General features: G+C 35.5%; 6 protein-coding genes, 1 long non-coding RNA gene and 1 other non-coding gene across 12 annotated transcripts in view; 5 read left to right on the forward strand and 3 right to left on the reverse strand.

Moving 5' to 3' along the window:
- The first annotated feature begins 18472 nt into the window (after positions 1-18472).
- Positions 18473-23400, forward strand: LOC110668769 (nudix hydrolase 25). 2 transcript variants are annotated; one of them, XM_058136610.1, is made up of 7 exons: positions 18473-18604; positions 18720-18792; positions 20467-20517; positions 21671-21763; positions 21909-22003; positions 22927-23038; positions 23123-23400. In XM_058136610.1, the coding sequence occupies exons 2-7, from the start codon at positions 18727-18729 to the stop codon at positions 23225-23227; spliced, it is 522 nt and encodes a 173-aa protein (XP_057992593.1). In that variant the 5' UTR covers positions 18473-18604; positions 18720-18726; the 3' UTR covers positions 23228-23400. The 2 variants fall into 2 exon arrangements, with proteins under 2 accessions (XP_057992593.1, XP_057992592.1); XM_058136609.1 differs by lacking the exon at positions 18473-18604 and having other exon boundaries at positions 18611-18792.
- A 17146-nt stretch (positions 23401-40546) lies between these two features.
- On the reverse strand, positions 40547-40945 carry LOC131174076 (uncharacterized). The gene has a single exon (XM_058137123.1). It carries the CDS (start codon positions 40943-40945, stop codon positions 40547-40549), a length of 399 nt encoding a protein of 132 aa, XP_057993106.1.
- Positions 40946-57195: 16250 nt separating this feature from the next.
- Positions 57196-57302, forward strand: LOC131174249 (small nucleolar RNA R71). The gene has a single exon (XR_009144497.1). It is a non-coding gene; the product is annotated as a small nucleolar RNA R71 (small nucleolar RNA).
- A 22478-nt stretch (positions 57303-79780) lies between these two features.
- Positions 79781-84831, forward strand: LOC110660557 (mitogen-activated protein kinase 12). The gene is made up of 10 exons (XM_021818905.2): positions 79781-80094; positions 80178-80586; positions 80777-80904; positions 81089-81148; positions 82156-82305; positions 82457-82612; positions 82675-82812; positions 82910-82983; positions 84161-84265; positions 84345-84831. The coding sequence occupies exons 2-10, from the start codon at positions 80181-80183 to the stop codon at positions 84601-84603; spliced, it is 1476 nt and encodes a 491-aa protein (XP_021674597.1). The 5' UTR covers positions 79781-80094; positions 80178-80180; the 3' UTR covers positions 84604-84831.
- Positions 84832-86344: 1513 nt separating this feature from the next.
- LOC110660556 (uncharacterized) lies at positions 86345-93560 on the reverse strand. 2 transcript variants are annotated; one of them, XR_002495954.2, is made up of 6 exons: positions 92443-93560; positions 92216-92350; positions 91842-91923; positions 91616-91732; positions 87462-87620; positions 86698-86834 (listed from the first exon to the last, which is right to left on the reverse strand). XR_002495954.2 is itself a non-coding variant. In XM_021818904.2 (5 exons), exons 2-5 carry the CDS (start codon positions 92332-92334, stop codon positions 86784-86786), a joined length of 369 nt encoding a protein of 122 aa, XP_021674596.2. In that variant the 5' UTR covers positions 92335-92350; positions 92443-93552; the 3' UTR covers positions 86345-86783. The 2 variants fall into 2 exon arrangements, 1 of the variants encoding a protein (XP_021674596.2); XM_021818904.2 differs by lacking the exon at positions 87462-87620 and having other exon boundaries at positions 86345-86834; positions 92443-93552.
- A 6424-nt stretch (positions 93561-99984) lies between these two features.
- LOC110660554 (serine carboxypeptidase-like 50) lies at positions 99985-101732 on the forward strand. The gene has a single exon (XM_021818903.2). It carries the CDS (start codon positions 100213-100215, stop codon positions 101611-101613), a length of 1401 nt encoding a protein of 466 aa, XP_021674595.2. The 5' UTR covers positions 99985-100212; the 3' UTR covers positions 101614-101732.
- Positions 101733-101928: 196 nt separating this feature from the next.
- On the reverse strand, positions 101929-102971 carry LOC110660555 (uncharacterized). The gene is made up of 2 exons (XR_009144113.1): positions 102783-102971; positions 101929-102270 (listed from the first exon to the last, which is right to left on the reverse strand). It is a non-coding gene; the product is annotated as an uncharacterized LOC110660555 (long non-coding RNA).
- Positions 102972-103115: 144 nt separating this feature from the next.
- Positions 103116-144179, forward strand: part of LOC110660552 (ATP-dependent DNA helicase homolog RECG, chloroplastic) — a 41808-nt gene continuing 744 nt past the window's right edge. Inside the window, exons 1-17 of one of the 3 annotated variants that reach the window (XM_021818900.2) lie at positions 103116-103262; positions 103393-103479; positions 104524-104606; positions 104697-104829; positions 104982-105605; positions 105700-105812; positions 110747-110975; positions 130739-130902; positions 131596-131677; positions 133392-133481; positions 135820-136053; positions 137061-137132; positions 137359-137511; positions 137607-137750; positions 139075-139233; positions 139630-139713; positions 141884-142456. In XM_021818900.2, the coding sequence (XP_021674592.2) occupies positions 103453-103479; positions 104524-104606; positions 104697-104829; positions 104982-105605; positions 105700-105812; positions 110747-110975; positions 130739-130902; positions 131596-131677; positions 133392-133481; positions 135820-136053; positions 137061-137132; positions 137359-137511; positions 137607-137750; positions 139075-139233; positions 139630-139713; positions 141884-142456 (2964 nt within the window). In that variant the 5' untranslated portion in view covers positions 103116-103262; positions 103393-103452. Of the gene's footprint in view, positions 103263-103284; positions 103494-104523; positions 104607-104696; positions 104830-104981; positions 105606-105699; positions 105813-110746; positions 110976-130738; positions 130903-131595; positions 131678-133391; positions 133482-135819; positions 136054-137060; positions 137133-137358; positions 137512-137606; positions 137751-139074; positions 139234-139629; positions 139714-141883; positions 142457-144179 lie in introns of those variants that run through there. The other 2 variants (XM_058136076.1, XM_021818902.2) reach the window with 2 other exon arrangements.

Genomic DNA, 144179 nt, shown 5'->3' on the forward strand with positions numbered 1-144179 from the left:
ATGATTCAATTCTTGGTGACTCAGAATTGAATCCCTTAGAAAGTCCATGATCATACCATATTTAATGTTTATCCATGTATGCATGAGATGTATGGGAATGTATGCAAGTATATGATATATGCATGCTAATTGGATAATGTGCAGAGTGAGACCATAATAGTAATTAAGCCGACCACAAAATCTTCCAAACAAATGATTAAGTTAGAAATGAAATAATTAAAATAATTATATCATGGACCCTTCATTGAGACAATTATTTTAAGAAATTTTAAATACTTGCATATGATACAATTAATTTAAGAAATTTTCTTAAGAATAATTATTAAGCATGAGATGTTGTAAATATGTAAATGGTTTGGCGGCCAATAATAGATATGCCTAAGGATATTAAAATTATTTGTATGTTTACTGGCTCAATAAGATCAACTTAACTAATGTAAGATAAGTCAATAGTGGATGTGCCTGAGATTTTGAGCATTAAGGGCTAGGTAAATGATTGAACCTCACATGAGATGTGATGGGCAAGGAGTTTCTCACTTACAGTTTATTATAATTCCAATAATGGATGTGCCCGAAGATGATCAATAAGACTATAAGAATTCAATCACCCACTAGAAATCCATCCAACTAGGATTTCCATTTCCTACTTTGGAAGTGTAGGATTCGCTAATTCGTAGGAGGAACAATTTGATTAAAAGACCATAATCATTTTGGTTAAATACATGATACATTTATTAATTAATCTGGTTATTTTTTGCAGTTAATTTTATGATAATAATGAGCACACAACAACCACCACCATCCAATATCCTTGCGAGCATACTTGATCACAATAGGTTGACATGACCTAATATTTCTGATTGGCTTAGAAATTTGAAACTTGTCCTGAACCTTAAACATATAGGATATATTATAGACTCAAATGTTCCTGGTCCCTTACCTCCAAAGGCCACTCAAGAGGAACATGATACTTTGGACAAGTGGAAGGAGCATGATATAAGAGCCAAGTGTTACATGCTTGCTTCTATGAGTAATGAGTTACAGAAGTAGCATGAGAACATGCAGAGTGCAAGTGAGATCCTCCTTCACCTACAAGAGTTATATGGTGAACATAGCAGGAATTTCAGGTATGAGATATCTAGGCAGCTCCTTCACCTACAAGAGTTATATGGTGAACATAGCAGGAATTTCAGGTATGAGATATCTAGGCAGCTATTTCGCATGAGGATATCTAAGGGACAGAATGTTGGGGATCATGTCCACAAGATGATTCGGCTTATTGAGAAGCTAGAACATCTTGACTTTAATATGAATTTCCAACTGTAAACGGATTTGATCCTTCAGTCCCTTCCTGAGTCATTTGAGAATTTTATGACAAATTTCTCTATGACTAAGCAGGAATACACCTTGGCTGGTTTACTTAACATGCTGGTTATTGCCCAAAAGAATATGCTGGGCAATAAAGGAAAAGATGTAGCTTTGATTGCATCTTCTTCTGTTGAAAAGTCTAGCAAGAAGAAGGGCAATAAGAAAAAGAAACCTCAAATTCCTGGTCCTTCCAAAAAGATAGCTAAACAGAAAGGGAAGATTAAAGCTGATGGAGGCAAAGGAAAGTATTTCCACTGCTAGAAGGATGGGCACTGGAATAAGAACTGCCCAGAGTATAGCAAGTAGTAGTAGCTTACAGTAACGAGATATTAGACTCCGAGTTGGCAATGGCTCAAGTGTTGAAGCTTTAGCCATAGGATCTAAATCTTTATACATATGTGGACGTGTTTATATTTAAATAAGGTTTTGCATGTACCTGATGCTTTTAAGAACATCATTTCTATATCTAGTTTGACTAGAGATTGTTATGAATTTTAGTTCATAAATGATGTTTACAATGTTTATTTTGGAAATAAATATGTTAGTTCGGGTTATATGCATGATGGACTTTATTATTTAGATAATAATGTTAAATACAAATCTAATGCAAGCAATCTAAATGAATGCAATGCCATGATGAAAATTAACTCAAGTTCAAAATATATTTGGCACTTAAGGTTAGGTCATGTTGCAGAAGATAGGATTACAAAACTGGAGACAATGGAGATTTTATTCTCATTGGGTTATGAACCTACTCTAACTTGTGAATCTTGCCTTCAAGGCAAAATGACTAGATCACCCTTTGTTAGACAAGGACTAAGAGCTGAAAATATTTTGGAGCTAATACATAGTGATGTAGGTGGTCTATTTAAAGAAATGGCTAGAGGCGGTTTTCATTACTTTATTACCTTTATTGATGATAAATCAAGGTTTGGGTATTTGTATTTGATGAAATACAAACATGAATCATTTGAAAAGTTCAAAGAATTTAAATCTGAAGTAGAAAATCAAATAGGAAAAAGTATTAAAGCTCTTCGATCAGATCGTGGAAGTGAATACTTGAATACTGAATTTGATGAATACTTGAAAAGCATGGCATTGTTTCCCAGCTGATTCCTCCAGGAACGCTACAGCTGAATGGTGTATCTGAAAGGAGAAATCGTACCCTGTTAGATATGGTACGAAGTATGATGAGCTATACTGATATGCCAATCTCCTTTTAGGGATTTGCATTCGAATCAGCTTTGCATATTTTGAATAGGATTCTATCAAAATCAGTATCTTCCACACCTTATGAGATATGGCATGGAAGAAAACCAAGTCTTAAGCATGTTAAGATTTGGGGTTGTCCAGCTTATATCAAAAAGCTGAACATTGATAAATTGGAAATCAAATTAGAAAAGGGTCGATTTTTTGGATATCTAAAAGAAAGTTTTGGATATTATTTTTATTTGCCTACATCACAAAAGGTTGTGGTAAGTAGAGATGTCATATTTCTTAAACAACAATTTATTCAAGAAGGAGGCAAAGGAAGGCAAATAGAGTTAGAATTGGAGAATTCTGATCAACCAACAGATCAGATGGATATAGATCGATCTACTCAACCTATACCTATTGATGAAACATCTACAGTTATTCCTCGCAGATCAACCATGATTTCTCACCCACCAGTGAGATGTGGTTTTCTTCATAAAGATAAATAAGAGTTGTTTTCTCATGAAGAAGTAGATCATGGAGATGATCCACTTACCTATGAAGAAGCTATATCAGATATAAACTCTTCAAAATAGATTGATGCTATGAAATCCAAAATTGATTCCATGTATAAGAATCAAGTTTGGGATCTTATTGACCCACCTGAAAGTATTGTACTTAGAGGGAATAAATGGGTTTTCAAGAAGAAAATTGATTCTAATGGAAAGGTAGAGACCTATAAAGCAAGGCTAGTAGCGAAAGGGTTTCGCCAAAAGCAATGAATTAACTATGAGGAGACTTTCTCGCCTGTTGCCATGCTTAAATCAATTAGGAGTCTATTAGTAATAACTGCATACTATGATTATGAGATTTGACAGATGAATGTCAAAACAGCTTTTCTCAATGGATACATTGAAGAAAACATTTTCATGGAACAACTTAGGGGTTTTGAATCCCAAGATGGTTCCAAAGTATGAAAGCTAAAGCGATCTATTTATGGGTTGAAACAAGCTTCGAGGAGTTGGAACATCCGTTTTGATGAAGCCATTAAATCATTTGATTTTATAAAAAATGAGGATGAGCCATGTTTATATAAGAAAGTTAGTGATACTGCTGTCACTTTTCTTGTCTTATATGTGGATGATATTTTGTTGATGGGTAATGACATAGGTATGTTGACAGTTGTAAAGTTATGGTTGTCAAATACATTTTTTCACTAAAGACTTAGGGGAGGCAACCTATATTCTTGGGATTCACATCTATAGAGATAGAGCAAAAAGAATAATTGGTTTATCCTAAATTCTATACTTGGAAAAGGTGTTAAATAGGTTTAACATACTTGATTCCAAGAGAGGATTGTTACCAGTGAGACATGGTATCCACCTTTCTAAAGAGATGTCTCCAAAGACACTTGAAGAAAGAGATAAAATGGCTAGGAGTCCATATACTTCTACTGTTGGAAGTTTGATGTATGCAATGATGTGTACTAGGCCGGATATTGCACATGCTGTTAGTTTGACTAGCAGGTTTCAATCCAATCCAGGTTTGGAACACTGGATAGCTATCAAGAATATCCTTAAGTACTTGAGAAGAACTAAGGATTTATTCTTGATATATGGAGGTAGTGACTTGCAATTGGATGGTTATACTAATTCTGATTTCTAATCAGATATCGATGATAGAAAGTCTACCTCTGGGTATGTGTTTATTTGTAATGGAGGTGCAGTCAGTTGGAAGAGTTCCAAATAGAGTACGACTACAGATTCCACTACAGAGACTGAGTATATTATTGCATCAAATGTTGCAAAAGAAGCTGTTTGGATAAAGAAGTTTGTGACAGAACTTGCAGTAGTTTCTTCCATTGAGTCAGCAGTTCCACTCTACTGTGACAACAATGGAGTAGTCATACAGGCTAAGGAACCCCGGTCTCGCCAAAAATCCAAACACATAGAAAGGCGTTACCACATTATCAGAGAGATAGTTGGCGAGGTGATGTAGCCATGAAGAAAATAGCATCAGCTAAAAATTCAGCTGATCCATTCACTAAGCCTATATCACAAGCTCAGTTAGACAGACATCTTGAGAAGATGGGTCTAAGGTATTGTAATGAATGGCTCTAGTGCTAGTGGGAGATTGTTAGTAGTATGCCCTAGAGTATATCATTTAGTATGTATCTTGTACATATTTTATTAATAAAAAGGTAATTTCACTTTTTCATTTACATAATATATTTATGTGTAATAGAAAAGATCCATTGATATTTTGTTAGAAATTCTATTCTTAAGTTGTTAAGAATATGAGTGACAGTCTTTCTAGCATAAATTATCATAAATTGGTTCACAATCGAGGATACTTCACAATAAAGATATGACTTATCCAGAAAGATTGTAATCATATTTTGTTCCCAAGTTATTTATATGAGATGTAAAAAAGATAGAATGGTGAGTCTCATGCTATATAACAAACATAATAGGCACTTATGCATGAAAAGTAGGCCGAACCAGTGACACATATGACAAGCACATGGAGTTTACTCTTATCAATGCATTATCACATATCATATCAGTGCATATAATCTTTAGACCTGAGATAATACAGTTATCTTGTATATAGGTGGTTTGAGTTTGATACTGCTTTTATACTTGTACTGTGTATGGGTATATGGGAATGTATTGGCTCCTACCAGTTATATACGGAGATAGGTGTTAATCAAGATGGAATCTGTTACTCTTAGTAAATAGGGATAAAATCCTATGTTCATTTAATTGTTCTTGATGTTTCAAGTTCCTGGCCAAGACAGACAGATTTAATCAGAAAAGAGATTCTAATGAGAAAATCTTTTAATCAATAATTGGAATTAAAAGAGAACATAATATTCATAGCAAATGGGGTTTGACATAAACCATGACTCCAGCTCGAATTGAGATTTTGTAATAGAGAGATTGTAACGCCCTCACCGTAGGTAGTCCATACATTTTACTGTTCCGATGACTAATGTCTATTCGGACAGTCAAGATGTCTGGAACTACACTTAAACTATAATGAGGAGGCATAAATTAATGAAATAAATATTAAAAAAATATATAGGAAAAATTTTGAGAAATAAAATAAAATTTAGAGAATTTATTAATTGGTATAAAAAAATAAAAATAATCCGATGAGCACCATGAAAGGCATTTTAGTCATTTTACCCCTAGAGGTAAATTTTGACTTAAATGTCAAATTAAAATTTGGAAATAGAATAATTAACATAAATTAATTATATGAATTTGAATTTGGAAAATGGAAAGAGCAAGAAAAGAAAAGGAAAGAAAAGAAAAGAAAGGAAAATAAAAAGACTTATGGCATTTAAAGAAAAGAAAAAAATAAGCTTATGAAAATTTAAAACAAAATTAAGTACAATAAAAAAATAAATATATAAAGCACAAGAGACAAAACCCACCTACTTTTCTCTCCATCTTCTTCCCCACTCTCCCTCTCTCTTGCCGTCCACCCTTGTGCTCCCTCTCCACCATTTTTGTCAAGCTTTCAAGCTTGATTTTCCAAGCTTCCACACACCAAAACTCATAGCTCCCTTTACAAAAAATACTCCCTACACCCTAAGGAAGCTTTAGATACCCATTTGAAGAAGAGAAATTGAAGTTTGGTAAGACACCCAAAAAGGTTAGTGCACTAATCCCTCTTCTTCTCTTTATTAAACATGAAAAGCATGTTTAGCTAAGCATAAATACCATTAAAACAAAAAGAAAATCTAGAGGAAAGAACCCTTGAATTTTTGGCAGCCATGGAACTTGAAATTTATTGCTTTTAAGTGATGAAAAATGGTTCTATGAGAATGTGTAATTAGTTGAAATGTTTGGGTGTTTGATTGTGTAGTGTTTGTGTAAATTTGAAACTTTGAAAACTAGGGTTTGTGTAAATATTGAGGACTTTGTGTAAAATGTTGAAATTGATCTATTGGGATGAGATTGATGCTTATAGAAGTGTATTGCATGCAAATTGAAGTAAGGAAGTTGGAGGAGATTGAGTTTTGGAAGTGTCAATTTTCTGCAGGTTGTGTTTGTTGAGGGCAGTGTACATTTTAGGCCATAAATAAAATTGTGTGACCCCAATTGGTATGAGGCCAATTGGAGGTGAAACTAGACCCAAAATAGCCCATTTTCCATGAAGAAACCATGCCCAAATTCTGTCCAAAACTTGACCTAAATACTGCCCAAATTCGGATTTCCCTGCAACCCAACCCAGAAAATGACCAAATGAACAGTACGTGTTCATTTGGTCATAACTCTCTCTATACTGGTCCAAATGACCTAAAATTTTAACCATGGAAATTTTAGACATAGGGCTACACTTTTCATGAAGACCACTTAACCCAGTTTTGCCTTAAACCAATTCAAATTGTTAGCACAAGTTGGGTCACTGAAACTGCCAACCCAGAAAATGACCAAATGAACAGTACATGTTCATTTGGTCATAACTCTCTCTATACTGGTCCAAATGACCTAAAATTTTAACCATGGAAAGTTTAGACATAGGGCTACAGTTTTCATGAAGACCACTTAACCCAGTTTTGCTTTTAACCAAATCAAACTGTTAGCACAAGTTGAGTCACTAAAACTGCCAACCCAGAAATTGTCCAAAATACTGTTCCTTTGGTATGCTTGACCAATTTTGGCAAAAATGCCATAACTTGGTCTCCAAAGCTGAAAATTGAGTGAAACTAGTGCCAAAAGTTTTATAAGACATAGCACAACAATTTTTATGTTTTGACCAAGCTCTAGAAACCATTGCATCCTAGGGAAAATATTAGCCAAAATTAGGAATTGAAATCTGGAAAATGTTAAGTTGAACCCAGAATGCCATTTGATACCCGTGTGTTCATTTGGCCATAACTCCCACTAGGAAATTCCATTTGAGATGTGCCAATATGATCTGGAAACATGATACTTAGGGCTACAATATTGATTTAGACACCTTTGCCAAATTCCAAGTGTAAAGACCCTAAAAAGAGGGTCAAACATACTGCCCTGAAGTTAGTTTTTGCCCTTATAGGACTGAGAGTCTAGGTTAATACATTGACCATAACTCACTATACCAAGCTTGAAAAATTATGAAATTGTACCTGGGAGTCCCTAAGACATAGAGGAACATATCTTGTGAAGGAACCTAAGTCTAAAAATGACCATAAAATGATCAAATGACTGGTCAAAGTTTATTGACCAGGAATTGTAAATTCTGGACAGCTTAGAGGCAAAGGGACCAGTTATGGTATTTTGACCATAACTTGAGTTCTATAACTCCAAATTCAGTGATTCAAAACTGAAATTCAAGTTTAAACATAGAGGAGCAATTGTTATGAAGAAAGTGTGACTAAATAGACATCCTAACCTAGTCAAATTCTTAGATAAAGATAACACATCAACATGAACCTAAAGAAAGGTTCATGGGAAAAATCCTATATATGATAATTAAAATACTCATAAGGATAATTAAATATTAAAAATGATATGAATATGTAAATTGGGACTAATGTCCTATTAATATGAAATTTATGGTACTAATTAACAGTACCAGAAAATAGTAACAGTGAATAGTACTAAAATAATTAAAAATGTTTAATTGCCTATAGTATACCTAGACTTATTTATTTAGTTTGGATAAATTGGTATACCAATTAGGGACCACAGATAGCAGTACTGCTTACAGAGCAAATCATGAACTGGCAATATATGTCCGTGTGATTGTTCTACAGGCTATATGCCTACTTATCGCCATTGTGCCTACTTTATTTCTCGGCTTTACAAGCCCGACAATGGTCTCGTGCGACACCGGCCTCGTGCTCGATGGATGTATACAGGGTAGACATATGGCTGTCTAACCCGTATACTCCCGTGTATCCAGCTTTTATAATTTGTTATAGGTTTCATGGGCATTGATAATAATTAATTAATACTGAATATACAATAAGTAAACAGGAAAGATCCCAATAATGTTAATTGTTTCCAAAGAGCAATAAAACTGTAAAAGACCCAGAAATTATGATTTGTAAATATTAATTCAATTGTTTAATTATTGTTATTATAAATTATGCACCACTAAGCATTATGCTTAGCGCGTTGGTTTTCCATCGCGTAGGTATCAAGATCGCACGCCACACAGAGTATTTGGACGAGTTCGACGGATTCGCCACCGATCAGAGTCACCTCACCGGTCTGTTGTATTTTGGTAGGGCCCATGTGTAGACTAGTATTTTAGTTCATTATGTTTAGTCATGATGTATTTCATTTTGGACTTGTAATTAAACTTTGAGATTGAAATGAAAACTTGTAATTTATTATCTATGAATTTCTATATGAATGCAATAGATGATACTTCATTTTTAAATCTCATAAATAATTGTAAATGATATGATACAAGAGAATATGATATGGAAATGTGTGAAATGAATATGGACATGTTAACAAGTGATTAGTGGAACCCGCCAGATGCTAATAAAACAGGGGAGGCTCTGTCTGGGTCTCCACAGAAATAAGATATAAAAAAAAAAATTCTACACATAAATTACCTGACTTAAATGACATTAAAATTTACAATAGACATGACAAGACAAGATAGGGTGCTCCGGCACCGAATGTGGCACTTCTTGCTCGGCTACACAATAGACGGGTGAGGGGCGTCACAGAGATTCTTGTAACATCCATAATTTTTAAATAACTATATATATATATATATATATATATATATATATATATATATATATTTTATTCTAACCCTGGTATTGTGGACTTCACGTATGTACTTTCATTTTGTGGAAATTCGATCGTCGGCCGGATCTGCAATTTCGGGCCGAGCAGATAAGTTGCTGGAACCATTTCAGAACCGGGTCAAGATAATAGGCTACCCCACCATTTTCAGACATTCTGGACGTGTTTCAGTTATTAGATTTGGCATAGGTAAACTCGAACTCTACATTACTCAAATTTTGCCTTATATTGGGTTAGAATAAAATTTATAAAATATTCGTGGATGATAAGAAAATTATGATTCTTATTGCAATAGCCTTCTAATATTGTTAAGGACCGCGGGGTAGGTTTATAGAATTTTTAAAGTTAGTTTGGATAATTTTTGAAAAATATTAGTTTTGAAGTTTTATAATTGAGTTGTCTGATGTTGTGATTATTGCTTGGTTTAGAGGGTCCAGGAGAGGCCATATAATGATGATGAGATATGGATTGAGTTTAGAAGTGTTATTTGAACTATTTTACAGGTTGGATAGGTTATAGGTATAGGGGAGATTCTATCAGATTTTCAGCACAACTTATGGTGTTTTTGGTATTTTCTAAACTTGTATTGAGTCAAATATATTAAATAATTGTAATGAAATTGTCAGGTGACCCGAGACAGCCTTCCTCCTCCGCCCAGCCGCCACAGTGACTTCGGTTAAGTCTGTGAGTAAAATATTAATTTTAATTGTAATTTCGATATTATTATATGTTCAAGCATGCTCATGCATCACTTATAAATATGTATCTATGTAGTTAAACACTAGGCACATTTTATATTGCATTCATAATTATTGAAGTGCCATGGATGTTGTTTGTGGTAATTTGGAGCAGTGTGTGTGCGTGCGTGCGTGTGGTATGGTATTGGATATGGACAGGATGGGTAGACACGGCTTGAGAGACACTCGCTGGGACCCGGTCCTTCGAGTTAGACACGGCTTGAGAGACACTCGCTAGGACTCCGCATTTGGTTTATTAAGCGAAAGTCTGGCTTAAGAGACACTTGCTGGCAGAGGTTGGATTAAGAAGGCTGTATAGGGGATCAGCTCCCATATATATATTGCTTGATAGTGTTGGGTGTGTAAGTGCTCCAAATTTCCTTTTTGCTGTTATGATATGAAAATTATGACGATGTTGCATTTCACTCCATAGGGTGCATTAGCTTTAGATAATTATAGAGATTATGATTAAAATTGGTATTTTACTCTCTGAGTTGAACGCTCACTCCTGTTCATCTATTTTTTCAGGCTACAGGAGGATCATTTATTGTGGCTAACCTGCTCTTCTTCTTCACAGGTCCATTAATAGTATTTAATGTATTTTTGTACAATTGAGTTAAATTTTAGATTCCGCATGTGTTAAAAGCACTTATTTTTATTTTGGGCCTGTATTATAAAAGTTATGTTGGACCTGTAAAATTATTAACTGTATGCATGATGAGATTGGATGAGGGAGCTGAGCTCCTATTTGAGTTATGACATTTTGATTATGTGGAGGGTGAGTTGAGCTCCTCAATTTATTATATATTGTGTTTACAGGTCGGGCGAGTCAAAAACTCCCCGTTGAATGATCCATTTTATGGTCAGACTTTGTTCGGTTGAATTCTTGAAATTGGGCCCAAATGGGCCTTTGAGTTGGGTTGAGGAATAGTTAGGCTTACTACGGGCCTCAGGGGCTTTAGGCTGGCTCAGGTCCTAGTGCCGGTCCGGCCCATAGGTTGGGTCGTGACAATTCTAGTGCATGGTAACATATGATTATAGGTTCATTTAAGGTATTCCTTATTACTGATTGGGTGGCCATTGCATGCTATGCTAGGTGTTAACCATGGTCTATGAGGTGCCTAAAATGATTTAGAGAAATCATTTATGGTAAGAAAAAGTTATGATGATATTAAGAGTTGATATCATATCTCATTGCCAATTAGTGATGAGCCTAGTAAGTCACACACATACATAAGTAATCACCAAGTTAAATGTGATTTAATTAATTAATTAAAGAGTTTAATTGATTAATTAAATAGGTTTGGTTTGAAATTAGATTGCAAAGTCCCTAGCATGGCTTGAAACCAAATCTATGTTATTGAATATATAGTATAAGTTAAATTTATATTTAAAGTGTTTAAATATGAATTTAATTGTGAGAAATTAATTAATGGAGATTAATTAATTAATTTATATTTGATATAAATTGATTAGAAGAGGAGAAATAATTATTTTGGGTTGAAAACTCAAAATTACAACACAAGGATAATTTAGTCATTTCACAGGGTGATATGTGGCACTATGAGATAGTGACACATGGCATCATGGTTTGTCATTTGTCTTCCTATTATGCAAGATGATCAAAGTCAATATTAAGTCTAGCTTTGACACTTGGTTTAATGTGATTAAGTCAATTAAAATTAAGATCCAATCAGGTGATGACATGTGGCAAGGGTTCTAAGTAATAACATAATTATATAAAGTGATTTTATGAGAAAATAAAAATCACCCACTCTTTTTATTTTCTCTCAAGTGTGTTGCCACCTCTATGCTTTTCTCCTCTCTTCATATTCTCTCATCAATTCAAAGAGAATGATCAAAGTTTCTTTGAATTAAAATCACTAAAAATTATTTCTAGTGTCCTATACACATCTACAACCTCTCTAAACGCAAATCTCTAATTTCTAATTGGTTGGCAAGGCTTGAGAAGCTGGTTTAGGGGCTGCCCATTGGTGATATTGGTGTGGACAAACTAGATTGACAACATTTGGGGTTCTAGGTGCTTCACAAAGGTACCAATCACATCTACAGTGCATCAAAAGGTTAATGCACATATTCTTATATCAATCTAGGGTTCTAATGAATTAATTTGTTAATTCTAAAATCTTAAATAGCAAATGTAGATCATAATACATATTAAAAGTGTTTTAATATGCAATTGAATATTGAAATCAATTAGGTACATAATGAATCTTGCATGATGTATGAGACCCTAGAAAAAAAATTTTAAATTCAATGTTCTAATATAATAATTTTCATGCTTCCGTTCCTTCATAAAAGGCACAAGCCCATTGGCCCAAACAATTGCAACCCCAAATCTAACACTCACTCCATGCACTGCCGCCTACTCCCCCTCTACTTGGTAGAAAGCTGCTCCTATTATTTTCACCGCCATATGAGAAGCAAAACAATTCGTTCAAGGAATGAGAGAACAAGTAAAACTCGAAGGACAATACCATATTTGCTCAAGCTTCAAAATATGGTCCGAGGCCATAGGCAAACAACAAGCAAATCCAAGCTCCATGAAAACGCAGAGAAAGTTGATGAGTAGAGCTCTAACGGCTATCTTGCCTTCATAATTCAAGGGGTCATCAGAATGCCGGCTATGTGATCTCAGAGGTATCCATTCATACGGCATTCACAACACTCTCCTGCAGGGCAGTCTCAGAAAATAAGTACCCAACCAAGCCAAAACTATAAGTTTCTCAAGCTGACTGAAGAATAACACATGTTGAACCGGATAAAACCCTCTCTTATAACCAAAAGCCGATCTACAACCCCGTCCAGAGTATCTTATGTAATATCTTGTATTATCAAATCTATAATAATAATAATAATAATAAAGAGTAAATGACTTTAGGAAAAGGAGATCCCATTCCGGATTGTTAAACAAGCTAATATTATAGATAATTTAAAGGTTATGAAAGGGAGAATTTTTTTTTTTTTTTTGAAGAAAAAGGGAGAAACATGGAAATGGAATAAATTTGGTAAATATTTTTAACATAGCTTATGTATGAATAAATGAGGTTCTTCAAAAGGGGCAAAGGAATAAGATTCATGAATTTTGATTGCTTGGAAAGAGAACCAAAGACCTACCAGAAAATGCATTGATTTTATTTATTTGGGCCACTGTAGTGCTGCATTAAATTAAGAAATAGAAGTATCGAATCCAATGGTAACAATAAAGTAGCCAACTTAATTCTTAAGTATTCTATTATCAATATGAAATTGAAGACAGCAATGTTTAACAACATTTTGTGGTTTTTATTCTTTTTGTTTAGTTAAATGAGCAGGTTTAAATTTTATTCATTTTATAATTTAAAAAACAATTTTAATTATAAAGATATAGAATCTGAAATCTATCAATATAATAGCTAATAATTACATAATTTTGTCAATATAAATCATTTATGCATGTCTATATGCTAAGATATTAATTAAAAATCGAATGCATATTAGCTAGAAAAAAACTATTAATATAATGCGTGGCCTGTTTAGAAATCAAGTCTTCATATCTATTATAAGCCACACAAATTAAATAAACATAAGAAAGGAACATTTGACTGAATTGCATAGTAACGTTCCAAATTATTCAAAAACTTCAATTTGTTTCAATTAGGACATATATTTTATTTCAGGTAAATTCATCATAGTGTCTCGCAAATGAAACATATTACTAACGGCAAGCAAATGTTGCTTGAATTGTCAATATATTTCCAAGATTTTGCCAAAATCTTAAGTTTAATTATGTCTAATCTCATCATACATCCTAGCTAACCCCACATAAGGGACAATCATATGACTAAAGCCACCAAGTTTGAGAAATCCTTTTTTTTTTTTAACAAAAAAGAAAAAGAGCTTTTTCCTTAGTGTAATAGTCATTGTCCCTAGGATAGGGTTCGCAGTTAAATGATTTCATTAGTGTCATGACTCAATTTCTGGACTAGATCGACACTAGGATTTGGGTCAGTATAAGACCTCCGAAACCTGTAATAAATCTAACTATTCTTAGCCCAATCATAAAATCCATAAATATAGTCAAATTTTAAGAAAATAAACAAACAAAGTCCGGCCATAAATTGGACCATCCAACAGGGAGCCTTAACTCGCTCGACCTGTAAATCAGTACAACAACAATATGGGGAGTTCAGCTCACCCTCACAATCCTCAAAGCAGACAAATAATTAAATGAAAACTTAGCTCCCTCATCTAAAGAAATAATTATCTCATTCATCTAAGCATATCCACATAGTAAGTTTCCAACACCAAAAGATTAAGTTATTACAATCCCAAACATGTGGAATTCTAGAATATGAAACAAGGAAAGCAAAAACACGATTAAGCTTTTCTGGTAAACCTAGGAGAAAGAAAATAGGTTATTCTCAAAAAGTCCACCAATCATCTGAGAAAAAATAGTTGAACATGGGTGAGCAATGACTCATAGAGTAAAATATTGATTTTAAGTACAATTTCTGTAACTATCTAAACCTAATGCATTCCTATGTATGAAATACAACATACACAAAGAATTTCAAATAATTCAAACAATATTCGCACAAAAGATAATTTAGATTACTCACACACCCGTGTCACATCAATATATATATATATATATATATATATATATATATATATATATATATATATATATATATATATATATATATATATATATATATATATGATCCCCTATACAGCTCTCTTAATTCTAACACCTGTCAGTGAGGTAAACTTAAGTCGGACTTTCTCTTAATAATCCAAGTGCGGGGGTCAGCGAGATCAACTCAAAGTCGTACTCACCTCGACTTATCCATATATAAATATTGGGTCCTAGTGAGTCGAGCTCAAACCGCAACTACCATTCCTACTCATATCCATATCTACATTACACGCACGCCAATACACACACACAATTCCAAATTATCTTAAGGCGACATCAACAACCAATTTCATCAATAGAATATATAACACAAGAGCGTATCTAGCATTTATCTATTTATATATATATAGTTATAAGTGAATGTATGAGCACACATTGAATAAAATTTAATAATATTGAAATTATAAATAAAATCAATATCAACTCACAGATTATCCAAATATCACTAGGGCGGCTGAGAGGATGAGGAAGATTAACTCGGATCACCTAAACAATCATATTCAATAAATTTATCAATATTAACTCTAATCAAAGAACTAAAAAGTCTAAGACATTTTAGGTTTATGCCGAAAATTTGACAGAGTTTTTCTTGTACTTAGGACCTACTCAACCTGCAAAACAACTTAATAAACACTCCTCAATCCAAAAAAGCTTTAGGTCCATAATACATCAGCAACACAATAAACCTCCTTGGTCTGCCAAATTAGTTAAAACCTACATAAAATAATTATTTAAAAATTTGAGATATTACAATTAGGCCCAAATTTAACTCCTCATAAATGACTAAACCATAGTGAGTTCATAAAGAATAGCAAGTAGAACCACCCGCAGTCGATTAACTCATTCACTTAATAAATATAATATTTAATACCAACACAAATGCAGAGAATCGAACTAGAATCAAATGCTTTTAACCCTTAAAATTTACAGTTAAGCCAGCATGCTCAGTAGTAAAGTTCGAGAGAATTCATTCTTATTACATAACACAAAGCTAATTAACCCATTTGTGATTTTTTTTTCTTTAAGTATGAGTTCATTTGTTCACATCCCACATTGCACCTTTTGGATCTAATTGACTTTTGGAAGATTATTATTATTATTATTATTGTTTTCCATTAACACTTCTTGGTACTTAAGCAAAGGCAATACAAGCAAAGGGGGAAAAACCTTGGACCCCATTTATGGGCTATGGGCAAACTTGAATATTTAATTAATATTTTTATTTTCTCCTGAGGATGATGATGATGATTAGGAAAATGTGCATCATGAGAAAAAGATGCTTCTTCCACTTCTTTGCTCTCTCTCTCTCTCTCTCCATACTCAAAGTCAACGCCTTCTCACGCCCACTACTTTTTGTTTGGCTATTTGTCGCTTAGTGCTTTTTCGAAAAATTTCTTCTCCGCGTGTTCACTCTTTGACTCATCACCCTCTTCAGGTTCTTGCTATCGTGCGCCCCCATCTTCTTACCATTGGGTATTGTTGGGTGGTGGCATCCTCACCGCCTTATCCTGCATTAATTTTATGGTGAAGCCATAGTTTTAGTACCTCTCAAATCAATAAAAACTAAGCATATAAAATTATAATTATTGAAATTTACTTTTAAAAAAATATATTTAATGATTATATATATATAATGATTATATATATATATATATAATCATTATCATGTTTCATAAGCTATCATATATAAAATTATTTATCCATTTTATAATTTTTAATATAATTCACACAATCTACTTAAATTATTAAAGTCTCAATTAAAGAGTCAATACAATGGTTAAAGAGTCAAATAGTTAAAAGGCTTAATTAAATATTCAACACAATTAAGAGGATAAGAGAAGTTTAGAAATGGTCATCTATCCAGCGTCAGATGGCTTGGTCTGATCGAATGGAGCATGTGAGGTGACCCTGGTTTGAGGCATCGGAGGCTTACCCAATTTGACCGAGCAATGCCAGAGTGAATCAACAAAAGTGACAGAAATATGGGCTAGAATCTTGATATAACAATTAAGCATTTTGAAATTCTCGAAATTTGCTCTAATGACTTTTTAATTTTTAGTCTATAAATATCAGAATAAAATATAAATTTTACTCTTTCAAAATTTATAATAAGTACTGCTTTTCATTGAATTAAAAAAGTTTTTCATTAATTAATTTTTCTAATCTATGAAAAATTTGTGCCAAATTTTTTCTTTAAGATTTCCATATGAAATGCTGTAAAAAGAAATTAATCTACCGAAATGATAGTAAATTAATATTTAAATTAATTTCTCTTTTTTAATTGATAAATTAATTTTTACTCATTTTAATAAAAAATTTCTCAATTAATTCTTAAATAATTTCCTTGCATTTCATACTTAATAAATTAATTTTTTAAAAAAGTATTTTTCTTTATTTATTTTTATAAGCAGTTTTTTTTCTTAACTGTATCATTAGAAAAAAATGATTTCTTGTAAACAATGAATTATTTAAGTAATATAATAATTAAAATTAACTATATGAAATAAATTATTAATTATTATAAAAAGCATAAAATTTATCTCTATAAAAGATAAATACAATTTGATAAAATGAAATTCTTAAATATTATTTAATTTTATAATTTATGAGCGACATTATTATTACTTTCACTCAATACACAAATATAAAATTTATTATTTAAATTTTATTTGAAAATAAATTTAATTAATATGCGTAAATTAACTTTAAAATATATGAAAGTACAAATATTAAAAAATACATATAAAATATAACTAAAATTAAATATAAAATAAGACATTTTGCTAGTATTCTGGTAAAAGAAAAGGAGGCTAAATCAGTAATTCAATAATTAAGCATCTATGTTATAATGGAGGAGGCAAGTGAACTCAAGGCGAGAGCGCACCGTATAATTAGGGATGAGCAATCGGTTCAAACCGAACCGAACCGAATCGAACCGAATTAAATTATCAAAATCGAATCGTCAATTTTAGAAATCGAACCGAACCGAAATTAGTGAAAAATCGAATCAAACCGAATCGCTTTAATTCGGTTCGGTTCGGTTTAAACAGATCAGTTTGATTTTTGATTGATTTTTTAATTTAGACTTGATTTTTAAGTTATTTGGTCTAATTTTAACTTTGGTTTGAACCTAATAACCATTATTCAATGAAATTAAATAATTAATATATATAAAATTAAATATAATTCATAAATTTTTCATAAAAATAAATTAATTCAAAAATCGATTCGATTCGATTTAATTCGATTTGATTATATAAATCACTATTCGGTTCGGTTCGGTTTTTTTTTCTTTAAAACCGAATCGAACCGAAATAATCAAAATTTTTATAAATTAAAACCGAATCGAACTGATTAACTTTTAAAACCGAACCGATTAAATCAAATTAAATCGATTCGATTTAATTTTTCGATTTAAACCGTATTGTACTCAGCCCTACGTATAATGCTAGGCTAATATCACCGTAAAATTCACAATTGCATAAAAATTAAAGAGATGCGCTTTAATTAATGCTCCCACCAAAAGGAACCAAGGCAAAGGTAGGTGCGCAGGATAAGAGACGAAATTATCAATTATGAAGCGCCACTAACTTTCTAGTTTTTACCCCCTCTCACTTTCTCTTTCTCCTTTATTTTATTTTTTAAATAAAAAGAGTCAGCCATTTGTCATGGTCAGTGTCACTCATTCCCATAAAACAACCTTTTCTTCTCTCTCTTTAGCTCCTCTTTTTCTCCTTCGAATCTCTCTCTCTCTCTCTCTCTCTCTCTCTCTCGCGTTCTCCCCCTTGTACTGATATATCTCTTTCTATATATATATAGTCACTCCGACAGATACATAGGTAGATATCGCAGCATTTACTCTCTATCTATCTGAAGTCATATCATCATCTTCTTCTTCTCTATCTCTGTACTTCTTTATCTCTCACTTTTTTCTGTGGTGTTGGGTTCAAGAAGGCTGCAAATGGATGGTCTGCCCTCTGGCTATCGCCCCAACGTTGGCGTTTGTCTTATCAACTCTGATAATCAGGTGCCAACTTCTCTGTCTCTGTCTCTCAATAAATTCTGCTCCAAAATTTTGAGGATTAGTTTTGTTTTGATTGATGGGATATTTCTGACAACTGGTGAATTTGTATTTAGGAAACTGTAAAGACATTTAAGAGTGGCTTGTGCTGTATGATTAGGAGGTTATTGGACGTGATGATTTTGTCCATATGCGTTTGTTTGTTTTCGATAATGTTGTTGCTGTTTTTGTTTTATTTTATTTTATTTTAATTTGATCAAGTGATTTAGGGAGTTGGTTTTGCGATTATTATAACTGGACATTGATATGTTGAATGTGATTGCCTATCTTCTATGGAGGAAGATCCGAAATTTGGACGGGTGTTCAAGAGCTGACAGCCTGCTTAACTAATGCTAATATGGTTTTTTTAAAGATCAACATTGAAATTTAAAAGGATAGAAAATCAAGTTTCTAGATATTTGGTTAATTTTTCTGATAAAGGAATCTCGAAAATTTGATTGTTGCAAGTATGGGGGATTTATTGATACGAGATAGATATAGTCTTGACTTTATCATTCATCTCACATACTAATCATCTGTCGTGTGAGTGATCGAGGATTTGACTGTCTTCGATATCACTATAAATGATATAAACTATATCAACTGCAAGGCGGGCAGCTGATTTTGTAGCGAAATTTATATTGTAGAACAAGTATCCAGTAAACTGGATCACTCTCTTGGCCACAAGCTGGAGGGCATTTCGTCGTTTGATATCCTGGGCCTTGTTAGTGAAGAAATCTTCATTTAACATAGGAAAAAGAATGGATATTAGCTGATATTGCTACCGTATGTCATGTATACTTATCTACTGTATATGCTCATAATAATTCACAGATGGTACTATGGTTGACATATTAACCTTTTTCTTTTTCAGAAGTAATATTACCCATTTGCTTTAATTGATGAGAGTGTAACTCTTTTTCTCTCTCTCCCTCCCTTCCTCCTTTAAGTCCAGATCCCTTCTTCCGTGGGATTTGAACCTATGAAGACCCAAGACTAAACTATCGTCAATCTGATATGTAACTAGCGTGCATGGCATCTTATCATATATATGTAGTCATGTTTCTTAATGCTTAATAGGGGAATTGTTAGGATTAAAGGTTTTAAGGTTTAAACCCTTATATATAGGAAAAAAGATATTGCTTGTTACCCTAGTTCTTTCTTTTCTTTTTCTTTGTTTTCCCTCTTAAGGCTGAGATAGTCAGGAATTTTAATCCCCGACTACCTGGGCTATGGGGCACGCAGATGACCATTGGCTGCTAGACCATTGGCATGGCATGCTTAACTACATCTTACAACTTTTTCAGTGGGATTTTAATAGAAATGTTCCAAGGTCTTGAAATCGTAGGCTTACTACAAATCGTGTAGAACCATTGATCTCAGTCAATTTAGATATTTGTAGTTATGGTTCTCCCATTGATGAAAAGATTATAACGAAAGGCCTCTATAGTTCAAAATATTTCCCCTTTTTTCTTCTTTTTTGACATGTATCCTGCATTTCTGATAGTTTTCAATAATTTCATTGATAAGGAAGAAGAATTATAATATTCATACAGTTTTTCTTTAAATTATCCTTTCTTCTTCATTTTAAGTTTGCACATTTTGTGAGAAGAAATGATAACAGTGTTATTTTACTTGCAGATTTTTGTGGCTTCTAGATTGAACGTTCCCGGAGCGTGGCAGATGCCACAGGTGGTACCATATTGGATAGTGTTTTTCTTTGAACTTATCATTGTCTTTAATTATGTTTCTAAAAGAATAAATGCTTAGAAATGCAGAAAGATTATTCAATTCATAACTATGTTAGTTAATTGGCATCTTTAAACACTATGGTTGTGAAAAGGAGGGTTTTGTGTTTTTTGCTTCCTCTATTGACAAATTCCTCGTGCGTCTTTATGGTTTGTCTAACAGATCAAACTGTTAATTTGTTTTACTATACAACTCTCTCAGTACACTAGGGGCCTTTGTCCCTTAGCAAAGAAAACCTACCTTGTTAAACGAAATAGCCTGTGTGAAAGTCATCTCTCATTGATAGATAATGGGAATCGAGTATCTAGGAAATCTTTCCACTTGATGTTGCATGGTTGTACTTGGCAACACTTTTATTTTGGCAGGACCCCTTAGCCATGATGTGACTTATGAACTAGGTCCATTGTGGCCTCAAAAAGCTTTTTTAAATGCATAATATATCTTCTTCTTCTTCTATGCCTTTATGTTTATTTCATGTGAATATATGCACAATACAGACTTCATATTTTTGTGATGAATTAAATTTTGTTATGTTGTACACCACTCTTCAGGTGGGAAAATTATATGCTGAAACAGCTATACCAATTATGATATCTTGATTGGTATGGCAAACAACTCAAATATCAACATGTGGATTTATATAAAAAAAAGGGTAAAAGATAAAAAATAATAGCGATAACAAGTTTCTCCTCAAACATATGTAGGTTACTTTTTGTGTTCTGTTCCTATGCATGTTACCACCAATAACATTTTTCTTTTACATTTTTTAAATAATATTTGAGTGACTTGCCATCCCAAGTTACCAACTAGGAATCTTAGTTGGTATAGCTGGGTCAATGTATAATTTCTCCTGCAGTTACCTAGTTTTTAAAGAAGAAGTGGTTGGATTCCTGACACATAAGTGGGTTTGCTTTGACTCTTTGAGTCATAGGGGTTTATTTAGACTACTTTTGCATATAGTTTTTGGACAACAAGAGTTCATATATCATTTATCATAGAAATGAAGCTTCAGTTTCACACTTACATCATGCTCTCATTCTTTTTTTTTTTTAGCACATTTTAACTAAGCTGGCTCAACTTTGTGTTTACCTCTCAGGGGGGTATCGAGGATAATGAGGAGCCTAGATCTGCAGCCATCAGGGAATTGCGAGAAGAAACTGGGATAGTGTCTGCTGAAATTATTGCTGAGGTCAGTAAATAATTTTTTTAAAGGAATGAATGATGATTGAGTACTGGAAATAAAAAATTCCTTTAGTAATTTAAAGCTCTTAATATCTAACCTTGGATTGCCAATAATCTTTCCATTTGTTATTTTGTTGGCTATGTACTGACAGGTACCAAATTGGTTGACTTATGACTTTCCACCTGCTGTGAAGGCCAAAGTGAATCGTCTGTGGGGAGGTGAATGGCATGGGCAGGCACAGAAGTGGTGCGTCTCTCGATCTGTCATAAACACACCTCACAAGTACACAAATTAATTCCATGAAAGCATACCACATTTTGATAAACATATGTGTATTACGCAATGTGACTGTCTTCCTAGCCATGAATGCACCATCTCTGTCAAGACCTGCCTTATGTGTCATTCTTTTTGGACATTTCTTCTGATGCTTATGATGCTAATGATCTGATCCCTTTGAATGCTAATTGCTACTGGAAGGCACATATAAGAGTGACTGATGGGCACTCCTTGTGCATACTGAATCACCATGGAAGCATGGACTGAGATGTTGCCCTATTCACTTAAAGGGCATGTTTGTTTAATGCCACCACAATTTACTGCATTCATAAGCCTTGCAGAACTAGTGTTCCAATTTAGCTAATAGTATAGAAATTGAATAAATTAATGATTTTGGCTTTGAAGTTTGAATCAATTCCATTGATCAAGTCAAGAAACTAGGCAAACTGTTTTAGCAGTTCTTTCAAATCCTTGTAGAGCATGCGGGCTACTTCAAATCCATTTCCAGTAGGCAAATTGAGCTGTCAATTGATTTTGCTTGGTATTATGTCTGTCCACTTGACATTTTAAATATTAATATTTGAGGGTTTCGGGTTTGCATGTCCGAAGATTAGATTGATTTAAAGATTCAGTGATTCATTCGACAGCTTTTCATCCTTGCAATGATTTTTGCTTCATCCTTGTAGCCAGAGAATTGTTGTGGACTTGCAAAAGTAGACATTAAAGTATGACAGCATCAAATTAACACAAAAAACTTGCAAAATAATTGAAATTGTGTTTTAGAAAAGGAAACAATAAAATAATGAAAAAAGGGTGGTAAATAGGATGTGCTATATTCTGTCACTTCCAGTATATAATTTGAGGGTTGAAAATGAGTTCTGGGCAATTGACAGGTTTCTTATGAAATTGACAAAAGATGAGAGTGAGATTAACCTGGCAAATGGAGAAGCAGACCCAGAATTTGCAGAATGGAAATGGGCAAGCCCTGAAGAAGTTGTTGAGCAGGTATGATGTGTCAAAAAGCTTAAGATTGTCATAACAATATGTGTTGATGGCTTTAATAAGACATTGGCAAGTGAATGATTGCAGGCAGTGGACTACAAGAGGCCAACCTATGAGGAAGTTGTGAGAACCTTCAGGCCTTACTTCAATGAGAAGGGAATTACGAGTAAATGTAAATCATCAAAGTGGTGAATGGGTGTGGGTGTGCTTTTGTAGGTTTCTCCTTGTTTCTTATAGTAATGAATCTGGGCTTATTACAACTTTTTCTGTAAATGGATGTGGCAGTTGGAATTTCAATTTAGATGGTAGTTGCTTAATTGTAATAAAAATACGTGCAATCATATATATTTCATGGTTTTGTGCAAGTCCCTACATACTTGGACGTTGGAGAGTTTATCTTTAGAAGGGGAAAATTTGAGAAAAATGAACAGAACTAGACAGGAAAAAGTGCAGCTATTATAAGCTCATCTCCTATAGAGCAATATTTATAATTGTTAGATTAAATATTTGTATATAGGGTGGTATATTTATTGTATACACTTTTATTGATTTTGTATAAATTTTAATATAAATATTTAATTTAATGCTTGTAAAACTTATTTTTCATGTAAGATTAAGCTTATATTCAATCCAACAAAAAAAATTTAAATTTGCATATGAAATTGTGACTAGAGAGTATTTGGGATTGATTAGTGGGAAAATGCTTCTAATGCAGTGTTACTGATGATAAAAGAATATTACCATTTTGAGAAAAGTACATTTAAAACCCTGTACTATGGTGCTTTTATCATTTAGGATTGACACTTTATTTTGTTATAAATAAGATTACGTGCTTTAACGCTGTTAGTACTATAAGAATAAAATTTTAACGATGTTAAGTATCATTGACCTTGCATGCTGACGTCAACTTCACGTCAATGCCATATTTAATGTCAATGTCACGTCAGGAAATAATTTTCTTTTAATTTTTACGTGGTATTACAATCAAAAAATAAAAAATCTTTTCATGAAATATATTTTTTTACAAAATAATTTCTATGAAAAACATTTATCATATACAAATTATTTTTTATATAAATTTTATTTTTTTTTCATTTTATAGAAAATTTTGAGTTTTTTTTATTTTTCTTTCATTTTGACTCCATCAATTGATATTTTTTTAAGTTTAAAAATAAATATTAATATTTGTTTATCATTGATTAGAACTTTGAAAATCTAAATCACATTATTAAGGAAAAGTTCATTTTATTTATATCTTTTTTTTTGTAGGAATTTTTTTTTTAAATTCATGATGTAAATTTGTTCACTCTATCCATTTTCGTTTTCTTTTAATTATTATTAATATTATTTTAAGAAAATGTTTAATATAAAATATTATAGTTTTTTATTTAATACGTGTGACTTTTTTTATATGACTAACTCTATTATTTTATATATAATTTTAAAGTAATTATTTTTCTATATCAAAAAATTATCTTCTTAAAACTATTTTTGGTATTTTGTATATTATTAGCTGTTGTTATTTATTTACTTTATAGTATTTATCTTTTTAATTAATTATATGCTATTAATAATCACAAAATAATTTAAATATTTATAGGACATATATGATCATAATATATATGTGAGTGTTTGGGTGGGTTACATAATGTATGTAATCTCTTTTCATTTATCATTTAACAGAAAATACATATAAATATTTTCTCTATTTATTTTTATCTATTATACTTGAAATTTATATGGTGATTAAGAAAATGATTAGATAATTTTATTTTTATAAAAATATGTTAATAATTTATTAAATTATACTTTATCTCACTTAGAATGTATGAATATTTATTATAGCATTTGATAGAAATAAAGAATAAAATTGAAAAAAAAAAAGTTAATACTCTTTAATTTTTTAAATGCAATAAATAATTCTGAACAAAAGAAAAATATAAATGTAATAAATAAAAATATACGAAAATAGTATTTATGAGAATAAATCACAAATTTTTATCATTGGAATGTTTTAAGAATATAATTCTCCTAAAAAAATGTTTTAGCGTATAATAATAAAAAGAATGAATTACAATACGCAAATAAGAAAGGAATACATTTTTTATTTATATAAAATAATAATAAAATAAAAGACAAAACTTTTTAATTGGCATGCTCCTAAAAATGTAATTGGCTTTACCAGTGTTTCAAAAGTTATTAATGGTGTTTGGTAAATATAAAATAATATCACTTGTAAAATTACTCATGAAATTCCAAGATAACACAAAAAAAAAAAAATTGGTGGCTCACTTTTTCTAAATAATGGGGAAGATGATCAAAACATGCCACTGAAAGACTCTACTGAGACAAAGATGGGTTGTCAAGAACGTAGAGGAGGTAAGATGGGCAGTAATAATAAAATAAAACCATATCAGAAAAAATTAAGAAAAATAACAGAAACATGCAAGATCTTTTGAACCCAATTGATTAATGGTAAAAAACAAGAGCTACAGCATTAGTAGTGACAATGGTCTGTAGCTTTATTCTCTAAGGCTCATCGTAATGGGTAAAAGCCTTATCGCAAGAACTTTGTGGTTGTCGGACGATTCTCACCGAAGTGAGAAAATTGAGTAATCGTCATTTTAATTTTGAGGAAAATTAAAGAAAACCATTTGTAAAGATTAAAAACCACTTTGAAAATAAAAATTCTAGGTTCGGAGTCTGTATATGGGTAGAAAATGTGTTAGACACCCCACCTCGTCCCTCAACGAGGGTAAGCAGATTTAATGTTGTGCTCTTTATAAATTGAAATGGATAACTTGGGGGTTAGAATGATGATGTTAATCATTTGTATGGATAAAAGGAATGTTTGATATTTCACTATTACGGGTTGCCCAAGAACACGAGTGAATGAGATGACCATTCAGTGAATAGGTATTGTGTAGTAGGTATTTAGGGGGTTAATATGAATATTAAAGTTGTGATATTCTCAGGGGGGGGGGGGGTGGGGGATTTTTGTCCTATAAATATGAGTGCCTTGAGGAGGACTCTCCATCGGGCCTCAACCTAATATTCGAGATACCTTGGGTGTAACACCCCATTTGTATAGCCTGGTATATTTCATTATTCCGGTGACCGGTGTCGGTCCGGACAATTAAGGAGATTAGAACCACAGTTAAGACAACTAGAGAAGCTATAAACACAAATAATTAGTAATGTCCAATTAGTTAAGTATAAACAAGAAAAATAGAACATAAAAAGTTAAACAAGCCGAGAGTCACAGCGATGGGTGACATTCTCGAGAACGACTGCGAAGTCGTTTTAAACTCAAATTTCAAACAGTAAAATATGACGCTGCGGTCCTTAGTACCCTTATAAACACAGTGGAAAAGAGGCAATCACGAAAAAGAACTGTTAAGCCAGTCAAATAATTAGGTCAGGGAGCCGAAAGAAATATGGAATTAATTGCAAACCGGGATGAACCGGCGAGGGGCAATTTGGTCAATTGACCCCGAGAGCTGACTCCTGACCTAACTGTCCAATAAAATCGGAGAAAATAAAAATTTTTGAATCAAGATTAGATTAAAGAACTAATGAAAATTTTAAGAAAATTGAAAAAGAAAAGAAAAAGGTTTATTGCATCATGTGGATGACATCATTGTGATGTCAAAAATCAATTTTAATTTCCCAACTTTTTTGACCAAGTCAAATACATAAAATTTCACTTAAAATACCTAAAAAATTAGAAGGAAAAGTCATTTCTTCTTCCCTAAAAAAATTCAACCGGCTCCCATTCTTTTCTCTTTCTTTTTCTTTTCAATTTCCTCCATTAATGGTCATTTAAGCTTCTTAAACCTTATTATTTCTTCACAAATTTCATACTCACCAAAGTAAGGTCTTGCTCTTTGGCTTTGATAGAGAGATTTGAAATAAGAAGGATCAAAAAGAAGTGAAGATTTGGAATTACAAATTCTGCTCAACAAGTAAGTCCCTCTTTCTAACTTAATTTGAGTAAAATGCATAGAAATGAGCTTGAATAAGTAGCAAATTACATAGAAACTCAAGAAATCACTCATGTATGAAGCTTTCAGCATGAAATTAATTAGGGTTTGATAGAAATTGTTAGAATTAAAGAGATACTCATGCTTGATTGAGTAAGTAAGTGAGACTTGTACACTTAGAATTCATGAATTGAGGAAATTGAGGAATTTGGGTTCTTGACCCTTAGGGTTTTGGGAGAAAATTTAAGAAATTAGTAAATGATGTATTTGACTTAGTTTAAGGAAAGAAATGACCATTTGTGACCTAATTAAGTGTGTTAGAAGTGTTTGAATCAAAGTCAAATTCGGATTGGGTATGCACCATGACCAAAAGTCAACTTTGAGGGACCAAAAATGAAATTTTACAAGTCCAATGGATATGGGACCAATTGGGGATGAAAATAGGCACTAAATGACACAATTTTTATTTAGGAAGCCTGCCCAAAAAGTGACTAAAACCTAGTGAACAAAGTGGCCGAATTCGGAAAATCGTAAGCTACCTCTGCACAAACTGACCAAATGAACAGTACTTGTTCATTTGGTCATAACTCGAGCTAAGCAAGTCAAAATGACCTGAAATTTTACCAGGGGTTAGATGAGATATAGATCTAAAACTTTCATGAAGAACACCAACCCAAATTATGCCATTAACCCAATCAAATTACTGAGCAAAGTTGGTGACCTAAATCTGAAGAACTGCAGATTGCCATATGAACAGTAAAGTTTCAATGGCTATAACTTTCTCTAGAAAACTCCGATTTGGGAGATTCTTGAACCGATGGAAACCTAAGACATAGTAGAACATTTCATATGAAGAAAATTAGACCAAATTATGGACCTAACTTGATCAAATTACTGAACGAAGTTGGAATCAATAATCTGCCAGAATAAAATTCTGCAGCATGAACACTAAACATAAATTGCTTATAACTTGAGCTACAAAACTCCAATTGGGGTGATTCAAAAAGGAGAATAAACTTAAGACAATAAGGAACATTTTCTATGAAGAAAGTTTTGCCAAATTCCAACAGTAAACTGACCAATGAAACAGTACAACTAGGGACACCAAAACTGAAAATTTGGCAATTTTGCCTAAAAGACCTAAGTTTTGAGAAAATAACCAAAATCAACAAGTTTGGTGACCAAAATGTGGTATGTGGATAAAGTTGGAATTCCTATACCTATTAAGCCTTAGAAAGTCAATAATTTGACTTGAATAGTGCAGTGAATGGTAATCCGAAACACAAAATTCCAAGAACGTCGAATTTAGCACGTTAGAGCTAGGTAAAAGTGAAGTTAAATTTATTTTTGGATTTATGTTAAATTATGGTACTGAAACACTGTAAAATTGTGTGTTTCAGTTGAAAAGAATATCGGGACAGAATCCGATGAGTCGAGTCAAGGCCAACAGGCGACTCGTTTGAGGTTTGTGCACAACGTATACTTTTTATAATTATCTTCTGCATACTGTTTTGAATAATGTGAAATATTGAATTATGGCATTCTTATGATATTTGATTTAAATTGTGAAAGTTATTGTGTATATTTGAAATGAAAATATTTAGCAAATTGTTAAGATAAGTTTTGAAACCACAGTGTCAAGACCATATATTTGGACACCTCGCTAGCACGACTAGTGGGGGTAATTAGTTTCGAATTTTGATTCCTTCTCTGGAGAAGTGTTGAGGTGTGCCAGTAGAAGAGGATGTGAATGGATATCCATATAATTGAGCTAGCTAGCATTGTGATGTGATTTCTCTTTAGCCTCTGGCTATTGAGATTCTATTTGTTTCGAATGGCATGATCTAACTGTGGGTTTTATGAAATGTGTTTTGATTCTTTGAAATGAACTTGGTTTCCATTAAAATTTCATAATTCGCGTTTTGTGTTTAATGCTCATGTTTAGTTAAATTTTTGAATAAATGTGATTTATATTCTGCATAAAGATTATTTTAGTATGTTGTGCACCACTGAGTCCTAGTACTCAGCAATAGCTTTTATTGCTGTCGCAGATTTAGAGACTAGAGGAGCAGCGATGAAGTCTTGAAGATTGAGGATCATTCAGCTTGAAGTCTTCGGGTATAATTTATACCCTAACTGTAAATATTTCTTTTGATGTATATATTGTACATAAATGTATGGACATGTAAAAATGGGTCTTGAGCAGCTTGTATAAAATTTGTATAAAGTTGTAATATATATTGTAGTTTAAAATTCTCTTAATGTAAATTTTGTAAGAATGTATATAAATTGTTTTGTCTCTAATGAAATATGAGTACAACTATTTTATTTAATTTAAATGAAATGTGTTGCTAGTATGCTGAGGATTATTGAATTTTGAACTTGAGAAATTTATTGAAATGATTGTGAAATTGATTGAGTTTGATTGTAAAATTGAAGTAGTGGTTGAGAAAAATTTTTAGAAGTGCTTTTTACAGGTATTTGAAGAACTATTTTCTCAAAATACAGAGGGAACTCTGTCAAAATTTTTATAAAATTTGTGGAAAAATAAAATGGACTAAAAATATTAACTAGATTTACTTTTAATCATATGTTTTAAATACCTATTAGAAAATGCTCACCACTTAACAAAAGTAAGAAAATTGTTTTAAAATCCCTTGTAGGGTACTTAATGAGTTATCGGTAGGTGAAGTGCGGTAGTTCATTAGGTATTCTACGGGATCATGTTATGCCTTACAGAGGGGTAAGGTGTGACATGTTTTCGTGGTATCAGAGCAAATTTTAAAGTATGTTTTAAATTGTGAATTTGTGTCTTTTCTTTGTTAAGTATAACTGCTTAATGTCCATAATTGTTACATACAGTGCATTACATCATGAATATGAACTAACGGAGGAAAATCTCCATGTGTTACTTGTTCAGGAGATACCCTAACTTCAAACTAAAATGGAAGAAGGGGATCGCTCAGTCGAGCAATCTGTTGAAGCTGAGACACAAGAGGAAGCCCCAGCTCTACAAAATGTCAGTGGGTCGTGACACAGCCCCACAAATGCCGCGATTTCTGCCTGATTCGCTGTGAGATGGCGGCAATGTTTCAACAAATGGCTGGGGGTATGCCTGTTCAAGCTCCACCCCAACCACCTGTGGCACACCCACTGCCTCCAGCCAGACAGTATGATAAATTATTGAAGTATGGGGCTGCAGAATTTAATGGTACAGTGGACCCTTTAGAGGTAGAGCAATGGCTTGAAAGAATAGACAGAGTATTTAAGAAGCTACACTGCCAAGATGAATTGAAGTTTGAATACTCTGTGTCGCTACTGCAAGGGGTTGCGTATGATTGGTGGAAGACCATCCCCCACAGCTTGGTTGAACCACGGTCTTGACACAGGATGACTTCATCGGAGAGTTCGCATGAAATACATCCCAGATGCATATGTTGATCAGAAGTTACAAGAGTTTCTGAGTTTAAAACAAGGCAACAGATCAGTGGCAGAGTATGAGAGGGAGTTCTCCCGCCTGAGTCACTATGCGGGGAGTCTCCTTACTACCAGCAAGGCAAGGTGCAAGAGATTTGAGATGGGTTTGAAGCCTAGCATAAGGATGCAAGTTGTGGGATTTCGACACAGCAACTTCTCAGAGCTTATGTCTCAAGCACTTGAGTTGGAGAGAATAGAATCAGAAGTGACCCCAGTGAAAGAAAAATCAGAGAAAGCTGAGAAATCAGAAAAAGACAAGGGGAAAAAGTCAGTAGAACAGAGTTCTGGTGGTACCTCTGGAAAGAAAAAGAAGTTTAGTGGACCCAGCAGGGGTCGAGGTGGAGACTCCTTGCCGATTTTCCGCATGATCGCTTTATCTGAACTCTTTGGTTTGTGACATCCGATCTCTTTTTAGTCACTTGCCCGACATCCAAACTTGTCTTGATTCCCGATCTATTGTCTTATCGTCTGGGCTCATTCCAAGGCCCGATCTCATAACTTATTTATTTGACCTAATCTTGTTTCCAACCTATTCGACCTTTGCTATACCTATTTTCGTTTATCATTTTTCATTTATTCAGACCAAAAACTGTCATGTTGAAGTACTCCTGCCTATATTATTTAGAGTATTTACGAGTCGCCAATGACTCAAACATCTACTCTCGAAAGGAATGAAAACGAGGTGACGATAAATAGAATTTATGAATGAATAAAAAGAAGACAAAGGAAATAACTACGGGCTAAGATAACCTATTCTGAGATTTAGTGTGACTGGATATATAAAAAACTTTAAAAGAAAACTTGAGAAAACAAACAAAGGATATTCAACAAAATGACAGTTTAGACACTTACTTGTGGAAAGTTGGAGAGACAGGCGAGATGAATCTGGTATCCACAAATCTTGGAGAGGTGAAGGCAGACGGCTAAAGGACTTGAGCTTACCTGAGGTAATGGGAATAAAGTGGAATGAGGTTGAGCTCGGAGGGCAATGCACAGATACTAGAGTGGTGGGAATGAGGCAGAGTGAAAATGGGTTCACAGGGTAGTGCACAAGTACTGAAAATGAAAATCGGAGGATTTAGAGCTCTTTTAGATGAAATACTTCAGAAAACTGGTTTCCAAAGTTTCTCAAAACTTTGAGAGCTTCGAATTGCAATGCAGTAAGACTAAATCAGAGTTTAGAGTCTTTCCACGATAATCACCGCCTCCTCCCTTTCTACAGTGTTGCATGCAGGTATTTATAGGAAATGGGTATTCAAAATGAAGGGTCAGGATCTTATCAGGGGGAGACGGAAGGCTTGAATTCAAAAGGACATAATCTGATGTCTAAGAATTAAAGAGAATCAAAATGGAAGGTCAGGATTCCATTCAGAATATCTATCCTTTCATCCCTTAATCCAACGGTCAAGGGTCTTGCCTTACGAAATGGATCCAAAGGCTGGGAATAAAAGGCACTGAATTTGTCATCTGCTTTTGATATGAGGGCTCCAGATCCATCCTTACAATTATAATCAACGATGTAGATCGGAATGTACAGGGCTGCTTTAACTGTTTGGCGTCTGGCGGCTAGGGGGGCGTCCTTGCAAATGAGATATGTGGTGAGGATTTGATCATGCCTGCAATGCTTTAACTAACTCGGATCTAACAGTGAAGGGAGTTAATTGAAAGTTCTGATCGGAAGTTATTTAACCCCTCTGCGTTCTCCGATCTCTATAGGTCGTCCCCTGTTTCATCCGATCTTGTTGTGACTGACTCATCTTAAGATTGTTATTCCGATCTTTATCTTCTTTTACATCCGGTCTTTTTTATTTCCCGATCTCACTATTTTCCAACCTCCTACTCAATCTGACCTGTATCGGTCAAAGTAATAAATTCTTCGGTTACCGATGAGCCCGCTTCGAGTTTCGCAATAAATGTCAAGGCCCTATATATATGCTGAAGGATTTTCCTTTGCATATTCACAACTTTCGCCGGTGAATCTTCAATGTTTCATTCTTCAATTCTTGGCTTTTCTGGTAAGAATTCTTCCCATGGCAACCAATTTAATCTTTTTCCAAATGCTTTCTTTGTTCATTTCCTGAAAATGAGCAACTCTGGTGATCAGATGTTCATGAGGGTGTCATTCGATGATAGTGAGGGAACTGGACTAATTAACTGATCAAGGTCGAAACTAACTACTGCACCGATCTTGGGTCGGCCCATCGGCATGGCTCATAGACCAATCTCTGATAAGAAGATCGCTAATTTCAATCTTAATATCGATAATCGCCTCTTGAAGTTCACTTGGTTCCTTACCATCTCGAGGGTCCCGATTGTAGCTCAGTTCTGGTCGATGACATTAACAATGACGCCGTTCAATATCATGAGAGTCGTAGTCATCCCACCTGAGCTATACATCTGCCCAGTATTTATTGCTGGCTTTCTGATCAAACACATCTTTTGATTCAGCCACAAGACTAGGCTTTGACATAGGCTAGCATTATGGGCTTCGGAGTAGTCTTAAGCTAGGTAGAATATAGTGTTGATTTTGAGAGATTGTCCAAATAATGTAATCTAATCTTTTGAGATCGCCCAAATGATGTAATCTGATCTTTTGAGATCGCCCAAATGATTGTTTGGAAATGAAATGAAATTTTACTTGAATGTTTTTGTTTTATTATTGCATTGGTTATTTTTTCGATCTCTAATAAATGTAACCGATCTGATCCCTAGACGAATCGCCATTTGTCGATCCGTGGGTTTGGAAATTTGTTCAATCCGATGACCTTTGTTGACCAATCTCATTTATCCGACCTTTTTACTATGTTTCTGAAATCTTCTTGTGACGTGTCATCGAGGCGGCTCGGTCCTGTTAACCGATGCGTCACTTGGGACTTCGTGAGCATTTAATGCTCAGACGAGTATAAATAGGGGAAAGGTTAGTCATTTGTTTCCTTATGTCATTTTCAGACCTTCCCCTAGTGATTTCAACACTCCCTCTCACTTTCTAAAGTTTTCAGGCACCAATTCACACTTCGGTAAGGGTTTTGATCTTTTTTCAGTTGGTTCTCACTTTTGTTTTCTGAAAATGAGCGACACCGACGGTCAGAGAGCTATTAGTTCTTCCTCCATTCATATCTCATGGACATCGGACGAAGTTGAGGTGGTTAGGCCGAGCGGGCGACCCAAACCTTCTACAACCTCTGTCTCAACCCACAGTCGGGCTGCTAAGTCAAAACAAGCATCTTGTTCAGGGAAAGAAAACTTACCCGTGGATGAGTTATCGTCGGTCCTCAAGGAAATCGATCTACAGTCCATTAATCAAGAATATAACCTTCGGACTGACTCCTTCGAGCTCATCAAATGTCATGGCGATCTCCGAGCTGATCATTTCTTTGAAGGAAATGACATAACCATGGTATATGAAGAACAACTGAAGGCCGGGCTTCGGTTCCCCCTAGACAAATTCTTTAGAGCCGTTCTGAAGTTCCATCATGTCTGTGTAGCCCAAGTGCACCTGAACTCTTGGCAGACTCTGGTGGCTTTCAGAGGCTTACGCCGAGCTAAAAAGCTCGAGCCTATAACAAAGGTTTTCGCTGAGTTACATAGGCTTGCTTGGTGAAAGGACGACGAGTATTGGTTTTTCCAAGGTAAGCCACACTGTGGGCTTTTTACCGATCTTCCTTCTTCGTTGAAGAATTAGAAGAATCAATTCTTCATATTGAGGAGTAAGATCCCGAATGGCTTTGAGGGTATCTCGCACAATTGGCAGTACCTGGTCCCTTCAGTTTCAAAGAAGATCGCTCTAAATAGAGATGAGGACGTCATGGTAAATAAATTGAAGGATCAGACGGCTACTCATAAGTATTCATGTTTAGATGCAATTATGGCTGAACTAAAGTGGTGGCTAATGCAGATGATCGTCCATGAGGATTATGAGCTGCAGCTCTCTGACCTTAGACCCAAGATCGGTACAACCTAAATCTTTAGCCTCCTGACTTAGGTGATCTCACTAACTTATTTTCTGTACAAGTATGGCTGGAGGCGAGGGCGCGAAGGAGAGCCATAAGTGAAAAAGGGAGGTCGCCCAGAAAGTGAGAGAAATGAAGATTGCTGCTGTATCCCAGACGCTAGGGCGAGACTCGGTAGAAGTGCCGGGCTCTTCATCCCGACCTTCGAGACAGCAGACCCCAGAGATAGAGATCGCTCATTCCCCTCCTCGACAAGATGAGCCACCACCTCTGTCGGTTTCTTCAAGTGCGGAATGAGGGTCTTCCTAACCTGCTGTGAGGACCCTCTCTCGTGGTGCCCGGGTCCTCATCCACTCGCTAGAGAAGAATCGCTCGGTTCGGGGGAATCCTAGCCTGGCCAAGGTTTTAGGTGCCACTATATGCTTTTAGGATGACCGGAATAGGCTAACTCCGGATAGCATTGATGACCTCCTGGCTAAAACTATGAGCTGGAGCGTAGAGAGCCCTATGAATCAACATATAATTAGAGAAAATGCTCATCTCTTGAGACAAGAAATTCTGAAGGCGGTCCAAGATGCTGCTTCTGCTAAAACCCAACTTTTGTTTGCTCAGGACCACATCACCGAGATTGAGGGTCGGACGAAATCTTATGAGGATAGGATACTAAACCGGAGCGGGAACTATTGATGTCACTCGCCTTACTAAAGAGATCAAAGTGAAAGAAGAAGAGGCCGTGGCGAGGGAAGCCGGTGCTTATGTGAATGCTCATGGTGATCTTTTGACCGAGCTTGTAAGGTGCGATCCTGAGGAAGACTTCTCCTGGATTGTGAATCTTGTCCCTAGAGGTGAAGAGGAGAGCGAGGAGGAGCCTGAAAGAGAGAGAGAGAGAGAGAGAGGATGATAGAATTGATAATATACCCGGAGAGCAGGTTAGGGGAGACCCTCCTGTCGAATGACTTGTACATTTTTTATTTTGAAATGAATTGAAGTCATTTATATTTAATTTCTTGATAAGATCAGAAAGCATCCAAACCAAATTGTCTGAGTACTTAATTGATTGAATGCAGTTGAATATTAAACCTGTGAGCGACTATTAATCAAAAGATATCAAATTACTCCAAGAGATCGAAAAAATATTACATGCGAACATGAGATCAGACGGAGCCGTGACCAAATATTGAATGGAACTTTAGAATATTAGAATTGCAAAGGTTTGAAACTGACTTGAACTTTTAAGGTCGAAACCATTATTAGACCGGATAAAAACCTTAACTTCATTTGAGGAATATCTGGGAAATTAAAGCAAGAAGCCTGATCACAATATTAGTCAAAAGGAATTTTGCAGTATTTGTATATAGAGAGATTGGAGAACAACAGCAGGTAAGATTGGATGGTCCGGAAATCCAATATTGACTCGATTTCATCTGATAAAGACCAAGGGATCGGAAAGCAATCTAACTTAAGCGAGCCATCGGTAAGTTCAGAAAAGCTACCTATGATTGGGACATTGGTTGAGAACAAATAATAAAGTTTCAATTTTAAAAGAACATTGCCTTTGAAGGTCGGCCAAAATATGGTGTCTACAGCTGCCCCTCTTTACATAATTTCTATTAAAGAGAATGAAATTCTCTTGTATAGGAATCATGTAAAGATTCAGAACCATATTTTGGACAGTTGGGATATTAGAACCAAAGGTCGATAAGAAATTAAATAATGAAAATTAAAATCAACTTGGGTCTTGAAACCAGAGGTTGATAACAGAAAATCAAAAGCTGAAAATCAAAACTAACTTGGATCTTGAACCCAGAGGTTGATAACAGGAAATTAAAATTAACTTGGATCTTGAACCCAGAGATTGATAGCAGGAAAATAAATGCTGAAAATTAAAATCAACTTGGATCTTAAACCTAGAGGTTGATAACAGGAAAATAAATGCTAAAAATTAAAATCAACTTGGATCTTGAACCCAGAGGTTAATGACAGGAAATAAATGCTGAAAATTAAAATCAATTTGGATCTTGAATTCAGAGGTTGATAACAGGAAATTAAATGCTGAAAATTAAAATCAACTCGGATCTTGAATCCAGAGGTTGATAACAAGAAATTAAATGCTGAAAATTAAAATCTTGATAACAAGAAATTAAATGCTGAAAATTAAAATCAACTTGGATCTTGAATTCAGAGGTTGATAACAGGAAAATAAATGCTGAAAATTAAAATCAACTTGAGGTTGATGGCAGGAAATTAAATACTGAAAATTAAAATCAGCTTGGATCTTAAACCAAGAGGTTGATAATAGGAAAATAAATGCTAAAAATTAAAATCAACTTGAATCTTGAATCCAGAGGTTGATAACAGAAAAATAAATGCTAAAAATTAAAATTAATTTGGATCTTGAAACCAAAGGTTGATGGCAGGAAAATAAATGCTAAAAATTAAAATCAACTTGGATCTTGAATCCAGAGGTTGATAGCAGGAAGATAAATGCTGAAAATTAAAATCAACTTGGATCTTGAGTCCAGAGGTTGATAACAGAAAAATAAATGCTGAAAATTAAAATCAACTTAGATCTTGAATCCAGAGGTTGATAATAGGAAATTAAATACTGAAAATTAAAATCAACTTGGATCTTGAACCCAGAGGTTGATAACAGGAAATTAAATGCTGAAAATTAAAATCAACTTGGATCTTGAACCCAGAGTTTGATAACAGGAAAATAAATGCTGAAAATTAAAATCAACTTAGATCTTGAATCCAGAGGTTGATAACAAGAAAATAAATGCTGAAAATTAAAATCAACTTGGATTTTGAATCCAGAGGTTGATGACAGGAAATTAAAATCAACTCGGATCTTGATCCCAGAGGTTGATGGCAAAAAATTAAATGCTGAAAATTAAAATTAACTTGGATCTTGAATCCAGAGGTTGATAGCATGAAAATAAATGCTGAAAATTAAAATCAACTTGGATCTTGAATCCAGATGTTGATGACAGGAAATTAAAATCAACTTGGATCTTGAACCCAGAGGTTGATGGCAGAAAAATAAATACTGAAAATTAAAATCAACTTGGATCTTGAACCCAAATGTTGATGGCAGGAAGATAAATGTTGAAAATTAAAATCAACTTGGATCTTGAACCCAGAGGTTGATAACGGGAAAATAAATACTGAAAATTAAAAACAACTTGGATCTTGAATCCAGATATTGATAACAGGAAAATAAATGCTGAAAATTAAAATCAACTTGGATATTGAATCCAGAGGTTGATAACAGAAAAATAAATGTTAAAAATTAAAATCAACTCAGAGGTTGAGGGTATGAAATGTTATGTTTGTACCTTTAATGATCACAAAGCAAACCTGACATAAGATGTTCCTCCAATCAAAGTGTACTTAACAAGGTCCCGGAGATAGATGATTAATGGAGAGGGTCAGAACGAGTCTCAAGGCATGGCCTACAATTTTCTCATTTTACTCACTTTTTCAGGATGCCCTTTTGGGTTTTCACTCTCACATTTTTTTTTTACACCAATCGCCCGGCTATCGTTTATCCCTTGTAAACCTCATAGCAAATTGTACGAGGTTATCAATATTCAAATCCTGATCTTATAATAAAGTTTTAATGAATTAATAGTGCATAAATTAAGGTATATATAAAAAAAACAAATTAGAGTGAAGAAACAATTTTATTATGGCTTAAAAAAAAAGGTACAATTTCAAAGAAAAAAGGTACAAGAATAGATCTCACAAATTCCTTTTAGCTAACTTTGAACTCCCTTAACTGCCACCATTTCAAGTAATCTTCCAACTAATGTTCATGCCGTAGTGACTTATTACCTCTTCAGTCTCAGGTCCCCTTTCTTATTCATCCATTTTCTGTACTTAGGAGCACCCTTTCGGGTTATCACCCATAGAGGATGATCTTTTTTTTTTTAACTCACTTTTTCAGGATGCCCTTTCGGGTTTTCACCCCTACTCATTTTTTAGAAAACGCTCTTGCCGGTTTTCACCCTCTTTCACACATTTTGCTAGGATCGCCCTTTCTGGTTTTCACTACTACATTTTTTGTTCATTTTCTTTTTCTTTTTTTTTAGGCATAGTGTCTTTTTACGGCATCTGCATTTACGGGTCTTGGGAATTCTTCCCCGTACATGTGAGTCAAGATCAGTGTACCACTAGAAAATGCCTTTTTAACCACATAGAGTCCCTCGTAAGTTGGTGACCATTTGTCCCGAGGATCATTTTGATTTGGGAGGATCTTTTTTAAAACCAGATCTCCCGATTGGAATTCGCACAGGCGAACATCTTTATTAAATGCTTTAGCCATTCTCCTTTGGTGTAACTGCCCATGACAAGCCGCTGTTAGTCTTCTTTCGTCTATTAAATTCAGCTGATCTAACCTCGATTGAATCCATTCTGACTCGTCGAGTCCCGACTCTTTTAGAATTCTCAGGGAGGAAATTTCTACCTCTATAGGTAAAACAACTTCCATTCCGTAGACCAATGAATATGGAGTTGCCCCAGTCGATGTTCTTGTGGAGGTCTGATAAGCATGAAGGGCGAAGGGAAGTATATCATGCCAATCTTTATAAGTAACGGTCATTTTCTTGATTATTCTCTTGAGATTTTTATTAGCGGCTTCCACCGCTCCATTCATTTGGGGACGGTATGGTGATGAATTGAGATGCCAGATTTTGTACTGGTCACATAAATTTCGGATTTCAGGCTATTCAAATTCTTAGCATTGTCGGTGATGATCTCGCCAGGAAGGCCATATCAGCAGATAATATTATTCTTGAAGAATTTAAGGCATGTATTTTGTGTGATATGAGTATATGACGTTGCCTCAATCCATTTGAAAAAGTAGTCAATAGCCACCAAGATGAACTAGTCCCCATTGGATGCTTTGGGATTAATAGGACTGATTACGTCGATGTCCCACATTGCAAAAGGCCAAGGTGAGACAAAATTAAAAAGTTGATAAGGCGGGACATTTATTGAATCAGCATAAATTTGACATTTATGACACTTCCGAAAGTACTCAATGCAGTCTTTTTCCAAAGTAGTCCAGAAGTATCCCCGTCTCATTATTTGCTTGGCCATCATATGCCCATTGGCGTGAGTAGTGCAATTTCCCTCATAAGTTTCAAAAAGGATCCTCTTTGCTTCTTTTGCATCTACGCATCTCAATAACTCGCCATTGGAGCTTCTTTTGTGCAAAATTTCACCACTGGGGAAGTATCCTAGTGCTAACCTCCTGATCATTCTTCTTTTATTTCTGCTTGCCCTGGGAGGGTATTCCCTGGTTTTGATATAGACTTGGATGTCATGATACCAAAGTTTACCATCTGTTTCTTCTTCGATCATGAAGTAGTACGCCGACTCTCCCCTTACTTTAATTTGTAACATCTGTGTCGTCTGTCCTTCTTCCATCTGAGTCATAACAGCTAGAGTGGCTAAAGCATCGATGAATTGGTTCTTGTCACGATTGAGATGAGTGAAGGAAGTCTTTTCGAATTTCTTGATCAATTGTAGGAGATACTTTTGATACGGGATCAGTTTCGAATCTTTAGTTTGCCATTCCCCTTTGACTTGGTAAATATGATCAAGGCTGAATCTCTGTACACCTCTAATTTCTTAATTTTCATTTTGATGGCAACCTGCAAACCCATCACACAGGCTTCATACTCTGTAACGTTGTTGGTGCAGTTGAACCTTAGCTTGATAGCTATTGGGAAATGTTTTCCATCTGGGGATATCAAAAATGCCCCAATCCCATTACCGGACAAATTGACTGTTCCGTTGAAATATATTTCCCATACGTCATTCGGTTCTTTGTCATCACTGCTGACTTCATTAACATACTCATCGAGAAATTCGAAATCCAAGGCTTTATAATCCTTGATTGGGTTTTCTGCTAGGAGATCAGCAATCACGTTTCCTTTCACTGCCTTTCTGGTCATGTAGATAATGTCATATTGAGAAAGTATGACCTGCCATTTTTCTATCCTCCCTGGCACGAACGGTCTTTCAAATACATACTTGATTGGGTCCATTCTAGAGATGAGCCATATTTTATGATTCAACATGTAATGCTTGAGTCAATTTGCCGTCCATGCCAATGCGTAACAAGTTTTCTCTAGGAATGAGTATTTCGACTCGCATTCGTTGAATTTGTTGCGTAGAAAGTAAATGGCTCTTTCCTTTCTCCCCGCGTCATCGTGTTGTCGGAGCACACATCCCATTGAACTTTGTTGAACTGCCATGTATAAAATCAACGGCCTTCCCGTCACTGGAGGAACCAATATTGGTGGATTTGACAGGTACCGTTTAATTTTTTCAAAGGCCTCTTGACAAACTTGATCCCATTGGGCGGTATTATTCTTCTTGAGTAGTTTAAAAATGGACTCAGCTTTAGCAATGAGATTGGAGATGAATCTCAAAATGTAGTTTAGTTTTCCTAGGAAACTATGCACCTCCCTTGTCTTTGGGGATGGCATTTCTTGAATGGCTCGAACTTTGTCTGGATCCATTTTTATTCCTTTCTCGCTTACTATGAATCTCAATAGCTTACCAGACCTGGCCCCAAATACACATTTAGCCAGGTTCAGCTTCAGTTGATACTTCCTGAGCCTTTCGAACACCTTTCTCAACACCTGTACGTGACTTTCTGCCCATCTGGATTTGATGATCATATCATCCACATATACTTCTACTTCCTTGTGCATCATGTCATGGAATAATGTGACCATGGTGCATTGGTAGGTAGCTTCAACATTCTTTAATCCAAAGGGCATCACCCGATAGCAAAATACCCCCCACTGGGTGATAATAGCAGTTTTGTCTTTGTTCCCCTCATCCATAGGAATTTGGTTATACCCCGATGCCCCGTTGACACATGAACATCTTCCCAGCCCTGCAGCATTGTTTACCAGCACATCTATATGTGGGAGAGAAAAATCATCCTTCAAACTTGCCTTATTGAGATCCCTGTAATCAATGCATGCCCTTACTCTTCCATCCTTCTTCATTACAGGGACAACATTAGCTATCCATTGGGGGTATTTCACCATTTCTAGGAATCCAGCATTATACTACTTTTTGACTTTATCCCTAACTTTGAGCAGCGTGTCGGCGTTCATTCTTTTCAATTTCTGTTTCACTGGAATCGCCCTAGGAATCAGAGGGATTTTATGCGTTACTATCTAAGGATCCAATCTTAGCATGTCATCATAGCTCCATGAGAATACATCAATGAATTCCTTGAGCAAACTGATCATACTCTCTAATTCTCTGTTATTCATGACCTTAAGTTCCCTCTTCATTTCCTCAGTCCCTAAATTTATGGTGTGCATTTCATCCCCACAAGGCACCAGGGAAGGTACATCTGTTTCGCCCTGTTCTTCTACAGACTCTTCTTCGGAATCACTTGAACCAATGGCAGTTATGGGACTTTCAAAGTTAACATAAGGAATTTCAGAGTCAATTGAATTATTATGTATGGATTGGTTAATGGTCCTGAAGAAATGAAAGTGGAGTATATTAAAAAAAATAGATTTTAATGGCAAAAGGAAAAGAGAATTGGACACAAAATGTGCTATTAATTTATTAATACTTCTATCATAAAAAAAGGGTCTATTTACAGCATTACACTTGTCGCCATGGACAAAATGATCAAGTGTCGATAACAAAATGTACTTTACTCGAGATTAAGCACAGGGATATCTTCTGCTTCCGAATTATCAAGCTCTTGCCCTTCAGCGATTGGTGAAATTAGCGCCTCGGACATGGAGTCTAGTTGTATGACATCCATGGATGGTTCTAAAGGAGACTCTTCACTTTCTTCTGGATTCTCAATGATTGGTTTGGTAAAAACGTCTATGATTTTTGGGACAATTTTTACTTTCCCAAATATTCTGTCAAACCTTTGATCCCTGAGCATATTCCTCATCCAGAATCTTTCATCTACTAGAGCATCTTCTTCATATCCCAAGCCGAAGAGACCGATCTTCTGAATAACTGGTATAGGTTCGACAATCCCCTATAACGCGGTGCCTAATCCCTTGCCCTTCTCATAGCCACTTTTCAACGTTACCTTTGCAACCATTGCTGTAGCTGCTTTATCCCTCGGGATAGTTTCTTGTAATTCTAGTGCTTGGAAAGAACTTTCCAAGGATCTTTCGGTTGTTTCTATATAAGGAACCGATTGAGGTTTAGTGACTAGCATGGCTTCCTCCCCTCTTACTGTGATGATTTTGCCGCTCATGATGTACTTGATCCTCTGATGCACTTGATCCTCTGATGCAAAGTTGAAGGTACTGCATTTACCAAATGGATCCAAGGTCTCCCCAACAACATGGTGTATGCTGGCTCAATATCCATTACTTAGAATGTGATGTTAAAAGTGCATGCCCCAATCTGAAGCGGCAAATCGATGTCCCCTAGTACCTCTCTCTTTGTACCGTCAAAGGCTCTTACTACCATGGCACTTTGGTATACGGCTGATGGATCAACAGGTAGTTTTGCCAAGGTGACATTAGGCAAAACATTGAGGGCAGATTCATTATCAATCAGAACTTTAGCGACTATGCACCCTTTACACTTAACTGTTACATGCAGAGCTGGTATGCTTCAAGCTAGCCGGGTCTACTTCATCTTTCGAGAAAGTGAAAAAATTGGACGCCTGAATTTGCCCCACTATCTTCTCAAATTGCCCTGGTGTGATATTGGGGGTCGCAAAGGCCTGGTCCAGAACTTTTTGTAAGGCATGGCAATGCATTTCCGAGCTCAATATCAATGACAGCAAGGAAATTCGAGCGGGTGTCTTTCTTAACTGCTCGATGATGTCATATTCACTTTGTTTCATGATCTGCAGTAGTAGTTCCTCTTCTTCTTTCTTTTCACTAGATTCCCCTTTCTCAACCCTTACAGCCCCTTACTCCATATTTTCTTATGACTCTCCCATTTTTACTTTCTCCTTCTTCTTTTCTGCTTCATCATTTCCGTAACATCTCCCTCTCCTGCTTATAAATTCTACTTCCTAATCTTGTGGGAACGAGTTACTGGTTGTGACAGGTTTTGGCTTTGGTTGAGGAGTAGTATTGTTAGAGGGCCTAGTATAGGTCATCTTGAAATGCTCGTGTGGGGTGAAGCATGGCTTAGAAGAGGTGATGGGTTGAGTGTAGGTATAGTTAAGGGTAGGAATTAAAGTGCTGTTGGATGCGCTCTGAGTAAATACTTGGAGGTTGTAGTTCCAAGGCACTGTATGGGTATTAGTGACTGGGAGTTGAGGTGGAGTTCGGATGATCGTTATTGGTGGTACTAGTGGTATTGGTGTGTTAGGAGCAGAAAAGACTATTCTTGGATTGGGGGTAGAGGTATCTCGGCCAAATCTGGTTGTGTTCACTTCATCTTCTATCCTTGACCTCTGCTGACATCTCAAAATTCTGAGTGATAGCATTTTTCGAACTTCCTGCCTGAATTCATCACAGTTGTGCAACCCATGATCGGCCGCTCCTCCATGGTAAGGGCATCCTGAATTATGCTGATCACTTCGCAACCCAAATCCCTGAGGGCATACATATCCCTCTCTTACCGCGATTGCAAAAATCTCATTAAAATGCGGAATCAGTTGATTTACCTCCAAGATTGATCTTTCATCCCAAGGTTCTATCACATTCACGCCATTCCCTATATCATGATTAGGTAATGGGTTTGAAGAGAGCTATTTCCTTTAATTTTTAACCATTCATTTCTGATCAGAGCCTGTACCCTCCCCCGAAGAGCTCCACAATTATCAGTTGAATGCCCCACCACCCCACCATGATATTCGTATCAGGCATTAGCATCATACCACTTAGGATATGGTGGCTGAACTGGGCCAAGGGGAATGGGCGCTATGTGATTTATACCTAATAGGTATCGGTAGATTTCACTCAGCGGAAGGGGGAGAGGTGGATCAGGACTCCTTAGTGGTCTTGGGTTGGTTTGAGGAGCAGGTGGTCTTAATTGAATAGGTTAAGCAGGCGGTTTGGGGTGGTAAGCAGCTTAAGGTAGATATTGTGGGCGAGGGTGAGGATAATTTGAAAAATGGGGCAGAACATTTGCTATCATTGGACCTTGAATTGGAGGGTATGGTCGAAAGTTATTTTAAGGGAGTGGTGGTTGAGCTTGTCTGATGATAGAGTGTACATCACCTTCCTTTTTTTCCCGAAACTGGCGGTTTTCTTTGCAGAGTTTTCTCCAGTTAACTCCTGCAACCTTCCTAACCTGAGGTTATCTTCAATCATTTCGCCGGCTTGGATAATGTTGAAAAAGCTATTGGACGTATTTTCGATCATTAAATTGAAATACGGGGCCTTCAGGGTTTCAATGAATAGAGAGCAAAGCTCATTATTAGTAATCAGAGCATATACCTCAGCTGCCTTCTCTCTCCATCTCTGTGCATATTCCTTAAAGCTCTCCTTCTCCTTCTGTACCAGATTTTGAAGGTCTCTTCGTGTCGAGGCGACATCGCAATTGAATTTGTACTACTTGAGAAAAGCATCAGCCAAATCTTTCCAGGAGCATAGTTTACTCCTATCTAACTGTATGCACCATCGTAAAGTTGCCCCGGAGAGGCTTTCATGAAAGAAATGGACTAGAAGTCTGTCATCTTCCGTGAGGGCGGACATTTTGGCTATGTAAGTGGCCAAATGGATGCAGAGATCTGAATTTCTGGTATACTTGTCAAAATCCGGGACTTTAAATTTAGGTGGTACTACTACATCTGATACCAATTTCAGTGAAGATACATCAAATGAGCCATACATGTTCAGACCTTCTATAGCTCTTAGTCTTTCCTCTAGAGCAAACAACTTCTCATTTTCCTTTTCTTTATTTTTACCCCCTGCTACATAAGTCATGCCTCTAGTTGGAAAATTAGTTGCAGGGTAAACTGAAGGGATTGGTATGGAAGGGTGAAATTTGGCATTTGAGACAGCCGGATGATAAAAAAACGGGTAAGTCATTATTTGGGAATGTTGGACTGACAGTGATTGTCAGATCAGGAATAGGAGCCTAAAAGGTGAAAGAGTTTAAAGCTTGATGGGAATCAACCGTCGTTGCGAGTAGGAGAATTATTGGTAGATTTTGTTATGGTGTAGGTCAAATGATTTCTTTACTCTGGGACATCTCCCTCATTAGTTTCATCAACTTTGAGACTTGGTCTCTCAATTTCAAAACTTGTCCTTGTAGGTTCTGTACTTGTTCCTGATCTTTCATTATCTTCTTTGTCTAGGACCTTGTTAAGTAAACTCTTTTTGGTTGAACTGCTTGCTCGATCGGGTGTGCTTTGTTTGGAGCAATGTTGATTTCCTATGGAAAGTTTTTTTTATTAGTTTTAAATTCTATTATAGTTAAAGATCCTAACTAGATAAAGGATACGGTGGCAGATAACTGCCAAAATAGAGTCTGCAGAAGGTGAATTGTGTCAGCTTTATCATGGCATCACTCAATAGTCCAACAGTGAATAACGGGATCGTATGCATGTCTATGATACTTGTCCATATAATGCATTCGTCTTTTCATATAACCCTAACGAGGATAGTTCTCACGGGAGTTACACTATTCATTCATATTTTGCTAAACATGGTTCAAATAATTTATTAACAATCTGTTTATACATAGCATTCTTGCTATTGCCTAGGTTCAGGAAGACTTTTTAAAATACAATGACATCTTTTGAGGTACTCATAGAGTCTTTCTTCTTATCTGGCAGGATTGAATGTCTTCAAGGAGTACTCAGATTCTGGTAGCAGTTCTTGTTTCCCTTGTACTATCATTCTTTCTAATTGGTCGACATTTTCTCTCAGCTCTTGATGAAGGGTTGCTTGCCTTTCCTTTTCTTTCCTTTCTTTGGCACATTCTTTCAAAATATCATTAATAAGTTGTGCCTGCTCCTTCAATTCAAGCTTCTTCTTTTTGTTTTCCTATTTATATTTTTCCATAAGTATTTCCTGATATTCTAGTTTTTCCTGTAATTTGCCATTCTGGACTCCTGCCTCTCTCACTGCGCTTTGAAGCAAGGTCTTTTCTTTCTCCCACTGTACTTCTTGTCCCTCAAATTTCGCTTTTCCTGCTATCACTTCTGCCCTGAGCCTTTTTACCTCCTTTTTCAGGATTTGCTGTTGGTCTTTTAACTGCCTTATACGTTCTTGCAATTGCTGGTTCTTGGTTCTCGAATTCTGTAGAGAGCTGACCAACTTGGCACTAACTTCTTCTGAAAGAACTTCTCGATGAGATGTGCTTCCCTTAGACTCTGCTAGTTCGAAAACTTGATATCCCTAGTCTCTGCTTTTTATCCATCTGAGATAATTTTCTGTGGTGCTTGGCCCTTTAGGTGATCGTTCAATCAAGGTGACCTTTTCCCAGGATTTACGAAATGCTTTCAATTCTTCCTCTCTGCCGGGTTCATGATATAAATGAGTTTAATGAAACCCTTCAACATTGGGCGTGAATTAGGTTGAACCGAATTGCCTCATTACCAAAGCTGTAATGTAACTTGTGCACCCGGTCAATCCTATCAAAAGTACCAAGTGATTATCCTCTGTACTGAACAAAATGGGCTAGCCCATAGGCCACAACTTCCTCCAGCAATAGTTGTGATTGTTGAAGCTTAGAATCTGCTCTTGCCATTGTAGTTCATTCCTCGGACTTATTGCCAATTTAGCCATCTTTTCGATGAGAGGCTGGTCGGGATACTAGGTTAATCCCTTAGTTTCCAAAAGATAGATATGGCTGAGGATCCAAAGATGTAGCAATTGGGAACAACACTTGATGGTTCCCTTACCCTGTCGTCGGCAATACGTTAGAGTCAAAAAGGTCTTCGAGAGGATGGTAGGTATTGGGTTGACATTTTGCTTCTCTACCACCCAAAACAACTCCGTGACGTTGTAAGTTATAACTCCCAAAGGCCTAGGAAATAAGATCAGGCCGTAAATTCCCAAAGCTAGTGCTAATGAAGCGTACTCCCATTGCTTGCTCTGAATATGCAGATCCAAATGCCTTTTTATGTAAGTCCAATACCACCCATGTGTGCTTCCTTTGATGGTTTCCTTTGCCTTTGCTTCCTCTACAGAGATTCCAAGTATATGCTCGAACCATTTCCAGGTATACCTATGCTCGAGGTATAGATAAATCTGATTCTGCGCCACATAAGGGATTTCTAACAATGCCTGATATTCCTATATAGTGGGAATTGTATCAATATCGCTGAAGGAGAACACCCTATGCCTGGGATTCCAAGTTGATAGCATGGCTTTTAATGCAGGAACTTGTACTCTGACTCGTATCAAAGTTGCAATCCTCCCATACTTTTTCTCAAACTTTACTTTGACATGATCGGGAAGTGATTTCCAACTGTTGGATAAATCCTCAAGACCAGTCATTCTAACCTCAACCTTACTTGGATCAAATGGAGGTAATGGGCAAATGTCTGCCCCAATGTCATCAATCTGTAGGGACTTTGAATAATGAATTAGTCTAGACCATTGTTTAGCATTCTGTTCTTGCCTTGAAACTCCTTCAGTTGATTGACTCGAGGATGCCATTTTAAAGTTTCTGTTTATCTTTTACAGACTCCAGATTATAATACCTGTAGAAAGTAGGTCAGCAGAATAAACTTAGGTAATTTTGAATTAAGGTGATGATATCTTTACACCTATCAAGGTAGGAAGGTGCGCAGATTATCTTATCAATATAATTCAAAATTACCTTTAAATTACATAAGAAAATTAAAAAGTAAACGAGGGAGTGGAGCAAGAGCAATTATGTCCCTTTTATCCTACGAATAGGGAAAATCCTAATACCGGGTAAGTACTATCTAATTGGATAGTTCAATCTTACGAGGTAGTTTGCTATGGCTTTCAGTTATTGTGATAGTTTAGCTCGAGTTCTAAAAGCTCAAAGGTTCCCAAATTGTTCCTACTGTATACAACAAGGCCTCATTCCACCACCATGATACTAACAGGAGAATTCCATGGGTATCACAGTAGATGGAACAAGTTCCAATCTGAGCAGAAGCCTTCACGAATACTAATGATACGGTGTGTCCGCAAGTGCACGGGTCACAGTAGTATAGTTTTAAAAAAAATGATATCGATCCCACAGGGAATTGTGCTTAAATTGGAAATAAAAGTATAAGCTAATTAGAATGACAAAAATTAAATATGTAAAATGAAATTTCAAATTAAGACAAAAATTAAAGATATAAAATGAAATTTGGAATTAAAATTGGTATTTAAGGAATTAATGCTAAATCAAACAATTAACAATTAATTAAACTAGATTACCAAAATTTAAATTGAAATTGCTATTTATGAGATTTGGAGGATTTAAATCTAAATTCAATAAAAATAAAAATAAAGTGATTCTAGAGATTGGATTTAAATTTAAATTGGATTTAAATTGAAATTGCTATTTATGATATTTGGAGGATTTAAATCTAAATTCAATGAAGATTAAATTGATTCTAGAGATTGGATTTTTAATATTGTTTGCATGTGGTTTATCCTTAATTTAGCCAAACACATGAGAATTGCAATTTTGAGGGAAATCAATTCTTAAATTTTTGAAACCTTTTTCAAGCATTTCAAAGTTGGTTTTCATTAAATCAAACCCTGTTTTCACGGTATTTCAAACCTAACAAAAACCCATTCAAAGCTCTAATTGATTTTTGGAAAGTTCCCCTTAATCCTCTTAGCTTATCTCTAACACCAAGAAAATAAAGTTTATTGCAAGATTATCTATCTCTAATATTCACTTTTCAGTCCATCTATTAAGGATTAAAGCTTAACTTAATGAGGGCCCATTCATCAAGCAAGGCAACAAGCTCACAAGCAATAAATCAAAATGTAACAAATCCCATTTAAATGGCTAAATCAGTTCAAAACCACAATACAAATCAATATTTACAAACCCATCTCTAGAATCTCAATAAACTACTCACAAATCATTGTTTAAAGACAAACCCAAATGAAGAAATGAAGAAATAATGGAAATGTAAGCTAAAGGGGTAGAAAAACCCAGCAAATTGCAGAAGGATCTGCTGCAGAAAAGTGCAGAAACGTGATCCTTGCTGCTGCTGGAAGAAAATGCAGAAGGTGCTCCTCCTTCTCTCTTTCTAACTTTTCCGAAATTGCCTCCCTTGCTCTCTATGGAAAGAAAATGATAAAATGAGGCTTTATATAGGCTAAGGGTCTGCCCTAGAATGGGTAAAAGGGGGAAGGTTCCAGAGAAAGTGAGGTAAAAAGCTGGAGTAACGGAAATGCCACGTCAATTATTTCCAGTAAAAATGACATAAGCCGAGTCAGTTGTGTCGTGGGTTGTGTTGCGGGTTGTGTCGCTCTCGGCGTGAATATCTGACGATCGACACAAGCTGCGACATAAGCTAATTCAGTTGTGCTGCAGGTTGTGTCGCTCTCGGCCATTTTTTTACTCAACTTCAAAATTTTTGCAATTCGACTTTAATCTCCTCCAAATGGCTACTCTGATCAAAATACATCAAAATTTCTCCAAATTTAACCTACAAAACAAATAAATTCCAAAAATTAAACTAAGAAGTGTGAAAATTGTAAAGTTGACTAAATATATACTAATATCTATAATAATAGCTATGAACAAGGGTAAATTATGTGCAAAAATTACTCCTAAATGATGATCTAAAATGCATGCATCAAATTCCCCCATACTCAAACTCTTGCTTGTCCTCAAGCAAAATTTCATTAAAACTCATTTAGAAGGGAATAGAATCAGTCTTTGAAAACACAAAATTCACTAATCCAAACCACCAACTTACCTCTAGCCACCAACATTCCAAGTTCCCACCAGCAAAAGCACAAAGAATGAAGCAAGCACTCTCAACAATTACAGAATAGCTAAGAATTAACCAATCAACCCAAGCAACAAATACCAACCAGCTACAAGAGTCAATTGTGCCAAAACAAACCTAAATGAAATAGATAGCCAATGTGTCTCAAATAGATGGTGAGTAATGTATGGAAGATTATATTGCCAAACCCATATGCAAGCATAAAAGATCTAACTCTACTAATGTAACAAGCATTTTTCAAAGAATCATTAGGTCTTTTTAAGGGTTGTAATGGGGTCAAATAGGGTAAAATTGTGGTTAACAAAGAAAGGGAATAAGGTAAACAAAATATGAGAATAATATTAATCATGAAACTCAAAGTGCATCCATTTTTTTTTTTTTTTAGTAATTTTTTTTTATCAAGAGGAAAGAAATTCACAATGAATCTTAAGTGCTAACACAATAAAGGGACTACTTTTATAATATATTTTTTTTATTTTGTATGTGTCCCTATTTCATGTCACACCCAAAATTACCTTTGGGATATTTTGGTGACCTTTTCAACTTTTCACAATTACTCTAGCACTTTTCAAGATGTTTCAATCCTCCATTTTTTTTTTATTTTTTTTTTATTTTTATATCATTATCATTTTTTATGCACTTAATTGCTAAAATATTATTCTCATAGATAGGTGGTAGTGTTTAGGTTTAATGGCTAGGTAAATGACTTGGGTTTCAAAGAAATTAGGGAATTAAGGTTCAAGGGGGTTTACAAGGGTTGAAATGAAATTAAGGTAGGTTAAGGCTAAATGTGAGGTTTAAAATATGAAGAAATGCCTAAATCATATTCTTATCAAATGCAAGTTAAAAATTTCGCTTTGAAAGATCTAAGATGCTTGTTCTAGGAATGGTGAGACGACAATGACCATTTTCTTCCTTAAAGGCTTATCCAGACACTCAAAACTCAAAATAACTAATCAGAATCTGCATACCTAGATGAATGTATTAATTTTCAGCTATTAAGTAAGAGAAAGAATAATGCTTAAGACTTTGTACCCAGCTGGAACTTTCATTCCACTAACCATCTAAAGGCAAGTTGGATTGCTTGAATAAGTGGCTTATGGAATTCAAAGACTGGTTTAAAAATTCAAAAATTTTAAATGAATGAATAAAATGCATGAGTGTAAATGTAAAGTCAACCTATATGTAACTAAGTATGCATAACTAAGTATATGAAGCTATATGCAGTGTATGTACGTGAATATGTACAAGTATGAAGTAATGAATGAGTATGTCACTATATGCAAGTGAAAAAGGAAAAAGTAATTTTTGCAAAAAATTTACCCTCTTCCCCATACTCAGAATGAACATTGTCCTCAATGTTAAAAGAGTGCAAGGAATGGGATAATTATGTGCATAAAGAAATGGGTAGCTCATATGTGCATAAAGAATTATTACCCTATTGCATAAGCGATAGCACAACTTGTGTTGAAAGTGACACAAGCTGAGATAAGAAGTGTTACCTCATTGAAGTGCAGCCAATTTAATTAGATAAAATTTGGACAGCTGCTGCACTCATTGCAAAAGAAACAGTGCAATGGAATCCATTAAATCAATTAAACTTAAAAAGTTGAAATAGGAAGTTAAGCTCCAAAATATAGCCATCAAGTGTAAATTCTGAAGGAGCATATTAAAGCAAGTGAGCAATGTACTAAAGACATAAAAGAAAAAAATGTATGTTATGAGGAACTAAAAAAAACGGAATCAGTAAATGGTTCAAGTAAAAGAAAAACAACACAAGCAAAATATTAACTAAATAAGTTCAAAATACGAATTAATTAAGCAACGAAATTAAAGACATGAAATGTTTTTTTTTTTTTTATGCTCATTTGCTTGCAATGCATTGTATCCCATCTGCACAAGGAAATTAGAACAATGTTAAACTCTGAATAAGGAGTATAGAAAAAACTTAAAACAAACATATATATGAAAGAAATAAAGAATCAATAAAAAAAAATTATGAGTTATGCACAAAAATGCTAAGTTTAGGTCTTTAGCTTGACCATACTCACTCAAGATGTTATGGAGAATGAGAGAGATAGCAAGTTGCTATCTTCTCAATTGGCTCACCAACTGAATAGTGCCTCAACCTTTGCCCATTTACCTTGAAATTACCTGATTTTTCACCAAAAATTTCCACAGCACCATGAGGGAAAACTTTCACAATTTTGAATGGACCCGACCACCTTGATTTTAATTTTCCTGGAAAAAAATTCAACCTTGAATTGAATAAGAGAACCAAATCTCCTTCTTTAAAGTCCTTTTTCTTGATATGCTTATCATGCCATTTTTTAGTTCTTTCTTTATAGATCCTAGCATTTTCATAAGCATCAAGTCTCAATTCTTCTAATTCATCAAGTTGCAAAAGTCTTTTATGTCCAGCAGCTTGTAAATCAAAATTGATTGCTCTAATGGCCCAATAAGCTTTATGTTCTAACTCTACGGGCAAATGGCATGATTTCCCAAAAACTAACCTATAAGGTGTAGTTCCTATGGGGGTTTTAAATGTTGTTCTATATGCCCAAAGAGTGTCATCTAATTTAAGGGACCAATCTTTTCTGGACTTATTGGATTTTCTCCAAGATTTGCTTGATTTCTCTATTTGTGATTTCTACTTGGCCATTTGTTTGAGGGTGATATGGTGTGGCAATCCTATGCTTTACCCCATATTTTCTCATCAATTTTTCAAATTGGTGGTTGCAAAAATGGCTTCCACCACCACTGATTATGGCACGTGGGGCACCAAACCTGGTCAAAACAAATTTTTTCAGAAATTTCACCACAACTTTTGCATCATTGGTAGGTGTAGCAATAGCTTCTACCCATTTAGATACATAGTCCACCCCTACCAAGATATATTTATTCCCATAAGAAGATGGAAATGGCCCCATGAAATCAATTCCCCACACATCAAATAATTCAACTTCTAATATGGACTGTTGGGGCATCTCATCTCTCTTGGAAATGTTGCCTACCCTTTGGCACCTATCACATTTGCTTACAAAGTCTCTCACATGTTTAAACATATTAGGCCAATAGAAACCTGATGTTAAGACTTTTTCAACAGTTTTTGAGACACTAAAATGACCACCATATTCAGAGGAATGACAATGGTAAATAACATCATGTATTTCTTCCTCTGGTATACATCTCCTAATTATTCCATCATTACATCTTCTAAACAAAAGAGGTTCTTCCCAAGAATAAAATTTAACATCATGCAAGAATCTTTTCTTTTGCTGCCAAGACAAATCAGGTGGCAAGACACCACAAGACAAGAAATTCACAATATCAGCAAACCATAGAAGTGCAGAATTCAACACATACAACTGCTCATTCATGAAAAACTCATCAATTGGCACAATTTCATTATCTTTATTTTCAGTTTTTATCCTAGAAAGGTGGTCAGCCACCACATTCTCAACACCCTTTTTATCTCTTATTTCCAAATCAAATTCTTGAAGTAATAAAATCCATCTAATCAACCTAGATTTAGCTTCTTTCTTGCTCATTAAATACCTTATTGCTGCATGATCAGTGAAAACTATTACCTTTGAGTTGACCAAATAAGAACGAAATTTATTGAGTGCAAATACTACCGCAAGGAGCTCCTTTTCAATTGTAGCGTAATTGACTTGAGCTTCATCTAGGGTTCGGCTTGCATAGTAAATGGCATAAGGTTTTCTATCTTTCCGCTGGCCAAGGCGGCTCAACAAAAGAAACTTGCATCACACATAATTTCGAAGGGCAAAGTCCAATCCGGGGGTTGCATGATAGGAGCTGTTGTTAAGGTCGTCTTCAACCTGCAAAAAGCAACCATACAATCTTGATTAAAATCAAATTTAACATCATGATTCAAAAGATTTGTTAAGGGTTTAGCAAGTTTAGAAAAATCCTGAATAAATCGCCGGTAAAATCCGGCATGTCCAAGGAAACTCCGCACTCCTTTGACAGTGGTTGGAGGTGGCATTTTTTCAATAATTTCTATTTTAGCTCTATCCACTTCAATTCCCCTATTTGAGATCAAATGCCCTAAAACGATTCCCTCTTGGACCATAAAGTGGCATTTCTCCCAATTCAACACCAGATCATTATCAGCACATCTCTGCAAGATTTTAGACAAATTAATCAAGCATGAATCAAAATTAGTGCCATATACTGAAAAGTCATCCATGAAGACCTCCATAATTTCTTCAATAAAATCAGAAAAAATGGCCATCATGCACCTTTGAAATGTGCCAGGCGCATTACACAATCCGAATGGCATCCTTCGATATGCAAAGGTGCCATAGGGACAAGTAAATGTAGTTTTTTCTTGGTCATCAGGATGTATTGGAATTTGAAAGAAACCAGAATATCCATCTAAGTAACAAAAGAATGAATGCTTGGCTAATCTTTCTAACATTTGATCCATAAAAGGAAGGGGAAAATGGTCTTTTCTTGTAGCATTGTTCAAATTCATATAGTCTATTCACATTATCCAACTCATACTTGATTCTAGTGGGTATCAATTCATTATTCTCATTTTTAACAACTGTCACCCCACCTTTTTAGTACAACATGCACAGGACTAACCCACTCACTTTATCGAAATGGGGTAAATAATTCCAGACTAGTAATTTTAGGATTTCCTTTTTCACAACATCCTTCATTGTAGGATTCAATCTTCTTTGATGTTCAATGGAAGGTTTACTATTTGGCTCTAGGAAAATCCTATGCATACAAACTGTTGGACTAATTCCCTTTATATCATCAATTGCATAACCCAAAACTCTTATATATTCTCTCAAAACTCTCAACAATTTTTCATTCTCAATATCAGTCAAACATGCATTAATTATAACAGGATATGTTTCATTCGGTCCAAGAAAAACATACCTGAGGTTGGAAGGAAGAGGTTTAAGATCTACCTTTGGGGCATCCTCTACCTTTAATGATGGCGGTTTAATCTCCAAATTTTGCACTTCTTCAAGTTGAAAAATTGTGGCTTCAGGATGTGGTGGAGAGCTCTCCAAGTGTTGTGCAAAAGCAGCTATGTTGAGATTGTCATCATCAATACTTTCACCATGGACTAAGCAATTTTCAAGTGGGTCTTGTGGATAGCTTTTTCTGAAATGCTCTTGAACAATCTCATCAATAATGTCTACCCGCAAACAAGACTCAACTTCTTCATGTTTCCTTTTCATGGCTGGATTGATGTTGAATATCATTTGATCATCTCCCACTCTAAGTGTTAGTTTCTCACCCTTTACATCAATTAATGTACCAGCTGTTGCCAAAAAGGGTCTTCCCAATAAGATAGGAACTTTTGTGTCTTCTTCCATATCTAAAATGACAAAGTCCACCGGAATGTAGAATTTCCCAACCTTGATAGGCACATTTTCAAGAATGCCTTCTGGATACTTAATTGAACGGTCAGCCAATGAAAGATACATGTTTGTGGGCTTCAAATCTCCCATATTCAACTTCTCATATATTGAAAGAGGCATTAGGCTGACACTAGCTCCAAGGTCACATAAGGCATTTGCCACACAATTATCACCAATATGACAAGGAATGGAAAACACACCCGAATCTTTGAGTTTGGGAGGTAACTTCTTCTGAATTATAGCACTGCATTGCTCTCCCAAGTTGATGGTGTCATAATCTTTTAACCTTCTCTTGTTGGAAAGAATCTCCTTCAAAAACTTGGCATAACTTGGCATTTGGGATAGTGCCTCAGTGAATGGCACATTGATATACAACTTCTTTAGCACTTCAAGGAATTTGCCAAATTGTTTGTCTAGTTTATGCTTGATGAATCTTTGAGGGTAGGGAAGGGTGGGCTTGTAAGGTTCAGGTGGGATGTATGGTTTCTCTCCCTCATCTTGCTCACTTTTGCTTTCTTCTTCTTTTTCATTTTTCTTGCTCTCAACTGAATTTTCTTCTTTTGTGCTCTCTTTTTCTTCTCTCTTGTTTTCACTCTCTTGACCAACTTTTTTACCACTTCTCAAGGTTACAACCTTACATTGTTCATGAGGGTTTTGAGGTTGGCTAGGTAGTTTCCCATAGGAATTGCTTCCCGATGAGCTTGCTTGTTGAGCCAATTGAGTCTCCAACATGCGGTTGTGGACTTGTAATTGATCCATGGTTTGTCTCATGTGTTGCATTTCTTCCTCCAATTTGCTATTCATCTTGCTTTGTTCAGCAAAAAATTTCTCCATCATGCTTTCCAAGGTTGGCTTCGGTTCATGAGGTGGAAGGGATTGTTGTGCTCTTGCTTGATATCCAGGTTGTGGCTGCCTTGTGGGCTGAAATTGAGGCTGAAATTGAGGCCTATTTTGCTGCACATACTGCTGGTTATGAGCATAATTTGAGCTTTGGCCTTGTTGAGCAAAAGTTGCTTGTGGTCTCCATGTTGAGTTGTTCACATTAGAATAAGCATTTCCCATAGGTTTCTGTTGATAACCTCCTGCATAAGCAGCTTGTTCTTGCAAATAATCATCACCATAAGAAGAATAATCAACTCCACAACTTTGGGTTCCATCTGTGAAGGCAACTTGTTGCATAGTTGTAGGAGTTGAGTTTGTTGCCTTTGTGCAAAAATCACTAAGAAGCTGAGTCAACTGATCAAATCTTGCATTCATGTAGCTAACTGAGTCAAGTTCATAAATCCCAGCCTTCTTTGGCTCAAGTGCTCTAGGATTTCCCCATAAATGGGTATTATGAGCAATCTTCTCTAATAGATCATAGCATTCTTCACTTGTCATTCTCATGAAATCTCCTCCTGCTTGTGAATCAATTGTGTTTCTTATGGCTGGAGTAACTCTGGTGTAGAAATTCTGAACAATCATCCATTTGGGTATTTCATGATGAGGACATTGCCTTTCAAGCTCCTTAAATCTCATCCAAGATTCATACAAAGTTTCATCATCTCTTGGTTTAAAAGCTACCATCAAATTCCTCAAATGAGTAGTTTTCCCAGGTGGGAAAAATTGAGATAGAAAAGCTTGAGATAGCTGCTCCCAAGTAGCTATAATAGCTTGTGGAAGTGAGTCATACCACTCCAATGCTGAATCCCGAAGAGAGAATGGAAATAAGGTGAGCCGAATCACTTCATCTGAAACTCCAGGCTGCCTTTGTGTGCCACATATCATCAAAAATTTCTTCAAATGAGAATGAGGATTTTCAAGTGGACTACCTCCAAATTGTGAATTCTGAACCATTTGAATAAGACCAGTCTTTAACTCAAATTGATTAGCTCCAATAATAGGTCTGTTATCTCTCACATCTGCACATCTAGGAAAAGCATAATCCAACATGGATCTTCTTTGAGGATCATTTTGATTAGCAACTGCATTTTGCCTGTTTTGCTCATTTCCTCCATTGTCTCCACCAATAGCTCTATTTTGATTCTCCATATTTTCAATTGTCACCTCTTGCTCAAATCTTTGTTGTTCTTCTTTTTCTGCTTCTTTTCTTCTCTTGTATTCCTTTTTGTTAGCTCGACAGAATTTTTCAATTTCAGGATTGAACAACAATTCGGTGTCACTTGTGCTTTTCGATCGTCTCATAAACAAGAAAAGTACCTGAAAAACACAAGGAATAATAGTGAAAATAAAAGAAAATAAAAATTCTAATTAGCTTAAAACAATTAAAATCCAACTTAAAACAAACAATTCCCCGGCAACGGCGCCAAAAACTTGATACGGTGTGTCCGCAAGTGCACGGGTCACAGTAGTATAGTTTTAAAAAAAATGATATCGATCCCACAGAGAATTGTGCTTAAATTGAAAATAAAAGTATAAGCTAATTAGAATGACAAAAATTAAATATGTAAAATGAAATTTCAAATTAAGACAAAAATTAAAGATATAAAATGAAATTTGAAATTAAAATTGGTATTTAAGGAATTAATGCTAAATCAAACAATTAACAATTAATTAAACTAGATTACCAAAATTTAAATTGAAATTGCTATTTATGAGATTTGGAGGATTTAAATCTAAATTCAATAAAAATAAAAATAAAATGATTCTAGAGATTGGATTTAAATTGGATTTAAATTTAAATTGGATTTAAATTGAAATTGCTATTTATGATATTTGGAGGATTTAAATCTAAATTCAATGAAGATTAAATTGATTCTAGAGATTGGATTTTTAATATTGTTTGCATGTGGTTTATCCTTAATTTAGCCAAACACATGAGAATTGCAATTTTGAGGGAAATCAATTCTTAAATTTTTGAAACCTTTTTCAAGCATTTCAAAGTTGGTTTTCATTAAATCAAACCCTGTTTTCACGGTATTTCAAACCTAACAAAAACCCATTCAAAGCTCTAATTGATTTTTGGAAAGTTCCCCTTAATCCTCTTAGCTTATCTCTAACACCAAGAAAATAAAGTTTATTGCAAGATTATCTATCCCTAATATTCACTTTTCAGTCCATCTATTAAGGATTAAAGCTTAACTTAATGAGGGCCCATTCATCAAGCAAGGCAACAAGCTCACAAGCAATAAATCAAAATGTAACAAATCCCATTTAAATGGCTAAATCAGTTCAAAACCACAATACAAATCAATATTTACAAACCCATCTCTAGAATCTCAATAAACTACTCACAAATCATTGTTTAAAGACAAACCCAAATGAAGAAATGAAGAAATAATGGAAATGTAAGCTAAAGGGGTAGAAAAACCCGAAGAAATTGCGTAGGATCTGCTGAGAAAAGTGCGTAAACGTGATCCTTGCTTTCTTTGGAAGAAAATGCAGAAGGTGCTCCTCCTTCTCTCTTTCTAACTTTTCCGAAATTGCCTCCCTTGCTCTCTATGGAAAGAAAATGATAAAATGAGGCTTTATATAGGCTAAGGGTCTGCCCTAGAATGGGTAAAAGGGGGAAGGTTCCAGAGAAAGTGAGGTAAAAAGCTGGAGTAACGGAAATGCCACGTCAATTATTTCCAGTAAAAATGACATAAGCCGAGTCAGTTGTGTCGTGGGTTGTGTTGCGGGTTGTGTCGCTCTCGGCGTGAATATCTGACGATCGACACAAGCTGCGACATAAGCTAATTCAGTTGTGCTGCAGGTTGTGTCGCTCTCGGCCATTTTTTTACTCAACTTCAAAATTTTTGCAATTCGACTTTAATCTCCTCCAAATGGCTACTCTGATCAAAATACATCAAAATTTCTCCAAATTTAACCTACAAAACAAATAAATTCCAAAAATTAAACTAAGAAGTGTGAAAATTGTAAAGTTGACTAAATATATACTAATATCTATAATAATAGCTATGAACAAGGGTAAATTATGTGCAAAAATTACTCCTAAATGATGATCTAAAATGCATGCATCAACTAACGGGATAAAACCACCCACGGGTACCGCTACATGATTCTCTCCTATTTCCTAAAAGGGTAAGAAACCCGGTTATAGGGCTAAAGTATATGAGGACATCGTGTAAATAATCAGTGTGTGAAGGGACATATTTACCTCTTCCCTGTACGGGGGGAGTTTTAGACGAAAATTGCTGTAACAAATAAGATAATCAAAATAAGCAAAATGGTTAGAAAGAATAAGAATAATCAATATATTAAGACTTTCAAATTTTATAAGTTAAGCCCCCTAATTACGATTTTAATTTACATGAGCATAAAATTAAATCTGCTTTTGGACCTCTAAACCAGGGTTAAGGATAATCTCCCTAGTGGAGTCGCCAAGCTATCGCAAGGACTTTGCGGTCACCAGACGATTCTCACCGAAGTGGGAAAAGTGAGAAGTCTTCACTTTAATTTTGAGAAAATTAAAGAAAACCATTTGTAAAGATTAAAAACTACTTTGACAACAAAAATTCTAGGTTCAGGGTCCGTATACGGGTGGGGAAGGTGTTGGGCACCCCACCTCGTCCCTCAACGAGGGTAAGCAGATTTAATGTTGTGCTTTTTATAAATTAAAATTGATAATTTAGGGGTTAGAATGATGATGTTAATCCTTTGTATGGATAAAAGGAATGTTTGATATTTCACTATTACGGGTTGCCCAAGAATACGAGTGCATGAGATGACCCTTCAGTGAATAGGTATTGTGCAATAGGTATTTAGGGGGTTAATATGAATGCTGAAGTTGTGATATTCTCAGGAGGGGGGGGGGGAGGAGAGGGGGATTTTTGTCCTATAAATATGAGTGCCTTGAGGAGGACTCTCCATCGGGCCTCAACCTAATATTCGAGATACCTTGGGAAGAACTCTCCCGCCGATCCCTTAGTGTATTAAGAATTTAATTTGAGAGCTCGAGTAAGAACTCTCCCCTAATCTCTTAGTATATTTTAATTTGAATTTAAGCTAAGAGAATTCGGGTAAGAACTCTCTCCCAATCTCTTAATGTATTCTGTTAAAAATTTAAGCGAAAGATTTTGGGTAAGAATTCTCTCCCGATCTCTATATATTTTATTAAGATTTTGGCTGAGAATTCGGATAAGAACTCTCTCCCGATCTCTTAATATATTGCGTTAAAAAATTAGGCTGAATTTGGGTAAGAACTCTCCCCCAATCTCTTAATATATTGCGTTAAAAAAATTAGGCTGAGTTCGGATAAGAACTCTCCCCCGATCTTTTAATATATTGCGTTAAAAATTAGGCTGAGTTTAGGTAAGAACTCTCTCCCGATCTCTTAATATATTGCGTTAAGAATTAGGCTGAGTTCGGGTAAGAACTCTCCCCCGATCTCTTAATATATTGATAAGAACGACGTTTTATAAGAACTTTGAACTAGGGATTCAAGTAAAGGGTCTTTCTTGATCCCTTTTAAATGGGAATGAAATATCAAAGACACAGGAAACCCCTGTGTAAAGCTTTTTCTAGCCTACAGGACTTTGTAACTAGATGGCGGATGATAGGCCGAACTCCTTGCCGATCTTCCACATGATGGCTTTATCTGAACTCTTTGGTTTGCGACATCCGATCTCTTTTTAGTCGCTCGCCCGTGATCCGAACTTGTCTTGATTCTCGATCTATTGTCTTATCGTCTGGGCTCGTTCCAAGGCCCGATCTCATAACTTATTTGTTTGACCTAATCTTATTTCCAACCTATTCGACCTTTGCTACACCTATTTTCCTTAATCATTTTTCATTTATTCAGACAAAAAACTCTCATGTTGAAGTACTCCTGCCTATATTCTTTAGAGTATTTACGAGTCGCCAATGACTCAAACATCTACTCTTGAAAGGAATGAAAATGAGGTGACGATAAATGGAATTTACAAATGAATAAAAAGAAGACAAAGGAAATAACTACAGGCTAAGATAACCTATTCTAAGATTTAGCGTGACTGGATATATAAAAAACTTTAAAAGAAAACTTGAGAAAATAAACCAAGGATATTCAACAAAATGACAGTTTAGACGCTTACCTGTGAAAAGTTGGGGAGATAGGCGAGATGACTTTGGAATCCACAAATCTTGGAGAGGTGAAGGCAGACGGCCGAAGGACTTGAGCTTACCCGAGGTAATGGGAATAAAGTGGAATGAGGTTGAGCTTGGAGGTCAATGCACATATAATGGAGTGGTGGGAATGAGGCGAAGTGAAAATGGGTTCACAGGATAATACACAAGTACTGAAAATGAAAATCGCAGGATTTAGAGCTCTTTTAGATGAAATACTTCAGAAAACTGGTTTCTAAAGTTTCTCAAAACTTTGAGAGCTTCGAATGGCAATGCAGTAAGACTGAATCAGAGTTTAGAGTCTTTCCACGATAATCACCGCCTCCTCCCTTTCTACAGTGTTGCATGTAGGTATTTATAGGGAATGGGTGTTCAAAATGAAGGGTCAAGATCTTATCAGGGGGAGACAGAAGGCTTGGATTCAAAAAGACATAATCTGATGTTTGAGAATTAAAGAGAATCAAAATGAAGGGTCGGGATTCCGTTCAGAATATCTGTCCTTTCATCCCTTAATCCAATGGTCAAAGGTCTCGCCTTATGAAATGGATCCAAAGGCTGGGAATAAAAGGCGCCAAATCTGTCATCTGCTTTTGATCTGAGGGCTCCAGATCCATCCTTACAATTATAATCAACGGTGTAGATCGGGATGTATAGGGCTGTTTTAACCGTTTGGTGTCTGGCGGCTAGGAGGGCATCCTTGCAAATGAGATGTGTGGTGAGGATCTGATCATGCCTGCAATGCTTTAACTAACTCGGATCTGACGGTGAAGGGAGTTAATTGAAAGTTCTGACCGGAAGTTATTTAACCCCTCTGCGTTCTCCGATCTCTATAGGTTGTCCCCTATTTCTTCCGATCTTGTTGTGACTGACCCATCTTAAGATTTTTATTCCGATCTCTATCTTCTTTTGCATCCGGTCTTTTTTATTTCTCGATCTCACTATTTTCCAACCTCCTACTCAATCTGACCTGTATCGGTCAAAACAATAAATTCTTCGATTACCGATGAGCCCGCTTCTAGTTCCGCAATAAATGCCAAGGCTTTATATATATGCTGAGGGATTTTCCTTTGCATATTCACAACTTTCTCCGGTGAATCTTCAATGTTTCATTCTTCAATTCTTGGCTTTTCCGGCAAGAATCCTTCCCGTGACAACCACTTTAATCTTTTTCCGAATGCTTTCTTTGTTCATTTCCTTAAATTGACCAACTCCGGTGATCAGATATTCATGAGGGTGTCATTCGATGATGGTGAGGGAACTGGACTAATTAATCGATCAAGGTCGAAACTAACTACCGCACCGATCTTGGGTTGGCCCATCGGTATGGCTTGTAGACCGATCTCTGACAAGAGGACCACTAATTTCAACCTTAATATCGGTGACCGCCTCTTGAAGTTCACTTGGTTCCTTACCATCTCGAGGGTCCCGATTGCAGCTCAGTTCTAGTCGATGACATCAATAATGATGCCGCTCAATATCATAAGAGTCAGTCACCCCACCTGAGCTGTACATCTGCTCAGTATTTATTGCTAGCTTTCTGATCAAACACATCTTTTGATTCAGCCACAAGATTAGGCTTTGACATAGGCCAGCATTCTGGGCTTCGGAGTAGTCTTAAGCTAGGTAGAATGTAGTGATGATTTTGAGAGATCGTCCAAATGATATAATCTGATCTTTTGAGATCGCCCAAATGATGTAATCTGATCTTTTGAGATCGCCCAAATGATATAATCTGATCTTTTGGAAATGAAATGAAATTTTACTTGAATGTTTTTGTTTTATTATTGCATTGGTTATTTTTCCTATCTTTGATAAATGTACCCGATCTGATCCCTAGACGAATCGCCATTTGCCGATCTATGGGTTTGGAAATTTGTTCAATCTGATGACCTTTATTGACCAATCTCATTTATCCAACCTTTTTAATATGTTTCTGGAATCTTCTTGTGATGTGTAACTGAGGCGGCCCAGTCCCGCTAACCGATGCGTCACTTTGGACTTCGTGAGCATTTGATGCTCAAACGGATATAAATAGGGGAAATGTTAGTAATTTGTTTTCTTATGTCATTTTCAAACCTTGCCCTTGATATTTCAACACTCCCTCTCGCTTTCTAAAGTTTTCAGGTGTAACACCCCTCACTCGACTATAGTGTAGCCGAGATTAGTGTGCTACATTCGATGCCGGAGTACCCTATCTTATCTTACTTTATTACTTTAATAATTTGATCTCGTCATATTTTAATATCAATTCTTTTTAAACGGAGAAACTAGCAGAGTTTCTCCTATTTTAATTATCAGTTGGCGTATATCACTATTCACCTGCTTGAAATTTTCAATAATATTTTACAATAATCATCTCATCAATTATTCTCATAACCATCTCATAATTCACATCTCATTCATATATCTCAATTTAATATTCATTTCCATGCATTTCCATTCATGCACAATTTATATATATAAATTCTTAAGTTTCATTAATTTACATGATTTACAGACTAATTACATAAATTCATAATTTACATGATCTACAAATTAATTACAGTTCCATAATCTATATTTCAACATATAATTCATAGTTTACATTATAAATAATAACTAATTATAATGTACAAAATATATAATATGATCTATATGAGCCATATCTACATGCATTGCTGAGGAGGTGACAACCTTGAACACTCTGCAGATCAGAACTCCAAAATCTCTGTTTGGTATTCGCTGGGCTTTAACTTCAGTACCTGCGCGAGGAAACAAATCCATCGCGCTAAGCATTGCTACTTAGTGGTGCAATAATATAACAAGGAAATAATATAATAAGTAAAAATAATTGGAGCATATTTTCTATACTCAAGAATTTTACTGGGTTCATATGAAATTTTCTATACAATATATCTTTCGTTATTTATGTTACTCTCTAGAATCACTTCTTTCATAAGTTTACAATAATCATTTATATCATGTACAAATAAATCTAAAATTTATACTTATACTTATATTCTTATGAAAGTCACATTTGTAATGTTATTTAAGTTATAATTCTTCTACTAGTCTTTTTGTCACTTCCTTGATACTTTCTAAATTGTTTACAATAATTTTGTAATATGTAAGATTTTTAGAACTAATTTAATTTATTTCAGATCATTATGAGGAACAAATTTTTGGAGCTAATCTAATTTATTTCAGAATTTCTTCTCATTTATTTACTTTCTAGCATTTTTAATTGCTACTATTCATAACTTATTTTAATAAATTAGACTGCCTAAGTAACCTACGATAGGCTGACTAAACTAGATAACGGGTCGTTAGCACTGGACACTGCGGTGCCTCGGGCCGTCATACCATGGGACGTAGAATGTCAACCACGTATGCAGTCAGTATGGCTAAAAAGTCATGATAACACATAATCAGACATAAAAGCCATGAGTACGGGCATAAACCCATGAATACAGGCATAAAGCCTTTTGCAGTACTGCTAAAATAATACCCCATTGGCATGCCAATCTATCCAATCTGACACACATGTCTAGGCAATACAAGGGCGCATAATATCATTAAATATTAATATATAGTGTTTTATGACTTCATTATTTCATAATAAATTTCAATTATAATTTATATATTCATTTGATCATTTATATGATCACAATTCACATCAATTATCCTTTTATACCATTGTACTCAAAGTACTTTTCCTTTCTACAAAAATGAGAACTAATGTCTCATTCATAAATTAATATGATTCATTTATTTATTTATTATGCCATTCATATCGATCACAATTCACATCAATTAGGTGACTTACTTTTCATGTTTTAAGCAATCCATGAAAATTTCATGGATTTCAAATTTATGGCCTTAATTTCCCTTTAACAATTTTCACTAGGATGCATAGTCCACATTTGTCATACAATTCTAAGCATTTAAGCTTAGAATTGGTTCTAGGTCTTTATCTTGGTTTGCTAATCATTTTGATTACTATTCACTTTACTAGTCAACCAAAATGTTGACTTTTTCATACTTAATGGATATGTTAATTCTAATTACACCAAGATCTCACATTTTGAGTTTTACATTTGCTAGTATTAATTGCCAATTGCAATTTAAAGTCCCCTAGATGCATTTCTAATTTTCAATTTTGATTACCTAAGTTTACTATTCCATTGGACAATTTTACAGTGGAAACTGAGCTATCTTTTCTTCATCAAAGTTGTTCCTTATTATGTCTTCTTTAATTCCCTTTTTGAATCACTCCATTTGGAGTTTTATAGCTCAAGTTATGGTCATTTTACCATAACTGGCCAGAGTGACCTGTACTCAGAATTTCTGGGCAATTTGGTTCTGCCAGATTTGGTGACCTAAGTTTGGTTGGCAATTTGACTAGGTTATGATCAGAATTTGGATTTGTGTTCCTAATATGATCCCGTAGAATACCTAATGAACTACCAAACTTCACCTACCGATAACTCATTAAGTACCCTACAAGGGATTTTAAAACAATTTTCTTATTTTTGATAAGTAGTGAGCATTTCTAATAAGTATTTTAAACATGTAATTAAGTTGAAAGCTAGTTGAAAACTTTAGCCCATTTTATTTTTCCGCAAATTTTATAAAAATTTTGACAGAGTTCTCTCTGTATTTTGAGAAAACAGTTCTTCAAATATCTGTAAAAAAACATTTCTAAAAATTTTCTCAACAACTGCTTCAATTTCATATGCAATCTCAATCAAGTTCTCAACACATTTATCAACTTTCAATTTCAAATCCACTATCCAATGATCATCAAAATACTAACAATCCATTTCATTCAAATTAAATAAAATAGTTCCATTCATATTTCATTAGAAACAAAACAATTTAAATAGATCATTACAAAATTTACATTAAGAGAATTTCAAACTACAATATATATTACAACTTTATACAAATTTTATACAAACTGCTCAAGACCCATTTTTACATGTCCATACATTTATGTGCAATAGATACATCAAAAGAAATATTTACAATTAGGGTATAAATTATACCCGAAGACTTTAGGCTGAATGATCCTCAATCTTTAGCAGCTCAGTCTGCTGCTCCTCTAGTCTCTGTATCTGCGACAACAATGAAAGCTATCGCTGAGTACTAGGACTCAGTGGTGCACAACATACTAAAATAATCTTTATGCAAAAATAAAATCACATTTATTCAAAAATTTGACTAAAGATGAGCATTAAATACAAAATATGAATAATGAGATTTTAATGTAAACCACGTTCATTTCGAAGTATCAAAACACATTTCATAAAACCCACAGTTAAATCATGCCATTCGAAACAAATAGAATCTCAATAGCCAGAGGCTAAAGAGAAATCACATCACAAGGCTAGCTAGCTCAAATATATGGATATCCATTCACATCCTCTTCTACTGGCACACCTCAACACTTCTCCAGAGAAGGAATCAAAATTCGAAACTAATTACCCCCACTAGTCGTGCTAGTGAGATGTTCAAATATATGGTCATGACACTGTGGTTTCAAAACTTATCTTAACAATTTGCTAAACATTTCTATTTCAAATATACACAATAACTTTCATAGTTTAAATCAAAACATCATAAATAATGTCACAAATAAACTTTCAACAATTCCAAAGCACAAGTAAAATACATATTTCGTTCACTTTATCAATGAATTTTAAAGCATGGAGATGTTGTGTACAAACCTTAAGCGAGTCGTCCCTTAGCCTCGACTCGGTTCCTCGGGTTCCTTCCCGATATTCTTTTCAACTGAAACACACAATTTTACAATATTTCAGTACTAGAACTTAACACAAATCCAAAATAAATTTAGCTTCACATTTATCTAGTTCTAACGTGTTAAATTCGACGTTCTCGAAATTTTTGTGTTTCGGGTTACTATTCATTACACTATTCAAGTCAAATTGTTGACTTTCTAAGGCTTAATATGTATGGAATTCCAACTTCACCCACATACCACATTTTGGTCATTAAATTTGTTGGTTTTGGTCATTTTCTCAAAGCTTAAATCCTTTTGGCCAAATTGTCAAATTTTCAGTTTTTGTGCTCCAAGTTGCACTGTTCCATTGGCCCTTTTACTGTTGGAATTTGGCAAAACTTCCTTCATAGAAAATGTTCCTTATTATCTTAAGTGTATTCTCATTTTTGGATCACCCCAATTGGAGTTTTGTAGCTCAAGTTATAGCCAAAATATAATTACTGTTCACGTGCACTGTTCATACTGCAATTTAGGTTCTGGCAGATTTTTGATCCAACTTCATTCAATAATTTGATCAAGTTAAGTCCATAATTTGGTCTAATCTCCTTCATACGAAATGTTCTACTATGTCTTAGGTTTCCATCTTACTACCATTCTCATGCAAGTTTATTAACACATTTAAATCCATCAAACCATATAAAATCATACTCCCCTTCAATAGGCCAAAATTTCAGTTTGGTCCTCCCCCCATATTTTTATTTCATTTTAAGTTTATTTACAAGCTCTTGATGCCATAGAAACACTAATTAAACAAAAAAAAAATTGAAGTTTATAGTACTAACCTTGAGCAGAATTTTCTTCCTCCTTTTCTTCAAATTTTTCTTCTTTCTTTTCCTTGAATCCTCTTTCCTAGTTGCCCAAACAAAGTCTAGTTATGGTAGGACAATTTTCTATGGTTGGATTTTGGTTCTTCAAGCTCAAAAATGAGCTTTAATGGTGGTTTAAGTGAGGGAGAGGGTGAGGGAGAGAGAGTGACGTTTTGAAAAAGAAGAAAACTTGTGTTTTATTTTTTTTTCTTTTCTTTCTTTTTATCTATTTTGCTTATGGAAGACCACAAAATCTAATTTAATAAATAAATTAATTTATTTATTTATGGCATCATGCATTAGGTCATGCATAATGTCATCACCTTTTTACTTTTTTATTTTCCTCTCTTTTTTTTTATTTTTCTATTAATTCTTTAATTTAATTCTCGATTCCGAAATTTTCTTTCCTCAGTTTTTATTTGACAGTTAGGTCAGAAGTCAGCTCTCGGGGTCAATTGACCAAATTGCCCCTCGCCGATTCATCCCGGTTTGCAATTAATTCCATATTTATTTTGGCTCCCTGACCTAATCATTTGACTGGCTTAACAGTTCTTTTTCGTGATTTTCTCTTTTCCACTGTATTCATAAGGGTCCTAAGGACCGCAGCGTCACTTTTTATGGTTCGAAATTGAGTTTAAAATGACTTCGCAGTCATTCCCGAGAAGGTCACCCATCGCTGTGACTCTCTGCTCATTTAACTTCTTCTGTTCTGTTTTTCTTATTTATACTTAATTAATTGAACATTACTAATTATTTGTGTTTGTGGCTTATCTAGTTGTCTTAAGTGTGATTCTAATCCCCTTAATTGTCCGGATCGACACCGGTCACCGGAACAGTGAAATATACCAGGCTATGCAATTAGGGGTGTTATAGGGTTTCTTCACCAAAGTTGTGCCATTATGTGTCTATTTTCATATCCAATTGGGCTTGCACCAATTGAACCTATACAACTCTATTTATGGCTACCCAAACCTACTGGACTTACAACCAGTCCTGCAGGTCACCAAGGGCAGCATGCCTAAACTCAACTCCATTATCCTTGCTCTCTTCAATTCCTCCTCACACACATTCAAATGGTCACTAATTGACCATTACAAGGTTAATATACCATTTCATAAGGAAAACTCCAATTTTTTCACAAACCCTAATTCCCAAGTGTCCATTTCATGCTTTTCATGTCATCTAACACATCCAACACACATAGTTCAACATCTAACTCAAGTTATCTCATCACAAACCACTTCTAAACCATTCAAGTCATACAAATCAACAAATCTCATTGTCACACCTTACTCCTCCGTACGGCATAACATGATCCCGTAGAATACTTAATGAACTACCGAACTTCACCTACCGATAACTCATTAAGTACCCTACAAGGGATTTTAAAACAATTTTCTTATATTTTGGAAGTGGTGAGCATTTTGGTAGGAATTAAAAACCATTTATTCAAAGCTTAAGGACTAGTAAAAATTTTTGTGCATTTAAATTTTGCCGCAAATTTTATAAAAATTTTGACAGAGTTCCCTCTGTATTTTGAGAAACCAGTTCTTCAAATACCTGTAAAAAGCACTTCCAAACATATTTCACAACTCCCAACCACCAATAATTCTCAAATCAACTCAATCAAGGCACTTCAAATAATTTCACAATACAAATCAAGATTTCTCATCTCAAAGTATTTAATATCTTCATTTACAAAACATAAAGTAGAAAATTCATGTTTACAAATATTAAATTTACAGAAATAAACCCAAAATAATATTATTACAATTTATTTACAACTGCTCAATTTACATTGATACTTATGACATTACAGTATTTACATCAAAATAACCATAAGGGTATAAAATAATACCCGTACAAAAGCTTGATGTGCTCTTTAACTCAGTAGCAGCTCACTCTGCTGCTTTTTCCTTGCTCTTATCTGCGACAGTAAATTAAACTATCGCTGAGTATAAACATACTCAGTGGTGCACAATAAAGATTTAAAATGCGATACATAAATCATTTATTGATGAAACATAATTTGAATACTTCACAATCACATTTCGCAAATATCAAAGCTCATAACAACTCATTTTGTCAAATAATATATTAAACAACAGTTTAGTCAAACAATTGCATAAACACAGTGTTGCCAAAGTCGTACACAACTTAAGCCATGACACAAAATGTCCGATCAATGCCGTGTTGTACACCACGACAAAGCAATCTCAACCCCATTAATCGAAACCAATGAGGGAGGTGGCTAGCTAGCTAATGAGTACTCATCCGATCTACAACCTCAACTGGCAAGCCAGAGAGGGAGGAAAATAAACGATCTCAACCCCATAAATGGAGGAGGAATAATAAGTAACTGTCATGCTAAGTGTGAATCAAAAATTCGTTTAAAACATTTCATTCAAATATTGCATACAAAAATCAACCCATTTCCAAAGTTACAATTTGATCACAAGGTGGCAACACAAAAGTTCATAAATTCATAATGCGTAATAAATCAATTTTTCAAGGATAAAATGCTTAAATAGGGTTTATTGTGCACAAACCTCAAGCGAGTCGTCCCTTAACCTCGACTCGTTTCCTCGGGTTCCTTCCCGATATTCTTTTCAACTGAAACACAAAATTTTACAATGTTTCAGTACTAGAACTTAACATAAATCCCAAAATAAAGTTTAACTTCGCATTTACCTATTTCTAACGTGTTAAATTCGACGTTCTCGAAATTTTGTGTTTCGGGTTACTATTCACTGCACTATTCAAGTCAAATAATTGACTTTCTAAGGATTAATAGGTATGGGAACTTCAACTTCACCCACATACCACATTTTGTTCATTAAACTTGTTGGTTTTGGTCACTTTTTCAAAGCATAGGTCATTTTGGCAAAATTGCCAATTTTCGATTTTGTGCTCCGAAGTTGCACTATTCCATTGGTCGATCTACTGTTGGAATTTGACAAAACTTCCTTCATAGAAAATGTTTCTTATTGTCTTAAGGGTATTCTCATTTTTGGATCACTCTAATCGGAGTTTTGTAGCTCAAGTTATGGCCAAAATAAGTTTCTTTGTTCATGTGCACTTATTCATCTTGCAATTTAGGTCTTTGGATTTTTGGTCCAACTTTGGTGATAATTTGATCAAGTTAAGTTCATAATTTGGTCTAACTTTCTTCAGATGAAATGTTCTACTACGTCTTAGGTTTCCATCGGTTCAAGAATCGCCTAAATCCGAGTTTCCTAGAAAGAGTTATAGCCATCCAAATATTGCTACTCAATGAAAATTCTGCAGAGTTTCAGTACAGTAATTTTAACTTTGCTCAATGATTTGAATGAGTTAATGGCCTAATTTGAGTTGGTGTTCTTCATGAAAGTTTTAGGTCTATATCATATCTAATTGCTGGTAAAATTTTAGGTCAATTTGACCTACCTAGCTCGAGTTATGACCAAATGAACAGTTACTGTTCATTTGGTCAGTTTTGGTGCAGGGCAGCCTGCTATCAACTCACTTTGGTCAATTGTTTCACCAAGTTTTGGTCAGTTTTTGGTCATGGTTCCTTAATGAAAGTTGTGCTCTTTTATGTCTATTTTCATCTCCAATTGGTGGCATATCAATTGGACTTGTAAAATTTGAGTTTTGGTCCTTCAAAGTGGGTTTGGTCATGCTGCCAGCAGCATGACCTTTAAACCTACGAATTTGGTTTAATTTCCTACCATTCCCACACAACTTATTTGTTCATAATTGACCATTATTTCATTTCACAATAGGTTAAACATACCATTTATGCATTTCTCCTAAATTTTGCCTCAAAACCCTAACATTCAAACCCTAGCTCTTCCATCTCATGCATTAAATCACAACTAGTGCACTTAACCTTAACCATTCACTAATCAAAGCTTTTAAACTTATTCTAATGCATCAAATTCAAGTAAATCATACTCCTCTCAAGCTGCCCAAATTTCAGTTTGTCCTTGACAATTTTTTTTTTATTTCATTTCTTTAGTTTCTAGTTAATTAGACTAATAACACAACTAATTCAACAAAAAAAATCAAATTTAATCTACTAACCTTAGTGCAGAATTTCTTTCCTTCAAACTTCTTCCTTTCTTTTTTTTTTTTTGTTGTCAAGTCCTCTATCAAGGCTTGAAATCAAGGTTTAATATTGGAGGTTTAACTTTCTATGGTGGAGTTAGGGATTTAATCAAGCTCAAAATGAGCTTTAATGAAGGTTTTGGGTGAGGGAGAGGGAGAATGAAAGTGAGCTACGGGAAGAAGAGCTTTCTAAACTTTTTTTTTCTTTTATTTTCTTTTATAAATTTTAGTTATGGAAGACCACAAGAAAAATCCCAATTAATTAATTCAATTTATGAATTTAGTTATGACATCATGCATGATGTCATAACTTTTGACTTTTCCAAACTCTTTCCTTTTCTCTTTTTTTTTTTTTATTTTTCTATTAGTTCTTTAATTCTATTGTCAATTCCGAAATTTTCTTTTCTCCGATTTTATTTGACAGTTAGGTCAGGAGTCAGCTCTCGGGGTCAATTGACCAAATTGCCCCTCGCCGGTTCATCCCGGTTTGTAAATAATCCCATATTTCTTCTGGCTCCCTGACCTAATTATTTGACTGACTTAACAGTTCTTTTTCATGATTTTCTCTTTTCCACTGTGTTCATAAGGGTCCTAAGGACCGCAGCGTCACTTTTTACGGTTCGAAATTTGAGTTTAAAATGACTTGTGATCGTTCAGGAGTCACTCATCGCTGTGACTCTCGGCTCGTTTAACCTCTTATGTTCTGTTTTTCTTATTTATAGTTAACTAATTAAACATTACTAATTATTTGTGTTTATGGCTTCTCAAATTGTCTTAAGTGTGGCCCTAATCCCATTAATTGTCCGGACCGACACCGATCTCCGGAACAGTGAAATATACCAGGCTATACAACGGGGGTGTTACACTCATCCTTCTCCCATGGCTGCCAATTCTCATACATACTTCAATATAATTGTTTTGTTCAATTCTACAAAAAATTCTCATTTAATTTGTCTTCCTAACAAAGATTAAAAGATATGAAAGTGAGTATAGGCACTAACCTCAATTGCTAACTCTTCCAAGTCTCCAAAACTTCCTTTTTCCTTCTTCTTTTTGCTGTCCAAGTATTGCTCTAATGGTGAAGACCAATTTTTGTGAAGCCAACAAGTAATTTTATGGTGTGTTAGCAAGGAAAATTTAGAGAGAAGGAAGAACAAAAATGGTGGTGGTAGAGAGAGATGAGGTTTGGCTGAAATGAGGAAGAAAGCTGCCGGAACTTGTTTTATTTTTGTCCAATTTTTATGTCATTTTTATTCTTTTAATTTATTTGTCAAGTGGTGATTGGATGGGGGCATTATAATGACATCATGTGATGTCATAATTCCAAATTTCCTTCATTTTCTTTCCTTTTCTTTTCTACTCATTTTCAATTAAATTTTTAGCAATATTTATTCACATTTTATGTCATAATAATTATTTACTTATCTGGACAAGTCGGTCAAAAATCATCTCTGAAGACTAAATGACCAAAATGCCCTCAGTTTGGCTTATTAAGTCAAAATCGTCTATACTGATTGAAAATTTTTTCTAAACCTTTTCTTGACATTCTAATGCCATAAAAACCTCAATGACTCTTCTCAGGAGTCTCAAAAATTATTTCACGAATTTTTCTCCCAGGTTTAGGGCTTCTAGTTGCGAAGACTGCAACTTTCCACTCGGTTACCCATCGCTAGAGCATCGGGTCATTTAACTTGATTGTATTTTATTTTTAAAATTTTTCCTAAATTTTTCTTATTAATATTTGAATTATTTATGATTCCTCACTCTAGTCTAATTATTTTTCCAAATGTTCTAGCTATCTAGACCGACACCGATCACCAGAACAGTAGAATGTACGGAATTGCTACAGTGAGGGTGTTACATCAGGCACCGATTCACACTCCGGTAAGGGTTTTGATCTTTTCTCGGTTGGTTCTCATTTTTGTTTTCTGAAAATGAGTGGTACCGATGGTCAGAGAACTGCTAGTCCTTCCTTCGTTCATATCTCATGGACATCGGATGAAGTTAAGGTGGTCAGGCTAAGCGGGCGACCCGAACCTTCTACAACCTCTGTCTCAGCCCATGGTCGGGTGGCTAAGTCAAAATAAGCATCTTTTTTAGGGAAAGAAAACTTACCCATGGATGAGTTGTCGTCCGTCCTCAAGGAAACCGATCTGCAATCCATTAGTCAAGAATATAACATTCGGACTGACTCCTTCGAGCTCATCAGATGTTATGGCTATCTCCGAGCTGATCATTTCTTTGAAGAAAATGACATGATCATGGTATATGAAGAACACCTGAAGGCCGGGCTTCGGTTCCTCCTAGACGAATTCTTTAGAGCCATTTTGAAGTTCCATCATGTCTGTGTAGCCCAAGTGCACCCGAACTCTTGGCGGACTCTGGTGGCTTTCAGAGGCTTATGCCAAGCTAAAAAGCTTGAGTCTACAACAAAGGTTTTCGCTGAGTTGCATAGGCTCGCTCAGTGAAAGGACGACGAGTATTAGTTTTTCCAAACCAAGCTGCAATGTGGGCTTTTTACCGATCTCCCTTCTTCGTTGAAGAATTGAAAGAATCGATTCTTCATATTGAGGAGTAAGATCCCGAAAGGCTTTGAGAGTATCCTGCGCAGTTAGCAGTACCTGGTCCCTTCAGTTCCAAAAAAGATCACCCTAAATAGAGACGAGGACATCATGGTAAAGGAATTGAAGGATCAGGCGGCTACTCACAAGTATTTATGTTTAGATGCAGTTATAGCCAAACTGAAGTGGTGGCTAATGCAGATAATCGCCCATGAGGATTATGAGTTGTAGCTCTTTGACCTTGGACTCGAGATCGGTATAACCTAAATCTTTAGCCTCCTGACTTAGGTGATCTCACTAACTTATTTTCTGTACAGGTATGGCTGGAGGCGAGGGTGCGAAGGAGAGCCGCAAGTGAAAAAGGGAGGTCACCCAGAAAGTGAGAGAAATGAAGATTGCTGCTGCGAAGGAGAGCCGTAAGTGAAAAGGGAGGTCGCCTGGAAAGTGAGAGAAATGAAGATTGCTGCTGTATCCCAGACGCTAGGGCGATACTCGGTAGAAGTGTCGGGCTCTTCATCTCGACCTTCGGGACAGCTGACCCCAGAGATAGAGATCGCTCCTTCCCCTCCTCGATAAGATGAACCACCACCTCCGCCGGTTTCTTCAAGTGCGGAAGGAGGGGTCCTCCCAACCTGCTGTGAGGACCCTCTCTCGTGGTGTCCAGGTCCTCAACCACTTGCTAGAGAAGAATCACTCGGTTCGGGAGAATCCTGGCCTGGCCAAGGTTTAGGTGCCACTATCTACTTTCAGGATGACCAGAATATGCTGACTCCGGATAGCATTGACGACCTCCTGGCTCAAATGATGAGCTTGAGCGTAGAGAGCCTTGTGAATCAATATATAATCAGAGAAAATGCTCATCTCTTGAGACAAGAAATTTTGAAAGCGGTCCAGGATGCTGCTTTCGTTAAAACCTAACTTTCGTCTGCTCAGGATTACATCGCCGAGATTGACGGATGAAATCTTATGAGGATAGGATAGCTGAACTGGAGCGGGAACTCAAAGAAGCTAGGGCCTGTCGAACTGCCGATGTCACTCGCCTTACCGAGGAGATCAAAGTGAAAGAAAAAGAGGCTGTGGCGAGGGAAGCTAGTGCTTATGTGAATGCTCATGGGGATCTTCTGGCCGAGCTTGTAAGGCGCTATCCTGAGGAAGACTTCTCCTGGATGGTGGATCTTGTCCCTAGAGGTGAAGAGGAGAGCAAGGAGGAGTCTGAGAGAGAGAGAGGATGATAGAACTGACAATGTACCCGGAGAGCAGGTTAGGGGAGACCCTCCTGCCAAATGACTTGTACATTTTTTATTTTGAAATGAATTGAAGTCTTTTATGTTCAATTTCTTGATAAGATCAGAAAGCATTTAAACCAAATTGTCTGAGTACTTAATTGATTGAATGCAGTTAAACATTAAACCTGAGAGCGACTATTAATCAAAAGATATTAAATTACTCCAAAAGATCGGAAAAACATTACACGCGAACATGAGATCAGACGGAGCCATGACCAAATATCGAATGGAACTTTAGAATATTAGAATTGCAAAGATTTGACACTGACTTGAACTTGTAAGGTTGGAACCATTATTAGACCGGATAAAAACCTTAACTTCATTTAAGGAATATCTGAGTAATTTAAGCGAGAAGCCCGATCACAACATTAGTCAAAATGAATTTTGCGGTATTTGTACATAGAAAGATCGGAGAATAACAGCAGGCAAGATTGGATGGTTCGGAGATCCAATATTGACTCGAACTCACCTGATAAAAACCAAGGGATCGGAAAGCAATCTAACTTGAGCAAGCCATCAGTAAGTTCGGAAAAGCTACTTGTGATTGGGATATCGGTCAATAACGAATAATAAAGTTTTAATTTTAAAATAACCTTAATTTTGAAGGTCGATCAAAATATGGTGTCTACAAGCCTAAAAAGAGAGCAGCCTATGTGAGCATATGTTCAGAAGATTGAAGGAGCAGTGATCACATTATACTACTTTACCACTGCCAGCCCTTTTCAAAAGCAAGCCCGTGAGAATTATTCACGCAAGTGGCTTTGGCTGGTATCGTATGTATTGGCATTATTGGCTGTGTCCAGTGGGTCCTCAAGTCAAGACCTCAACCAGTTGTTAATTGTACAAGGTGCAACCTAGTCTTTGCAAACTGGGTTATTCGGCGTTTTGTTATGTGTTGGTCGCTTGTCAGATCGTTTTGCATAAATTTTACTGCCGCTTAGCAATTTATTTATTATGTTTATATTGGATTGCGTGCAGCAGTCTATCTCATTTCTCAATTCCCATCCCATCCCATCCCATCCCATCCCATCCCTTTGGAATTGGATAACAATGGACTTGGCCACTGCGTGTGAGATACCGATGGATGCGGCTTAGCTTCTAACTTACTTGGAAGGAAACGATTCTTTCTTTTGTCTTTCTTAAAATTGCGGAAAAAAAGAGTTGGCATAAATAAATATTTAATTTCTTTCATTTATTTCCATAAAATTTTCTTCCGACTTTAGTTTTATCTCTTACACGTGGCTTCCTTTAATTGGATTATTACAAAAATTTTTGTTAAGAGTAATATTTCATAAATTTGTCAATTTTCATATAATATACTACTCAACTCAACTAAGTCTTTATCCCAAAAATTTGGGATCGACTATATGGATTCGCTTTCTCCACTCTAAACGATTTTGGGTTAAATTCTCAGAAATATGTAATGCTTATAGGTCATATTGTACTACTCTCCTCCAAGTCAATTTAGGTCTACCCCTTTTTTTCTTTTTATCCTCTAACCTAATGTGCTTTACTTGTCTAACTGGAGTCTCCGTATTTCTACGCTTCACATGACCAAACCACCTCAATCTCCTTTCTCTCAACTTATCTTCAATTGGCGCTACTCTTATTTTTTCTCTAATACTCTCATTACGGACTTTATCTAGTCTAGTATGGCCACTCATCCACCTTAACATTCTCATCTCTGTAACTCTTATCTTAGACGCACACGACTCTTTCAGTGCCCAACACTCACTATCATATAACATAGCCGGTCGTATGGCTGTACGGTAAAATTTTCCTTTCAACTTATTGAAAATCTTACTATCACATAAAACTCTCGTGGCATGTCTCCACTTCAACAATCCGGGTTTAATCCTATGACTAACATCTTCCTCACATCCACCATCTACTTGAAGTACTGAGCCTAGATATTTAAAATGATTATTTTGAGACAGTACCACTCCATTCAAACTAACTCCTTTCCTATCACCAGTTTGGTCTTCACTGAACTTACAATGCATGTATTCTGTCTTCGTTCTACTTAACTTAAAACTCTTTAATTCTAGAATATTTCTTCAAAACTCTAATTTTCTATTAACTTCTTCTCGTGTCTCATCTATCAGAACAATATAATATAATTTATTAAATTTAAAATTTCAATTAAAATCCAAAAATGCACGGTCCAACTAGCGGCTATGGGTGGGCAGTTGGGCCAAGTTGATGCCAGCGTGAAAAGAATCCATATCCATGAGTTATCTAGCGGGGAATCGAGACCACTGACCATAAGGGAGAAAAATGCCAAAACATCACATCCTCTGGTCACGTGATTATCAAAATCAACCATAAAAATCATACACTTTTAAATTAGGGCTTCCCAGGTAGTTTTAATTTACACGTATTTAATTTAACAAAAAATCTACATATAATATTATAAATATAGCTAACACAAAATGATTTATTTAATTATGTTAAAAATTTTAATCTTAATACAAAAAAAAATATATATATATAATATAATATAATATTAATGAAATAACATGATACGTATAACTCATTAATATATCATAAAATATGATATAATATTTTTAATCAATTTAAATAAATAATTTATTATAAATCTCATACGTAGGACACATTTAATTCATATAATATATTCAATCTGATTAACATATTAAAACACATATTAAATAGTAGCATCAAAATATATAAATAAACATTACATAAATATTCAAAAAATCATCTAAATATCTAGACACCCAAATATTCAATTATTCTAAAGTCAAGCAAACATCATACAAATATCCAAATATCATCAAAATAGTAAAGTTAATTAAAATTACACAAATACAATAAATATTCAAGTTGTTAACAAGAACTTCACAACATTATTATCTTTCATAAGATTGTTAATAAAATTAGAGTATTAAATATAAGCCAGTTTAAGTTTAGGTTTAATTACTCTATAAATGAAATGACATAATTTTAATACATAAATAATATAAATTATAGTAAATTTAAATAAATTAAAATTACTTATTAATTAAATAAATAAATTATTTTATGTCTTATCAAATTAAACATTTTAATTTTATTAACTTAATTTAATTAAATTTTTATCTTAAAATTTTATTAGAACTGATTATATAATTTTTTTTTCATCCTAAATGATTTTAGATTAATTTTTAAAATTTTATAATATTAAATATTTTAATTTTATTAAATTTTTATTTTTAATATATCATCAATTTTTTTATCAAAAAATAGATACACATAATTTAATAATAAAAATAAATATTTATTAAAATTATAATTTTAATAAAATTTTTATTTTCATATAAGGTACACACTACCTTATTATCAAATCTGTTTAGGCTAAACTCAAACAGTTGGCCGCGTTAGTCATGCAAAAAATATGAGCTCCCATAATATAATAATTATTTTTGTACGTTCCTGATTATGTGTGAAAGTATTGACCAATAATAATAAAAAAAAAGGCTAGTAAACAAAATATTAAAAATTTCCATTTATATAGGAGAAAAAACAGGTCAGAATTGCAAGCAGGAGATCTCATCAAATCGAATGGCCAACATTTCCCACAATATGATTGAGACGTAGCGAAATGCCAACTTTACCTTCTCAATAGTTAACGAGTTGAAATCATCGGTCACATTCTCTATATAATTTCACCCTTTCTCGGTCTCCACACACAGAAAATTCTAAATTCTTTCAAATTCACATATATATGTTCTTCGCAACTCAAATCCACATCTCCGATTGCTTCTCCAAGCACCATCGTCTTATTGTTGATCCGCACGCAATAAGGTATACCTTTCCCATCTGATTCTTCTTTGATTTCTCGTAAATTTTCGCTTTTTTTTTTTGGTTAATTTTTTATTTTGATTTAGACAATGCTTGAGAAAGAGTTTTTCACCGAGTATGGAGAGGCGAATCAGTACGAGATTCAGGAAGTGATTGGGAAGGGAAGCTATGGAGTTGTGGCCTCCGCTATAGACACTCATACCGGAGAGAAGGTGGCTATCAAGAAGATGAACGATATTTTTGAGCATGTCTCTGATGCCACGCGCATTCTGCGAGAGATCAAGCTTCTCCGCCTCCTCAGACACCCTGATATTGTAGAAATCAAGCACATAATGCTTCCTCCATCGCCTAGAGAGTTCAAGGATATTTATGTCGTTTTTGAATTGATGGAATCTGATCTTCACCAGGTTATCAAGTTGAACGATGACCTCACTCCTGACCATCATCAGTTTTTCTTGTACCAGCTTCTTCGAGCTCTGAAATATATACACTCAGGTTTCTTGTTATATTTCTGTAATTTTATACCAATTTCAATTATGGCATGTAATTTTAAATATATATATATTTTTCTAATTATAGCAGTTTCTTTTTTTTTTCTCTTATTAAAAACTTACTAGTTACTACCACAGTCTGCTACTTGATAAGAAATGGCTCTGATGGTTTTCCTCTCTCTTGATTTTTGCAGCTCATGTTTTTCATCGAGATTTGAAGCCCAAAAATATTCTTGCTAATGCAGACTGCAAGCTAAAGCTTTGTGATTTTGGGCTTGCTCGTGTGTCCTTTACTAATGCCCCTTCTGCCATTTTTTGGACCGTAGGTGTCTTCATGAAGCAATTTTACTCTTTCTTTCAGTTCCATATTTTTTATGCCTTTTTTGGGGAGAAAAAACACAGAAAAAGGGAAAAAAAATTTGAGAGGATTTTTTGAGTTTACAATTAATATATTTCTCTATTTTCCCTGGATTTACTGACTAGTGACTAATACCTTATTTTTCAAGGATTATGTGGCAACTCGATGGTACCGTGCTCCTGAACTCTGTGGTTCTTTTTCCTCTAAGGTATTCATGTGCAAATTAGTTTCCACACGTTCGGTTTCTGTTCTTTATTCTGAAAAAAGAGAACTATATTTTGATGCGGTTTATCTATAATGACCATACTAAAAATTCAGCTTAAGCTACCTCTTGATATCTTTTTTGGGTGCTAGATTGTTTATGTCCTTATTTTTCCCTGGTCAACTATATGTTAATGTATTTAAATACACCTGAACTCGCTGTTCAAGACTTGCCATACATGCATTTGCTTTACTGCAGGAATATGTTGGAAAGATAAGTGGAGAAAAAAAAAATTACTGCAGGTAGTCACTTTTCTGCATTTGCTCAAATACCTTAAAGTGAATACGTGCAAATATATGGTTTTCTTCAAATATCCCTCTGTGTTCCCATGCCATAGGCATAGTCTCGTAGACATGCTGTGTTGTACATATTCCTGCAGTAATGTTGGTAGATCATTGGTTTTATGGAAAGGGGGAAAAAGAATCTAGTAGTTACTGAGATTGAATCTATGAATTTCTATTGTCTTGGGTTATCATAGGCCATTCCACAAAAGATGTTTGCTCACCTGTACTTTTGTTACCCTCCTGGCCTCCTCCTTGAGCCAAAAAGAGAAATTTTGTAATAATTACTTTGATAGAATTGGCCTTACCATAAACTGTAGTATAAAAATAAACTTCCTCTACAACCTTTGACTTGTATGTTACAAACATGAGAAATGACTCCTGACTTCTGTATAATTAATTTCCAGTAGTACAATCTATCAGAAGCAATCTTACTGGGGCCTCAATTGTGTGATCATTGTCATCCAATGCAGGCAATTCAAAAATTTTCTTTTGCCTACTATATGTTGGGACTTCTATTACCAGTTTCGATTGTCTGGATTCACTAATATATCCTGTTTAGGTTCAATTGGATTTGATGGGTTATGATGAGAAATACATATGGAACTGACTGGACCATAATTTGTTTGATATTTTCTGATAATGCATTTTCTTGAACTTTGTGTTCTGCAGTACACCCCTGCTATTGATATCTGGAGCATAGGATGTATATTTGCTGAGTTGCTAACAGGGAAACCCTTGTTTCCTGGAAAAAATGTGGTGCACCAGTTGGATCTGATAACTGATTTGCTTGGCACTCCTTCAGCAGAGTCCATTGCACGGGTTTGTTGCCTTTTTCTGTCTATCTGTTTTGCTGTTAGAGAAGCTTTTCATGATTGTTAAATGACTGATTCTTCATAAGTTCTTAAAACAGCAATTGTAATCTGGTTATGCTATTATTCCTCAAAATCTAAGTTCGTTTTGATACCTGCAGATTGGGAATGAAAAAGCTAGAAAGTATTTGAATAGCATGAGGAAAAAGCAATCAATTCCTTTGTCAAAGAAAATTCCAAATGCAGACCCATTGGCCCTGCGGTTACTTGAGCGTTTACTGGCATTTGATCCTAAAGACCGTCCATCTGCTGAAGAGGTAAGATTTGGTAAAACCAATATGCTAACACTTCACTTCATATCACTTTCTTCTCTTTACAGGCACTAGCAGATCCGTATTTTCATGATCTGGCAAATAAGGAGCCTGAACCATCGAGACAACCTATATCAAAGCTCGAGTTTCAATTTGAGAAGAGGAAGTTGACAGAAGACGACGTAAGGGAGTTAATCTATAGAGAGGTAGGGCTATAGTCAAAGATGCTCGCTTCAGTGGTGTTACTCTTTGCTAGTTTTGGTGGTTTCCTCCTTTGTGATTTATCTTATTTAAAGCAAACAGATTTTGGAGTACCATCCTGAGATGCTTAAAGAGTACCTTCAGGGAGCAGATCAGACTCACTTTGTGTATCCAAGGTCAGACACTCAAGTATCATTTCTTAATAGTGTGATAAAGAACAAAGAATATTAGAGACAAAAGAGAACATAGAATGATGTTGAACTTTGCCTGCCAAGTCTCTATATTCAATATTGCTATTGTAATTCTTATAAAGAATAATTATATATAATCATTAATTTATGTTCCAAGGAATCAACGATGTCAAAACTCACTGCATAAAATTGTTCTTCATTTGAAACATCAGCAATATTACGTACAGAGATGAGTAATTATTCAGTTTTCTTATGGAGATCATATTACTATATACATTTGTTCATTTACTGCACTGCTGTTAGTTACTGTGTTATGCTTCCTTTGTCAAGATGAAAAGAATGTTCTTGCAGACCTGCTTCAGATTTATGAACCTTATTAAATAATGTGTCTTGGTTGAAGTGGAGACGTGCCACGGGAGTTTTATGTGATCGTAAAATTCCCAATAAGTTGAAAAGAAAATTTTACCGTACAGCCATACGACCGGCTATGTTATATGGTAGCGAGTGTTGGGCACTAAAAGAGTCGTATGCTCTAAGACAAAAGTTGCAAAGATGAGAATGTTAAGGTGGATGAGTGGCCATACTAGACTAGATAAAGTCCGTAATGAAAGTATTAGAGAAAATGTAGGAGTGTTGTCAATTGAAGATAAGTTGAGAGAAGGGAGATTGAGATGGTTTGGTCATGTGAAGCGTAGACATATGGAGGCTCCATTTAGACAAGTAGAGTACATTAGGTTAGAGTATAGAAAGAAAAAAAGGGATAGATCTAAATTGACTTGGAGGAGAGTAGTACAACATGACCTAAACGTATTACACATTTCTGAGGATTTAACCAAAATCGTTTAGAGAGTGGAGAAAGCGAATCCATATAGCCGACCCTAAATCTTTGGGATAAAGGCTTAGTTGAGTTGAGTTGAGTTGTATTAAATAATGCGTCTAAACTATTTGCAACAGAGATTAGTTATCAATATCACTGATGGCTCGCTACAATGAACTTAGCATGAAACAGGCTACTGCTATGCTTTGTAGAAAAAAACTATAACAACTACAACCTTGCATGAGAGGCAATTTTATGTTTTTCTCCATGAAGAGATTTACAAGTTAAATGGATTGCTAAGAGGTGTCATTCGCTTTAACTGATATTAATCTTTTGTTTGCCCAGTGGAATTGACCGATTTAAGGAACAATTTGCACATCTTGAGGAAGGAAATGGTATAAGTGAAAGAAGCAGTCCTCTCCATAGGAAGCATGCCACCTCCCTGCCCAGGTGATTTGGTGGAATCCCCAATTAGTTACTCTCAATTATGCTGTTCTTTCAAATGTTCATTGCTTTTTCCATTTCACAGGGAGCGGATCTGCACAATTGATGAAACTGATATTGTTGTAAAGCGTAGTGCAGCATCTGTTACTCGTGCAACTCTGCAGAGTCCTCCAAAGTCGGAATCAACTGCAGAATTGCAATCTGCAAACAGAAATGCAGTAGCTATGCAGACCAGCTCTACCAAACCCAAGTGTAGCGCCCATAGCCTGTTGAAGAGTGACAGTATATGTGCTTCAAGGTGCATTGGCGTAGTTGGAAATGATCGTGAAGTTCATGCTCTCTGATTCATGTAGGGGATATTTTCTTTACATGCAACACCATGGAGGACCTTGCAAGAATGGGTGGTTTACAATTTAGAAATTACATTTATTCAGCCAACATACTGGTGGAGATAAAGACAGGGTTCCAATCTGCTGTTTCTCTTTTTCATGCTAATTGTTACTGCATTTCAACCCTTTTATTGCTTGCATGCGCACGGTAAAAGTTAAAATGTGCAATGCAAAGTTCAGAAAGTCGGGTGTCAAAAGTGCTTCTAGCTGCCACGTATAGTGGCATAAGAAATTAAGAACTAATCATTGGTTTCACAGCACAGCATAGCAGTTCAGTATGCCTGGTACTGCCGTTCTGTGTCTGTATTAGATAAACAGCAAAATTGGATGGCTTCATTTTAGCTACGGGGAAGTAGGTTTTTCTAGGAAACGTAACAGCTGCAGTGATTGGGGTGTCTTCATATGTTAAAAAACATTCAGAAATTTGATCGCTTTTAGGCGGTTTTATGAGAGATTGGTTGGACTTTGGAGTCGTATAAATGATGACTGTAATAATCATCAGTCCTAGGGAAGATAATGGGATTAACTAGTTTGACAGTTGAACCAAACCACAAAATTTGCATGTTTTGCATGTCTATATAGTGAAAAATATTTCAGAATTCTATTACTTTAGACATGGGTAAGTTATATAGATAGTACTTTAACTTAAGAATATGTAATGGTAAGGTAATGTAATGATAAGGTGGTTAAATTTTAATTTGTAAAATAAAATCATGTGATCTTTGATTTAAGTATTATAAAATTCTTTGGATCTTTAATTTAAGTAAAATGAAATTTTATATGACTTTCAATAGTTATTTTTTATGTTATTTTTATTGGTGTGATACTAATTAAATTAAAAAAAATTATATTTTTCTTTCTGTTAAGTTTGACACTTATTAAATTAAAAAAAAATTAATTATTTTCTCTTTACCCACACTTCATATGATTCAAATTGCACGGATATTTCAATAATTAAGAATATGTTTAGTCGAGTTATCAAATTTTTTTTTTAATTTAATAAATGATATATAAGTATAAATAATTTAAAAATTAATTATTTTCTTATGTTATTTAAATTTAAGATTAGGTTATATTACTTAAATTAAAAATTAATAAATTTTATATTATAAATTAAATTTTAAAATAACTCGTTATTATATATTGTTATTATATATTCTTAAATTGAGGTACGGACCCGTATAATTTATACCTTTGCACGTTTGATTAAAACCTTCCCTGCACGTACAAGAAAAGAATTGGCTCTTTCACGCTGGTAGTAATCCTTTGCTGGTTCAACTGCGGAAGTTAAGATTGATTTGCTTGTCATTTGTTGCATTTTACTGTAAGGTGAGATGTACATGAAAGTTACCTCAGCTGAATGCATAAATTAACACTTAAATCTATTTAAAAAGGGTAAGTGTATCCCCGAATTTTTATAAATTTATTATTACCCCCATAATTTTTATATTTAACCTATTACATTCTTGAATTTTTATTTTTATAATCAATAAATATAATTTTTTAAATTCACAGATATATATATATATATATATATATATATATATATATATATATTACTCTCAAAATGGACTAAATTTAATGATTTATTTAATTATTTATTATTGAATTAGATAAATTATACTTATTATAAAAATAAAGAAAATAAAGTGTGCAATAAATAAAAATAAAAAGTTAAATAGTACGGTGTCTAAACTTTTGCTAAATGGTTCTCACACTAATTCATGTAGTAGGCCAAAGCTCCTAAAGAAGTATTTGTATGGCATTACATATCATCCAGACGCACACGAGTGCGGTTCTAATGCTATGAACTTTGCAACATCAAGGTGCACTCTGTGGTCAAAATATCACGATCTATTTAAGTTACAGTGATAATACAGTTGTACAAATACTGAAGCTAACAAAACGCCACCTGATTCAAAAGAAGAAGGCAATGCATTGAGTGGTTCAACAGACCAAATAGGTACAATGCTACATAATACTATGAAGCATAACTGCTGTAGGCATTCCTTGCATCCCACAAAATGAAGCTTCTACTAATGGTCTTTTATCGTCAAAGAACATCAAAGGTTGCCATGAGTTCATTTTCATATTTTTCTACACTTGTTCACCTAGTAGCCAAGTAGCATTCCACTCTAGCCACTTCCATCGAGTTCTCCATGAGAAAGAAGGTGTGCCATATATTGCTGCAAAGACATAAATATGAATTCATAACTTAAGAGTGATAGAGTGCAGAAGCAAAAGAATTCATGAAGACGGTATTGACAGGCTAAATTTTCTACCACCTCATATTACTACAACAGCAACAACTAAGATATAATCCCAAACTAGTTAGGATCGGTTAAATGAATCATTTTTCACTATTCAACTCTGTTAGACACCAAGTCCGAATCAATATCCAAAACTTTTAAACACCACTTCCACCACCTCATATTAGGTAGAATCAAATTGTGAACAAGGAAGTTGCACTAGAAGCACTGGAACATTGGCAAGTACATTAGGAAAAGGGACACATCTTAATATCTTCTCCAAAAGCAATGGGGGTCTCTTTGAAACCAAATCAATTAAAAAATATTCAATTCATTAATAAAAAAGAGAACATGATCAGGTGAAAATCTTCCCTATGAAATTTTATACCAAGCCTTGGTTCTCAGATTCACAATCACTCATCCAAATCACTTCCAAACATGAAGCAGCGGCAATTCTTAAAGGCTGTCCTCCTTGAAAATGCATGCAAAATTCTCTTAATAATTTTAAATATCATAAACTGCAATATTCTACCAGGGAAATATTAGCAAAAATAAGGACTCAACTTCATTGGAATTTGGATCTTTACTCCAGTTGAGTAGAAGATGTTCATTGGATCCTATTGCTTGGAGCTCAACTATACACTTGAAAGATGTCTGAATAATCTTCTCACTATAACTGGGCCATGAGTACCATCAATGCAAGGATTCATTCAACGCTCACGTCTAATGGATGAGCCAAAATCAGAAAAGAAAATAGTCAGATGAAGGCAATTCCCTGTGAGAAAGTAGGGTCCGTGCCTGGAAATGAGAACAAAAGACACTAGACACTAGATACTTTGGAGACAATAGTTAACATTTTTTTTTTTTTTTGTAAATAGCACCTTAAGATAGAAATTTGATATTAGCATTCCAGTTCTTAATCTTCCAGCCTACTGTTGTGCGAAGGACAAACTATTCAGAATGGCTCAATTGGCCTGTGAGACTCTGACCATAAAATGTCTAATTCCTTGGGATTGCTGCAGCATAATCATTTCTTCACCTTCCCTTTTTATGACTATCAAAGGCAAAGCCTTGTCATGAACAGCAAATTGAATTCACCTATCCATCAGATATTGCTGGTATTGAAAGTGATCTTGTACATCAAACAGAAAAGCACAATAATGGAACAGGCTCTACTTTCAATCTTTTTCTGCACCATCTTATTAAAAGACTTCTAGCATCACCAGACATTATGCTAAAAGACATTCCACATCCAGCCATCGACTATGATAATATATTATCACTTTTATTTAAATGGCCATTCATGACCATCAATGTGTACAAAGAAAACACATATACATAGAATACAAAAGATAAATTCAACTCAACTCAACTAAGCCTTTATCCCAAAAATTTGGGGTCGGCTATATGGATTCGCTTTTTCCACTCTGAACGATTTTGAGTTAAATCCTTAGAAATGTGTAATACTTCTAAGTCATGTTGTACTACTCTCCTCCAAGTCAATTTAGGTCTACCTTTTTTTTTCTTTCTATCCTCTAACCTAATGTGCTCTACTTGTCTAACTGGAGCATCCGTATGGCTACGCTTCACATGACCAAACCACCTTAATCTCCCTTCTCTCAATTTATCTTCAATTGGCACCACTCCTACCTTTTCTCTAATACTTTCATTACGGACTTTATCTAGTCTAGTATGGCCACTCATCCACCTTAACATTCTCATCTCTGCAACTCTTAACTTAGATGCATACGACTCTTTCAGTGCCCAACACTCACTACCATATAACATAGCCGGTCGTATGGCTGTACGGTAAAATTTTCCTTTTAATTTATTGGGAATCTTACGATCACATAAAACTCCCGTGGCACGTCTCCACTTCAACCATCCGGCTTTAATCCTATGACTAACATCTTCCTCACATCCCCCATCTACTTGAAGGACTGAGCCTAGATATTTAAAGTGATTACTTTGGAACAATACCACTCCATTCAAACTAACTCCTTCCCTATCACCAGTTTGGCCTTCACTGAACTTGCAATGCATGTATTCTGTCTTCGTTCTACTTAACTTAAAACCCTTTGACTCTAGAGTACTTCTCCAAAGTTCTAGCTTCCTATTGACTCCTTCTCGTGTCTCATCTATCAGAACAATATCATCCGCAAACATCATGCACCAAGGAATACTCTCTTGTATATGTTTCGTCAATTCATCTAAAACTAATGTAAAAAGGTAAGGGCTTATGGCTGATCCTTTGTGTAATCCAATTGAGATCGGAAAATCTCTTGTGTCTCCTCCCACTGTGCGCACAATAGTAGTTGCTCCTTCATACATGTCTTTTAATACTTGTATGTACCTAATAGATACCCTCTTTTGTTCTAACACATTCCATAAGACCTCTCTTGGAACACTATCATAAGCCTTCTCCAAATCAATAAAAACCATGTGTAGATCTTTCTTCGCATCTCTATATTTCTCCATCAAGCTTCTAATGAGAAAGATCGCTTCCATAGTTGAACGACCGGGCATGAAACCAAATTGATTGAGAGAGATAAAAGTATCATGACGTAGTCGATGCTCCACAACTCTCTCCCACAACTTCATAGTATGGCTCATGAGTTTAATTCCCCTATAGTTTAAGCAACTCTGTATGTCTCCATTATTTTTAAAAATAGGTACTAAAATACTCTTCCTCCATTCATCAGGCATTTTCTTTGAGTTTAGAATCTTATTAAATAATTTAGTTAACCATGCCACTCCCATATCTCCCAAATACTTCCACACTTCAATTGGTATTTCATCGGGTCCACAGGCTTTACCCACTTTCATTCTCTTAAGTGCTTCCTTTACTTCTAAAGATCTAATCCTTCTAGTATAATTTACATTCTTTTCTATTATTCTAAAATCTATATTCACGCTATTTCCATTTTGACTATTATTAAAGAGATCATTAAAATAATTTCTCCATCTTTCTTTAATGTCCTCATCTTTCACCAACACTTTTCCTTCTTTATCCTTAATGCACCTAACTTGATTGAGATCTTGACATTTCCTTTCTCTACTCCTTGCTAATCTATAAATATCTTTCTCCCCTTCTTTAGTTCCAAGTTTCTCATATAACTTTTCAAAGGCCTGTGTTCTTACTTGACTAACTGCCTTTTTTGCCTCTTTCTTTGCTATCTTGTACTGTTCATATGCCTCATTATTATCACATTTAGGTAATTTCTTATACCATTCCCTTTTTCTCTTCACTGCCTTTTGTACTTCCTCATTCCACCACCATCTCTCTTTTGAGGGTGGTCCATGTCCTTTAGACTCTCCAAGTACTTTTCTAGCTACTTCTCTAATCTTTGATGCCATCTGTATCCATATATCATTGGCCTCCATATCTAGCTTCCATACTTCGGACTCGAGAAGCTCATTTTTAAACTTCACTTGCTTTACTCCTTTGAACTCCCACCACTTTGTTCGAGCTACACTATTTCTTCTGACCTTACTTGAATTGTTCCTAAACTTGACATCCAAGACCACCAACCTATGTTGACTTGTTAAAGCCTCTCCTGGAATGACCTTGCAATCATTGCATAGAGCTCTATTTGTCTTCCTGGTTAAGAGGAAGTCGATTTGGCTTCTATGTTGCCCACTTTTGAAAGTCACTAAATGTGACTCTCTTTTTATAAAGTAGGTATTTGCTAGTATTAGGTCGTATGCAATAGCAAAATCCAGGATGCTTTTTCCCTCCTCATTTCGACTGCCAAAATCAAAACCTCCATGAACATTCTCATAACCTTGCCTATCACTTCCTACATGTCCATTCAAATCTCCACCAATGAAAACATTCTCTTCATTCGGTATGCTTTGCATTAAATCATCCATATCTTCCCAAAACCTTTGTTTACTCTCACTGTCTAGTTCTATTTGTGGGGCATAAGCACTAACTATATTTATTGTTTCTCCTTCTAGTACTAGCTTTACTAGTATAATTCTATCTCCTACTCTTTTCACAGCTACTACTGCGTCTTTCAATGTTCTGTCTATGATTATACCTTGTTTCTCTCCTTTCCGGTAAACCACAGTTTGTACCCTGAATTATCCACTTCCTTACTTTTCTCTCCTACCCATTTAGTCTCGTGAATGCAAGCAATATTCACCCTTCTCATCCACAAGCTCCATTAATTTTCCTGTAAGTGATCCAAGTATCCAACATTCCAAGTACCAACCCTAATCCTCCTCCTATCCTGCTCCTTCCTAATTGGTCTCCTTCTATGATATCTTCTATTGTTTTCTATGTCTATCTTGTGTTCTGTTCCACTATTTGTTCTACTATCTATCCTATGGACTAACTTCTTTACCCACATCCGTCCATAATGTGGGAACCCTTGCTCACTTAACACCACACCTGGGCGCCGGCATGGCGTGTCGCTTTCGGTGAACCACTACACCTTTGCTTATTTATCACTACACTCAGGCTCCGATGTAGCGCGTCGTTAGTAGAGGACGCCCCAACGTTTATATCTTTTAAATCCATATCATAGGGTGTGACGAAATTTTTACGCTAGTTGTCACCTACCGCAACCCTCTTCCTTTATCCGGGATTGGGACCGGCTAAGTGCAAACTACTTAGGCGGAGTTAAAAGATAAATTCAACTTTGGAAAAATACAAAACTGAGGAACTTATGATGAAACAGAATTTGGTTGATTGCAAGAACTGTAGAACTTACTGCATGATAGGCATACGGGGATTTCCCTTGGCGATCAAAGTGCTTAGCCATGATGCAGAACTCTATTGGACCCCACTCCTCTGATTCAAAGCAATTGCCAAGTGCAGCTTTATATAACTACCAAAATTCAAAAACACCCCAAACATTACATTTAACTATACATAAATATGAAACATCGGAAACTAAATAGAAGAAATACTAAAATAAATCAACAATAATCACAGACCTTAGCTGTATCCGTTAAAAGTTCAGTTCCGGTAGGGTAAGATGCGTAAAATTGATCAGCTCTAGAATACCCAGCTCTAGTTCTGATGGGGAAAATGACAGTGATAGCAAAACAAATAACAGTAGACATTTGGTTAACTATAGATTGCTTGGCTCTAGTTCTATAAAACCAAAATAGTAAAACCAACCAAATAGGTAAACATGATGATAAAAAAACCATATAGGCAAACATTACACATCAAGTTTCAGCACTAGCCTTTAGCTCAATGATAGCAATTAAAGTTAAAACAACAAAACCAAGAAAAAAGACCCATTTAAATATCAAAATCCAAACACATTTTCTTCATTATATACTTGTATGGGATGGTAACTCACGTGTTGCTTGTATAAGCATAGCTTAAGACAGCAACAAAGCAGTAAAACCCAGTGTAAGATACGATTCTGCGAAACTTCTGAATCTTTAGTATTTCTTTAAACCCATCGTAGAGCATCATGATTGGCGAAATGCACCTGAAATACAATGTGCAACCAAGGAGTAATATCGAGACTTTTAAGCGAACAGATTGTGTGCACAAATATATAAGATTGTTTATGAATAATACCATGCCAAAGCACTTTACAAGTTGAATGAAGAAAATTTGAGCCGATCCAAACTAGTGAGCCAATTTTACTGACTAAGCGGTTAACCGGCTTTTTGGTGCTAGACTTGATGGTTGATGTCTGGCAACCGGTGAGAGATTAACAGAGTGACGGAGAAGAGAAGCAACGGTGGCGTGCTGTTGCCGCCGGCGGTAATAACCAACAGAATGAAGATGCTGGAAGTAACGGCTGTAGCCGTAGTGACCAGTAACTTGCGGATAGAGGTCGGTGCTAGGGGTGGGAGATTGAGCTCTCTTTTTTTTTTTTTTGGGTACAAGTCCATATCATCACAAAGCAAGGGCCGGCTCAAAGGTCAGCCCAAAAGACGAAGCCTAAGAGGCTCAACAAATCGGCTCAAAGGATCAACGACCTATTCAACCAAGCCAATTACAGGGTCCAAGCCCACAGATGAAATCCTAGATGACAGAGGCAAGACTTACGCTAGTCAATGATTTGCAGTACCGTCACATGCGCAACTCTTGTGGTGGAAGAAAGCACCGAGAAGCAAGAAAATAGGACTTGCATGCACCAGCACAAGTCTATTGTAGAGAGTAAGACTCCATCCTAGGTACCAAAACCCACAACAATAAGTTGTCGGACACTTTCAAAGAAGCCATAGAAGCATCACATCGGCATCAAAAAAAGCAGAGGACAGCGGTGGTGGAGCTTTTTGATGTCTCACTCATGCCTTCTCGATTGATCCTTCAATTCGCACCCTATGGGCAACCACCACCAGACAAAAGTGATGCCCATTCCATGCAAGAATGAAAGAGCTCGCGCGAACTCAAATTTCTTCCATAATCACCACAAGCACCCAGAAAAGGCTGCTTAAGTCAATTCGAAAAATCCCTTACCATTATTATTGTTGGACCTGGAAAATAACTAAAAAACCATATATATAATCCAATCCCATAAGTGAGAGGGAAAAGACTCACTTTCAAGCGGAAGAGGAGGCGGCCTCCCTTGCCCTTTGAGGGGTAAAGGAGGCCGCAAGCCAGCAAGAGACAAGGAGGTAGCCTTAGAGTAAGAAATGGAAAAACAAAGAGAAATTTCTCTCTAATGCTTAGAGAAAGAGGGCAGCCTCTTAATGCTTGACAAAAAGAGGGAGGGAAGAAAATTGAAATGCGATAATTAATACGGAATCCATAGTAACTAAGTTGAAACCATATAATATAAAAATATCAATTTTTTAATTTGTAGCAGAAAATATTTATGATATCTAATACCCGATTTTACAGGTTAAATACATTATGTGGCATATTCTATCTCTTTGTTTCATTTCCTTTCCTTTGAGATAAAAAGAAAAGGACCAATGAACTTTAGTTTAATAATAATTGAGCAGTTTAAATTTTAAATTTTAATTAGAGTCAATTAAAAAAAAATAACGCAAGTCGCCATTAACTACATGCTATTCATATAATTTACCTACTTATTGCATTATAAATGTTGATTTCATATATTCAGGCTCTCCCTTTGTCTCTCTTCATTGTTATTATTATTATTATTATTATTATTATTATTATTATTATTATTATTATGTTACTAAACGAACTTTCATAGTTCATGATAGGCTACAAATTAGAGAATTGGCAGTGATGTGAATAAGGCAAAAGAATTGGACCATGGGAGATATTAGCGGTCTTAGTGATCAAGATGAAGGGTAAGAAATATCTCAACTCAAAATGATTATTGTGAGGAGGCTAATGATTAAGGGGGTGTTTGGTTTACCTGTTGGGTGCAGCTGATAGCTGATAGACACCCAAACAGGTGAACTATAGTGTTTGGCAAGCTCAAAAAAATAGAGCTGATAGCTGATGGGCAACTGATATGATACCCATCAGCTGCAGTTTGTATCAGCTCTATTTTTAGAGCTGTTTCTCATCAGCTGATAGCTGATTTGGTTTTATTTTTTATTTTGACTATATTATCCTTTTTTATTTAACTAGAAAATTAATATTATTAATATTTTTATTTTTTCATTTTAAATTTTAACATTTTAATTAACTAATTTTAATTTTGATAAAATATTTTTTTATTAATAACATAAAATATAAAATATTTATTTATATCTAAAAACTTAAAATTAATTATAAATTTTTCTATTAACAATAATAATTATTTTATTATTTTATTTATATTTTTAAAATTATTTAATTATCTTAAAAAATAATTATTTTCTTATTTCAATAATAAAATAAATGATATAATATAAAAGATTAATAATTATATATTTATTTAAATAATATAATATATTAATTTAATAATTATATATTTAATATAATGTAATAAATTTATAATTTTATATTTATTTAAATAATAAAATAAATTATATGATATATACCCTTATTAGTCATTTCACATATCAACAGCAACAGCTAAATATAATTTTACCAAACACTTAACATAAAAGCATATCATCACTATCGCTTATCGACTATCATTATGATATGACTATCACCAACAATATCGATTGTATTCAACAGTTAAACCAAACAGGCCCTAAGAGAACTCATAGCATTGCAAGAAGGTTTGAGTTTCTTCTTTATCTCAAACTGTCCTCAAGTAGTTAATGTTTAGTATTGAAACTTGTTATTCTCTATATTTGTTTCATCATTCCTAAATTCTTAATTTATATTTAATCATTTATTTTGGCTCACAATGCAAACAATTTTAGGAGAAATTATTACGTGTATTCGGTGCATATGCACTAACTTTCATAATCATGTGGAACCTACTCTCCATATTATAAGGATAACTCACTTTTTTCGTGAGAAATGAAATATTATTTTTTAGTGCTCCTAATATATCTAATAATTAGCCCAAATTTAGGCACATGAAGAAAGAATTTCATCAATGTTTGTAACGAAGATTGAATCACTAATTTAAAATGCGTGAGGCCTAGGTACAAGAGAGTCCAAAATTAAAAATTTTCAATGAAGCCTACTAAACTTAGGCTCAGTATGGCTAAAAACCCTATAATACAATCAGGTCAACTACTCTAAAAAATTGACAGGAAAAATATGAAAGAACAGACCAAAATGCAGTCGGGCCTTCCACTATCCGTTGCTTAAGAAGACGTCTACAGCCATGATTGGGGAAGAAAACAATGGATAAATTTCACCAACTGTCCTTGAACTTATATAATTGTAACGCTACAGTCTCTCAACTTAAAAATGTAATATAAAACTACCTCAATTTTTAAATTTTGCACAGTAAAATCTTTCTAACTTCTAATACCTAGTTTTCCAGTTAAATACTGACATAGACAAATCCAACGTAGTGTTTAGTCAGCATTTCTCTCTCATTGTTAGTAGTATGTCCTAAAGCATATCATTTTGTATGTTTCTTGTAAATATTTTATTAATAAAAGGTAATTTCACTTTTCCGTTTACATAATATATTTATGTATAATAGAAAAGGTCCATTGATATTTTGTTAGAAATTCTATTCTTAAGTTGTTAAGAATATGAGTGACAGTATTTCTAGCACAAAGTATCATAAATTAATTCACAATCGATGATACTTCACAAATGACATGACTTGTCCAGAAAGATTGTAATCATGTTTGTTCACAATGTATTTATATGAGATATAAATAAGATGGAGTAGTGAGTCTCATGCCACGTAATACATGATAAGTAGGCCGAATCAGTGACGCTTATGATAAACACATGGAGTTTATTCTTGTCAATGCATTGTCATATATCATATAATCTTTAAACCTAAGATAACATAGTTATCTTGTATATAGATGGTTTAAGTTTGACACTGCTTTCATACTTGTACTGTGTATGGGTATATGGGCATGTGTTGGCTCCTATTAGTTATATATGGAGATAGATATTGATCAATATGGAATCCGTTACCCTAAGTAAATAGGGATAAAATCCTATATTTATTTAATTATTCTTGATGTTTCAAGTTCTTGACCAGGACAGACAGATTTAGTCAGAAAAGAGTTTCAGACAAGGAAATCTAATTAATCAATAATTGGAATTAAAAGAGAACATAATATTCATAGCAAATGGGGTTTGACATTAACTATGACTCCAGTTCAAATTGGGATTTTGAAACGGAGAGATTCTAGTGCATGATAACATATGATTAAAAATTTATTTAAGGTATTCTTTATTATTGATTGGATAGCCATGGCGCATACTATGCTAGGTGTCAACCATGGTCTATGAGGTACCTGAAATAATTTAGAGAAATCATTTACGGTAAGAAAGAGTTCTAATGATATTAAGAGTTAATATTATTTCTCATTACCAATAAGTAATGAGCCTAGCAAGTCACACATCTACACAAACTAATCACTATTTAAATGTAATTTAATTGATTAATTAAAGAGTTTAATTAATTAATTAATTAAAGATGTTTGGTTTGCAATAAAATTGCAAAGTCCCTAGCATGACTTGAAACCAAATCTAGGTTATTGGATGTATAGTATAAATTAAATTTATATTTAATTTGATTAAATATAAATTTAATTATGAGAAATTAATTAATGAAGATTAATTAATTAATTTATTTATATTTGATATAAATTGATTTAAAGAGAATAAATTATAATTTTGGGTTGAGAACTCAAATTAAAGAGTAAGGGCAAATTGGTCTTTTCACATGGTGACATGTGGCACCATGAGATGATGATACATGACATCATATAATCTTACCACTTGTCTTCCTATGATGGAATACCACATGTTATGATTTAAATGGAGCTTGACACTTAGCTTCATAGGATTAAATCAAACAATAACAAGATGAGATCTTGTGATGACATGTGGCAAGAGAGTTAGGGTTTGACCTAAGTATATAAAGAAAAGTTATAAAGAAAATTAGCCCACCTCTCTCTTCTCTTATATGGGACGGCAACATAGTGTCTCCCTCTCCTCTTCAATTTCTCAATTGATTCAAAGGGGATAGATTTTCTCTTGAATTAAATTATTATAAAGTGTTTCTAACACTCAATACATTCATAAAACCTTCACAAAGTATTATCCTCATCTCATAATTGGTTGACAAGGCTTGAGAAACAAATTTAAGGACTGCCATTGCTACTTTGGTGTGTGCTTGTGGTGGACAAATTAGAGGAACAATATTTGGGGTCCTAAGAATATCCTAAGATTACATCAATTGTGCATCAATAGGTTAATACCTAAATATCTCTCTTTTAGTTAAGGTTTAATTGAATTAAATGTTAATTCATAATCTTTAATGGCAAATGAAATTTTAATGTATGCTAAAATATGTTTTGGTATGCAATTGGGCATTGAAAATTGATTAGGTTCATAAGAAACTTGGTATGGTGCATGTAACATTATAAATAATTTTTAAAATTTAAGGTTTTAAAACCAAATAATCACCCTTCCACTCCTTCACTCCTCTCTCATACAAGACCATTCTTCAACTTTACTAGTTGTAACATAATTTTCCTTCAACTTCGTTATTTGTAACACTATTGTCCCACAATTTTACATCAATGTAACACAATTTAATCTTAATTTGTCTATTAATCAATATAATTTTTTTAATATTACATTAATGATTGTGTTATATTGATGTAAAGTTGTAAAACAATAGTATTACAAATAATAAAGTTGAAGGATGACTTTGTCATGAGAGAGGAGATAGAAATGCTGATTAAGTTTTATGTTAGATTTGTCCACATCAACATTTAACGGGAAACTATGATTGGAGGTCAGAGGGATTTTTACTATGCAAAATTTAAAAGTTGAATGAGTTTTATATTATATTTTTAAGTTGAAAACTGTAGTGTTACAATCATATAAGTTCAGGGATAGTTATTAAAATTTATCCAAAAAACAACTTATCTTCCCAACTACTGATGGCATTAAAGACGGATAAATTTCAATAACTATCTTTGAACTTATATAGTTATAACACTATACTCCTTTAACTTTAAAATGTAACATAAAATCCCCTAAACTTTCAAAATTTGCACAGTAAAATTCCTTTGACTTTCAATTACTGATTTTTCAGTTAAAAACTGATGTGAATAGCTCCTGTATGATGATTAATCAATATTTCTCTCTTCTTTCTTATGCAAAGTGTAAAATTATTCTCTTTACGCATGAAAAATTATTCTGTTTGTAGAGAGAAAAAAGATTTAATTTACATATGGCTTCAGAGAGAAAAAAGAAATACTGACTAAGCTCTATGCTGGAACTGTCCAAGTCAGCATCTAACTGAAGAACTGGTAATTGGAGGTTAGAGGGATTTTACTGTGCAAAATTTGAAAGTTGATGGAATTTTATGTTACATTTTAAAGTTGAGGGACTGTAATGTTACAACTAAATAAATTCAGAGATAATTGTCAAAATTTATCTCATTAAAGACTTAGGAAAAATACTGAAGATCAAAGGAGTCTACTAGCAAAGTCTTCTCATGCGTCTTTAAGGATTTAGGCAGTCAACAAACCCCAGGCCAAGAGGTTAGGCACCAATAAAGCCATGCATCAGCACAACATGGGTTTCTTTGGTATCCCATTTGCGCCTTTTGGCTCGATCTACCAAGTCGCACCCCATGAGTTGCCCGCCAGATAACTGGTTTCATTCTAGATTAGAGAAAAACTAAGCATTCTCCGACACAGATAGCTTCTAGAGCCAACTTTCAACAACCACAACAACAAGGAACACACATGTAGTGAAACTGTCAAGCTACTTAGGCCAGAGCAAATCTACAAAGATCGTTTATTTTGTGCCAGAAGATCTGCAAAAGAAACACAAAGAAAAAAAACCAAAACAATTGCAACAAGTAAAAGAAAATCACAGAACCACTTTACAAGGGCAGCCTACAAAAACTCCCTCCATTCATCACTTGCTACCTCAACCAGCAAAACCATTTACATCCTTACTCATCGATAGGAACAAAGACCCACTGACTGAGGAGGGGAGACAACCTCCCTCTGCTTAGAGGGGCAAAAGAAAGCTGACACACGCAACAACTTTCAAAACCTAGCCTTAAAGCCTACATACAATTGAGAGAAAAAAAATAGACCCCCTGATTAATAATGATGCCTTGTGTATATCCAAAGATCGTTTGGTTAGCAAATAACTACTACATTTTATCTATTTGTTAGCCCTAACATGTAAGCCTAACAAATTGTTATAGAGATGCAATATCAAATGAAACACTTCACCGGACGATTAAAAATGATGAAACAAATCTTTTTTGTTGATCTTCCTATAAATTTTATATTTTGTCACTATAAATTATTAAAGAGAATAGGATACTTGAAACTAAGCCCATATACTAAACAATAATTCGACTATTTTATAATTCAAGATTTGGGTTATAATCTAAAAATAGTATCATTTTCCTTGCAATTTTTTAATATATCATTAATTAAATTTTCGATTTCTGCACCATAAATATAATTACTCTGACACTATGTATTATTAAGAAATCGGCAGTACTCTCCTCTTGAATTTTTGTGTGTGGAGGTAATCTCCTCTTCCTTACATTACAATGTTAGTTGTTCATTATCTTGAAGTACAAAAATTTCATCCATGGCTAACAGCTTTCTCCAATTTTCAGCTTTTCTCTAAAAAGAGTCCTACAAAGAGACAATCAGGCCGCAAGAATCTTTTGACTCTGGATGCTGCCAAGCACAGCTGCCTAAGCAAAATAGCAAATTTCCATATAGCAATCGCAACTTGCAAGCCTAGAGCCTACGATCAGTCTTGACTACCTTCAGGATCAGAAGAATGAAGTCAACCACGAAATTAACCTGCTTCTTGCAGCTCCTTGTCCTCTTTTTCCTCCGCCAATCTTCGGTCTCATCGCCATTCACCACCGCTAATTCAAGCTCTACATTTCCCAGTGAAGCTCTCCCAACCAAATCCGGCTACCTACCCATCAACTCCAACACCAATTCGGCCATTTTCTACACCTTCTATGAAGCACAAGACCCATTCTTACCTCTCTCCCAAACCCCACTTCTCATCTGGCTCCAGGGTGGCCCTGGTTGCTCCTCCATGATAGGCAACTTCCTTGAGCTAGGTCCGTATCGTGTAGTTGATACTCAGAGTGAAAACATCCAACACCTTTCTCTTGAACGCAATATAGGCTCTTGGAACCGCATTTTTGGCCTTATTTTCCTTGATAATCCAATTGGAGTTGGGTTTAGTATCGCTGCTACACCCGAAGAGATACCCAGAGATCAACACACTGTTGCTAAGCATCTCTTTGCTGCGATCACTGGGTTTATTGGTTTGGACCCAGATTTCAAGAATCGTCCACTTTATATCACTGGTGAGAGTTATGCAGGTAAGTATGTTCCTGCAATTGGGTATTACATTTTGAAGCAGAATATGAGGTTGCCAGAGGCACAGCGAGTGAACTTGAAAGGTGTGGCTATAGGTAATGGGTTAACGGATCCAGTGACGCAAGTGAAAACTCATGCTGTCAATGCATATTTTTCTGGTTTGATCAATGAGAGGCAAAAGGGTGAATTGGAGGAAGCTCAACGAAAGGCAGTTGAGTTTGTTAAAATGGGAAATTGGAGTGAGGCAACAAATGCAAGGCTTAAGACCTTGGATTTGCTGCAAAACATGACAGGGTTGGCCACCTTGTATGACTTCTCGAAGAAGGTTCCTTATAAAACGAGGTTAGTCACCAAATTCCTGCAATCAGTGGAGGTGAAGAAGAAATTAGGTGCAAAAGAATCTATAGTTTTCGATGAATGCAGTGATGTGGTGGGGAATGCACTGCTAGAGGATGTGATGAAGAGTGTGAAGTATATGGTGGAATTGTTGGTGAAGAAGAGCAAGGTATTGTTGTATCAAGGGCATTTTGACTTGAGAGATGGTGTGGTTTCCACTGAGGCTTGGGTGAAGACAATGAAATGGGAGGGAATAGAGAGGTTTCTGATGGCGGAGAGAAAAGTGTGGAAAGTGAATGGAGAGCTTGCTGGGTATGTGCAGAAATGGGGAAGCTTGAGCCATGCTGTGGTACTAGGAGCAGGTCATCTTGTGCCTACTGATCAGGCATTAAATTCTCAGGCCATGATAGAGGATTGGGTTATGGATAAGGGTGTCTTTGCTTGCGGGAAAAAGGGGGTTCCGCATCAGACTCCATGGAGTCATCCTGAAATTTATAGCCCTTGATGTTGGTGGATAGATCTGAAATTTTTAACTCATGTTGTTGTGGTATTTTTAAGTGATAAAAGATCTAATGTCCTACTAGTATATTTCATAAATAAGACCACGTTGTGCTTGTTATTTCAGCCAACTGTCCTTTCATTCATGTGACCTGCGAGACATTTTGCAAAATAATTTTTAGCATTTACCAGCAAGGGTACCTGCAAAACTGGAGCTTGCAAAGCAATTTCTTCTTCTGCAAACCATTTGTTTTGCTCAATCTCCAATTAGTTTCCCTGGTTGAGCTTGAGGACATCATAATTTACAGGCCTCCCCTCTATGTCTTCTCGTAGGAATTACTTTGATTCATTAAATAATTATACAATTGCGATCACCACAAATTTTTTTATTTGTAAAGTTACATATCAACTCGTGGAATCAGCTTCACAGGCATAATCTTTTTATAGGAATTATTTTGATTCATTAAAATAGCTTGAACAATTGCGACCACCATAATGTTTTCTTTATTTGGAAGGCGGTGTATCTCAGGCTATGAAATCAAGACTCTTTCCACCTCTCCAATTTCAATCATCACTCATCAGGATCCGGAACATATCTCGTAAAACATCTCTAAAATTGATGAGCAGTCAACGTCAGCACCCAGTAACATTTTACACTAGGTAGCTGCAAAATAGCAACAAGCAAATCAAGATATGTTTTCAAACAGAAGAAATACTACTATCAACCAAATTAAGCAATTAAACATCAAAATTGTGTCAGATGGTAAAAGCAAATGATTTGCATGAGCTTAAAAAAATGCCTCAGATTAGCATTTTGGCACATTCCTCATCGCAAGCAACAACCCATGTAGGAGAAAACTCTACACAGAGCGCAAAAATTGTTGTTGCCGTTCATGTCCAAAAGTTCTCCTCATCGGCAGTAACAAGTCAAGCAAATCAATTCAATTATAGTTAAGAAAAATCCCATAAAAATTTGACTATAAAGAATTGGTCATGTAATGGCGTTTGGAGGCGGGCTTGTGAGAAGGAGAAGATGAGTACCCAAAAGAGAGATTAGGCGAAGAACCAATAATTTCTCAATCAGAAATACCCATCAAGCACAAAAAACCCGTACTATGATGCCATTAATTTTGATGTCTGGGGCTGGAAAAGCAGGGCATCCGGTAGAGAACCTACCGGCTTTTGGGAGCCACTGATTTATACTGCTCTTCCCTGTTTAATCCAGACCCATTTTGCCTCCCTTGTCAAGATGGAGAATAACTAATTGACCTGAGGAACACGGGTAGAGAGCGGATGTAGATCTAAACGCCGGTATAGTAACAGCGTTTGGGGTTGAGACCTAGCTCATCTGGTTCACTCCTGAAGAGAACCCTAGAAACACCACCTGTGTGTCATATCGTATTTATACAACTAGTCGCAGGGATGGAGGGTGGGCACGTGAGCTTATGCACGTGCTTGACCACTTTGACATACATTAAAAGGAAAAAAAATATAAATAATATCTGTTGCCACTTGCTAGAGAAATGAATTGGGCAGGGCCGCGTGGAGAGTGAACTGGGCTTCCTCTAACGTTCCCTGCCAGTCGAGCTCTTCGACGCGAGCTTCTTCCTTCGTACCGCACTTACAAGCGTCGGGATTTGAAGTCTTGAACACAAGGTATTTCGTAATTCCTTTCATTTACTATTTTCAATCTTTCTATCTTCACTTGAAAAGAAAAGAAATGGAAGCATTTCCCAGCAAGCAACGTGGATTTTTTTCCAATTGAGTCGATCTTCTGTTTTTGCAGGTTTTGTGGATATATGTTTAGGAATGTCCTTCTTGTGCTGTAAGGTTGTTTCAGTTTCACATGGCACTGTCACTATCAGCTGTGCAGGCATGTTGCCGTGTGTTTACAATTTTACACATATTTCTTTGGGCATTAGATAACTCCATGAATTTCTTTAATCCTCGTATTAATGCTATTTTTACTTTCCTGTTCTGATGTGAATTGCTTTTCTTGATTGAAATGTTGTCTAATATTTTGGAATTTTATGAGCAAAGTCTCATTCATAATGGAGCTGTTTGAACTTCTTTTTCTTGACGATTCTCTCAAATGGCCTCTTTATTGGGTTTAAAGGACAGGTTTCTCCTTGCTTGTAGATATTTGAAGGAGGAAAGTGCCATTCATTTAATCATTCATTCTGAAGTTGTTTATGAATTGTTGGACTTCAATATCTTGCATATGTTGGATTTTATTGTGTGCTTCTGAGAACAACAAAGGCATTTTACAACTGTTTCCAAGCAGAAGAAGAATATATGGGCTTACTTTCTCATCTATGTTTCTGGATCATGTAGAGGAGAGGAATAATAGGATGTTATTGGGGCATTTATTGCAGTTGCTAAGTTGAAATCCATCCTTTTTAAGTGTACATGGCTTTGTGATAAGCTAAATGTAGATTTCTTGACTTTGTTTGAGTTGGGAAATATGGTATGCTACGGCTAATAATTTTGTTTTGATTTTTTATCGTCTTAGTAACTAGTATGGCTTTGCGATAAGCTAAATGTAGATTTCTTGACTTTGTGAGTTGGGAAATATGTTATGCTACGATTAATAATTTTGTTTTGAATTTTTATCTTCTTAGTAACTAGTATGCTCCTCATGTACATGAAGTAGGCATTATGTGCCTTTCTGTAGGCACTCTCGTTATTAATATGACACTTTTTTTCCCTCACTAAAACCTTGTTTTTCGAATTGCAGTTAGGAGTCCTTATCTTCTTCTACTTTAGCATCCTTAGCATCTTTATCTTGGTTGAATCTATGAATTTATCTCTTGTTGACAGTTTTATTGTGTTATTTTTTTTACTTCAATGTTCTGGATTTAACACTTCAAAATTCAAATGAGCATGAAGACTGAAATGATTAAAGATTCTATTTCAGTGTATTAGTGGGAAACAATTGAGAAGTCGAATTTTCTTCAAATTTGGAAGAGGACGTCGAAATGCTTTGAGTTGTAGAATGAGGTACTTATTGTATTCTTACATTTCTTGCTTAATAAAGGAAGGGAAGCCGTATTTATTTCTATTAGTTTGAAATGGCTATATTTGTTGTAGGTTCACTAATTTCCTCTTGAACATATCAAGACTGTGTTCTCGATCCAAGCATAAGTTTTCAGAAAAGCTGCTGGATGAAGTAAATAAGTATAATGTTCCAAGCATATCTGATCAATCAAAGTTTCTTAGTAAGGTAAATTATGTTTGCATAAAGCAATATGATGGTTGCTTCCCTTGTGTGCTCCAAGGTCCTCTTAGATGTGAGGGTTGGTTCCTTAATGCTCCAAGTTTTTCTTTAACTTGTTATTCTGGATACTCCTTAACTTGCAATCTGCTTCATTATAGGTATCTGTGCTGATGGAGTATGATGGTTTTAATGAGTTAATTGAGAATGAAAAAGCAGAAAAGCAATCTGGTTCAGATGTCAATGATGCTGTAGATGATTTTGATGTCTCGTTGACACGTAAAAGATTTCCTTCTATTGTTTTGGGTAATTCTCCTCCTGTAGAATTATATGATGAGACTACACAGCACTTTGAAATGAAGAGCCCTATACCAGCTGAAAGTTATAAAGAATTTCCCTCAGATGCTCTGGGTGAGAAATGGGTTGATCTAGATGACCTTTCTGAGCATTGGCCATCTTCAGGCACCCTTCCAATTGAGAACTCTTCCATATCAAAAGAACAAGGCAATGGTAATGCAAGCATGATTAGTGAATCCAGGGATGAAAAAACACATATCTTAAAAGAATTAAAAGAGGAAAATGCATACGGTTTGCCATTATATTCTGAGGACATGACTTTGGAAACACGAGAAAAATTGGATTATAAAGTCAGCATGGAGGAATATTCTAACAAAGTGGTGCCTGAATCACAGCTAAGTGCTACATATCTTGATACATCTATCAGTTGCATTCCTGGATTAAGTAAGAGACAATGCCATCAGCTAGAAAATTGTGGTTTTCACACGGTATGTCTATTGGAGATTATTTGAATAGAAAATTCCTTTCTGGTTCTTATAATGAACGAAGGCATGGGTTCTCTCTGTTGTTGTTGCTATGCAGTTACGGAAACTGCTGAATCATTTCCCTCGAACCTATGCTGATTTGCAAAATGCACAAGTTGGAATTGATGATGGCCAGTACATGATTTCTGTTGGGAGAATTTTATCTTCTAGGTATTTAGACATTGTTCCCTGAAAATTTTATTTTTGGAAGAAGAAAAGGTTACACAAGTTTTACAGGGCCATAGTGATATTTTTTCGTTTGTTTGTATTTTCACAAGTTCTCTAGATGCTTGCTTACGATTATATTAGGTTTTGGCAAAGAGTGAACTTTGATATAGCTTGTCTTTCTGATCCTTTTCTGAGTTACGGGATGGGGGTATCTGAACCTTACACTACCTAATAAAATCCCAAGCTTTAACTGCTTGGATGTTCCTTTTGGAACAGTATTTTGATATAGTTAATAGACTTGAATAGTGTGTTTGAATATGGCTCCTGGATAATTGGAATTGCAATAAGTTATCAGAAGTTCCATGCAGTTCTCTGCTTGAGGCAAGAATAATAATCTAATTTTTTTGTAAGGGTTATGTACAATAAGCTAACATAATCAAGATAAATGTGATCATAATTGTCAAATTGAGATTCAAAATCTTCATTTTGTGAATCAAGCATTGTGAATGGAATACAATCATAAGGTTCGATAAAAATTCTCAAAATCAATTAAAAATTATTTATGTTCTAAAAAATAAGTAAAATAATATATCACAATGACACATTTTAATAAATATAGAATTATCATTTAGCTAATAAGAATGATGCTTCATAATAGAATAAAATATTCTTATTATGTTATGTGGTTTTATGTCATAAATTGTGAACTCGTTAATCGTAGACAATGATTATCATTATGCATGTATTGAAACTCCCATTTAAATATGAGCTAATAATTAAATAAGAAAAAAGATAATGTCTTAAATTAAAAGGTCATAATATATTAATATAAAATGAAATTTGACAACTATAATTAGAGAAGTATATTAACTCAACTTAACTCAACTTAACTTTTATCCCAAAAATTTGGGTTCGGCTATATGGATTCTCTTTCTCCACTCTAAACGATTTTGGGTTAAATCCTCGGAAATGTATAATGCTTCTAGGTCATGTTGTACTACTTTCCTCCAAGTCAGTTTAGGTCTACCCCTTCTTTTCTTTCTATCCTCTAACCTAATATGCTCTACTTGTCTAACTGGAGCCTCCGTATGTCACTTCACATGACCAAATCACCTCAATTTCCCTTCTCTCGACTTATCCTCAATTGACACCACTCCAACCTTTTCTCTAATACTCTCATTATGAACTTTATTTAGCCTAGTATGGCCACTTATCCACCTTAACATTCTTATCTTCGCAACTCTTATCTTCGCAACTCTTATCTTAGACACATATGACTTCTTCAGTGCCCAACACTCACTAGCATATAACATGGCCGGTCGTATGGCTGTATGGTAAAATTTTCCTTTCAATTTATTGGGAATCTTGCGATCACATAAAATTCCCATGGTACATTTCTACTTCAATCATTTGGCTTTAATCCTATGACTAACATCCTCCTCACATCCCCCATCTACTTGAAGGACTGAGCCGAGATATTTAAAATGATTACTTTGGGATAATATCACTCCATCCAAACTAACTCCTTCCCTATCACCAGTTTGACCTTCACTGAACTTGCAATGTATGTATTCTGCCTTCGTTGTACTTAACTTAAAGCCCTTTGACTCTAGATTACTTCTCCAAAGCTCTAGCTTTCTATTGACTTATTTTTGCGTCTCATCTATTAGAACTATATCATCCGCAAACATCATGCACCAAGGGATACTCTTTTGTGTATGTTTCGTTAATTCATCTAAAACTAATGTAAAAGTTAAGGGCTTACAGCTGAACATTGGTGTAATCCAACTGAGATAGGAAATTCTTTTGAGTCCCTTCCCACTGTGCACACAATAGTAGTTGCTCTTTCATACATGTCTTTCAACACTTGTATGTACCAAATAGATACCTCCTTTTGTTCTAACATTCTCCATAAGATATCTCTTGGAATACTATCATAAGCCTTCTCTAAATCGATAAAAACCATGTGTAAATCTTTCCTCACATCTCTATATTTCTCCATCAAGCTTCTAATGAGAAAGATCGCTTCCATAGTTGAACGACCGGGCATAAAGCCAAATTGATTGAGAGAGATAGAAGTATCATGACGTAGTCGATGTTCCATAACTCTCTCCCACAACTTCATAGTATGGCTCATGAGTTTAATTCCTCTATAGTTTGAGTAACTCTTTATATCTTCCTTATTTTTAAAAATAGGTGCTAAAATACTCCTCCATTCATCAGGCATTTTCTTTGAATTTAGAATCTTATTAAATAATTTAGTGTACCATGCCACTCCCATATCTCCTCAATACTTCCACACTTCAATTGGTATTCCATCGGGTCTACAGGCGTTACCCACTTTCATTCTCTTAAGTGCTTCTTTTACTTCTAAAGATCTAATCCTTCTATAGTATTATTCACATTCTTTTCTATTGCTCTGTAGTCTATAGTCACGCTATTACCATTTTGACTATTATTAAAGAGATCATCAAAATAATTTCTCCATTTTTCTTTAATGTCTTCATCTTTCACCAACACTTTTCACTTTTCCTTCTTTATCCTTAATGCACCTAACTTGATTGAGATCTTGACATTTCTTTTCTCTCCTTCTTGCTAATCTATAAATATCTTTTTTCCCTCCTTTAGTTTCAAGTTTCTCATATAACTTTTCAAAGGCCTGCGCTCTTGCTTGACTAACTGCCTTTTTTGCTTCTTTCTTTGTTATCTTGTACTGTTTATATGCCTCATTATTATCATACTTAGGTTATTTCTTATACCATTCCCTCTTTCACTTCACTGCCTTTTGTACTTCCTCATTCCACAACTCTCTCTCTTTTGAGGGTGGTCCATGTCCTCTAGACTCTCCAAGTACTTTCCTAACTACTCTCTAATTTTTGATGTCATCTGTATCCACATACCATTGGCCTCCATATTCAACTTCCATGCTTCGGACTTGAGAAACTCATTTTTGAACTTCACTTGCTTTACTCCTTTGAACTCTCACTAGTTTGTTCGAGCTACACTATTTCTTCTAATTTTACTTGAATTGTTCCTAAACTTGACATCCAAGACCACTAACCGATGTTGACTTGTTAAAGCCTCTCTCGGAATGACCTTACGATCCTTGCATAGAGCTTTATTTGTTTTCCTGGTTAAGAGGAAGTCAATTTGGTTTCTATGTTGCTCACTTTTGAAAGTCATTAAATGTGACTCTCTTTTTATAAAGTAGGTATTTGCTAGTATTAGGTCATATGCCATAGCAAAATCCAAAATGTTTTTTCCCTCCTCATTTCGGTTGCCAAATCCAAAACCTCGATGAACATTCTCATAACCTTGCCTATCACTTCCTATATGACCATTCAAATCTCCACCGATGAAAATATTCTCTTCATTCGGTATGCTTTGCATTAGATTATCTATATCTTCCCAAAACTTTTGTTTACTCTCACTATCTAGTCCTATTTGTGGGGCATAAGCACTAACTACATTTATTGTTTCTCCTTCTAGTATTAGCTTTACTAGTATAATTCTATCTCCTACTCTTTTCTCAACTATTACAGCCTCTTTTAATGTCCTGTTTATGATTATGTCCACTTCATTCTTATTTCTCTACTTTCTGGTAAACTATAGTTTGTATTCTGAATTACCCACTTTCTTGCATTTCTCTCGTACCCATTTAGTATCTTTAATGCAAGCAATATTCACCCTTCTTCTTTCCAAGGTATCCACAAGTTCCATCAATTTTCCTATAAGTGATCCAACATTCCAAGTACCAACCCTGATTCTCCTCCTATCCTGTTCCTTCCTAATTGATCTCCTTCTATGATATCTTCTATTGTTCTATATGCCTATCTTGTGTTTTATTCCGCTATTTGTTTTATTATCTGTTCTATGGACTAACTTCTTTACCCACACCCGTCCATGATGTGGGGACCCTTGCTCATTTAATATCACACCTAGGCGTCGGCATGACGTGTCACTTTCGGTGACTGTCCTACGCCCTTGCATATTTCTCACTACACTCGGGCTCCAATGTAGTGCGCCGTAAGTAGTGGACGTCCCAACGTCTATATCATTTGAATTCATATCATAAGATGTGACGAAATTTTTATGCTGGTTGTTATCTACCGCAGCCCTGCTCCTTTATCCGGGTTTGAGATCGGTTAAGCACAAACTACTTAGGCGAAGTTTATAGAAGTATATTAACAAAAAAAAAAAAAAAGAGAACGAAAGAAGAGGGAGAGGGAAAAGAATGGCTAGTGGAAGAAAAATAGTTAAGTAAAGGTTTTTTTATGCACTTTTCATAGTAAAAAATGAAGTAAAATATTAAATTTTGAAGTTATAAGTCTAACAATTGTGTAGAAAAAGAATCGACTAAATCGCTAGATTTATATCAAATCGTAAGATTCGGTTAAGATTTAGGTACATTTGAGATTCACCTTATGGATTCGAATTGCTAGGTCAGGGAATCGAATCAAATTGTAATATTCTAATAGAGAATCATAAGATTTTAACAATAGTGAATGCAATCCTTTAGTTAGTTAAAAGGAGAGGATGAAGATATTACAATGTAGCTTATGCATTCATTGGTAGAGGAACTTAGAATTATGACTTTTAGTTGTGCGCCCCCCGCTTTCCTGCGCAGCTTTTATGTTCCTTTTATGGCTTTCTTGTTTTCTAGTCCTTTCCTTTGAATCAAGTCATAGACTTGTTTCTTAAGCACATTATTAGTTTCAACATATAAACATGAAAATATTTAGGTCTTGGCTATCATTATTGTTTATTGTTTTACCATCATTTACGCATTTATCTTTGCCTGTAGAAGCAAATTGTCTCCATACACATGCATATTGTATGAGTGTTTGTATCTGAACGTACAGTAACCATTAATATAATTAATCATATGAAGAAATCTTATGCTTTGATATTGATAATATCTACCATTTCTGTTGCAGGGGAGTTAGAGCTAGTTATTCTTTTTCATTTCTTGAGGTGGTTGTGAGTTGTGAGGTTGCGGGTGATGAATCTAAGCGTACCATTGAGGACATTGATAGTGCAGGAAAGAAAACCATTTATTTGCATCTCAAGCAATTTTTCCGCGGCACTCGTTTCACTAGTCAACCTTTTCTCAAAATTCTTCAAAACAAGCATAAACCAGGAGACATTGTTTGTGTTAGTGGTAAGGTAAGCTGGTCTTTTCCATTATTCTCTGCTTTATTTGCTCTCGTGATGTTATAATCTAAAGTTGAATTGTTTCATAGCTAGTCAGTAACTTGAAGTGCGGTAAAGTTTTTTCATAATGATTGATGGTTATTTAGTTTATTTGTTTTTGTCTAATTGGATTTTTTTTTTTTTAATTTTTTTGGCTTCTTCTACTCATCTTTTTTGTCTTTAGTATTCTTCTTGTTTATTGAGGTATGGCCTTCACAATATTCCTCTTTTCAATGTAGCTCTTTAGAAAAGACTCCATTGGGTGGATTTTGGTTCTTGAAAATTTGAGCATTAATGGTAAATCCTCTTATTGTGGGTGGGTTATAGATAAAGACTAAATGATGCCTAATTATCTTGTCTATGAGTCTTTACCTTGATGAGAAGCCAGTAATTGACATTTAGTATATAAATGCAAGTTCAATTTCCATGCTATTTGGAAGGTCATTGTATCAATGATGTAGGGTAGATTTAAGGTTTGCATGTGAATACCTATTTGGTGGATTGGGCTTTGATTGTACAGGGGATTTAGGGTTAAAAGTTAGAAGGGCTTCCAGGATATTTTAGACTATTGAAATTGGATTAATTAATGTTTAAGCATAAAGTTAGTTTTTTCATGTCCTAGAATCATAAATGTCTACTTTTTTTTATTAAGTGATTTAATCCATTCATTGCAAGAAGTTCAATGCTTCATAGAGGTCCAACTTCCGCTCTATAAACCAATTTTATTGTTTGTCTATAAACTGGACTTTGAAGGCAACAACATTTTTAGTTGCCGAAGGTATGCATTTTCAATAATTATCCTGCTATCACATGCTTAATTACAATGAGTCTATTTAACTTTTCTTTCCATGGATAGTATTTCTTAGAAATATTCAACTTAAGGTCAATGTTGAGGTATAACCGTATCAATACACTTTTTGGTACCCTTTGTTGATATTGTATCTTATCTATTTATGTTATTTGCTGTATTTGAGCAGTGTAATAGGATTACACTTCCTAAGTGTGAGAAAATAGAACAGAAGAAGAATATTGAAAATGATTGAAGAACTTGTTATTTCCTCAAGCCAATGGTGTCAATTTATAATATGTACAGGACAACTAAATAGGAAATACAATCCTAATTAAATACGTAATTATAACCACGATTCTAGCACCAAAATATATTCACACAGTCACTACAGATACACATATCCTAGCTATTTATGGTACATATCTTAACACTCCCCCTTAAGCTGGAGCGTACAAATCATATGCTCCAAGCTTGTTACAAATATATTCAATCCAAGAGTGTCTGAGAGATTTTGTCAGAATATCTGCTAATTGGTCATTTGAGCTAACAAAGCTAGTGGCAATACACCCAGATTCAATCTTTTGTCTGATGAAATGACAATCCACCTCTATATGTTTCGTTCTCTCATGAAACACTGGATTAGAGGCAATGTGAAGTGCAGCTTGATTGTCACATATTAGTTGCATTTGTTTAATTTCCCCATACTTCAACTATTGGAGAAGTTGTTTCAACCATATAAGTTCACAAGTTGCCAAAGCCATAGCTCGATATTCTGCTTCTGCACTTGACCTATCAACCACATCTTGCTTCTTACTTTTCCAAAAAATCAAATTACTTACAATCATAATGCAATATTCTGAAGTAGATCGTCTGTCTGAAGGAGAACCTGTCCAATTTGCATCTGAGTAATCAATAATTTGTGAATGACCCATGTCTTCATATAATAGGCCTTGTCCTGGAGCTTCTTTAATATATCTGAGTATCCGAATAACTGCATCCCAATGACTACTACATGGTTGCTTGGAGCTAACTGACCACACTTACAGAGATGTCTAGGCGTGTGATTGTAAGATAATTGAGTTTTTCAACTAATCTCCGGTATCTACCAGGATCCTCCAATGGCTTCCCCTGTCCAGGAACAAATTTGACATTTGGATCCATAGGAGTATCTGCGTGTCTACAGTATAACATGCCCGTCTCTGTCAGTATATCGAAAGCATATTTCCTTTGAGAAATGGCGATACCTGTCTTGGATTGTGCCACTTCAATCCCCAAGAAATACTTTAGCTTCCCAAGATCCTTAGTCTGAAAATGACTAGACAAGTGTTGCTTGAGTTTTGAGATCCCAACATGATCATTTCCTGTAATAACAATGTCATCAACATAAACAACGAGATAAATGCACTTATCATGGCCATTACGGTGGAAAAATGCTGAATGGTCAACTTCACTCCGAGACATTCCAAATTGTTGGACTACAGCACTGAATCGTCCAAACCATGCTCTCGGAGATTGTTTCAAGCCATATAAAGAACACTGTAGGCAAGACTCTAAACTAGACTTCCCCTGAGCAACAAACCCTGGTGGTTTCTCCATATAAACTTCCTCAGCTAGCTTGCCATGTAAAAAGGCATTTTTGATATTCAGTTGATGAAGTGGCCAGTGATGGATGGCAGCTAAGGAAATAAGAAGGCGAACCGAGACAATCTTAGCCACAGGAGAGAAGGTCTCACTATAATTGAGGCCAAAGATTTGAGTATAGCCCTTTGCAACAAGGCGAGCTTTAAGTCTATCAATCTGGCCATCAAGCCTCACCTTGATTGTATAAACCCATCGACAGTCAACAGTAGATTTGCCATTTGATAGTGGCACCAAATCCCAAGTGCCATTGTTATGGAGAGTAGTCATCTCTTCAACCATTGCATTACATCATCCTGGATGTTTCAAAGCTTCTCTAACAGTCTTAGGTACAAATAAATTAGACAAAGTGGTGACAAAAGCATAGTAGGAAGGAGACAAACAATGATAACTCACAAAATTATAAATAGGATGAGGATTTCGAGACGAACGAATACCTTTACGGATGGCAATGGGAGGAGTAGCATCGTCTGTTGAAGGTGAGACCGGAATAGGTGAAGATGAAGGAGGGCGAGAGTCACCAGGAGCCGGTGTTGTACCTTTATCAAGCAAAGGAGCATCAATGATGTTAGTGGGAGGATGAGGACGACGTGAGTAGACGTGTAGAGGTGGTGGACTGATTGGTGGTGGAGGAAGAGTAGGAACTGGTAAGGCGGTGGGAACAAAAACCTTGGATGCGGTGTTGGAGGAAAAATAGGGAGATGTTTCAAAGAAGGTTACATCAACTGACACAAAGTATTTATTTGTAAGTGGATTGTAGCATTTGTAACCTTTTTGAAATCTATAATATCCCAAAAAGACACATTTTATTAATTTGGGCTGAAGTTTGTCTTTGCCAGGAGTGTGTATCATAAACAAAACAAATACAACCAAATACACACAGGGACAACTGATGGGCATCTTGGTCGGGAAACAAAATGGAATGAGGACTTTGATTTTGCAGAACAGAAGAAGGCATTCGGTTAATTAAGCAACAAGCTGTAAGAATAGCATCTCCCCAAAACGAAGAGGAACACTATGGTGAATGAGTAAAGTGCGGGCAGTCTCCACTAGATGATGATTCTTTCGTTCGGCAATCCCATTTTGTTGAGGGGTATAAGTACATAAAGTTTGGTGAGTAATACCCTAAGAAGATAAGAAATGAGTAAAGGGAGTAGACAAATATTCTTTTGCATTGTCACTACGAAGTATTTTAATAGAAACACCAAATTGATTACGTATTTCAGTAGAGAATTTTTGAAATATAGAGAATAATTCAGAACGAGTCTTCATTAAAAATAACCAAGTGCAACGAGAATAATCATCAACAAAAGTAACAAAATAATGAAATTCCAAAGTTGTACTGACATGACTTGGACCCCAAATGTCTGAATGGACAATTTCAAACATGGCTTAACCTTATTATTGACTCACTTGGGAAAGGAAACACGACTTTATTTTCCAAGTTGACAGGACTCACATTCAAAAGAAGATAAACTAGAAAGACTAGGAACTAATTTTTGCAATTTGGCCAGACTCGGATGACCTAGAAGATTGTGAAGAAATTAGTGGAAGTGGTAGAGGCAAGAGCAACTGGAGAATTTGAAGTAGAAAGATGGTACAACCCTTGTGATTCACATCGTACTCCAATCATCTTCCTCGTACTCCGGTGCTGCACAACAACAGAGTCAGCTGTAAAGGTGACAGAACAATTGAGATTTTTAGTCAATTTACCAATGGAGATTAAATTATATGGGCATTCTAGAGTGAACAAAATTGTGGTTAAAGGAATAGATGAAAAGATTTTTACTTCTCCTATGCCCTTAACAAAAGTTTGTGACCCATTAGCCAAAGTAACTTTATACAAAACTGGAGGAGAAACTAGAGATGAGAAAAGACTTTTGTTACCAGATATATGATCAAAAGCACCAGAGTCTAGGATCCATGGACCAGTAAGCGAAGACTATGCTAGACAAGCAAAGGAATTATCAGAATAAGCACTATTCGAAGATTGCTGTTTGGCTGTTTGATATTGCAAATACTCCTTGTAATCAACTCCAGTTAATAGGATATAATCTGACACCTGATCCTTTCCATCAAGTAATGGAAGAATACCATTTTCACTGGATTGAGCCATATGAGCAGTTGATTGGCCCACATTATTTGACTGAATGGGCCGTGGTGGTCGACCATGAAGGGCCCAACAAGTGTCTCTAGTGTGATTACTCTTATCACAATAAGTGCAATGGAGTCTTTTACCCTTGCCTCTCTGATATGTACCCTGTCTCGATTGGTTTCCACTTTGTGCAGTTACAACTGAAGATTCAATTCTGGAGAAATTATTCTTATTAAGTGAGATGTGTAGAAGCCTGGCAGACACATACTCTAGAGTGAGAATAACCGAACTAGTTAATATCTGGTCTCTAATAGAATCAAGGTTAGGTTTTAGCCCAATCAATGCCAAAACCATGAAGAACCTGTCCCGCTGTTGCTCAGAAATATTATCAGTACATGGCATGATAGAATTAAATTCATCTTTCAGTGGTTGTATCTGTCCCAAATAACTAGACATATCTTGTTGATTTTGCTGCAGATGAACCACATCTGATACTACCTTATAAATATGCTGCACATCATTTGTATATAAGGTTTTCGCCTTAGTCCAGAATTTGCAATAGGTTTTACAAGACCGAAAAATATTAAGTAATTTTGGGTCTAGAGAATGCCACAAGAGACTACATAATTGAGCATCAAAATTAGTCCAATTAGCTCTATTTGTTAAAGTTATATCTATGACATTTTTAACGAAGTGGTCATCATACCCCTGCCCCATAAACCATAATTCCACTAACGCAGCCCAAGACATATAATTTTGACTTCCTACTAATTTAACAGTAGTAATAGCTGGTGAATTACCAATGGAAGAAAATATGAGTTTGAGAATCATAGAACTTGTGTTGAATATGGGTGTGAGAATCTCAGAACCTGTGTTGGAGGCTGTATTGGAGGACTCCTCAATCTCAGACATTGGCAAGAGAAGCACACTGAAATGTTGCTCAGAAATACGTCAGAAAAGCCTACTATATGAAGAGGTAGTGACCAAAAAGTGAGAAACAGGTGACGGGACGAGCGTGGTTGAGGTCGCTTGAGGTCGACGAGTCGACGGGAGGAAGTGCCGGCGAGAGAAGATCGCCAGAGAGGGCTCATGCATCGGCGCGTGTGACAGCGGGCTGACGGCGTGTGAAGGCGCTTGTACCGAAGTCTTTCGCCGGCGGTCAGTGGAGAGGCTGATCCTGAGCTGGGTAATCCACTAGGCTAGGCTGTGACAGCCACGGACTCTCAAAAAGTGATCAGAAAAAGAGGAAAAGTTCCTCCCTATGAGGACTTTGTTTCAGATTTCAAATCAAACCCACCGAGGGCTCTGATACCATGTGAGAAAATAGAACAGAAGAAGAATATTGAGAATGATTGAAGAGCTTGATTATTCCCTCAAGCCAATGGTGTCAATTTATAATCTATACAGATACACATATCTTAACACTAAGTATAATAGTTATCTGCTGCTGTGTTTAAGTAGTATAATAGGAGTCAACTTCCTATTTGTAACATGTATATATATATATATATATATATATATATATATATACCTAAATAGTTGTGAATGAAATATATACAAATTTTCTCCCAAATCTCTCTCTCTCTCTCTCTCTCTATCTATTTCTCTCTCTCTCTATTATTCTTACATGTTATCAGAGCCTTAAAAGGGCTTGATCTTTCCTTTGTCACTATTTAAATGAAAAAAAAGAGAGAGAAATAGAGTAACGACATTGTTGTTCTTAGTTCATTATTTGCCGAAGGGAGGTGGACTACACCACCAGCCCAGGTCAACTCCCTTATCGCTAGTGAGTCAAAACCAAGAAGGCCGGCATTGGAATCCCTGCCGTTGATCACCACGCACCGCCACTTCCTGTCTGGCGTTGCCACATGCGATAGCGCATGACGCGTTTTTTCGGCACCCCTCTCGCCGGATCTTGCACTGGAAAACTCGCCTGAGGAAGGCGCCTAATTCCAGCCTTGCACTTTCTCCTGTTTTTCTTCTTTTCTTCTGGGCTTCTCCAAACAATAGTTGCAAGTATGTGTTCACTCAACCAAGAATAGCAACCTTGGTGTGGATAATTGATATTCAAACCTATTCTAAGGTTTTATTCTTCTCTAGTGAGATCTACAACAATATTCAACATGACTGAAATGGGAAATTCCTCCAATTCAGGTGAGTCTAAGTCAATTTTCTCTTCTTTTTCTAATTCTCTAACAATTACTGCTGTTAAATTACAAGGTAGCAACAACTATATGTCATGGTCAGCCTCAGTAGAGTTGTGGTTTGTGAGACAAGGTTATGATGATCATGTAGTTAAAGATGCTAGTGAAATTGTTGCAACAGATAGAACTAATTGGAACAAAATTGATGCACAATTGTGTAGTCTTTTATGGCATTTCTTGGACCCTAAATTACTCACATTATTTCAGTCCTGTAAAACTTGTCATAAGGAATAGAGTAAGGCTAAGACTTTATATACTAATGACATACAACGTATATATAAAGTCGTCTCAGATATTGTCCACCTCCAACAAAATCACCAAGATATAGCGAGTTATTTAGGGCAAATAGAAACACTAAAGGATGAGTTTAATACTCTGATATCATTTTCTGACGGCATTACTGCACGAGCAGTAACGAGACAAATTTTTCATGGTCTTGGCTTTGATAGGGCTTTGATCTGATCTAGATCCTATACGGGATCAAATCTTGACGGGTTTTGTTATTCTTTCTTTGGAAGATGTCTCTGCTCGGTTATTGTGCATTTCTTTAAATGCAATTGATACTAATGAAATTGAGACATCTGTGTTAGCTGTGCAAACTGGCAATCAGTAGGGACAGGGTGGTTTTTGAAAAAGGAAAGGAAGAGGCTCTAAATCTCATTGTACCTACTGTGACAAAAATCACTGCACTCGAGATACTTGTTGGGCATTGCATGGCCGACCACCACGCAACAATCAATCCAACACAAGCCGACTTGTTGCTCATGTGGCTCAGACCCATGGGGATGGACTTCTTCCATTACCTGATGCGAAAGATCAACAGTCCAATTCTGTTGTCTTAACTGGACCTGACTACAATGAGTACCTGAAATATCTAGCTGATAAACAATAGTCATCCTCATCTAGCACTTCAAACTTTGATAATTTTTTTGCTTATCTGACCAAGTCTACAACCATTGGATCATGGATACTAGACTTCGGTGCATCAAATCATATCTCTGGCAATCAAAACCTTTTCTTTGATCTTAGATCTCCTTCAATTTTCTCTAAAGTAACACTGGCTAATGGCTCACAAATTGTGGTTAACGGAATAGGAGAAGTTCAACCTCTTCCCTCTGTTTCTTTAAACTCAGTTTTATTTGTACCTGAATGTCCATACAATTTGATTTCTATTAGCAAATTAACCAAAAATCTTGATTGCTTTGTCATTTTTATGGCTAACTCTGTTATTGTGCAGGACCGAGGTATGGGAAAGATGATTGGAACAGGATATGAGTCACAAGGACTGTATCATCTGTCTACTTCAAGATCACTAGTTGCTTTTACTTTTGATGCATCTGTCGATCTTCTCTATAGCCGTTTGGGTCATCCAAATCTCACCAAATTTCAAAAACTAGTACCTAGTTTTTCTTAATTGTCTTCTTTACAATGTGAGTCATGTCAACTTGGGAAACAAACTCGAGCTTCCTTTTCTAAGCGAGTCAATAATAAGGCCACATCTATGTTTGATATTGTACACTCAGACATATGGGGTCCAAGTCGTGTTAGTTCAATTTTAGATTTCATTATTTTGTTACTTTTATTGATGATTATTTCCGTTGCACTTGGGTATTTTTAATAAAACATCATTTTGAATTGTTTTCTAATTTTTTAAAATTTTGTGCTAAAATTCATAATCAATTTGGTGTCACAATTAAGGTATTACGCAGTGATAATGCAAAAGAATACTTATCTTCTCTTTTCATCAATTTTATATCTTCTCAGGGAATAACTCATCAAACCTCTTGTGCATATATTCCACATCAAAATGGAGTCACCGAGCGTAAAAATCAGCATCTTATTGAAGCTATCTGTACCTTACTTATACACCATCATGTTCCACTTCGTTTTTGGGGAGATGCTGTTCTTACAGCTTGTTATCTAATTAATCGAATGCCTTCTTTTGTGTTGCAACTTCAAAGTCGCCACTCAATTCTATTTCCAGATCAAGATCCCCAACCTCTACCATTGCGTGTGTTTGGCTGTACCTATTTTGTTCCTGGGAAAGACAAACTCTAACCTAAATATGTTAAATGTGTCTTTCTAGGATACTCTCGTTTTCAAAAGGGTTACAAATGTTATAATCCAGCAACAAACAAATATTTTATCTCGGCTATAGAAGAAGAGAAGAACAGAAAAAAGAAGACAATTGGAGAATTGTAGAGATTAATTATTCCATTCAAGCTGATTGGGGTATATATACTTGTGTACAAGGAGCCAAAAGGGAAGAAATAAAGATTACAGCCCTTAATTACAGCCATAATTACTGTACAAGATTCTAACCCTAATTATGCACATAATCACTGCAAATCTGGTCTATAATCACTACAAATCTTGCAAGTATCTCAACACTCCCCCTCAAGCTGGAGCGTACATATCATATGCTCCAAGCTTGCTATAAATGTATTCAATTCGAGGACCTCTAAGAGATTTAGTTAGGACATCTGCCAATTGATCATTTGAATTGACAAAATTGGTGACAATACATCCAAACTCGATCTTCTGTCTGATAAAGTGACAATCTATCTATATATGTTTAGTTCTTTCATGGAAAACTGGATTAGAGGCGATATGTAGAGCAGCTTGATTGTCACATATCAATCTCATTTGTTTAACCTCCCTATACTTCAATTCTTGAAGGAGTTGTTTCAACTAGATAAGTTCACATTTAGCTAAAGCAATAGCCCGATATTCTGCTTCTGCACTTGACCTGGCAACTACATCCTGTTTTTTACTTTTCTAGGATATTAAATTTCCGCCAACGATATCCCAAAGTAGATCGTCTATCTGATGGAGAACCTGCCCATTCTGCATCTGAATATCCAACAATTTGTGAGTGACCTTTATCTTCATATAACAAACCTTGTCCTAGAGCTCTTTTGATGTACCTGAGAATACGAATAACTGCATTCCAATGGCTACTACATGGTGCCTGGAGAAATTGACTAACCACACTCACAGCAAAAGAAATGTCTAGTCATGTGATTATAAGATAGTTGAGTTTCCTAATTAGTCTTCTATATCTTTCAGGATTTTCTAGCGACTCCCCTTGTCCGGGAACAAGTTTGGCATTTGGGTCCATGGGAGTGTCTACATGTCTACAATCTAACATCCCAATCTCTTCCAATACATCCAAAGCATATTTCCTTTGAGAGATAGCAATACCTGAATTTGATTTTGCCACTTCTATTCCCAAAAAATCTTTTAACTTCCCCAAGTCTTTAGTCTGAAAGTTACTTAACAATTGCTATTTGAGTTGGGAAATTCCATCGTGATCATTTCTTGTGATGACAATATTGTCAACATGGACCACCAAATAAATGCATTTAACATGACCATCATGTCGGAAAAATATTGAATGATCGGTTCACTCTGTGTCATTCCAAACCTTTTAACCACAGCACTAAAACGACCAAACCATGCTCTCGGAAACTGCTTAAGACCATATAGAGATCGTTTTAGAAGACATACCAAGTCAAACTCTTCCTAAGCAACAAATCTTAGTGGTTGCTCCATGTCTACTTCTTCAGCTAGTTCGCCATGTAAGAAAGCATTCTTAATGTCTAGCTAATGAAGGGTCCAGTGTTGGATGGCAGCTAAGGAAATGAAAAGACAAACAGGTGCAATCTTGGCTACTGGGCATAAGGTATCATTGTAATCAAGCCCATATATTTGTGTACCCTTTAGCAACTAATCGAGCTTTAAGCCTGTTAATTTTGCCAGCAGGTCCCACTTTAACTGTATAAACCCATCTACATCTAATGGTAGATTTTCCCTGTGGTAGTGGCACCAAATCCCAAGTTCCACCATTGTGGAGGGCAGTCATCTCCTCAACCATTGCAGCACACCACCCTAAATGGTCCAATGCTTCTCTAACAATCTTTGGGATTGGTACATTAGACACATTGGAGATAAAAGCATAGTAGCAGTGAGACAAACGGTGATAACTCAAAAAATTATAAATTGGATGAGGATTACGAGATGATTTAATACATTTTCGAATGGTAATAATAGGAGTAGCTGTTTTTACTGGTGGCATGACCGGTGTTCGTAATGGTGGAACGGGAGATGAATCACCGGGAACTACTTCTGTATCTGTATCATATGGAGGAATATTAGGGATATCAGCAAGAAAATGAGGATGACAAGAGTAGACCTAGAGAGGAAGTGGGTTGACTCGAGGTGGTCGAATAGTAGGAACTGGAAAGGCATCAGGAACGAGATTTCTATCTGTTGTGTTGGATGAAAAGTAAGGAGATGTTTCAAAGAAGGTTATATCTGCTGAGATAAAATATTTATTTATAGTCTGTAGAAAGAGATGATTCTCCTTGATTTCAATTAATATGTACATGGGTATATATATACAATTGATTCCTATAATTGTGTTCTACTAATTAAGAAGAAATCGTAAATAAGAAATCCTAAATAGGAATACAGAATACAGAATATACAGAGAAATAATATAGTGATTGACTTTCCATAACACTCCCCCTCAAGTTGGAGCATAGATGTTAATCATGCCCAACTTGTTACAAATGTAGTCAATCCTAGCTCCATTCAGAGCTTTTGTGAAAATATCTCCTAACTGCTCTCCAGTTTTGATGTGTCCTGTTGAAATGATCTGTTGTTGAATCTTTTCACGAATAAAGTGACAATCAATCTCAATATGTTTGGTCCGCTCATGAAACACCGGATTAGAAGCAATATGAAGAGTAGCTTGATTATCACACCACAATTTCGCAGGTAGGGAGGTCTTAAAACCTGTCTCATCTAGTAATTAAAGTATCCACATTACCTCACATACTGATTGTGCCATGGCTCTGTATTCGGATTCAGCACTAGATCGAGAAACTACACTCTGCTTCTTGCTTCTCCAAGACACCAAATTTCCTCCAATAAAAACGCAATATCCAGTAGTTGACCTCCTGTCAACCTTAGATCAAGCACAGTCTGCATCTGAAAAACAGTCAACAATCAAATGCCCATGATTACCAGATAGCAAACCTCGTCCTGGAGCGCCCTTCAGATAACACAAGATTTGTTCCAAGGCTTCCCGATGAGCAACAGCTGGGGAAGACATAAACTGACTTACCACACTAACGGCATAAGCAATGTCAGGACGAGTGACTGTAAGGTAGTTCAATTTTCCTACCAATCTCCTGTATCTCTCTGGATCTTTAAACAACTCACTATCCCCTGCTAACAATTGTAAAGTTGGAGTCATTGGTACGCTACAAGGTTTAGCACCTAATTTTTCTGTCTCTGTCAATAGATCGAGGACATATTTTCTTTGAGACAATAAAATACCCTTCTTACTTCTCATAACTTCGATACTCAAGAAATACTTTAACAATCCCAAGTCTTTGGTCTGAAACTGAGTTTGGAGGAAGGTTTTAAGAGATGAAATACCTGCAGAGTCACTCCCAGTGATGACAATGTCATCCACATAGACTACCAAGAGAATTAGACCAGCCTCAGATTGCCTATAAAATACTGAGTGATCACACTTACTCTTTTGCATACCAAATTTCTGTACTGCTTCACTGAATCTCCCAAACCATGCCCTAGGACTTTGTTTCAAGCCATAAAGAGACTTCCGAAGCCTACAAACTTTACCCAACTCCCCCTGAGCAACAAACCCAGGTGGTTGCTCCATATATACCTCCTTCTGAAGATCACCATGAAGGAAAGCATTCTTGATATCCAATTGATGCAGGGGCCAATCATATGTAGCTGCTAAAGAGATAAACAAGCGAATAGAAATAAGTTTAGCTACAGGAGAAAAAGTATCAGAGTAATCAACCCCATATGTCTGAGCATATCCTTTTGCTACAAGGCGTGCTTTTAACCTAGCCACAGAACCATCAGGATTTACTCATCAGAAATACCCATTTACAACCAATAGCTTTCTTACCAGTGGGCAAAGGCAATAGTTCTCATGTACCATTAGCATCTAAAGCCTCCATTTCCTCTTTCATAGCATCACACCACCAGATGAGACAAAGGTCTCACCAACAGTATTAGGGATAGGAATAGAGTCTAAAGAAGTAACAAAACACCGAGAACAAGAAGATAATTGATTATAAGAAACAAAAGAAGAGATAGGGTAAGTACATGAACGTTTACCTTTACGAAGAGCAATGGGTAAGGCTAGATCAGAATCATGATTAGTATGAGGTACAGGATCTCCCAACGAAGTAGCTGGTGGAGGATCTGAGTCAGGAATCTCCAATCTTCTGGAATAAACATGAACAACGGGAGGTCGAGTAGGTCTAGAGACAGAAGGAACAGGCTGTGGGAGAGGACTAGACATTGGTTGGACAGTATATATTAAGAGATCATCCTCCTCCCCCTGACTCTCATACACAGATGATGGAGGAAAAAATGGAGTGGACTCAAAAAATGTGACATCTGCAGAAACAAGATAACGATTAAGAGTAGGAGAGAAACAACGGTACCCTTTTTGAAGCCGGGAGTACCCAAGGAAGACACATTTGAGAGATTTTGGATCCAATTTAGTAACCTGTGGACAAACATCACGCACAAAACAGGTACAACAAAAAATACGGGGTTCAATAGGGAACAAAGATTTTGTAGGAAACAAAGCAGTATAAGGAATATCCCCATTAAGGACAGAAGACGGCATACGATTGATCAAAAAACATGTTGTACAAACTGCATCCGCCCAAAAGTGTTTAGGTACTTTCATCTGAAAAAGAAGAGCACGAGTTACCTCAAGAAGATACCGATTTTTTCTTTTGGCCATGCCATTTTGAGATGGGGTATCCACACAGGAAGACTGATGAAGAATGCCATTTTGTGTCATATAAGACTGAAATTGTGCTGAAAAGTATTCTTTGGCATTGTCACTTCTTAATATGCGCACAGAAATATTAAATTGAGTTTTGATTTCATTACGAAAGGCACAAAAGATAGAAAAGAACTCAGAACGATTCTTCATTAAATATAACCAGGTAACACGAGAGTAATCATCAACAAAAGTAACAAAATAACGAAATTCAGTTTTAGAAGTAACAGAACAAGGACCCCAAATATCAGAATGAACTAACTCAAAAGGGAATGAAGCCCGTTTATTGACTCTAGACACAGAAGGCAAACGATGATGTTTAGCAAACTGACACGACTCACATTCTAGTACTGATAAAGACTGAAATTGAAGACACAGCTTCTTCATGGTAGACAAAGAAGGATGACCCAATTTACAATAAGCTTCAAGAGGTGTTAAGGTACTGGAGCAAATAAGCGACCGCGATACATGATTTTCCAGAATGTAGAGACCACCTGACTCGCGTCCTCTACCAATAATCTACTTCATCGTAAGATCCTGAAACAAACACTGGTTAGGAAAAAAGGAAATAGAACAATTTAAGGTACGAGTAAGTTTACTAACAGAAAGTAGATTAAAAGAGAATTTTGGTAGACACAAAACAGAAGACAAAGAAATTGATGAAGTCGGGTTCGCAGTTTCAGAACCCATGACACAAGAAGTAGAATCATCAGCTAAAGTAACAGTAGAGGAAGTGAGATTAGACTGAAAAGCAGATAGAAGACTAGAATTACCTGTCATGTGATCTGTCGCACCAGAATCAATAACCCATTTGGATGAGGAAGACACAAGGCATGTAGGGGAACTGATAGGCTTTAGAGATGCCTGATACTGGGAAAATTGTGCAAAATCCTCTGCAGATACCAAAATAGTTTTCTCAGAGGAAGATACTGTAGAATTCTCTGCTGCCATATTTGTCATCTGTGATCGCTGATTTTTCCTTTGAAGTTGCGGACAATTATATTTTGTATGGCCAGGCTCATGGCAATAATAACAAATGACTCCTCTTGAGTCCTGATTAGAACTAGCCTCTCCATTACGCTGATTACTTCTGTTGCCTGTAATTCCTCCTCTACTTCCTCTTCTATTACCCTGTTGTCCATTTGGATTATGGCTAATAAGAGCACTACTGGCAGGCTGTGAAGATTGAGTACTCTCTGTACGAAGGACCCGTGTGAACGTTTCATGCAAAGAGGAAATCTCGTAATCGAGAGAATTCGAGATTTAGCGCTCATACCTCAAGGAAGGCTGCAAGAAAACTCATAATGACCCGTTGCTCCGTTGCTTTCTTGAACTTTCACATCGTGATTAAAAGGCAACAATACATTAAGTTCCTCATATACCCGCTTAAAATCCATAAAATAAGCCGTGAGAGACTTATCCTCTTTCTCGACGGTAGAATGCCTTACAAACATCATAAATACGAGATATTCCCTTTACCGAATCTGAGAAAATCTAAGTAATCCATCAATTCCTTAACAAATTCACAGTGATTAATTAAACTAATTACCTCACTATGAATCGAGTTCCGAAGCTGCAAAAACAACCGAGCATCCTCCCTTAGCCAAGTTTGTCGTGTATCATCAGTTGAGACAAAGAAAACTAACCGAAACGCTAATCCAAAGTGCTTATAGCAGCAAAATAACCCAAAATCACAAATCAAGCAAATACCGAAATAGGATCTAAGAGCCAAACCTCAGAAGTCCTTTAATGATATACTGGATCAGGCAACAGCACACAGTGGTGGAATGAGGGAGTTGAGGCGACGCCGGCGATGTTGATCGGGATAGAAACGGCCGGTCGACGGCCAAGGTCTCTCTTGAGCTGGGCAGTGAGAACAAATAGTCACCCTAGATTGATGACCTGCTCTGATACCATGCAGAAAGAGATGATTCTCCTTGATTTCAATTAATCTGTACATGGGTATGTATATACAATTGATTCCTATAATTGTGTTCTACTAATTAGGAAGAAATCGTAAATAAGAAATCCTAAATAGGAATACAGAATACAGAATATACAAAGAAATAATATAGTGATTGACTTTCCATAACATAGTCGGATCATAGTATTTGTATCTTTTTTGAAGACGAGAATATCCTAAAAAGATACACTTTACTGATTTAGTTTGGAGTTTGTCTTTGTTATGAGTGTGATCATGAACAAAACATACACATCTATACACACGCAGAGTCAATTGATGAGAATTCTGGTCTGAAAATGAGATTGAATGAGGACTCTGATGCTGCAAAATGGAAGAGGGCATTCTGTTAATCAAATAACAAGCAGTAATAACAATATTCTTTCAAAAACGTAGAGGAACCCTATGGTGTATAAGTAAGGTTCGGGCAATTTCAATGAGATGCTTATTTTTCTGCTTGGCAACCCCATTTTGTTGAGGAGTATAAGCACAGGAAGCTTGATGAGAAATGCCTTGAGAAGACAAGAAATGAGTAAAGGGAGAAGAGAGATATTCTCTTGCATTGTTACTGCGTAAAACTTTTATTGAAACGCCAAATTAATTATGAATTTCAGCACAAAAATTTTGAAAGATGGAGAATAATTCAGAATGATTTTTCATTAAAAATAACCAAGTACAATGAGAATAATCATTAATAAATATAACAAAATAATGAAATCTCAAAGTTGAACTGACACGACTTAGTCTCCAAATGTCTGAATGAACAATATCAAACATAGAGGTAGCCCTATTATTGACTCGCTTGGGAAAGAAAGCACGAGTTTATTTCCCAAGTTGACATGACTCACATTCTAAATAAGACAAAGTAGAAAAACTAGGAACTATTTTCTATAACTTGCCAAGACTTGGATGGCCCAAACGTCTATAAATAAGAATAGGAGAAGTAGTGGAAGCAAAAGCAACTGGAGGATTTTGAGTAGAGAGATGTTACAGTCCTTGTGACTCATGTCCTGCTCTAATCATCTTCCTCGAACCCCGGTCCAGCACAACAACAGAGTCAACAATAAAGGTGACAGAACAATTAAGGTTTTTAGTTAACTTACTAATGGAGATTAAGTTATATGGACATTCAGGGGCGAATAAAACCTAGTTAAGGGAATAGAAGGAAGAAGATTTACTTCTCATGTTCCTTTAACTACTGTTTGTGAGCCATTAGCCAAGGTGACTTTGGGTAGTATGGAAGGAGAAACAAGAGTGGAGAAAAGATTGTTATTATCAGATATATGATCATAGGCACCGGAGTCTAGGATCCATGGGCCAATGGATGAATACTTGGTTAGATAAGTAAAGGAATTACCAGAGTGAGAGATGTTGGCTGCGGGAGACTATTGCTTAGTTGTTTGATACTGTAGATATTCCTCATAGTCTGCTCCAGTTAAGGTGACTGAATTAGCTGCACCATCCTTTGCATCCGGTAATGAAAGCAAATCATCACCACTAGACTGGATTATATGCGCAGTTGATCGAACACCATTGTTATACTGATTGGCATGTGGTGGTCGATCATGGAGTGCCCAACAAGTATCATCAGTGTGACCACCTTTATCATAGTAGGTGCAATGAGGTCTCCTTCCTTTGCCTTTTCAATAGCCTCCCTATCCTTGTTGATTTCCATGTTGTATTGCCAATACTGAAGAATCGATTTCTGTTGGGTTATTCTTTCTAAGAGAGATGCGAAGAAGTCTAGCAGATACATTCTCTAAAGTAGGAATAACTGAAACTAGTCAATATTTGGTCTCTCACAGAACCAAGATCAGAACGAGGTTCAATCAATGCCAAAACCATAAAAAATTTGTCCCGCTGTTGTTCAGTAACATTATCAGTAAATGGCATGAGAGAATTAAATTCATCTTTCAGTGTTTGAACCTGTCCCAAATAACTGGCCATATCCTGATGATTTTGTTGTAAATGGATTATATTTGACACAACCTTATAGATACGTTGCACATCATTAGTATATAATGTTTTGGCCTTATTATAGACCTTGCAATAGGTTTTACAGGACTGAAAAAAAGTGAGTAATTTGGGGTTTAATGAGTGCCATAAGAGACTACATAATTGAGTTTCAATTTGAGTCCAACTTGTGCATTCTGTTAGAGCAATATTAGTGGCATTTTTACTTAGATGGTCATCATATCCCTGCCCCATGAACCATAACTCTACTGATGCATCCCAAGACAAATAATTGTTACTTCCTTGTAACTTAACAGTTGTTATAGTTGGAGAGCTAGAAATAGAAGAGAAGAAAGGTTTGAATGCACCTGTGTCTAATGATTCTGCTTTGTTAGACATGTTGAATAGACCACAAGGATAAAAAAAGAGATGAGTTGTCGGCTTTTGGCAAGATGGCCGGAGTTGATTCCAGCGAGAAAGGTGGTCAGAGCTGTTGTCATGCGCCGGCGCGTGTAGTGAGCTTAGAGAACTTGTGACGTCGCGTGGGAGTCACTGGCAAGGATTCCGGCAATGAAACTCTGGTGGAAGGTAGATTAGGGATGACAAGACCTTCTAGAGGGGCGGTGAGGCTCACTGCTTCCAAGAACTTGTCACACTTGAATAACAGTTCCTATTTCTTACAGGGATTGAGCACGAGAAAGAAGAGCAGGCCTTTTTCCTTTTTTAAGGCTCTGATACCATATTGAAGAAGAAGAGAAAAACAAAAAAAAGAAGAGAATTGGAGAATTGTAGAGCTTGATTATTCCCTTCAAGCTTATTGGGGTATATATACTTGTGTACAAGGAACTAAAAAGGAAGAAATACAGATTATAGCCCTTAATTATAACTATAATTACTGTACAAGATTCTAACCCTGATTATGCACATAATCCTAAAAATTTGGTCTATAGTCACTGCAAATCTGGTCTATAATCACTATAAATCTAGCAAGTATCTCAACATCAGCAGATGTAACCTTCTTTGAAACATCCCCATATTTTTCACCAAACACTGCAACAAAAAGACTCATTTATGATATTTTACCTATTCCATTTCTTTCTCCATCACAACTCTATATTTCGATTGAAGGCCTGTCTTGTTGCCAAAGGTTATACTCTGATTTTTGGGTTTGATTATGGTGACACCTTCTCTTCAGTTGCTAAAATTGCATCATTTCGTCTACTTATCTCTTTTTGGCAGTAATGCATCGCTGGCCACTTCATCAACTAGATATTAAAATACCTTTTTACATGGAAAACTGCCTGAGGAGGTATATGTGGAGCAACCACCAGGGTTTGTTACTCAGGAGGAGTCTGGTTTGGTATGCCGTTTACGACGTGCACTATATAGTCTGAAATAGTCTCCAAGGGCATGGTTTGGACGGTTCAGTACTATGGTCCAACAGTTTGGAATGAGTAAGAGTGGAGCTAATCATTAGGTGTTCTTTCGCCATGGTAATCATGGTAAATGCATTTATCTAGGAGTCTATATTGATGACATAGTCATAACAGAAAATGACGATGATGGAATCATTAAGCTTAAACAGCATTTGTTCAGTCACTTTCAAACTAATGATTTGGGCAAATTGAAGTACTTTTTGGGAATTGGATTGTCATTTTATTGGACAAAAGATCGAATCAGGATGTATTGCTACCAGTTTTATTAATTCAAATGACCAGTTAACAGAAGTTTTCACCAAGTCACTTAGAGAATCTCGGGTTGAATATATTTGCAATTAGCTTGGAGCATATTATATGTACGCTCCAGCTTGAGGGAGAGTGTTGAGATTGTCTCTTATCTATTTAGGTTATCTGTTGTATTTGAGTAGTTTAATAGGATTACACTTCCTAAGTATAATAGTTATCTGCTGCTGTGTTTATGTAGTATAATAGGAGTCAACTTCCTGTTTGTAAGATGTGTATATATATATATATATACCTGTATAGTTGTGAATGAAATATATACAGATTTTCTCCCAAATCTCTCTCTCTCAATTATTCTCACAGCCTTTTTTCCCTTCACAGTCCATATAGATATGGTGGTGTAATTGACTCTTCTAGAGGGGTAAATTTTGCTTATATGCACTAAAGTGCAATTTCCGTATATAATTTTTGCTCTTAAGATGTTATTGCTTGCTTATTAATCTTACTTATGTTGTTCTCTGTTAGAGCAATTCAAGACTTGACGATTGGATGCTGTTTTTATTGCAGGTTAAGAGCATGAGTACCAACGATCACTATGAAATGAGGGAATATAATATTGATGTGCTAAAAGATGATGAAGATTCATCTCTTTGTCCTGAAGGGAGGCCATATCCTATATACCCTTCAAAAGGAGGCTTAAAGCCTAATTTTCTTAGGAACACTATTGCAAGGTTTGTGCTTCATTTACTTTTGGGAGTTTGTGTGCAATATCATTACAGTGCCACCCCCTCTTCTGAGTTTCTAACTCTTGGGATTAATTCTATTTTCTCCTTCCAAGAATTTTTGTATTGGCAGACAATAAAGTGAGCCCTTTTGTTATCTCTAATGTTGTGACTTGCTATTTTTTTTCTCTTTGTTTTAGTTGGCATTATCTGCTGATGCAACTTTCTCTTGAGAATTCTCCTTTTTGTTGTTTGCTTCTTCTTTTTTTTTTATCTCTACTGCTCTCGGAAACTATAGGAGTTCTATATTCAAATGAAGAATTCTGTTCATTGTGTTTCTATGGCTTAGATGCAAAAATCGGGTTCTTCTCCTCGTCATGGATGTACACTTGTTTCATTTGTTCCAATGTGTAAGTTATACACTTCTATTAGCACCTAACACCAAAATATTTTAGTTGGGCTTGAGATCCCAATTTGATTCTGTGGTTTGCCTAACTGACCTGAAAAGCTTGATGTTTTGGCTGTTTGGATTTGGTCTTATTGAGTGACTCACATAATTTGGTAATCATCTGTTCTATTTCCGGTCATTGAATCTCTTATAGGGTTGGCTTTTGATTGTTACTTTTCCTTTGACTTAGATTTTTTTGTTTCTAGATATGGGCTTGCACAAGAATAATGTAGACATTCTTTTCTGTCTTCCAGAGCTGTACAAGCCTTGGCTCTCATTGTCGATCCTATTCCAAAAGAAATCACTCAGGAATTTGGGCTCTTTCATCTTCATGATGTAAGGAGTTTAATTTTTCTCTAAAATTTTTAATATATTGATTCTTTTTATTTTATTGTTTAAGATTTTCATGGTGCTTACTGTTTTCTTCATGCCTCAACTCACATAGTGATTTCTTTCTGGTTCCATACCCTAATAGTTTATCTGGCTGTGGCATTGAGGGAAAGTTTTTGCTAGACTTTTATGATTCATTGAAGACTAATTTTGTGATTTTGAATTTGAAATTCTTATTCTGTCTGGGTTGTTTGGTATCACTGTATTGATAGTGAGATAAAAAATAAATAAATAAATAACGAGAAAACATCATTACAAAGGAACTGCCAACGCTGTCACGCTTTGAATTTGCCATAGAATCATAATCTTATGCATTTGCATTTGAATCTGATTTTAATTAGCCATGCAGAGTTGGAAGTTTGAACCAGCAAAAGATATTTTTCATTTTATGGAAAAGAAATAACTGGTGCCCTCGTTCCCATTAATTGGCTATTCAAGGTCATGTCCTTTTATGAAGTGTCTTTATATCCTAACGGAAGTGTTAAATTCGAAGAGAGTATTGGTTAAATTACAATTAGTTCATTTTAATTCGGGCTTATATAAGTGATTAAATTGCTTTACATATTAAAATGACCAGCCAAGTTAATGTTGCAACTTAACCACTTATATATTGCCCTATTACTTCATATCTTTTCAATGTGGGATTCTCAATACTCCCTCCTCAAGTATAACCGCATGGTTGTCACTTGACAATTAGTTAGTATTTTAATCCAATACGGGCCCAATTATACAGCCTTATGGGCGGCTGAAAACTCACAACCCAGTCCGGGCTCTGATACCATGTTAAATTCCAAGAGAGTGTTGGTTAAATTACAGTTAATTCATTTTAATTCGGGCTTATATAAGTGATTAAATTGCTTTACACATCAAAATGATTATCCAAGTTAATGTTACAACTTAACTACTTATATATTGCCCTATTACTTCATATCTTTTCGATGTGGGATTCTCAACAGGAAGCATGTGTTGCAAGTTGGATTCCCTCTGCAGCTCTCTCTGTCCTTTTTTCTTTTTTTGGTTTTATATTTATTGGGTTAACTTATTCCAAAGATGGTGCTTGAGATGATGTTTGCAAGGGTTGACACTTGACAAGAAAGGTAACAATGTTATGTGGCGGCTGGTACCTTGTTATCAGCTGAGGAATTTCTGGGAATTGAAATTTGAGGACTTACTAGGACATTTTAGATCAAATTGGGGGTTTGAGGAGCCAATTTTCATGGTTTTTTTTCCAACCACATTTAGTTTGTGCAGTCTTTATGAAATTTCATGGTACATGACACTTGATGCCCACACTTCTTTTTTGGTGTTTAATGGTTTTATCACTTCTCAGCAAGAAATGGTTGAGGATTTTTTCATTTTGAGGACTATTTTCTCAAGATTCCATATTTCAAGTTCCTCTTGAGCTTTTTTTTTGTCTAATTTTTAGATGTGGAGCTTTGAAGCTCAAGTTCTATTTTCTCTACCTCTTCATGTGCTTGTAACATCTTTCACTGACTGAGCCATTGTAAATTATTATAATTCTTTTAAAACACCATAATTTTGGCAGTTTACATTCATAAGGCAATACCAATATTTTGTGTGCACATGGCATGTATGGGATTTTCTTTTTTGCATCATTACTTGCATTTTTTAATGAAACTTGAGTGTTATTCTTGAATAGGCTTATGTTGGAATTCACCAACCAAAGAATGCTGAGGAGGCTGATTTAGCTCGTAGAAGACTTATATTTGATGAGTTCTTTTACCTACAGGTGATAATTGTATTTCGCTGTCAGTTTTTTGATATGGAGGAATTAGTCATGTATTTGTTTTTTCAGTCATGGATACCATTGTGAAGTTTTTATAATCTATTTTTGGTAGTCTGAATTACATCTCTTTATATTGTTACCACTTCTGCAATAGATTTCACATGAAAAACTAACTGATTCCTTATCTCATAGGTTCTTGTGAAGAGCCCTACATTCCCCTTTCTGATTCTTTTCAAACTCAAAGCCATTGCTTTACATCATGTATACAATGGCCATTCAGCAAGTACATTTATAATAAAGTATAGAAAAATACCATTTGGTTTCGTGATTTTAGCACTCAGGGCCTGTGGTTTTTTTGTTGTAGATGAGGGCCTTTGGTTTTACGTCGTTAACACTTTGGTCACAAAACAACCAAAACCGTTAAAAACGTTGACATGAACTTAAAATTTTTTTTCTTACTTATCAATATGTGGGTCCCACTAAATTAAAAAATTTAAAATTTTAAGATTTAAAAAATAATATGTAAATTATAATTATAAAAATATGAGTGAATTACCTTGAGGTCCTTTTATATTTTCATTATTGACAAGTTCGTTCTTGTATTTGAACAAGTTGATCCTTGAATATTGTAATTATTAACAAGTTGGTCAACGCATTTTCACAAGTTGGTCTCTTAATATTATCATTATTTACAAATTGATCCTAGCATCTCTCTTTTTCTCTTTCTCACCCTCTCTGTCTTCTCTCTCTTCCTTTCCCTCTCCCTCTCTCTCCCTTGCAGAAACCCTAACCAAAGTCTCTTCTGTCTTGGACGCATCAAGCTTCTCCTCCCCACCAACATCCCCATTAATTCACAATCACATTTTGAATTCAATTTTGGACTATAGTTCACAATCAAATTGACACTTAGGAAACAATCGCATTGTGGGCAATAATTATAATAACCCTCCACAGCATGAAGTTTGAAAGGAAATCCTAGTGAGCTTGTGAAATAAGCCAATCTACTTCCTATTGACTTGAGCAGGTACCAATGCAGCGATGTTTTCAGGGGACAATCCTAAGGGAGATGAGAGCTAAAGATCTTGTGAAGGAGATTGGCAGCTTTGTAAAGGTTGTTCATGGAAACGCACTCGGTGCATTGAAGCAATAGACTAAGAGTCTAAGACTTGTAGACTCCATGGAAGCCTTGCTAGAGAAGTTAGGTCGTTTGGCAAAAGGGTCGTCTGTGTTGCCTAAGAAGGTCACCAACTCTCTGTAGACGTATTTCAACTTCATGAAGGAAGTAGAATTGTTTGAGTTAGAACTAAAATTGTTGGCGATTGAGGAACTAAGCTTTGAAGCATGATCAAAGAATGATTGAGAATCGATTTTGGGGAAGAATTAAGGATAAGAGTAATTGGGTTAGGGATTAAGGGGAAATCTATTTGGGGAAGAATTAATTGGGTTAGGGTTTCTGTATTGTGGAATTTGAGGGGAAGGGGATTTCTTTTTTTTTTTTCGTATGGGACCCACATACTGACAAGTTAGAAAAGAATTTTAATGTGCTACGTTAGTAATTTTAATGGTGTTGTTTTGTCATAAGTGCTAATGGCACGAAATCACTAACCTTCACCTGCAATGAAATTATAAAAAAACCACGTGCTCCAAGTGCTAAAAGCACGAAACTACATAGTACTTTTCTATAATTTCCCCTTTATAATATTTATTACCTAATGGAAACAGCCATTATGGCCATAATGTAATGTTCACTGCAGTTTAGCAATGCACACACACACACACACCCCTGTTTCAGATCTTGCTTCATTCTTTTGACTTTCTTTTTCTAGGTTTTGGGCATAAATAACTATAAAAAAGGCATACAATATAATATAAAACTATTAGATAACAAATCACATTATAACATTGCTCTACCCGGACATTGAAAGTGTGATTCTTTATGGCCTTTCACAAAGTTGTGCAAATCTATGCATTTGATGTAATTTGCTTTTCTTAAAAATAAAAAATTTTGCATTGTAGTCCTGTTTCTGTAGCATGCTACCAGAACTGTGATTGTGGCCACAATAAGTCAATAATGATTTAAAACCATGGGGGGACAAGATGAGAGCTTCTGAAAGGTTAAGTATTGTGCAGTGGTGGACCACAAAAGGTTACTCAATTTCTGTAAATCACGCTCCTTGGTTGCTAGGAACTATGTTACTTGAAGCTCTCTTTTTTTACTTTTTTCTTTTTTTTTTTTTAACTTAAAGTCGATTCCACATAGAAGTTACTTATGCTGGTTGTCTTTTAGGCTCTACTTTATCAATGATAACCTATGGACTCTTAAGTATATTTCTGTGTGTAGTTGGGACGCTTATTCCAAATGCTTGAAGGTCTTGGTACACAAATGGAGAAAGACAGATTACTTGAAAAGTACAGAAAACCTGAATTAAATGCCATTTGTATGGAAAATTGGTCCAGTCTCACGAAGAAACTCTTGAAGGCTCTTCCATATTCCCTTACTTCTAGTCAGCTAAGTGCTGTTTCAGAGATTATATGGGATCTAAAACGACCTGTTCCTATGAATCGACTTTTGCAGGTTGTGGTTTATACGTTAATGCTTTGTTTGTTTCATCATTGCAGTAAATAATTCGTTTGTAATTGCTTTCAGGTTCTTATTGCGCTTTAGAATAAATATCTGAATAAATGTTGCCATGTGCCAATGTCTGGATACCTTTTTTTTTTTTCCTAGCAACTGGAGTTCATTTACTTACAACATTAAAAATGTGCTAGGACTAATAAACTTTTGTTTAAGATCAAAATTTAGCATGAACGGCAACACAACAAACCCCCACACACCCCCCCCCCCCCCCCTCTTCAACCTTTCCTTCTTTCTCCCTTTCTCTCTCACCATATATAATGCTTTGCAAGAGAGGATGCAATATTGTCACTATCAGTTTGTATATGCAATAGAAATCCCAGCTTTATCGTATGATATATTTGCTTGGATTTAGTTATTCCATCTATTTCTTTTTCCTTTCATGGCTTCTTCCCTCATGTGGAAATATATCTATATTACACATTCTCAACTAAACCAGCATGTTATATTAGTGAGAAATTTATTTCCTTTGCTAGTGGTATTTTCTTTTGAGTTTTGAGACTTGTGTTTTCTGTAAGTAATGAGAGAAAAGCACTATCAAAGAAAAACAGTTAATTTTTGGTTTCATATTACCTTTGCAAGGCTTTTAGGATATATTTATATCTCATTCCCATGCCTTTTTTTTTCCATGCCTTCATCCTTGTTATTAACATTTTAATGGTGCTGCAATAGATGTCCATGATGTTATCATCAGCATAAAACCAAAGCAAATAGAAAGTACTTGATGGTTGGTTGCCTGTTTGAGAAAAGTGAGGAGATTATGAACCTTTTCTTTCTGGGAGAAAATGATTTTGATGCAGAAATAATTGATACTATCGTTGTCTAGTCTAGAAAAACTTCAAGTACAGAATTAAAGAACAGAATAAGTTATATATATGTATTGAGAGGATATTAAAGTCTATGGTGAATTTGATGGAATTTTCTAACTTTTTAATAATCAATTTCAGGGTGATGTTGGATGTGGGAAAACAGTGGTTGCTTTTTTGGCATGTATGGAAGTTGTTGGCTCTGGTTATCAGGTTGGTCACTTTGTGAATATTATATTGTTTTTCTAATTTCTCAATCAACTGCAGAATGTCTTCAACTTTTTTTCTTACATTGACTTAATAATCATGGATTTACAATTTGTTTTTACATACGGTAGATATTTCCACTATTGTTGTGCTTTTGCCGATTGCTTTTATCTTTTTTGTGTGTATAGATTTAGGATGTAATGGATATTATGGTTGAATTCTCTGTATGTAGGCTGCTTTCATGGTTCCAACTGAATTGCTTGCGGTGCAACATTATGAGCACTTGCTTAATTTGCTAGAGGCAATGGAGGATGACCAATCCAAACCTTCAATTGCTCTACTAACAGGTTCAACACCATTAAAACAGTCACGGATGATTCGTAAGGCATGCATTTTAATTATGTAATTTGCTCTGTTTTTAATATTAATAATAATATTCGAGATTAAGTAATCTGCTTAATTTATGTAATTGGATGACAGGATCTCCAAGCGGGAGAAATTTCCTTGGTCATTGGAACCCACAGTTTAATATCTGAAAATGTAGAATTCTCTGCTTTGCGTATAGCTGTGGTGGATGAGCAACATCGCTTTGGTGTGATCCAGAGAGGAAGGTTTAATAGTAAGGTTATGGGGAATATTTAATTATCTATACCATAGAATTTTGCTTTTCTGGCTGTTGCAAGCTTTTTCATTTTTCTTCCTGGCATCTGCTGCAGTGTTTAGTGCTTCAGGAGTTAACAAATCTCAAACTCTATGGTAAATTGATTGGTTTTAATCCTTCAAATTAGTTTATTTATAATGTTGCTTTGGAGTTCCACTGCTTTAACTCCAAAAGTAGTTGTGCATGTCTAGTCTTAAGTCTTTGGATTTTAATTTCTACTTGTCATTCTCCTTAAAAGATAAGACATTCTGCTCTTTCCTCTGAGTCTTTTTCTGTATCTGTTTAAAGTAGCTATCACATGATTGATTTTCTAGCTATCTCGATGGCTGTAGGATATCATTGTTGGAGAGGTTAAATGGCAACCATCTGAGTAGTCGCTATTTGTTGTCATATAGAAGGACATGAACTAAACTATACTTTGTATGTGCACAGAGTGGACATCTAAATTGCTTCTCTTGAAAATGTACAGCAGTGCAAATAACAAAACTGATAGAAGAAAGGTGGAGTTGCACATCGCCTGGGAGATCAGTGGCTAAACTTGGGAAGTGCTTTCTAGTGCAGCTTGCGTGAGACTGGTGATTGAATGAGATGAGATCAAGCAAATGATAGAAGTTATATCTTTTGAGTGGTTGAGGGAAGTCAGATAATAGGGAGGTTTATCCTGATTGAAATTAAATAGGAGAGCAAATAAGATTTTATCTCCTTATTGTTGTGATCAGTGGTGTGTTATGTTTATTGTGAGTCTAATTAACTTATTTTTTGTTTTGTGAGGTTGCATGGGCCATTTGGAATCACCTTTTGGCCTTTTGGTTGAGAATTGGGCTTGTCCATAAATTTTAGGGGCTTTTTGTGGTTTTAAAATAAAGCAGGTTAGATGGTAGAAAGGATGTCAGGTTTGGTTTTCCCAATCATACTGAAAAACTAATTGTAGCGTATGGTCAACTATAGCGTCATGTGGGAACAGTCTATAACTGACTGTCATTTGTGGGCTTTGCCGCTTTGGGTGTAAGATGTGGTAAAAGTGGTAAATGGACATGGAAATCTACTATTTGAAAGTTCTTTTGATGCTCACCAGAAAAAAAAAAAAAAAAAAAAAAAAAAAAAACCTGAATAATTGAATTGAGTACATGCTTCTAAAATTGTTCCTACAATTAATTTGTGCAGCATATATTTTCTATCTTTAAATTTTAGCCAGAATTAATATTTTGATCCATACAATTTATGGCTTCATTATCTTTTTGCTAGTATTTGGTAGGATTAAGTGACTGACATGTTTGATCCCTGCAGTTATATTATAGCTCTTTAAGTTCAAGAATAGCAGCAACCAGTTCTGATGGGTCCTCAAAGAGCGATGGCTATATGGCCCCACACGTTCTTGCTATGTCAGCCACTCCCATCCCAAGGACACTTGCTTTGGCCTTGTATGGGGACATGTTCCTAACACAAGTATGGAAATTTTTGTTACCTCTATGGTTGTTAGCATTGTATATCGTAATCATTTAAAAAAAAAATTTTGAGCAGTTCACTATAGTTTTCTGAAAGTCTGCAGATATTGTGGGAAAAAGAAAAAAAAAAGGGGTTTGTGTCTTTCTATTGCTTTGGCTATTTGGACCGTTGAATATTTATTTGGTTATGTGATAAGGAGTATAAACAGGGAACCACTCTCTGCTTAGAGTGAGGTCAAAGGAGTTTTGTGAGATTAGGACTTCTCTTATAACTAAGATTTTCAAGATGAGATATTTTCAGCTTTTATTCCCAATTGAATTTGACTACTAGACTCCTTGGAACACTTACCATTGAATATAATTGATATTGCCTTACTCTTGGCTTTCTATATCACAGATAACTGACTTGCCTCCTGGAAGAATTCCAGTTGAAACATGCATTATTATAGGAAATAGCCAGGGCTTTGAGGATGCCTACAAGGTATTGGTCTTGCCAACTCTCCCAAGTACTTGACATATATTTCTGTCTGTATATCTTCTTCTTCTTCTTTTTCTTCTTCTTCTTCTTCTTCTTTTCTCTTGACATCTGTTTATGTCTATCTATTTTCTTTTTCTTTCTCTTTTGATGTCCTACATTACAAGGAAAGTGTTTAACCATTGGTTACTGGCAAATGAGCTATGCATGTCTGTTTTGATAGTGAGGGTACTAGGCCCTCTATATTTGAATCATCATTATCTTGTTTGGTTAACAAGGACATGGAATGGGATATACACCCTGATTTCTAGAACTTGACGCCCCCTTTGAAATGACAATCAAGTACTAAATACCTTTTTCTTGATTTCTCATTCTCATTCCTATATTCTAGTTATCAAACACTCAATTAATGTGATGGATTTTAATTTCTATTCTTATTTTTCTTTCCTAGTAAGGAACCAATACAGGTTAAGCAGCGTTGCCAAAAGTGCTAAGCGCCCTTAAGGCGAGAAGGTCCTCCATCGTCTGAAGCGCTAAGTGCTTGTTTAGGCGCTCGCCTGAGCGAAGTGAGGCACTAATTTATTATAAAATAATAAATAATTAAATATACAATTAAAAAAGTTTAATATATTACACAATCAATAAATTGTCAAATTTCATATTCATATTCATAATATATTATATGTTTTAAGTTTTAAGATCAAAAGCATTCCTCCAATAACACAAAATGTTAAAGCAAAAATCATAAAGCACGTAATATAATTTAATATTCTAGATGCATTGTTCAGTTTCATTCATTATGTAATGCAATCTCAAAACCCTAGTCATCATGTGGATGCCAAAAGGTGAAAACAAATCAAGCCAGCTTTTCTCTTTCTTAACTTTTCTTTGCCTTGGGACGCCTGGTGACGCCTCGCCTAGGCACCTAGGCGGTGCCTAGTTGAAGGCTCCTCGACTGGAGGCTTCCTTGGCAAGGCGCCTAGATTTCGCCTCACCTGGCGCCTCTTGACAGCACTGAGCCTCAACAGTTTTCCTGAATTTATCAGGCTCCATTTTCGGTTTTGTTGTAATGCTAGCTGAGAAACTTGTATAAAAACTTGTTGCTTTTATTCAAAGTCTTGATGCATTCGTTGTGGAAGTCAATAGCTTGTTAATGCCTGTTACTCGATTAAACTACAGTCCCAAAATTGATGGACATTTTCATGAATCCTTATTGTTATTCTGCTCTCCTTAGGGGCAACTTTTCCTTAGGTGGCCATGATATTAAGTTAGATTTTAACATTCAACCAACATCTTTTTTGTCTTTCTTCTATACACCCTACTACCTTAATCTACCCACTTATCCACACAAACGCATCAGTAGGTTTATATTGGATATGGCTGTTGAATTTTGGACCCAAGAGTGTAAATATCAAACTGGCAGATTACATGTTGAATTGGGCTCACCATCACTAAAATGGTTTAAGCCATTTTGATTTGGTTTGCTAACACTTATATGTCCTTTAATTTTCTTGTTCACTACTAGTGTGGGACTTTTTCCCACAAGTAATATTTCAACACTTCCCCTCAAGTGGCAACCGGAACATTTGATTGACACTTGAAAGCTAAAACTGAAATTTAGCGGCAATACTGAGAAATTGAATTGGAGCTGAAACTGGGCCCTGACCTGCTTTAATGCCATGTTGAATTTTGGGCCCAAGGGTGTGAATATCAAACTAGCAGGCTACAAGCTGAACTGGGCTTCCCATTGGTTTGGTTTGCCAACACTTGCGCCCTTTAATTTTCTTGTAAACTACCAATGTGAGACTTGTTCTCGCAGATGATATTCCAACAGTGCCCAAGCCATCTTAGGTGATGTTTCCATTAATTTATTCTCAATGGCTGTCCACTTCACCATTTTACGGATGTATTCTATTCTCATATTCGGTAAATGTCAAAAGAGGAGAATTATTAATATAGTGCTCTTCCTAGTAAACTCTAATAGATATTTATTTTGTCCTTTATTTTTCTACCAAATAATGAGTCATTTGCTCTGCGTATGCATGGTTCACTGTGTTGCTTTATTGGATCTTTAAACTATAAATGTGACAATACTGTGTGTAGAAATGGTAATGTTGCCAATTATCTCTCTCTCTCTCTGAACATTAATTGTTGCTGAGAATATCAACTGTGCCAGATGATGCTTGATGAATTAGAAGCAGGGGGAAGAGTGTATCTTGTTTATCCAGTCATTGAACAATCTGAGCAACTGCCTCAGCTTCGTGCTGCTTCTGCTGATCTAGAAGCTATATCAGAGAGGTTTCAAGGTTACAACTGTGGGTTGTTACATGGTAGAATGAAGAGTGATGAAAAAGATGAAGCACTAAGACGATTTAGATCTGGGGAAACTCACATACTCCTTTCCACTCAAGTAATTGAGGTTGGTGTTGATGTTCCAGATGCCACCATGATGGTTGTTATGAATGCTGAGAGATTTGGAATGGCTCAATTGCACCAACTCAGAGGACGAGTTGGACGTGGAGCGAGGAAGTCGAAATGTGTATTGCTAGCATCAACAATCAGTAGCCTTAACCGATTAAAGGTGCTGGAGAAGTCATCCGATGGTTTCTACTTGGCAAATGCTGATCTTCTTTTACGTGGACCTGGTGATTTGCTTGGTAAAAAGCAATCCGGACACCTTCCAGAGTTTCCTGTTGCAAGGTTGGAGATAGATGGGAATATTTTGCAAGAAGCACATGCTGCTGCTCTGGTAAATATATTGTTATTTACAAATTATTGTTTGAAATTTCTCAAACCATTTTTAATGCATCTTTCTGTTTATTACTATTCAGTTGTTTAGTAATTTCTCTTGGATGCTGCATAAAATTTTCCACTATTGATATTTTTATTGATTTGCTGTGCTTGTCATAGTGCACATGCAATGAGTGCATGTTTCAGAGGTAGTACAGTTCCATGTGTTGTGGTATGCTCATTTCACTGTGAAGAAATTCTTTAACATGAATTGAGAACAGAGCCAGAGATGTAGCGGTGAAGTTGGATTTTCTTTTCTTCTCTCAAATATATAATATACCAATTTTCTGGTAAATCAAACTTACTGGAAATTGTCCAATCTTTTTCATCAGTGAACATATGAAACTCAATGCCATAACATTAGAATTCAGAGATGGATTCATGCCTAAAAAAGGTGACTCAGTGCACGAAGCATCCCACACTTGTGGGCTAGGAGAATATTTAGAATCCAGATAAGTCTACTTGAGGCCTAAATAGGAGAATATTTGTCAGAGAAATATATTGTCTCCTTTATAAAAAAATCCTAATTTACTATCATAGCTGTGGCATGCCTCAGGCTGAAGGCACAATAGGCTTAAGGCCTAGCACCTAACACCCAAAGGCGGACGCTGTCACTCAGGCATGTGCCTATGATACATTTACACTTGACGTGTTTTTTTGATGAAGGTCAAATCTCTATCGTTTGACCTACTTTATAAGTGGGCCTACCATAGTCTCATCCACACCAAATCACGCAAAGAATTAAGACAAAATAGAAATGGCAGACTTGAAGATCAATTGAACGACAAAAACTTAGGTCTTTTTCTTTTCTTGTCTGAATGGAACGAACAAGACTGAGCTGACGAAATCAATTTCTTCTTGGATGATGAGGATGAAATTGTGTATGAAGATGATAATTCAACTTGGGGTGTGTTGCTAAAGCTATTGGAGTTGCCGAGAATGTCTATAGTATTAGAGCAATGAAGACAAAATTGTTCTGCCTACATCCACTCTTAAGTGTTAGGCCTAAGGAAATGGCAAAAGCATCATATTGTAATTTTAGAGTTAATAGTCCTCTAGTACTTAGAGATAAGGATGAAGAAGAAGTTGAACAGTAGTCTTGATGAGGAATAAGATATGTAATGAGGATGGAGACGAAGAGAACTGAGAAAGTTATGAAGATGGTGATGATGGAGGTGGACATGGAGACCATTTTACTCTTGATGAGGATTGAGGAGTAGTCTTTTATTTGTTTTAGGATTTTCGCAATTTAGTAATTAGTAATTTAAAAGAGTGTAGGATTTACTTTTGCACTTTCAAACATCTCTATTTTTATGTTTGTTTGGATATCAAAACCTATGTTCTAGAACTTTAAATGGTTTATCTTATTATTATGATGATTATTAATGGTGCTTGCATTTTAGTCTTGTTAAGGATTTTACATGTCTTATTTTGTTTTCTATGTGCCTCATGTTACTTGGGTGCAGGCCTCCCTAGACCCCTTTGCACCCTAGTACGCTTTGTGCTTTTGAAAACTATGTTTACTTTGGACGATGCTAAATTTATTGGCAGGCAACAACTTGATTGGGTCTTAGCAATCACTTTGTTTGGTGTTAACACGCAAAAGCATCATGGCCTGGCATCCTATGTGTGAATTTATGTATAAATTATGTAGAGTCTGTCATTCTGATGGTATCTATGGA

The sequence above is a fragment of the Hevea brasiliensis genome, chromosome 15, assembly GCF_030052815.1.
Source record: "Hevea brasiliensis isolate MT/VB/25A 57/8 chromosome 15, ASM3005281v1, whole genome shotgun sequence".
Classification (NCBI taxonomy): domain Eukaryota; kingdom Viridiplantae; phylum Streptophyta; class Magnoliopsida; order Malpighiales; family Euphorbiaceae; genus Hevea; species Hevea brasiliensis.

Excerpts from the sequence above, each read along its gene's own strand:
- LOC110668769 (XM_058136610.1), top strand. The coding sequence starts at position 18,727 with ATGGATGGTCTGCCCTCTGGCTATCGCCCCAACGTTGGCGTTTGTCTT. Across the intron at positions 20,518-21,670 it reads GAGCGTGGCAGATGCCACAG|GGGGGTATCGAGGATAATGA; the intron begins GTGGTACCATAT and ends TTTACCTCTCAG. Across the intron at positions 23,039-23,122 it reads CTGAAGAAGTTGTTGAGCAG|GCAGTGGACTACAAGAGGCC; the intron begins GTATGATGTGTC and ends GAATGATTGCAG.
- LOC131174076 (XM_058137123.1), bottom strand. The coding sequence starts at position 40,945 with ATGCCATCCCCAAAGACAAGGGAGGTGCATAGTTTCCTAGGAAAACTA.
- LOC110660557 (XM_021818905.2), top strand. The coding sequence starts at position 80,181 with ATGCTTGAGAAAGAGTTTTTCACCGAGTATGGAGAGGCGAATCAGTAC. Across the intron at positions 81,149-82,155 it reads GTGGTTCTTTTTCCTCTAAG|TACACCCCTGCTATTGATAT; the intron begins GTATTCATGTGC and ends TGTGTTCTGCAG. Across the intron at positions 82,984-84,160 it reads ACTCACTTTGTGTATCCAAG|TGGAATTGACCGATTTAAGG; the intron begins GTCAGACACTCA and ends TTGTTTGCCCAG.
- LOC110660556 (XM_021818904.2), bottom strand. The coding sequence starts at position 92,334 with ATGATGCTCTACGATGGGTTTAAAGAAATACTAAAGATTCAGAAGTTT. Across the intron at positions 91,733-91,841 it reads TTTTAACGGATACAGCTAAG|TTATATAAAGCTGCACTTGG; the intron begins GTCTGTGATTAT and ends GAATTTTGGTAG. Across the intron at positions 86,835-91,615 it reads CCCCGTATGCCTATCATGCA|CAATATATGGCACACCTTCT; the intron begins GTAAGTTCTACA and ends ATGTCTTTGCAG.
- LOC110660554 (XM_021818903.2), top strand. The coding sequence starts at position 100,213 with ATGAAGTCAACCACGAAATTAACCTGCTTCTTGCAGCTCCTTGTCCTC.